This window comes from Erigeron canadensis, chromosome 5 (genome assembly GCF_010389155.1).
Source record: "Erigeron canadensis isolate Cc75 chromosome 5, C_canadensis_v1, whole genome shotgun sequence".
NCBI classification, from domain to species: Eukaryota; Viridiplantae; Streptophyta; class Magnoliopsida; order Asterales; family Asteraceae; genus Erigeron; species Erigeron canadensis.
Genome location: NC_057765.1, coordinates 33868752 through 34007416, shown reverse-complemented (window position 1 = coordinate 34007416; position 138665 = coordinate 33868752). Strand labels below are relative to the sequence as shown.

The 138665-nt window shown below is 33.9% G+C and overlaps 11 protein-coding genes, 1 long non-coding RNA gene and 1 pseudogene across 16 annotated transcripts; 8 read left to right on the top strand and 5 right to left on the bottom strand.

Annotated features, from left to right (window-relative positions):
- Positions 1-10478: 10478 nt before the first annotated feature.
- LOC122598948 lies at positions 10479-12991 on the bottom strand. The gene is made up of 5 exons (XR_006323796.1): positions 12000-12991; positions 11702-11898; positions 11390-11505; positions 10850-11222; positions 10479-10761 (listed from the first exon to the last, which is right to left on the bottom strand). It is a non-coding gene; the product is annotated as an uncharacterized LOC122598948 (long non-coding RNA).
- Positions 12992-14188: 1197 nt separating this feature from the next.
- On the bottom strand, positions 14189-15238 carry LOC122598946 (F-box protein At2g02240-like). Its single transcript, XM_043771412.1, has 2 exons — positions 14965-15238; positions 14189-14761 (listed from the first exon to the last, which is right to left on the bottom strand). Exons 1-2 carry the CDS (start codon positions 15108-15110, stop codon positions 14290-14292), a joined length of 618 nt encoding a protein of 205 aa, XP_043627347.1. The 5' UTR covers positions 15111-15238; the 3' UTR covers positions 14189-14289.
- An 11454-nt stretch (positions 15239-26692) lies between these two features.
- On the top strand, positions 26693-27834 carry LOC122601648 (annotated as a pseudogene).
- Positions 27835-31348: 3514 nt separating this feature from the next.
- LOC122599331 lies at positions 31349-44607 on the top strand. Of its 2 annotated transcripts, none has more exons than XM_043771828.1 (22): positions 31349-32397; positions 34391-34506; positions 34830-35038; positions 35163-35282; positions 36328-36456; positions 36544-36669; positions 36893-36948; positions 37127-37226; positions 37307-37424; positions 37529-37726; positions 37859-38135; positions 38304-38397; positions 38678-38786; positions 39630-39901; positions 40028-40155; positions 40693-40927; positions 41573-41761; positions 42234-42520; positions 42789-42999; positions 43099-43341; positions 44056-44135; positions 44219-44607. In XM_043771828.1, exons 1-22 carry the CDS (start codon positions 31595-31597, stop codon positions 44364-44366), a joined length of 4248 nt encoding a protein of 1415 aa, XP_043627763.1. In that variant the 5' UTR covers positions 31349-31594; the 3' UTR covers positions 44367-44607. The 2 variants fall into 2 exon arrangements, with proteins under 2 accessions (XP_043627763.1, XP_043627762.1); XM_043771827.1 differs by having other exon boundaries at positions 37802-38135.
- Positions 44608-50343: 5736 nt separating this feature from the next.
- Positions 50344-54202, bottom strand: LOC122600220. Of its 2 annotated transcripts, XM_043772900.1 has the most exons (9): positions 54100-54202; positions 53949-54012; positions 52989-53264; positions 52793-52861; positions 52242-52496; positions 51982-52092; positions 51689-51786; positions 51107-51317; positions 50344-50747 (listed from the first exon to the last, which is right to left on the bottom strand). In XM_043772900.1, exons 1-9 carry the CDS (start codon positions 54100-54102, stop codon positions 50662-50664), a joined length of 1173 nt encoding a protein of 390 aa, XP_043628835.1. In that variant the 5' UTR covers positions 54103-54202; the 3' UTR covers positions 50344-50661. The 2 variants fall into 2 exon arrangements, with proteins under 2 accessions (XP_043628835.1, XP_043628836.1); XM_043772901.1 differs by lacking the exon at positions 52793-52861.
- A 10884-nt stretch (positions 54203-65086) lies between these two features.
- LOC122599660 (small GTPase LIP1-like) lies at positions 65087-66902 on the bottom strand. The gene is made up of 7 exons (XM_043772205.1): positions 66806-66902; positions 66616-66707; positions 66394-66535; positions 65919-66223; positions 65776-65829; positions 65563-65690; positions 65087-65264 (listed from the first exon to the last, which is right to left on the bottom strand). The coding sequence occupies exons 1-7, from the start codon at positions 66900-66902 to the stop codon at positions 65087-65089; spliced, it is 996 nt and encodes a 331-aa protein (XP_043628140.1).
- Positions 66903-71620: 4718 nt separating this feature from the next.
- On the top strand, positions 71621-79517 carry LOC122599658 (ATP-dependent 6-phosphofructokinase 6-like). Its single transcript, XM_043772203.1, has 13 exons — positions 71621-71907; positions 72359-72405; positions 72502-72541; positions 72946-73008; positions 73436-73573; positions 74319-74477; positions 74851-74904; positions 75170-75238; positions 76220-76349; positions 77226-77494; positions 78056-78104; positions 78559-78713; positions 79033-79517. The coding sequence occupies exons 1-13, from the start codon at positions 71800-71802 to the stop codon at positions 79198-79200; spliced, it is 1449 nt and encodes a 482-aa protein (XP_043628138.1). The 5' UTR covers positions 71621-71799; the 3' UTR covers positions 79201-79517.
- An 823-nt stretch (positions 79518-80340) lies between these two features.
- Positions 80341-83730, top strand: LOC122601647. Its single transcript, XM_043774392.1, has 6 exons — positions 80341-81390; positions 81796-81908; positions 81995-82334; positions 82517-82711; positions 82939-83039; positions 83215-83730. Exons 1-6 carry the CDS (start codon positions 80341-80343, stop codon positions 83669-83671), a joined length of 2256 nt encoding a protein of 751 aa, XP_043630327.1. The 3' UTR covers positions 83672-83730.
- Positions 83731-84254: 524 nt separating this feature from the next.
- LOC122600266 (lysine-specific demethylase JMJ25-like) lies at positions 84255-91184 on the bottom strand. The gene is made up of 13 exons (XM_043772962.1): positions 91122-91184; positions 90904-91031; positions 89323-89419; positions 89108-89243; positions 88927-88990; positions 88273-88840; positions 87769-88098; positions 87116-87355; positions 86453-86525; positions 86288-86373; positions 86072-86191; positions 85620-85725; positions 84255-85111 (listed from the first exon to the last, which is right to left on the bottom strand). The coding sequence occupies exons 1-13, from the start codon at positions 91179-91181 to the stop codon at positions 84366-84368; spliced, it is 2754 nt and encodes a 917-aa protein (XP_043628897.1). The 5' UTR covers positions 91182-91184; the 3' UTR covers positions 84255-84365.
- Positions 91185-95653: 4469 nt separating this feature from the next.
- Positions 95654-99161, top strand: LOC122600268. Of its 3 annotated transcripts, none has more exons than XM_043772964.1 (6): positions 95654-96138; positions 97053-97102; positions 97329-97416; positions 97632-97748; positions 98242-98325; positions 98896-99161. In XM_043772964.1, exons 1-5 carry the CDS (start codon positions 95671-95673, stop codon positions 98287-98289), a joined length of 771 nt encoding a protein of 256 aa, XP_043628899.1. In that variant the 5' UTR covers positions 95654-95670; the 3' UTR covers positions 98290-98325; positions 98896-99161. The 3 variants fall into 3 exon arrangements, with proteins under 3 accessions (XP_043628899.1, XP_043628900.1, XP_043628898.1); XM_043772965.1 differs by having other exon boundaries at positions 98848-99161; XM_043772963.1 differs by lacking the exon at positions 98896-99161 and having other exon boundaries at positions 98242-98522.
- Positions 99162-104558: 5397 nt separating this feature from the next.
- LOC122600656 (berberine bridge enzyme-like 8) lies at positions 104559-106448 on the top strand. Its single transcript, XM_043773408.1, has one exon. It carries the CDS (start codon positions 104567-104569, stop codon positions 106211-106213), a length of 1647 nt encoding a protein of 548 aa, XP_043629343.1. The 5' UTR covers positions 104559-104566; the 3' UTR covers positions 106214-106448.
- A 6948-nt stretch (positions 106449-113396) lies between these two features.
- LOC122601646 (berberine bridge enzyme-like 8) lies at positions 113397-115122 on the top strand. Its single transcript, XM_043774390.1, has one exon. It carries the CDS (start codon positions 113397-113399, stop codon positions 114999-115001), a length of 1605 nt encoding a protein of 534 aa, XP_043630325.1. The 3' UTR covers positions 115002-115122.
- An 8664-nt stretch (positions 115123-123786) lies between these two features.
- Positions 123787-130166, top strand: LOC122601645 (lysine-specific demethylase JMJ25-like). The gene is made up of 12 exons (XM_043774389.1): positions 123787-123858; positions 123955-124079; positions 124964-125060; positions 125138-125273; positions 125513-126090; positions 126263-126592; positions 127028-127189; positions 127740-127812; positions 127891-127976; positions 128088-128207; positions 128592-128697; positions 129132-130166. The coding sequence occupies exons 1-12, from the start codon at positions 123787-123789 to the stop codon at positions 129926-129928; spliced, it is 2682 nt and encodes an 893-aa protein (XP_043630324.1). The 3' UTR covers positions 129929-130166.
- Positions 130167-138665: the final 8499 nt, after the last annotated feature.

Genomic DNA, 138665 nt, shown 5'->3' with positions numbered 1-138665 from the left:
CCTTTGGTTTGCCCTTGAATCACTCCGCTTTCGTTTTGGGACGACAGCGGAGGGTGAAGATTGTAGATTTTAGTTGGGGACGCTGCCTTAGGAATATTTTGGTCTTTTTAGAGGCTTTGGAGGTCGCTGGGGGGTTTATCAGCGAACCAGCCTCAGAAGGCATTCCAGCGTCCGCAGCGACCGTATCAGCCACTTCATCAGAAAGAAGTGCTACCTCCCAGTCGCTGCTTTGGGGTATAAAGAAGAGTTTAGGGAGAAGAGTACCTCTTTTATGTGTGGAGTGAGGCGAGCAACCAAGTGTTCAGCAGGTTGCTTATAGATGTTGCTGGCGACCCGTGCAACTTGTATCGTGGCAGCATTTGGTAGATCATACTCGTCACCCAGCGCCTCTTGAAGATGAGGGAGAAATTCTCACAAGGGCACTGTGTGAGATCTGTTGTTCAGCGAGACCTTGTTCTTCATATCGTTGAAGATCAACAAGGCAAAATCTACAACCTTCCTTCGCTAAGGCATGAATAATAGGCATCGAAGTAGAAGACGCCTGATTATATGACCCAGAGTTACCACCCATGCACTGAATCACATGGGTGAATAGAACCTCCATATCCCTGGGAGATTTTGTTTAAGAGGATTGCTAGGGATAGCCGGAGGGTTCCTCAAGTTGTGATTGTACCCGATGGAAGGCAACCATGCCTTCCACTCGTCATCTCCAGCAGCTTCCACAAACACATTGTCCTCATCTTTTGTGGGAAGCGTAGAGTACGGCGTAATGACGCTGGAGTGATAGAGATGGACTTTGTTCCTTCTCGAACGTACAGTACCCACTATAGACTGGGTGGACTCGTCATAGTTACACGTCCACCAGAATTCACGAAGAAGATGAACATAAATCTTCTCCGGATCTGCCATTATACAGTGACTGGCAGGGGAAGCATGAATGAAATCAAGTATTGGCTTATATCCTTTTGTACCTTTCGGTACTTCAGACGAGCCGAGATGGTTATTAGGTTTAACAACCATCTCAGAAGCATTGAAAGAGATCTTTGAAGATTTTACAATATTAGCAGATGGAGAAAAGGAAGAAGAATTTAGATAAGACTTTGAGTGGCGGCGGAAGCAGATGGAGTTTGAGAAGATGAAGCCATTTTAAAGTTTAGAGAAAAGATATGAAGATGCAGAGAACGGAGAAAGCAGAGATGATTTTGAGAAGATGAAGAATTTTTGAGAGATTTTGAAGAGAATGAATAGTTGAAAGAAAGCATGAAAAAGGAAGTATGGGTATGAAGTTGTATATATATAGGGTGTGGTGAAGGAATGTGATTGGTCAGAAATGAAAGGACAAAAGAGAGTTTTTCTCTTTCCTCATTTTCAACATCTACAGTCGTTTAACAACTGTAACCCTATATAAATTTATATTTATAAAACCTTTGTGAGTAACGTTTTGAAAAAAGAAAAAAGATATTTTCAAAATACTCGAGTATGCGCCGTATGCGTCTGACAGATACAGACCAACAGAGGCATAGTCATGGTCTCAAGTGGACAGATGACGTACTTGAGTAAAACAAGTGGGTAACTTTTTGAAAGGTGAATAATGTGGCTCACAAGACTGCCACGTTGCCAACATAGTTACATCCGAAATAGTGATTTCAGATCGAGTCCTATGTTTTATTTAATATGTTTTATTTTATTTAATAGAACATGTCTCAGCGAACGTATCGATAAGAACACATTTTAAATAAGATATCAGCAAGCATAGACACACATATGGTCGCTGAGATACATTTTTGGCAAATTGTCAGCCATCAACGGATTTTAGGAGTCTTTACCAATAACGTTTGCTATTGGACTAGATGGAAACTTTTGGCTTTCCATTGCCTTTATTTTGCTTTTTCCAAAGCAACAGGGATCAACGGATTTATAAGTCTTTACCAATAACCGTTTGCTATTGGACTAGATGGAAACTTTTGGCTTTCCATTGCCTTTATTTTGTTTTTACGCAAGTAAGACAAACTTAAACTTGCTGACTCAATTAAGCTTACACATGACATGTAAGTTAGATAGTTGAGTCACCATTCAACATCCCAACCTGCTGACAAGATCTTTAAATCTCTTCTCATCTAAGGGTTTTGTGAAGATGTCAGCGAGTTGATCATCAGTGGGGATGAAATAAATTTCAACATCCCCTTTCATGACGTGGTCACGTATGAAATGGTACCTAATGTCTATGTGTTTGGTTTTGAATGTTGAACAGGATTATGTGTGATAGCAATCGCACTTGTGTTGTCACACATAATGGGAATCTTAGTGTAATCTAAGTCATAGTCAGCGAGTTGGTGTTTCATCCAGAGGACTTGTGCACAGCAACTCGCTGCCGACACATATTCAGCTTCAGCAGTGGAGATGGACACTGTATGTTGTTTCTTACTAGACCAACTAGTTAATCTCCCCCTAACAGTTGACATCCTCCACTGGTACTCTTACGATCTAACATGCAACCAGCATAGTCAGAATCAGAGTAAGCAACTAGATCAAAATTTGACTCCCTGGGATACCAAAGACCTAAGGTCATAGTGCCCTTCAGGTATTTGAAGATGCGTTTGACAGCAAGAAGATGAGACTCTCTAGGAGATGCTTGATATCTTGCACATAAGCAAGTAGCAAACATAATATCAGGACGACTCGCTGTAAGATACATTAGCGAGCCAATCATCCCACGATAGTGAGTGGGATTCACATGCTTACCATCAGGATCAGCATGGAGATTATTGGGAGGAGACATGGGGGTTGGCTTTGGAGAAATGTCAGACATATCAAACTTAGCCAACATGTCTCGGATATACTTTTCCTGGTTGATAAAAATACCATCAGTGAGCTGACGTATTTGCAAACCAAGAAAGAAGGTTAGTTCTCCCATCATACTCATTTCAAAATGAGATGACATTAGAGAGCTAAACTTTTTGCATAGTTTAGTGCTTGAGGATCCAAAGATAATGTCATCAACATAAATTTGGACATATAGTATATGAGCACTTTTCGAAAGATGAAAAGAGTGCTATCAATGGATCCTCGCTGAAAGTTGTTAGAGAGAAGAAATTCTGAGAGAGTGTCGTAAATTAAGACCGTATAAGGCCTTATAGAGACGAAAGACATGATGTGGCTTGGCTGGATCTTCAAAACCAGGTGGCTGCTCGACATAGACTTCTTCATCGAGTTTTCCATTTAGGAAGGCACTCTTAACATCCATTTGATAGACCTTGAAGTCTCGATAAGCAGCATGTGCCAAAAATAAGCGTATAGCTTCTAATCTGGCCACTGGAGCAAAGGTTTCATCAAAGTCGACTCCTTCTTCTTGAAGATAACCTTGTGCAACCAGCCTAGCCTTGTTGCGTACAACAACACCGTCTTCGTCCATTTTATTTCTATAGACCCATTTGGTACCAATAGGTTCCTTACCATGTGGTAAAGGAACTAAAAACCTGACGTGCTGTCGTTGAAATTGAGTGAGTTCTTCCTGCATGGCAGCAACCCAAGAGGGATCAACCATTGCCTCACCAATATTTTTGGGAGTGATCATTGACAAGAAGTTAACATATAGACATGTGTTTCTAGTCGCTGATCTAGTCACAATGCCCTGCTGAGGATCACCAATAATTTGGTGAGCAGGATGACTGGCTGTCCACCTAAGTGAAGGAACACTTGAAGAACCTAGTTGAGTATCAGCAGAAGATGGGGAGATGTGAACAGAAGGAAGAGGATTATATGAAGAAAGGTCAATAGTGACAGTGGGTTCAGTGTCAGGATGATCAGTTGAGTTATTTGACTGAGTTGAGTTATCATTGATGTTGGAGTCATCAGCAGACTCCATACCCTCAGTGTTAGCTGAAGCATCATGAAACTCTTCATCAGCAGAGTCATCAACTTGCACATCATCAGCCAGAGATCTAGGTTTGGCTGATGCTACATGAATTGACCTTAAGATAGGCTCAACTGGCTCAATCGTATAGATATGAGCAGCAACTTGCTCCAGCTCAGGGTCTGCTAAACTATCCTCAGTGAGTTGCTGATCAAGAGGAGGCGAGCAAGAAGCATCGACATATGAGTCAGCATCCTCCATAGGAGGGTTTATGAACTAATTGAAGATCTCTTCAGTAGAAGATGGCTGGATATCTCTAAGAGCAGAAGAGCTTTCATCAAAAGTGACATGAATTGATTCATCCACTTTTTGAAGACGAGTATTGAATACTCTAAAAGCTTTGCTAATAGAAGAGTATCCAACAAAGTAACCATCATCAGCTTTAGGATCAAATTTTCCTAAATGATCCTTATTATTAAGAATAAAGACAGGACATCCAAATACATGAAAGTATTTGATTTGAGGTTTCTTTCCTCTTAAAACTTCATAAGCAGTTTTGTCATGTCTTTTGACAATAAGACATCTATTTTGGGTGTGACAAGCAGTGTTGACTGCTTCAGCCCAAAACCTACTGGGAAGAGAGGACTCACTGAGCATAGTGCGTGCTGCCTCTATAAGAGTTCTATTTCTCCTTTCAGCAACACCATTTTGCTCAAGAGTTCTAGTGGAAGAGAAGTTTTGTGAGATCCCTTGATCAGCACAAAAAGTTTCAAGAGTGTGGTTTCTAAACTCAGTGCATGATCACTTCTGAGTTCTTTGACCCTTATGCTGTTGAGATTTTCAATTTTCTTAATGAATTTGATGATTTCATCAGCAGCATCACTCTTAGAATTTAGGAAAATTGTCCAAGTATATCGTGAATATTCATCCACAATCACTAAAGTGTACCTGCTACCCTTTAGACTTTGGACATTCACTGGACCAAAAAGGTCCAGGTGAAGAAGGTGAAAACAACCCTTAACAGGTTGGCTTGTTTAGTTTTAAAAGTAGCTCTATGGCATTTGCCTTTTTCACAAGCACCACAGAGCCTATCTTTTCGAAAGAGAGAGGAGGAAGGCCACGAACAAGGTTCTTTTGGCCAATGAGTTTATGGTTTTGAAATTCACATGCGACATACGCTTGTGCCATAACCAATTTAGTTCAGCAGCTGACTTGGCAAAGAAACAAGTCTCACTATCAGTTTTGATAGGAGTGAAGTCAACGAGATATACATCTCGTTTTCTTGGAGCGACCAATACGACTTCCTTGTTGATATTTACAACAGTCCCTTGATGTTTATCAAGAATGACTTTGTAGTCAGCGTCACAAAGTTGACTTATGCTTATGAGATTGTGTTTTAATCCATTCACATAGACAACTTTGGAGAATTTGATTAACCCATTTGAGAGAAGACCATAACCTTCAGTTTGTCCGGTAGAATTATCACCAAACACTACAGTAGGGCCAGCTGCCTCTACATAGTTATCCAGCAAGGTCTTTGAGCCAGTCATGTGTTTTGAACATCCACTGTCCAAATACCACACACCTTTTCCCAGTGAACCCTGCAAGGATAAGACAGAAGGTTTTAGTTTGGTCCACTTTCAGACTCACTGACAGGAATGTCAGTAGAAGTAATGATGGGTGCATCAGTGGTGGAGGAAGACTCTAAGGAGAAAGTTTCCTCAAGGGTGAAGTGGTTTCCTAAGTCAGGAAGCATATGAGTTCTGTCATTCTCATCAGTGGGCATCATGTTATTCTCATTTTCTTGAAGCACCACTGAGTTGCTGACAACGTTGGGAGCATTGAACTCAACCAGCATTGCAGGTTGTCCCCACGAATTGGAGATGACATTCTGAGAATGAGGAATCTCAATGCGTTGAGAGGCAATATAGTTGGCAAGATTAGATTGATGAGTCCCCACAGACCCAGTGTCAATGAAGAGAGATTCATTTGGAGGACTCTCACTAATCATGGAAGATGAGGCAGGGTTGGTTAGAGAGGCACAGGCTGAAGTGTGAGCATTTGATTGCACAACAACTTCAGGGGCATCTCTTGAGTTACAGCAATCTGTAGCAATGTGTCCTCTCATGCCACAAATATAGCATTTCCTGTTAGAGGAGTTGCTTTGTTGATTGCTAAGAAGGAATTCTTTAAGTTGAGAAGACAAGTCATTGACCTGTTGAGCAAGTTCAACAATTTTTGGGTCAGAAGAGGTTGAAGCCTTAGTCTTTGCCTTGGACTTAGGCTTTGATTTTGCTTGCGAGAATTCTTGATAGAGGAGGGGACCCAAGAGAGATTTGCCAGTGGGGTCATCTAGACAAGGAGTGGAAGAGGAGGCCACTTGTGAGCCTCTTAACACACTCTAAGCTCGTTTTAGATCAGATTGAGACAAGGAAGTCCTGGATTGAAGAACCCTATTGGGAGTGGTGGATCTAGAAGATCGATTAGGAGTGGAAGACCTCCCTTGCCTATGAGGGAGATATTCCATAAGAGGAATAGACGATTGTGACTGCTGGGAAGACAACTGTCTTTTATTGGGAGTCGAGGATCTCACTTGCTGATGTGGCAAGTGTCCCTTTGTGGAGTCACACTCCTTGCTTGGTGCTGAGAACCATTTCCTCGCTGAGGAGTACCACTCCTTAGTCGCTGCTGAGAAATGTTTCCTCGCTGAGGAGTTGTACTCCTCATTTGTTGCAGAGGAATGTTTCCTCGCTGAGGAGTGGTTGGTCTGTTGACCGACTGAGGCACATTACTTCTTAGAGGAGTTGGGTGTCTCAGAATTGATCGAGGTGGAGAAGAATGAGAGGCCCGCTGATGGACAACCAGTTTGGCTTGAGATGAGCCCTCATTATGAAACCTAACATCTCCAAACCTTACACGTCTCTCATGAGGCGTTCATGCTGAGATACATCAGCACTTAAGATTTTAGAAGGAAAAGAATTTGATGGGATAGACTGAGGTTGCTGCTTAGTATGATCAGCTCGCTGAGGCGTGCTATAGTCATAAGGAGCAGCAACGTTACTTCTTTTAAAAGTCTCAGACTTATTCAAAGTAAGGGGCTGAGGAGCGATGGACTTGTACCCATCACTTGAAATGTCTCCATGAAATGTTTCATTTGGAGAATATTGAATTTTGCCTTCGTGTGGCATCATGCCAACAATAGGCAAATGGGAAAATATGTTATTTGAGGATGAGGATGAGCTAACTACTTTAGCTTCAGAAGAATTTGAAGGGTCGCTGGAGAGAGATGTGGAGGATCCAGCGTCCATTTCAGTGTGGTAATCATTTCCTTTAACGAAATACCACTTTTTCATTTCCTCGGAAGAAGTAATACCAGAAAGAGGAATTGAGATTTTGGTTTCACATCATCTTTAAACATGTCAGCGATACAGGCAGCAGATTCAAAATCTCCACCTATCACTGCCTGAACTTGTGCAGGGACTTGTTCATTAAGACATTGATGATGAAACTTAGAAGCTTTTGACCAAGAGGTCAAAATCTTCTTGAGGTTGTGAACTTCAAGCTTGAGTTTTTCATTTTCAAGCTGAAGTTTTTGAGTCAGCAACTCATGTGACTAAAGTTCAACATGAACATTCTTTAGTCTGTTGAGTTTATCAGATTTTTCACTCAATTCAGAACTTACTGAAAGGAGTTTTGAGTGAGCTTCAGCACGCAGAGTTTCTACGAACTGAAGATCACATGACAAGGATTCAAGAATTTTGGTTTTGTCCTTATCAGCAGTTGAAAGAAGAGTATGTACCTTTTTGACAGTGACGTTGACCCACTGACTTGTTGAGACTTGGTCTTTTGTCAGCGCATCACTATCAGCCAGAGCCATGAGACACATGGCGTCAACATACTCCTCATCATCAGAGTCATCTAAATCAGCCCAGTCATGCTCTTCAGCGACCAGACCTTTGCCTGGTGTTTTGGCCTCTTCAGTTTTAGCCATTTTGGCTTTGAGCTGATAATACTTGTTCCTGTATTCATCAGCAGTTTTAGATGAGTTAGATGTTGGAGCAGCAGGAGTTGGGATAGAAACCCTGCACTCCTTTTGATAGTGGCCTTTTCTACCACATTTCCAGCATTCCTCCTGTGATTTATCCACAGGAGGCTTATATGGAGCAACCGACTTACGGTTGTTCCATTTCCTGGAGTACTTCTTTCCATCGATTAAAGCAAATTCAACAAAATCATTGAACATTTCCAGTTTCTCTTCAGCATCAAGCTCTTCAACAAGAGCTTGAAAGGATGCTGGAAGAGAAGAGGTGCTGGCACCATCATTGGGATAGATGGACTCAGAAGAGATGAGAGCAAGAGGGTCAGTTAAGGGGTTTGCAGAAGTGCTGGTAGCAGAAGAGGAGCCAGCATGTCTCCTAGATTCAGCAGAGGCTCTAATGTTTTGAGCCAAGGCTTTCTCTTCAAATTGAAGAGTGCCAAACAACTCCTCAAGATCCAGTTCTTGAATCTTTTTGGTGGTACGGAGGATTTGTCTAAGATTCTGCCATTTGAGAGGAAGAGAATCGATGAACTTATGGCATACGTCAAAATTGTCATGAGTAATGCCAACATTTGTCATGTCATTGAGCAACCCTTTAAATCGGGTATATGTGCCCTCGAGACTTTCATCAGGAAGAGAAAAGAAATTTTCATAGGCACGTTTGAGGTCAATTTTCTGGTTTTAATCAAGTCAGCTGACCCTTCATAAGTGCTTACTAGTCTTTCCCAAACTTCTTTTGAAGTGGGGAATTTAATGACTAGTTTCATCACCTCAGTGGGAAGGGTGGTGATGATCATGTTTTTCAATCTAGAGTCAAGATTGACGAGCTTTCGCTCTTCTTCAGTCCACTGGACTTCAGGCTTGACTAGATCTGTTACAATTTCAGGAGCATCAGGTGTTGCACCTAGTGTCCTTTGAACATATGTGGGAATGTAAGGACCTTCATTTAGAATGGTCATAAGATATGGTTCTACACCCACTATGTGTAGTAACATTCGTTCCTTCCATGAACCAAAGTCCTTTGGCTCAAATTTTGGAGGAATAGAAACATAACCAAAGTCACGCGTGTTAACAAGAGTGGGTACAGACGACATCTTTTAAAAACAGAAAAGAAAAGAAAAAAAATTTAGATTTAATTGTGAAGAAAAGAAAGAAAATAATGTAAACACAAGAGGCAAACAGATCTTGTTCCAATAATTTAGGAACGGTGGCTCTGATACCACTTGATGGTCCTCGAATGCACTGCTTGTGTTTTAATTAACTAACTTATAATGTAAATACGAAATAACAATAACAGAGATGAGATATAAAGAACTTTGTTTAGTTATATGTATTTCAACTAAACGATGAAAACATGGATGATTGTTTGATAACAACAACAATAAACAGAAAAATATGTTAAGTTTTTGAACACACAAAAACTTAACAAATTACTTAAAGAAAATAACGTAAACTGTGGAACACACCAACAGTTATGTGGCTAGGTCAAGTGATTCCTTTTATAGGCAGATAAAGAATCACATGACTACCCTAGTAGATGTTGACACTTGAAGGTTGTCAACTATCTATTGGTGGATCATTCAGATCTGCAGAAGCCTCTTTCCTTCATCTTGTTTGTTTCCAAAAACGGTATGAAAGAGAAATTTCACTGCACCGAAGTAGTACAAGGTCACATGTCTTCATCTTGATCTTTCAACACGTGTCCTTGGGACCATTCTTCTAATCTTCAAATTCCCGCTCATATTTGACTAACAAATACTGGACGGTGAGTCATTGAACATATCCTTTAGACTTTGAAGATAGATTATGCTTGCAGATGTATGAGCTCGCTGACAACTCGCTGAATGAGCCACTCGCTGAGTCCCTCAGCGAATCCCTGATCCAACAAACAGGTCAACAATCAATTAAGCCGCAAAATCATGGAATTAAATCAAAATTAATCACGCTTAATTCAAGCCAAAAATCGCAAATGTTACAATGTCACAATCTACAAACAACTTTGATGGAAATATTATGACTTTGTAATATATTCAAATATCGCTAAGTATGTCACAATAAACAACTCCGATGAATATATTTTTAGAAATTTTTTCAATATATATTCAAAGTTTTAATATATAAATCAAAATTTAATTACTAAAAATAATGAACTAAATTTTAAAGCAAAATAAATTAACATCTAAATTTGATAATGTTGTAAGCCGTGTATTGAATACGGGCCTAAAATCTAATACTCATATTACATTAAACATTTAAATTAACCCTTTTTAATTTTCAACTAAAATGTTAGATCTATCAAATTCGTCCATATATTTATGGTTATCCTTAACAACTAATTAAATGTTAGATTTTCTATAATGGTATTAATTATTAATGGATTTTAGTATACAACGAGATATGTCACTCGGACGTTGTCCGAGAAATATTACGTTTGTCATCAATTTATTAAAAAAACTATTTATTGTATTAGTGGAAAGAAAAAAAAACATATATGTCTAAAATTAAATATATTGATATGAATAACGACACTTTTAAGAGAGTAATATAATGTGCTACGAACATAATATTTAACGATAATAGGAATAATATGACAATGAAATATTATTAATATTAATATCAAAATTTTGATAACGATGAGATAATATGTTACAAATATAGATGCGCTAAGGGGTTGGGTTATAAAAACCACAATTATTTGAAGGGACGTGTAGTAGAGTTCCTTGTGAGTTTTGCTCTGCATATTATCATCCTTTGACGATTTGATTATTTCAGCATAATCACTTGGCAATTTCCCTTCCCAATCAGTGTCCAGATTTGATTGCTTATCAACCTTGATCTTATCTTCCTCTAAATTTTCATCTTTCTAGGCCTGTAGCAAATACATACAAAAGGTGGAGTTTAATAACCATGAGGTTGAATGATGTAATTGAACGAAGACATGTTTCTAATGAACTCACATGCTCCACGGGCACGAATTCAATGCCTACAAGAAACAGCGCACAACTGTCACAATGAACATCTTTACGATGAACATGATCAGGACGCAACCGGCCTATGACTAGAATTTTAAAATCATGTTCCTTTTGGTAGCTATTAAATTGGTATAGTGTGGTTATTAGCCATTTGCCTCTCCTCTGTGCCACACATGATGTGCGATATTCTTTCTCATCATGCAATTTGTATTTGAGGGGTACATGTACCCCTTTATCACCATCCTCAAGATATCGGTAGAAGAGGTTCATGTTGTACGTGACATTAACTGATAAGAACTGAGGGCATGCTTCCAATTTATTAGAGGAGCTAATTGAGATACACGGTAAACCTTTCCCCCTGCAACATAATATTTCACAATGACATGTGATTTAGGTATAAACAAACAAAGTTATGTACTTCATTTATTAGAAGATGAGTTGAAACTTCACATTAACATTCAATTTCACGTGTCTAATGTGCGTTAGCACAAGGCAGAAGGGTGAAAGATGATTTTGGAAACTGACCCATAGAACACATCAGTGTTAAAATTGAAAAACTGTAGAAATGTAATTCCGGGAAGCTGACATTTGTATCTACTTATCAACTCATAATATTCCCCATTCTTGTTTCGTTCAATCCGCTGTGCAATAAACGACAGACATTTGATTCAGTATATACATCTTGTTAAACAGAATTTTGACATCACATATGTTAAAAAGGGCCAAATTAACTGGCCATTTTTTGACCAATATAGATATACTCGTATATATTGTAGTATATAGAACTGAAACAATAAACAAAATAGGTGTATAACAGGTAAAAGAAATGCAATTTACATGCTCGCTCTCCAAAACATGAATCCCCGGGAGAGAAGCAATGCAGGTTCAGTTCGAGATCTGCCAGTTATGGGGGCGGGCTTTATCATCATTTCCCAATCTCTGGTGTAAATGTTATGTTGTGGCGTTGTGGCCTGATTTGCAATGCTGACTAATTCTATATATGTATTTCTCTCATCAACATCTCCATATGTTTCCTATATATTACATCCATGATGTCACTTTTAAAGTTTTTCGATCAAACTGCTCACTTTAGAGTTACACATACCAATTAAAACAAAACAGAATAAATACTTACTTGAATATCTAGTGCCTTAGGAAGTTCTTTGATTACCTCTGCCATCGTTGGTCTTTCTTTCCGATTTCTTTGCAAACATCGATATGCAATGCTTGCAAAACGTGTCAAGAGATTCCCTATCTATATCTATATCAGTATGTTCCTTTAGATGATTAGAGATGATATCATTTATACCATTCGCTTGATAACATTCTTTCCACTTATGCACTAAAATGTTTTGCTCACCATTACATATTTCAAAGCATGGTCTCCCACACATTACTTCAAATAACACCACTCCAAAAGAGTATACATCGGACTCTTTTGACAAGGAGCCCGTCTCCATATACATGGGATCACAATACCCCTATGTACCCACATCATTGGAAACAAGATATGAATATTGTTGGTTAGCTGGGCCGATTTTTGATAAGCCAAAATCAGAAATTTTTGCTGTAAAATTTTCGTCGAGTAGAATGTTTGAGCTCTTAACATCTCGATGTAAAATTCTCTGTTGTGTCCCAGCAGGATCATGAAGATGGTTAAGTCCACACGCAGCCCCATGACATATCGTGAGAAGTTGTGTCCAAGTTAGACTAGTTTTATTTAGATAGCGATCAAGGCTTCCACCGGATGCATACTCATACACGAGAATTCTCTCACCATCATCATTGCAATAGCCTAAGAGAGAAATAAGATTTTCATGTTTGTATTGTGAAAGTATCATTATTTCCTTCCAAAACTCAATATCCCTTTGCCCGTATCTACGATCTAAGCGCTTGAAAGCTACCATTTTCTTTCCTCCGGGGAGTGAGAGTTCGCCTTTGTATACCTTTCTGAACCCACCGATTCCAATAGGGTTGTCGCCGAAATTGTTGGTGGCCAACTTTATGTCTTTCAATTGAATTCTAAGGTGTTCGAAATCATCAATGAAAGACATTTTACTCGGAGTATTTAAAAGAGAAAGAGATAAATATGAGATTGAAATAGATACAACTAAATTAAGACTCTTAACTAATTATGTTACTGGAATAGCTGATGCGTGTGCATATATAAAATGTCGTACTTTTTCTTCTCTCTTCGTTGACCTTATCGTGTCTTAAAACTTTGACACAAAAACACGGTGTGAATTAATTCGAGGCATAGTTTGCATAGTAAATTAATTGCATAGCAAGAAGGGCAGTCTCTGGATCATGTACAAACAACACAAGCTGTCTAACTATTTAGATATTGATGATTAACAAGTTGCAATTGCAATGGCCCAATGGGTCCCTAGAAATAAATAATGTCGTTTTTTTTTTTTTCCTATATTTATAGAGGTAATTAATTGCAATGGCCCAATGGTCCCTAGCTATAATATCGTTTTTTGTTTTCTTTTTTGCAATTGCAATTGCAATGGCCCAAGTGCCCAACGTGTCTTTAGCTATTGACCTATTGTAGCACAAAATGTCTTAGACTCTTGGTGGGTGAATCCGTGGATCATTTTAATTTTAATTAAGTTATGTCTTGATATGATTTGTTATCGATTGACTAAGTAAAATCAACATTAGTTGCCAGACCAAAAGTGGCAGGCTTCAAATTGTATGCTTTTAATTGAAATTGTTAAGCAAGAATACGACCTGTTATGGTTTTAATCCCTAGTCTAACTATTATACTTAGGATCTATAGTCATATATTCCTTGCTTCTGACACCAGATAAATATGCAGTCAAAAACATGTAAATGGATGAGTGACCAAAGTGAGTGAAACCTAAAACTATTAGCAACAGGTGGTTTAATGGGCAGGTGGTCGTGTGTGTATGTAACAGATCGACAAAATGGGTAATGGGTTGACACCTAAGTACTTTTTGGGCAATGTTTTTCTAAATCTTAATACAGTATTACACTACAACACAGCCAGAAGATAAATACCTCATCACTCACTACAATACCCTGACGACTCTAATTATTATGCAGAATGAATTGGACTTTGCAGATAATGTCGCTTTTAATTTCTCGCGAAGAAAATCATTCTGCTTGTGTTTTCTTTTGATCGAACGCAGAGAGATTGTCGACCTTAATTGGTTTTCATTACAAGGATAAATATGAACTGAAAAGTTTATTCACTTGTAATCAGTCCTCTTTCTATCATATTTTGGAACCATAAGTCTTTGAGAAAATAGGAATCCTGTCCTTTAAAGTCTATATCTTGCTTAAAAGTTATACAGTAAGTTATAATAGCAATAACATGCAGTTTTAATGATTGAGAATTCCACAAACATACCATCAACAAAAATGCATATGTGACATTGTGTAACATTAGTAATGAATCATTAAGGTCGCGCTAATGAAACTTTTGTGGGCCTAAATTCAATGCCTTGTACAAGAAGACCTGTGAGATTACATTGATCGTAACTTTTCACGTGAAAATTCATCGTGATTGGTTTATGGGCAGCATCAGTGTGGAAGTCCCATATTTGAATCTCCAACCAACCATCTTTCCTCAGTTTTGGGTGGCCTTTTATTTTGCGAGTTCTTATTGGGATGGCATGAGGCTCATCAGCTGTGCGTCTGATTAACGGGATATGAGTAGGAGTAAGTAAATCGACAAGTTGTAGCTTGTGATTGCTCTCACCCCGGGTTTTGTCATCTATTTGTATCAGACCGCTAACCAAGGAGCGTTTTGTAGGTAGTTTGTACACAAGATAACATGCATAGGTTGTTTCCAGTGACAATAACTGGGATTCCAATTCACAAACAACAGTAAACTCTTTTATCTTACAGCACTCGGCCACCACTTCAAACCTGCGAGATAACAGGAAAAGTATACTTAATATGAGAAATATGAGGATGACATTCATATGGTCCTTCAAAATAACTAATAACCTTAGGCAATCGATCATAGTCATCATACCATATCATAGATACCAAGTATTGATGTGTTTTTAACAATAACAAAAATGATACAATACATTTTAGTAACTTAAATGATGAGAAAAAAATGTAACCTTGATTCCGGCAAAGATTTCCATGTCAAATTATTGTTTTTTTGGAACGGCAATTTCCATGTCAATTGTTGCATCCCGATTAAAGAACTTGACGTTGATCCTTTTTGCAACACTGCTATTGCTGGAAGCATATGACGTTTCTTCATACTTTTGGAAACAGAGAACCACTGTTCAGTAAAATGTGTTAGTATTTGAAATCTGTCACAGCTCAAAAGCAAAACATGATCATAAGTGAATGTATACGATGATGTGTAGTTTATTATAATCAATGTGAAAGGGTTGGCGATCTAGATAATACTAAATAATACGTAATAACTAATCAAATATTCATAACTTCAACTGTTATATTATATGTAATTAGGAGCTTGATACTCTTCAATATGCCCACTATTATATTTAGCCCATTTTAGCTATCAGTGTTGCACGACATTGTATGTTATTAGATCTGTTTATATGGGACCACATTTCTTTAAGTTACATTTATATAGTATTTGTAGAAAGGTATCAAAACCCATAAAGTTCGTAGAAAGTAATATCAATATTTGTTTGGCGTCTAAAACTTCATAAGAAGGTGAAATTTTGGTATAAAACAAAAAAAATTCTACTCACTAGAGATAAAGGTCATGGGGTTCGATCTCCATTCCATGCAAAGGTTGGAGGTCCTTTTCTACCATTATGGTAGACAGAATGGAATCAGCCTCTCTACTTAGGTAGAGGTAAGGTTGGCCAACATCTTAACTTCCCCATACACCGTCGAGGTATTGGGGCTCAAAACCCGTAGAAAGCGGCACTGAGTTGTTTCTTTGTTTTTAGGGATTTGGTTGTTGTTGTTGTTTGGCGTCTAAAATTTCAAAAGAAGGTGAAGTTTTGGTATTAAACTAAAAAAAAAGTTGTACGTACAGTACTTTAATTGATACAATTGCACTTATCATGTCTATATAACATTTAATGAATGTAATTAACTTTAGGAAGTACGTACTTTTTCAACGTTTGTATGGATTAAAAACCCACTACGAAGTAGAGAGTAGAGTTCCATGTGAGTTTTCATCTGCATATTATCTTTTGACAATTTGATCATTTCAGCATAATCACTGGGCAATTTCCCTTCCCAATCAGTGTCCAGATTTGGTGGCATATCCACCTTGATCTCATCGTCCTGCAAATTTTCATCTTTCTCGGCCTGTAGCAAATACCAAAATTGGAGCTTAATAAAAATTCTTATACGTTTAAATACTTAAACAGTTTCTCTAAATTTGAAAATGAGATAAGTACGTGGACAAACACATGTTTCTAACTTACATGCTCCACGCGCATGAATTCAATGCCTACAAGAAACAGTGCACAACTATCACAGTGAACACCGTTACGATGAACATGATCAGGACGCAACTGGCCTATGACTTGAATCTTAAAATCATGTTCCTTTTGGTAGCTAGTAAATTGGTATAGTGTGGTTATTAGCCATTGATCACCTCTTCTTTGTGCTACACATGATGTCCGATATTCTTTCTCTTCATGCAATTTGTATCTGAAGGGCACATGTTCCCCTTTATCACCATCCTCGAGATATCGGTAGAAGAGGTTCATGTTGTATGTGACATTTACTGATAAGAACCGAGGGCATGCTACCAATTCATTCGAGGAGCTAATCGAGATACAAGGAAATCCTTTCCCCCTGCAACATAATATTTCACAATGACATGTGCATTAGGTATAAAGAAAGGTACTCGTACTTCATTTATTAGAATTTAGAAGATAAGTTGAAACTTCACATTAAGAATCTCAGATGATTTACTACTAGAGTTTATATGCTTTATTTCTTTCTTTTTGCTACATAAAAATTAATAAACAAAATCTAGAAAATTCTATATATATACATTATATAACTAAAAATTGGAAAAAACATATAATCAGCTAGCAGCATGGTGCTGCTAGCTTTCCTCCCTCACACTAATTTCATCACATAAATTTGAAAATTAACTATAGCAACATGGCGACATGCTGCTAGCAACATGAATGTTAAGCACAAATTAATATTGTGGGCTAGTGATTAAAAGTTGAAGCATGCTGCTATCACCTCATTTTAAGATATGATGACCAGTTACTTAAAACTATATGTAAGAAGAGCTACTAGAGATCGATCAAGTTGAGGCTTACAGAAAATACACAGAAAAAAGTTGTGTTGTGTCTATCAAATGTTAGGTTTAAATAGATATAACCATATAGGAATAAGCTATATTAATAAGGAGTAGTTCATAATTAAAACCATAAATGAAATAAGGAGCCAAAACTTATTATTCAACCTCATGTGATCAATACTTTAATGTAAGCAAAAGGCAAAAGATGGAGAGATGATTCTAAAACTGACCTATAGAACACATCAGTATTAAAATTGAAAAACGTACTGAAGATGATTTACTCTAACTTCCTGAGGCACACAGTTGTATCCGCTTATCAATTCATAATATTCCCCATTCTTGTTTCGTTCAACCCTCTGTGCAATAAACAGGCATATATTTGATTCAGTATATACATATATAAATCTTATTAAACAGAATTTTGACAATAGAAGAAAATATATAGGTGTATAACAGGTACAATCAATTTACATGCTCGCCCCTCATAACATGAATCCCTTGGGAGAGAAGCAATGCAAGTTCATTTCGAAATCTGCCAGTTATGGGGGAGGGCTTGTACATGATCTCCCATTTCAAGTTGTGTGGATCACTATGTTGCGGCATTGTGGCCTGTTTTGCAATGCTGACTAATTCTGTATATTCATTTCTCTCATCAACATCTCCAGATATTTCCTAGTGTGTATATATATATATATTACATCGATGATGTCAAATTTAAAGTTTTTCAAAATGCTTCACATACGAAAGAGAAAAAAAAAAAAAACACTCAGTAAATACTTACTTGCATCTCAAGTGCCATCAAAAGTTCTTTGATTACCTCTGCCATCGTTGGTCTTTCTCTCCGATCTCTATGCAAACACCGATATGCAATGCTTGCAAATGTTTAAGAGAATCCCTATCCATGTGTTCCTTTGTATGATTAGAGATAATATCATATATGCCGTTCTCTTGATAACATTTTTTCCACTTATGCACTAAAATGTTTTGTTCACCATTACGTAATTCAAAGCATGATCTCCCACACATTACTTCGAATAACACCACTCCAAAAGAGTATACATCAGACTCTTTTGACAAGGAGCCCGTCTCCATATACATGGGATCACAATATCCATGTGTACCGACAACATTAGAAACAAGATATGTGTATTGTTGGTTAGCTGGGCCAAACTTTGATAAGCCAAAATCAGAAATTTTAGCAGTAAAGTTTTCATCAAGTAGAATGTTTGAGCTCTTAACATCTCGATGAAGAACTCTTTGTTGCGTTCCATCAACAGGATCATGAAGATGGTTTAGTCCATGCGCAGCCCCATGACAAATCTTGAGAAGTTGAGTCCACGTGAGACTAGTTTTATCTAGGTAACGATCCAGGCTTCCACCGGATGCATACTCATATATGAGAATTCTTTCACCGTCATCATTGCAATAGCCTAAGAGAGAAATAAGATTTTCATGTTGGTATTGGGAAAGCATCATTATCTCTTTCCAAAACTCAACGTCCCCCTGCCCATGTTTACGATCTAAGCGCTTAAAAGCAACCATTTTGTTCTCTCCATCCGGGAATGAGAGCTCTCCTTTAAAAACCTTTCCAAACCCGCCAATGCCAATCGGATTGTCACTAAAGTCATTTGTGGCCGATTTTATATCTTTCAGATTCATTTTAAGGTGATTAAAATCATTCATGAAAGACATTTTGTCCAATAAATCACTAGAAAAACCCACAAGTGATTGTAAATGTATAGCAGGCTAATTAAGGCAATGAAAAAGTAATACCCGATCTACATATACATACACCGGGAAACAACCTAGCTTGGGGGTAGGGATGTTGTGAATTTTTTTTTTTGAAATAGGTGTTTTTATTGGTGTACGTACAGGATTAAAGAAATTTGGGATAGCGGTTAACGTGATATCTATGACAATAAAGCTGAGATGTATTTGTCAAGTAAAAGGGAAATGAAAACTAAAAATACCTTAAAAATCAAGGCTAGTGTTAAAAAATTGTGTTACCGGCCGCTTACAATCAATGTTCTGTCACCCTAGCTAGATAGATATATGTAAATGTCATTTAATTGATGAGTCTCTCTCGGTCGACTTTGAGAAGATCTCGTTTCTCTCTAGTTTGCTAGATTAATTCAAGTCAGGTGGCGGATCTTTCAAATGAGATCAACTGCCAATTTTATGTGTGTGATTTTGATTAGGAGATGAATGAATGGGCGTTTGTTGTGATGAGGTCAAAATGAATGGGGTGCAGAAAGAAATTTACGGAGTATAAAAGAACTAGAGTGGGTGACATTATGCACTTGTATAAAGACAACGAATATGGGGGAGATGCCCATAGTCAAAGATGCATCATCGACAAAGCTGCCCAAAGTCAACTATGCATGTGTCTGGATTTCCAGCTGTTAATATACCCTTAAACAATTTAGGATTTTGGAGTGCGTCCCATGCCTGTCTGTTGCTGTTAACGTCCTAACAAACTATCTCTACCTGTACTATTTAATAAATCAAACTATCCAATATTAAAATATCAAAAATACCATTCTTTTTTATTCACTCGTTTAAACATTTCATCTAGTATACTTATAATAGTACCCTTAATGAAATAATTTACAATATAAATCCTCCAACACTTAAAAAACTACAATACCACCTTTAACATCAATTACTTTTACATCTAATAAAACAAACTATCCAATTTTTTAAAAAAAATTCTAACTTTGAAAAATTAAAAATACCATTCTCATTGATTCACTAATTTAAACATTTCATCTAATATACTTATAATAATACTCTTAATTGAATAATTTATAGTATAGATCCTCCAACACTTAAAAAACTACAATACTACCTTTAACATCAATTACTTTTACATTTAGCATCATCGTCGCCCCCATCACCGTCCTCATTGTCGTCCCCACCACGGGTACCACCATTACTTCCGCCATTACTATCTCACCACCACCGTATTGTGCGGACATAAGTTTAGTATAATGTAATGCGATTTTTAATTTTTATTAGTTTGGGTCCTTTTTAATTGAAACTAGCCTTGTACCCGCACGATGCAGCGGGGAATGAAAAATAACGCTAGTTAAGTAGCGGTACCGTGTTATTACATGAATGTATGATTCAACTCAAGTGTTTCGTAGTCCGACTGAAAGAGCAAACCGCCGTTTGGAGAAGGTGTAGAGTAGAGGAAGGCTTATGTTGATTGATTAATAAATTCGGTAACGCGTGTGTGTTATTTTGGTATATTATGTGAGCAACTTCAGGGAAGGGAAGGGACATGCGTAAGGTTTTTTTTAAGGATATTTTTGAAATTTTAGGGAGTGTTTGATGGTAGTATAAGTTAAAAGGGTAAATTAGAGATTTTAAAGGTAGAGTGTTAAATTTTTAGGGGATAGTTTGTTTATATAGATAATATAGATGGAAAAATGTCATAAATACACAAATACACCTTCTATACATATTGGCATACTTTTTTCTTTAAAACCGTAAATTATTGTATTGTTACTCTTAAACTATATAAATGCGTGGAACTTGTTGGGGGCTAACAATATATATCTGTTCACATGAATGACGGAGCCGGCCAGAAACTTAAGTTAAGGTTAACTTTTTCCTCCAACGGTCATGTTAAAATATTTTAGAGCAGTCCATTTGTATACCAAATTAGCCCAAGGTGTGAGGAGCCCATTAATATGTCCAATTCTTCTAATTTGCATTTCCAGAGGCCCCATAGCATGCTTGTGTATCATCAAAAGTTCTACAACAAAATTAAACCAAACCGTCCATAAATAATACAAACACTTGAACAAGAGTTGTATATTGGGATTTAACCAAAAAGATTGAAATACAGTTATTGTAACACCCGCCACTTTGACCGGTCATCACTAGTGAACTCGTGTGTGATGTGGCGAAAATGAAAAATAGACAGAATAAGATTAATTCTCTGGGTAATAGTCTAAAAGTGGCGAAAATGAAAAATAGACAGAATAAGACTAATTCACTGGGTATTAGTCTATAAGTGCTGGAATTTGAAACCAGCCCCACCCCCCTTATCTTTGACTTAATTTCCACCTCCCATTCTTTTTCTATCTCTTATTCTTACACACACACACACACACACACTCTCTCTCCATTCTCTCTCAATCTCAAGAACACACACACAAAACACACACTAATCATTTCTCTTCATAAATTTCGGATCTAAGGCTCTAGCAAACATCAAAGTGTTAGAAAATTATTTAATATCATTTCCCTTATCTTCGAACTTGAAGTAATATGGGTATAAATTAGGGTTCTTCATCTCTAAAGCTCCCAAATCCGAATCTGAAGCTCCAGGTTGTTTTGGTAAGTTACATTTCACTAAAATCCATCATTTTATGTTTATTATCATGTTTCTAGTCAAACCCAAGTGTTCATGAGTCAAATTGCAAGTCAAAAATGAAGTGGGTCAAAATTAGGGTTACAAAATGGGTAATTTAAGTCAAATTCAGATTTAAGCTAAAAATGGTTGTTTTGAATCAATTTTTGAAGTGGGTTATGTTTAAATATGTTCATACAAGCTGCAAAAATGAGTTACAAACCTCCAAGAACCGATTTTACGCCATTTAGGGTTTTTGTCAAAAGTTAAAACGAGTCAAAAAGAATTGTGCACAAATTTGACTTCTTAAATCGAATTGATGATATGGGTTATGTTTTGTTATGTCTAATTATGAGTAACAATGGATAAATTAAGTTTTGCTTCTTCAAAAGTCGGATTAATTGACAAAACTAGAGTTTGTGGAGTTTTTGGTTACAAGGTTATAGCTAGTAGGAAAGTGTATAGGCTTGTTTTGAAAACGCCATAACTAGTTTGTTAGAGATCTTTAAGAGTCAAACCTTATTGTTGGGGTCCATTGTAATGTGTTGTGATGATTTTAGTAGGTTGAGATTGTTGAGAAGCTCGGGATACTAAGTTACTTTCTTGCTTACTTTTGCGATCTTTAAGCGGCTAAGGTGAGTTTCGTAGCTCCCTACTCAATTGAGATTCGGGCTGAAAAGTGTACACATACGTGTTGTTTGATTGTTTGGTTGATTTGATTGACGGCTTGTTGATTGACTAATTGATTGATTGATTTATGGATGATTTGATTGATTGTTGATAGTGGATAACTTTGATTGATTGTTGATTAGTGGATAGTTTTGATTGATTGTTGATAGTGGATAACTTTGATTGATTGTTGATTAGTGGATAGTTTTGATTGATTGTTTATTTATGGATAGTCTTGATTGATTGTTTGATTGATGGATGGTCTTGATTGATTAAATGATGGATTGATTGACACGTTTGGTTGATTACGCATATGATTTTGTTGAGATTTGTTATATTTAGGATAGATGTACATACATGGAAGTCGATTATGCCTTCAAGGGGTTTGAGATGTGGTGGGAAGGCTTCGGGTGACCCTGTCCCTGTATACAAGCATCAAGAACCAATTGAAAGTATAATCCTCCTAAGTGTATGTATGTATTGTTTCAGTTGAATTAGTGATTTGATGATTGATGGATTTGTGGAAGGAAAATGGATGAACGTATGGTTATGTATGAGTTATGCGGAACACACGCAAGCTAACTATTTTATGCGGGACACATGCTAGTTAACTATTTTATGCGGGACACACGCAAGTTAACTATTTTATGCGGGACACACGCTAGTTAATTATTTTATGCGGGACACACGTAAGTTAACTCTTATATGCAGGACACACACAGACATACCCTAATTGTGCGGGACGCACACAGACCAAAGTATGTATTCACACATGTTTGCATTTGATGATTGTTGAAAGACACTCATGATATACATTCATACATTGCTTGATTATGTCTATGGCTTGTTATGTAATGAGGTTTGCTATCGGATTTGATGTGACTAATTTATACCCATTACCCACATCATTATTGTCCATATATTTATATGTTTTAAGTCGTTTTTGTGTGCATTTGGCGCGTTTATGGTGTTTGTTAATGGTTTCAGGCTCTAAACAGGTTACGCGTTCATTTGGTGCATATTTGGAAGACTTATTGGCCTAGAGGCGATCCATGATGTCGAGAGTTAATTCGAGTAGAAAAGAAGTTGTAATTTGGAATTTAAAAGTTGAAAACGAAGAAATCGAGTAATCAAGTTGACTGCGACGCAATGGGCAATGTTACCAAGCCACTGCGCCGCAGTGGTCATCCATGCACGAGGAAGTTTTTGACCAGAGATATTTGGCTGCACAACAGTGGTTATCATCGAGTTTCATTGCGCCGCAGTGATCAAGCAAGTCAACGGAGACCAGTCAAAGGTTGTGACTGCGCCGCAGTGAGGAAAGGAACTAGCCCACTGCGCCGCAGTCATCTAAATTGAAGACGAAGTTTTGGACAGTGATATTTGGCTGCGACGCAGTGGAGGGCATCACACGACCACTGCGTCGCAGTGGGAGGTCGGTCAACAAAAGTCAATGGCCGACTTAAGCCTTTATTTTTCAAGGGGTATAAATACAAACCCTAGGACGAATTTTTACGTATCCAAAGTCTTTCTATGAGCTGCTCTATCAGGATTCTTCCTTCTCCAATCAAGTGAAACACTTAGGCGGGCTCATCGAAGATATTACGGGCACCCATCTAGATCGTATTAATTACTGTCTTGCAATTTCTATTTTCTCAAACGATTGGTACAATATGTTCTTCTCTTTTATTGATTATTTTTGTTCATTGATCATGAGTGGCTAAACTGTTTATCATCCACCTTGATGAAACGAGACGGATAATGTGATTGCAATATTTTTAATCCAAAAGAGTTTATTCAATTATCGTTGTTCTGTGATCTTGATGATTTTAATTCTTTTTATTAATTATTTTGATATTGGTTGCATATAATTCTTCGTTGGTGGTACCAGTTGAATGTGTATGTGATTTTAAAACGGTTACTTGTCTATGAGTAATTATCACTAGTTCATGGTATGATAATGAATGTCATTTTAAGAAAAGATTTATTTTGTCAACGTGATTGATAGCGTTTGGTGGTACCACGTTGTTGTCACATAGGTTCAATTGGTAATTCGGTAGTCAATAAAACTAATTGTTGGAAAAAGTTGTCTTTGCTTTGGTGGTACCGGCTTGGGTAATTCAACTAGCAGTTAGGTGATTTGTTAATTTGTTCATGGTTGGTGGTACCACGTGAGCTCCTTAATCTTATCACGATTATCTTTAAATTCTAGAGAATATCATCTTAATTAAATGCAATCACATTTGAAGTTGAGGGAAGTCAAGGTGGATGACTTTTAATTATATTGTTTGAAGTTCTTCTTTATTTTATGCTATTTGCTTTGCAAACCATTTTAAATTTTCATTGTCAAAAGGATTTTGAGAGTAACACCCGTTTTCTAAACCATTTTACCAAACAACTTGTCTAACCATTCCCTGCGAACGATCTCGGATTTACCTCAATACTATATTACAAATGATCGGGTTCACTGCCCGTGAGTGTGTAGTAGTCAGTTTGTAGGTGGTTCTTGTTTTATAAATTTAAGACTCGATTTAGCACATCAGTTTACCTATCTTGGTTGACTTGTGCCTTATTAAGGCTATATGTAAGACATTCTTACTTTTCCTTATGCATATTGTGAATGTTGTTGATGGTTCTTTGTGATCCATTACTACGAACTCACCAACCTAGTGTTGACTTTGTTTAGTACACTTTTCAGGGTAAATCAAGAAATTCTTGGATGTGAAGTTTGGTTGATTCTTATGTTGGACTCGGGCTTGGACTTGTGTGGATCAAGGATTCATTCGCCATTGGTTTACCTTATGCTTAGGATCGATAGCCATTCTTTGATTATGCATTTGTACTTATTATTGAGGTTGGATTCACAGGACCCCTTTTATTCATTTAGACTTATTCTATGATAATTCCATGCATACACTATATCTTTTCGGTGATATTTCGAGTCTAGCTCGGGGTGTTACAGTTATATTATAATTTTAACAACATTTTATATAACTTGTCTATATATATATATATATATGTTAACTATATAATTTTTTTTTACATGTGACTTTCGAATAGATAGACATAGTACCTCACTCACTCACCAAGTCGGTTGTCTAAATCGGATTCAAGCTAGTTGTCCATGGTAATATAATTTGAACATGTTACTTTCATCTTTCTTTTTTTTAAGTCCCACGATGAAATGGTGAATTGTCGCATATCTAAGCATTGGATTGTGCACAAAACTGCAAACGTACATGTGAAAATAAACGTTGGCTAAGTTGGGTTCTCCATTAAAAGAGTACATAAAATCTCCGTTGAAGTTTTATTAATTTTTCAATGGGGATTTTCCAAAGTTCAATTATTTGTATACATATATGCAGGTTAATAAGCTAATTATATATATATTCGAAATAAGGTATACTATTCCGAGATTATCAATATGGTTGAACTATCTCATAGTTCTTAGACATCGACATAACTTAATATTACAAAACTTTTATTAATAATCTGTGTTGAACCCGAGTTCATTAGCTAGTTTTATATATACGAAATCGATAATATACATGACACTCATCCAAGCTAGTTGTCCGTGGTAATATACTTTACCACAAAAAAATTGTCTAAATTGAATATCTTGATAATACTTGTCCAATTGTGTTATTCGTTCTTCAACATGTCTATTGAAGTGATCTTTTTTATTCAATCCGTATAATTTTTTCAATAGAAATTCATAAAGTTCAGAGTTTATAATTTTATACAAAAGATAAAATTTGTTGTTATACTATGAAAACCAAGTGTTTGGGATTCACTTTCGAAGTAATTATCAGATTCTTAATGTTTGCATAACATAAATAATGAAAAAATTATGGCAGAAAATGCGATTAATTAAGTGTGTTTTCACATTTACAAAACACAGTTTTGGAAGCAAGTTAACACATGTTTTCCCAAAATGCAGTTTTTAAATACAAAATCTATTTTACAAAATTAATCTCAAACACCCCTAAAATGCAATTTTCAATATAATGATGTAGTCAAATTTACTTTATCTATTTGATGCGTGTATTAATCAAGTAGGGATTTGTCGAGGCTTGCTTTGGTCTTTGGTTTGATGGTACTCTTTCGACCAGGGAAAAACAATGGGCTACTCGTAAACAAACATTTTAAAAAATTTAATATCGTTAATTACATCTAGTCATTGCGTGTATACACGAAACTACAATCCAGTACATTGAGTATATATATAATACACATACCACAAGAGGGAAACAAGTAAATCAAGACGCAATGGTATAACAACGAATTAATTGATCGATGGAATAACTAATTTCCTTGTATGTGAAGGGAATTTGTAACCATTTGGTTTACGGGTGGGCGGGTGGCAATGGTAAACTCCAAGTGTAGTAAAGTGTACTAAATTTACCTACATATATATGTACGTAATTGATATCTAAATCTGGTGGTATTACAAGGTTTCACGCGATGGCGAATTCCCAATTCTATAAACTCCATCTTCTTCATTAATCTCTTCATACATTTCTCTATTAATTAGCCCCTTTTTTTCCTTAGTTAAGTTGTCATGGAAAAGTTCTTGATCAGTCTCTATTTTTTCTCACTTCTTTCGGTGAGTCTATATATAACATTTGATACGATTAGTATCTATATATATGTGTGTGTTAATTATATTTATATATATATTTGATTAATATTATTTGAGTTTGTTTTCAGGTGCTAATGCTTGTCACAAGTCATGCGGTGGTAACTCCTGAAGTTTACTGGAACTCTGTGTTACCGAAGAGTCCTATGCCTAAAGCATTGAAAAATGTTCTAAACAATAATAACGCAGGTAATAATTAAATTTGTTTTAATTTATGGCTATAGCTAGTACTCATTTTTATGAGTGAACTAACTCTTCATTATTTATGGTGTTTTTATGCAGTGGACCATATGGGTTACAGAGGCAGTAAATTCGTTGAATTGGACCGGATATCAATAACATTTGAGCACGACAATGCTCCTTCCGTGGAACAACTCAATGACAAGTCGATAGTAAGTCTCTTCTTCTTGGAAGATTCCATACATCAAGGCGGAAGTGTAGATGTATTCTTCAAGAAAAACAAGAATCATAATAATAATAAAGCTAAATTTCTATCTCGAAAAGTTGTTAATTCAATGCCCTTTTCATCTAATATGCTTCCCAAAATCTATGAAACGTTCTCAATGAATCCTGACTCTATGGAAGTAATGCCATGAGGGAGACGATTAGAATTTGTGAGGCCAGCGTAGGATCTGAAGGAGAGGAAAAGTATTGTGCAACTTCATTAGAGTCCATGATAGATTTTAGTACAACAAAGTTGGGTAAAAAAGTGAAGGCTATCTCAACAGATATAGTAAACATTCCAAAACAACCCATTGGGCCAAAAGTATATGATTGAGAAAACAAAGGAACTTGTATCAAATAAGACTAAAACTGTGGTTTGTCATAAGGAAAACTACCCATATGCTGTTTTTTATTGCCACACATCTATCAAGACTAGAGTGTATGCTGCTTCATTGGTGGGTCAGAATGGTGCCAAAGTGTATGCTATTGCAGTTTGTCATACTGATACTTCAAATTGGAACCCGAAACATCTTGCTTTTCAAGTGTTGAAAGTGAAACGAGGCGCGGTTCCAATCTGCCATTTCTTGCCCGAAAATCATGTTGTTTGGGTGCCATATTAACATTTGTTAATTTAGGGAGATCGAAACATGTATCACCTAGAAGTTGGTACATATAACATGCATTTTGCATAGTTATCGATCGGTTTATGTCATTTTTAATTTAAATAAAGTGCTTTCTAATTAGTTAAATAAAGTTGTAGATATGGAAAGGTTGCTCTGGTACAAAATGTGTCATCCCGGTCCAATATTCTAACACTTACCAAAAATCGTGAAATTATTGTTTAATCGACTTGTTCCACGTACAAACATTCTGTTCGGGCAGGCACAAATCGATAACGACGACATTTGACTCGAACTAGATTTCCATAATGACTCATAGCATAAAACTAATGTTTAAGCCTTAAGGCCTCCGAGTCAATAAGGGTCTATTTTTAGGTGTTTCGTAATACAAAAATCATAGTGACATCCAATTTTGTCTATGTCTAGTTAATGTGATAAAAGGTATCATAAAATCTATTATGTACTTTTGATTGAAATTGTGGTCGCGGCCTTTAAAAATATGGTGGTCTATCACGTATTTCAAACTGGAAATTTGCTATAAATAATTCATGTTTTAATTACAACCGGAAATTTAAGGAACTTAATTAATTGCTAATTTCCCAACGAAGTTGTTGTATTTTAAACCGTACACCAAAATGAAGTTTATTACTTTGTATTATTTTAGATTTTATATCAAGGGTTGGGTATTGTAAAACAAATAAGACAAGATCTTAGCCCTTAAATCATGGTTAAATTGATGCACGAAAATTCACATACCAATTGATGCACGATAATTTATAGTGAAGAAAAACTATTGTTTTATTTGTTTTACTTTAACACTTGTTTTATTTTACCTAAAACCTAGAAGTTGAGTATTGTAAAACAAGTATTACGGTAAAACAAATAAGACAAGATCTTGACCCTTAAATCATGGTTAAATTGATGCACGAAGATTCACGAAGAAATTGATGTACGATGATTTTCATGATGCACGGTGATTATCACTGAAAAAACCTATTGTTTTATTTGTTTTACTATAATAGTATTTTTGTTTTACCTAAAACGTATATAAATCTGAAACTTGACTATGCTTTTTGGCAATGTATGAATTTTTGACAATAACTAGTAGAAAAGTTTAAACCCATTTTAATGTCTAGGATTCTCAACTGAAGTTTACATAAATCTTTTTGGGAAAAATTTACAAGATAAAATGATATATATGACTATAATAATGTTGAACATCTAGCTATAAAGATTTCATTTAGCATTTTCATATCATCAATATAACTTTCTTTTGATTTAAGAGACACGATTTCAAAAGTTTGTTTTTGGCCTTTTGTTTCTTGAGACCCCTAAGCTAGACTTTGGGTCTTAGACCACCCACATCCCTAATCTTTTTTGAAGGTGGGTTACTGAAATTATTTTTAAAAAAAATTAAAAAGTCATTTTTTAATATTACTTGATTAATGAATAAATGTTTGGGCCCCATAAACTTTATGGAGTAAAAATACAATATGTGAGTGTTCCACACATAAGTTTAAATACCTAACAGCCTTATATTCCCATTCCCAAAATAATATTCCTAATGATATGTCATTTATTTATAACAAATTATTGCTACTTTTGACATGAAATAATACTCTTTCGGACGATGCTAATGGTGTTGTCGGTTGAGGCCATTGGCTGGATCCCCGTACTGTTTCCAGTGGCATAAGGCCATTAGTCGATATAACAACATATTATCCTTGTTTAAATGATAAGCTTTATGTCACTAGGTTATCCTTGTTAAATGATAAGGTTGTGACGAGGAAGTGAGATCCCACATCACATCCTTAGTTTATACCTCTTGCCTTAGTTTTAAGCCGGCCTTTTTTCTTTATTTATTAAATTATTAAATAGAGAATTATGATAGATACAAGTTTAAAAATAGGTAGATCTGATCATGCGATATATCCAAATCCAAAATGACACACGATTTTAGAGATAGGAATGTAACTTGGTCGGACAAAATCAAATGAGACAAGTTTTAGAAAAGTCGAATGAAACCAATTAAGAAGTAAACTAACACTTAAAATTAGAAGCCCGAACTTCGAGAACTCCTAATGAACGCATATAAAACGAGACTATAGTGACATGGATAGGTTAGAAATCACTAATAAGTCAAATGAGACATCCTTCTGATCGATCTAACTAGCGTGACTATGTCTCATCCACCTTTATACTAGTTTTACCACACTCTGAACTTAACTTCTTTATTATTTGGAAAAATTCATAAAAAGCTTAATTAATAATGGGACTTAACTATAAATTTTAAAAGGTCCATAAATGATGATTTACAAAAAACTGACGTGACAATGTTATGGTTTTTTAAATTTTTTTGTATAAGATACACTCTTACCGAATCATATCCTATTCATTTTTGTCACTTTTATTTATAGTTTTGTCACTTTCTAAGTTGCAAATTTGCAAATTCATAGTTGACTATTAAACAATGTCCTTATTAAATTGTTTATATTTAAAGTTAAATTTTGATTTAATTATGGTCTCACACGTCGGAAGACTTTTTTTTTTTTTTTATCTTTGATGTTGCTTCAACAATTGATACAATAAGCAAGAGTCCAATATATGTATGTCCGGTATGTTTTACACATTCAGTTATGGATCAGTGAAACTGGAGACATTTTTATCAAGTCTGGGTGTTTGTACATCAAACCGAGATTAGGTTTAGAAAGGGGGATGATGGGTGTTTTTGATTGTTTGTTGGCGATTCCCCAATGGTAGAGTGAATCTCTTTACATCAATCAATTATGATTTGATTGTTAGCCGATTAAGATCGTGCTATTATGCTTTAGATGTGCTCTGATCTGTTTGATAGAGTTTATGAATGAGTAAGAATGAATGAATGATGCCTTCGTGAGGTCTTATGAATCTCCTTTTATAAGATAATTTATCTTGGAGAGAAAGTTAAGCCTCTTTAGGGTTTTCCTAAGTCTTAGGCAAGAAATATTATTTCCTTAATTATTGGCTGCAAGTGATAAGATCAAATCCCGAAATTATAGGGGACAATTCTTATCCTTTTATCTTACAACGGAAGCCTTCGTTACGGACAACCTTCGTGTCGTAACATGTTACTGTTCTTTCGTGTGGCAGGTCCTGCGTACCGCTGAAATGGTACATCATCACTGAGGCTAGCTGATATTATATTGGATTCGTTTCCAAAGATTGTATAGTTTGTGAGATATATCTTGTTTGTCAAGACCAGGTAATTATTGCTAAATGACTAAAATTTGCAAACCATACTGAAAACATTTGCAACCTCTCAAGTAAACAATCAAATGATTTTCTGGATAGAGCTATTTTACTCTCAAGTAGAAACGTTTTGCTCATTTATTTAAGCCTCTTTCACACTACTTTCCTAATACACACTTTCTCTCTCACGTGTACACCCCACGTGCCAGTCACGTGCAAGCTTCTTCGTCACCATCTCATCTCCCACTTCTAATTAATTACTAAAAAAACTGCTTTTTTCTTTTCCTTCTTTTTTCCTCACTTTCTCTCACACACACAAAACACCAAAAAAACACACCAACAACATCCCTTTTTCTCCCAACGAAAACCACTCTCTAGGGTTTCCAATTATCCCTTTTTTCACAATCAATCTACACCCACAATCTATATCTATATCTATCTGTATGTATACATATCTCATCTGGGTCTCACTTTTTACTTCATTCCAATGCAATTGCTGTAATGACTCATCATTTTCATCCATTTTTAGGTAATGGGTATACATCAAGTTTCAATCTTTTTACTTATTTTGTCTATTTTTGCTACAAAGTCAAAATCTTTATCAATTTCTGATGATGATTTTGAGTTTGGAAGTTTATTCCGGCAAGATTACTCTCCGCCGGCGCCACCACCGCCACCGCCACACCCGCCTTCTGCGAGTTGTGAAGGTGATTTGGGTGGAGTAGGTTCTTTAGATACTATATGTAAGATTGTAACTAATTTGAATTTAACTCGGAGTATATATGTATCTGGGAAAGGAAATTTTTATATACTTCCTAATGTGACTGTCGACTGTTCGGCTTTTGTTGGGTGCGAAGTCGGGATAAATGTGACGGGTAACTTTACTTTAGGCGAAAATGCCAGGATTGTTGTTGGGTCAGCTGAGATAATTGCTATGAATGCGGTTTTTGGTAATGGGTCGGTTGTGAATGTTACGGGGTTAGCGGGTGATCCTCCGGAGCAAACTAGCGGGACGCCTCATGGTCTTGATGGTGCGGGTGGGGGGCATGGGGGTAGAGGCGCAGCTTGTTTGGTTGATGATACGAAACTTCCAGATGATGTTTGGGGTGGTGATGCGTATGCGTGGTCGAGTTTAGCTAAACCGTTGAGTTATGGGAGTAAAGGTGGGACTACGAGTAGGGACGTGGATTATGGTGGTGGTGGTGGTGGGAAGATTATGATTGTTGTTAAGGGTTATGTGGAGATGAATGGTGGTTTGTTTGCTGAAGGTGGAGATGGGGCCCCGAGAGGTGGCGGTGGTTCAGGTGGTAGCATCTACATCAAGGCTGCTAAAATGTAATCCTTATTTCCTTTATTAAAACTGTTTTTTTAGTGTTTCACCTATTGAATTTGCATTACTGTTTAGAGTTTAGACTTTGTTTTCCGATAGCTTTGTGAAGTTTTATGTTTGTTTGCTTAACCAAATACTAATTGTAGCAGTCTTGATGAGGGTATTTTATTTTTCTTAGCTATCACGAGTCATTGAATTCCTTCACTTTTTGTTTTTGTCACATGATATATTGAGATTAGCTTTTATGTTGAGTTGTTGACATGGATTTTGAATGACGCATTTTATTCAAGCAGCCCTCGTCTTTTGTGACCATGGCTTCATTCAGTGGTAATATTATTGAATATGAGTTGGAAATATGCTAGAAAAGATATATAATAAATTGTAATATCCCAAGAATTTGGGCTCTATATAGTAATCTTTTTGTGGTGTTGATTTGAAATTATGCTTCAATGCTTTCTCCCATGAAGCATTTATAGAGGTAATCTTGATGATATTATAAAATTCCGTAGTACAGGCTATAGTCTTTTAAGGTACAACAGAATTTTGATCCATAAGCGCTGTGCTATTATTGAACAGAGGTAAATACGTTAGAGTAATTAAGAAGCAATGTTTGGCAATTGGCGTTAAGTCAGGTCATCCAAAGTTTTTTGTGTTTAAGGTTTCTTGATGAAGTAGTCACATGTAGATAATATGTTTACAAAGGATCTTAGGTTGATTTGTTAGATATTGTTGGACGATTACATTTTGTATGGTGATTTGTATGTGATGATGTTCTTCTTATTGCTTGTGAAGTTATATTTTTATTGATTACTTGTTTATGCATTGCTTTTGTTACTTACATATATATATATATTTTGTTTTTGTAAAATCCACATATCTTACCATGTGTACAACATTACTTGCAAGTAGCTGTGAATTTCTGTGGTATACCAGTGGTTTTTCGGTTTCGGTCCTCTTCTGAAATATCGGTTCAAATTTCAGTGATATATACTGAAAACGGTCCAATCTTCGAGGTATTCAGTTTTCCAAGTTTTTTTTAAAAAATTTTTGGCCAAACTTAAACACAACATAATAAACACTAACTTTTGCAAGTATTAATACTAAACTATTATATATTGACACTTTTAAGCTTGACTTTTGATATTTTAATTAAGTATTTAGTAGTAATTATATTGCAATATATATAGATATTGCATAATATTGAATTTACCGAATTCCCACCAAAATTCCCAAAATTTCAAATTTCGGTCGTTGACGGAAATTTGATTCTGGACTAACTATCTGGCTTACAACTCTCTACATTCTGAAATAAGTAACCCTGTTTTCTATCAGCATAACTCAAAAGAAGTTTCTCTTTATCTGTTATGGAAGTTTGTTGATATATGTGAAAACCCTTACAAAGGTTGGATAATAGTTTACCAGTGGACTCGACATGTCACCATTTGTCTCTATATGCATAGGCCATAGGTGTCCCCCTGAAGTGAGCCTGCCTTTATATTACCTGAATGTTACAATAAGGTTGAATTATGAGTTAGGCTTCTTTAGTCAGCATGGCAATCAGTTTGAGGCAGATGGAATATATTGATTTGAAAAAAATTCAATAGCATCAATCTTTCCTTTTAAGGTAGGTGTAAGTGTGGAACATGTTAGACCAACAGATTTAGATTAATTTGGTTACATAGTAACTTCAGTACTTCATAACTAAGTTATATTATCGTATGGCAACCATGCTTCACCGCTTTACTGTTAACTTTATTACCTTAAGTATATTGTTTTCTGTATAAGAATGAAATTAGTAAAGAATAGATGGTAGGTTATGTTCAATGCTTCTTTTTTCTTTCCCTAAAGCAATCTGATTATGTACTTTGTTAGTCTATTAGTTAAATTCCAATTTAAAATATTAGTGGCTTCTATATTCTCTGTTGTGTAAAATATCTGAGTCAACTAATATATGATGTACAATATGACTTAGACTAAGTTTATCGTTTTGATATGCAGGACTGGAAGTGGCATAATAAGTGCTTCTGGTGGTAATGGTTTTGGCGGTGGGGGTGGAGGAAGAATTGCTACAGATATATTTAGCAGGCATGAAGACCCAAAAATATTAGTCCATGGTAGGAAATTAACTTTAATTGCCGTCTTAGAGTTAATGTGTTAGATGTCCTATACTCCTATCCCTTGAAGTGTTAAACTGATTTAGTTTCTTTGTTCAAACTAAATGCATTACTATAATCCCAGATAAGGGGTATGAACTCCTTTGGTTAGCTATTTATTACGTGGTTACTTTGAATCTATTTATAAAAGTTAAAATTACAGTTTGCTTTTATATATCGTTTCTTGTTTCTTTGAATCATCTGATCTGTAAGTGCGACATAAATAGTGCTCATTTATGCATCTTTTCAGTGACAGTGAGTCTCATCTTTTATCTCCCTTGTAGGCGGTTACAGTCTCGGCTGTCCATCAAATGCGGGGGCTGCAGGAACTTTTTATGATGCTGTGCCCCGGAGCCTTATAGTTGATAATCTGAACATGTCAACTTACACAGATACACTTCTTATGGAGTTCCCATATCAGCCTCTTTTGACTAGCGTTTTTATTAAAAATTCTGCCAAGGCTGCAGTTCCCTTACTTTGGAGTCGTGTTCAGGTCAGTGAGTTATACATCCATCTCCCTTTCTCTCCATCAGTTGCATGATATCCACAGTATTTGCTGTGTATGATGGAAGAACCATACAATAATATTTTCAGTTTTTTATCACGTGCTTTCTTAGGTTCAAGGCCAAATTAGTCTTCTAGATGGAAGTATCTTGAGCTTTGGCTTGGCCCATTATGCTTTATCAGAATTTGAAGTGCTAGCAGAGGAGTTGCTGATGAGTAACTCCATAATCAAGGCAAGCAACTACTTTATCTAACTTAATCCCTTTATATATCTATTATTACTATGTAAATTGTTAATGGATAATTCTTCACATATTGCATACCCTCCTTTGTAAGAATTCATTCTTAAGATGCAAATATTCAAGCATCAGCTTCTTGTGCAATATATATGTACATGATGCCTCTCATTTCAGAATAGAAATAAATAATTTTTTTAGCACTTCATTGTTTAAATAATTTAGGCTTCAAAATCAAATATATTTTTATTTACACCGTTTCATAACAGAGCATTCATGATTGACCAAATCATTGATTCCAGAAATATCTATTTTTGTACTGAAACGATATGAGATATAAGGCTACAGTTTTTTGGGATTAGTGATAGTAACTGTAGCTATTATCACTTCTTTGCATCTTACATCTTTGGGGCAAATGGCGGGTACAATTGCAATTATTTGTGTTTCTATTATGCCTTTGACTTTCCACAAAATTAAGTCGATGGGTGCGGTTCTCTTTGTGAAGGCTATTTAACCCAAAAATCTTCTTTCTTAGAATAGGAAAATTTTGTTCCAAGTATATTATTATAACATATTAGTAAGATGAAGTTGAATTTGGGAAGTTAGACAGCTAACCTGATTTAAGACGATTCTCTTAACTGCATAGAAGATAGTACGCTATGGAATCTAAAGTTGTATTTTTATAGATAACCGAGGACAAGAGGATTTTGTGAACTGCATAGGAAATAGTTTGTTATGGAATCTAAAGTCGCGTTTTCATAGATAACCTGGATTAAATAGAATAATTTTAATTACATAAAGTACTTTCCTCTTAAATCTAAAGTTGTTTTTTTATAGATGTTTTTGTTTATGCGATATGCTATTTAGTGGGTATACTTGATAGAGGTTGCAATTTCGATCCGATGACTAAGTTTTTACCTGTATCCTTTTAAGCAAACATTTCATTATATCAGATGAGCTCGGATTCTTTCTGATTCATTACCTCACCACCCACCCAATCAACCCATTTGCCACCTTTGTTAATAACGGGGTTTATTTTCAGGTTTATGGTGCTCTGCGTATGTCTGTAAAAATGTTTTTGATGTGGAATTCACAATTGGTTGTTGATGGCGAAGGTGATAGGAACATGGGCAGTTCTGTTCTTGAGGCTAGTAATCTTGTTGTTCTCAAGGTACACGGAAGATTGATTTGCTAGTTTCTGTAGCATGATATTCCTTTTCTTTGCATTTTTGCAAATGATCACATATTTCTTACTCAGGAATCTTCTACGATACATTCAAATGCGAATCTCGAGGTTCGTGGGCAAGGTCAATTGAACTTGTCAGGGCCAGGTGACTGTATTGAAGCACAACGGCTAGCTCTTTCACTATTTTATAGTGTCAATGTAAACATCTTTATCTTTTTCCTTGTTAATAATATTTTGTGATCTAATAATGTTACATTTGCCTGAAAATTTGTAAGTATAGATCTGTGGACTCCTTTATCAACCGGACGTATATTGTCAATTGTGACTTGTTCACATTTTAATGCAATGCAATTTGTCTCTATCAACATTATCAATGAGTTCCATCAATAAACTGATCCCCTTGCCCTCTTGTCATTTGCAGATTGGTCCAGGTTCTGTTCTGCGTGGTCCCTTAGAAAATGCTACTACTGACGCTGTGTAAGTTGACTTCTCTTTCACAAGGCGATAGTTTTAAATCAAAACCTTTTTCACTTGTTACCTAACCTGCCTGGTCAACTATCTATCTGACCACCTCTGCTTCTCCCATTATCTTAGCTTTACCGCAATACACTTTATAGTTGTTTAACTAAGTACTATTTTGTGTTGAATTTACCAGGACGCCCAAATTAAATTGTGATTCTCCTCAATGTCCAGAAGAATTGCTTCATCCACCTGAAGACTGTAATGTAAATGCTTCCCTGTCTTTCACTCTTCAGGTATTGAATTTACAAATATTCCTATGCAAGATATAGCAATATCTTGTATTATATCAGCTCTGATATATGTGTCTCCTCAGATATGTCGTGTTGAGGATATACTAGTTGAAGGCCTTATAAAAGGGTCTGTTGTCCATTTCCATCGGGCAAGGACTCTTACTATTCCTTCTACGGGTACAGTCAGCACATCGAAGATGGGTATGATCAGTCTTAAGATGCAAATAGATATAGTTGAAATTATCCCTTTTTTAAAAAAAATATGATGTTTGAGGTTTTAATATGAGAATTGAGTTTCTTGACAGGTTGCACTGGAGGTATTGGTAGAGGACAATTGCTAAGCAATGGCATTGGTAGTGGGGGAGGTTATGGTGGTAGAGGTGGATATGGTTTTTATAATGGGACCCGCATTGAAGGTGGTCTTCCATACGGTGATGCTGATTTGCCATGCCAATTAGGTAGTGGAGGTGGAAAAGACTCCTCTGCTGGTGGTGGTGTTTTAGGTTTGTGCAAATCTTTCAATCATATTGTTTTTACTTATGTTTTTTTTTGTTCATCATTTCCAATGTTCTCTGCAGTAATCGGTTCGTTGATTCATCCAATAACTAGTCTCAGTGTTGATGGCTCACTTACAGCTGATGGAGGAAGTTATGGTGAAGAGACCATTGGAAACCCGAATGATTTATACAATTTGGATGGTGGTTCTGGTGGTGGATCTGGTGGAACAATTCTTTTGTTTGTAAATACTATATCTCTTGGTAGATCTGGAGTTCTTTCAAGTGATGGAGGTTATGGGAATCCAAATGGGAGTGGTGGTGGCGGTGGTGGAAGAGTTCATTTTCATTGGGCACATATTTCAACTGGAGATGTATATCAACCAGTCGCTAGTATCAATGGGAACATCTCAATTTGGTTTGTGTCTCATTTATTTATTCTTGTTTTTACGCCTAATCAACTTTAATTTGCCATGGTTTGTGAAGATTCAACCACTCACCTAAATTTTTTATTAAGTGTTAAGCTTACATCACTATTGACGAATTGTTTTTATTTAAGATAACATCAATATTTGTATTGTTATAGGGGAGGGCATGGTGGAAATGATGGCGGCGTTGGAGAAAATGGAACTGTTACTGGCAAGCCTTGTCCTAAAGGGCTTTATGGGACATTTTGTGAGGTATATTGGCGCTTTTCCACTTCTTCCTTCCCTGCCTTACTTTCATAAGATTATAAAGACTGCTAACAGATTCAATCTATGTATTCATGCAACCCCTATACACAGTAGTTGTGATATTAATACACATAGTTATCAGTTTTTGATTTTGTTATATATATATTTTTCATTCTAGTTCAGAAACACGCCTTATGGTCATAGTCGTTTTTTTTTGAAACATGTCTAGCACACTCTGTTTAACCACGTAGTCATTATGAATTTGGGTGTTTTCATGTATATGCAGGAATGCCCTCTTGGTACATACAAAAATGTAAGTGGTTCTGACATATCTCTATGCTTCCAGTGCCCACCCGATGAGCTTCCTCATCGTGCTCTCTACGTTGCTGTCCGAGGTATTGAGTTAAGGCTGATTTTGTTTTTCTAATTGCAATTTAAGATGATATGTATTTCTGTTGGATGATTATTTCATTGCGCATATTGATTAAAGGTAATGGGTCGGTCACGTAACATGACAGAATGGGTTGGGTCGAAATTGGTTGATCTTTGTATGGGTTGTGTCCAGCGGGGTTGACTCGCAAGGAACAATTTAATATGATTATAGTAACTATGTTATTCCCATGAAAACTTATGTTTTTAAATAATTATTTAGAAGGATATAAGCTTGAGAAGTTATATTCTGGCTGACTTTCAACTTTGTTGGTCTATTAGCAAAATTTCAATTTTACCTTCAGGGGATGAACCATAACCCAATTCGGCCTATTCATAGTAAACTAGCTTTGTACCTGCACAATGCGGCAACTTCCGGGGTTTATCAACTTTTTTGTTGTTTTCTTCTATATTTTGGTGTTTTCTGACGGTTTGAGAAAACTTGCGGTATCCTTAGAGATGAATTACGTTCACTACTAGAGTCTTAATCTTATGATAGAGTGTAAAAAGTTGTGTATAAAAAGATGAAGTTAGATAGTTTGTTGAAAAAGAGTCTATATTAATATGCTTAGTACTGACTTTTGAAGTGATACTAATTCTGTAAAGATATGTTGTGGACTTGACTTTTACATTAGACTTTGCAAAGGAGTATATTTGTAATATCAAATGTTAAGTTTAAGGGATCAAGAAATGGGTCAAAAGCTTTATATTTTAGTATAGATATAGATGCACCGAATTTGCCAATTACTCTATGTTATGCCACCAATTTAATGAAAGTTAACTGACCCGTGCATGACAATTTGTCACAGGGGGTACTGCAGAAACACCGTGTCCTTATAAATGTATTTCAGACATATATCACATGCCAAGTTGCCATACGGCTCTTGAAGAGCTGATTTACACATTTGGCGGTCCTTGGTTATTTGGTCTACTTCTATTGGGTCTTCTTATTCTGTTGGCACTAGTTCTTAGTGTTGCCAGAATGAAATTTGTAGGGTTTGATGAGTCCCCTGGTCCTGCTGTTACTCACCAAGGATCTCAAATGGATCACTCTTTCCCTTTCTTGGAATCACTGAATGAGGTTTTTTTCCTCGTTAAATTATAAAGATACCGATTCTTCTTATTCTGCGTGACAGTGATGTTGAAAATTGTTGGCTTGTATGATACTGATTGTTCTTATTCTTCTATGATACTATTTGGCTTTTAGGTTCTGGAAACTAATAGAGTTGAGGAGTCGCAAGGTCATGTTTATAGAATGTACTTTATGGGGCAAAATACTTTTAGTGATCCTTGGCATCTTCCTCATACTCCTCCAGAGCAAGTGAAAGATATTGTGCAAGTTCCTTTCCTAGTATCTCTGCTGCTTTTATCTGTTTCTGTTTCTTATGTGTATCCAAAAATGTCATTTTTGAGCCAATTTTATTACTTGTTAACGTATTAACTCAATTTATGTGTGTCAATTTAATCGTACTAGTAAAGTCCTTTTTATAAAAAAATTAAAAAAATAATAATAAAGAATAGATAAAAGGAAACAGGTTTAATGGCGCCCAAAGTGAACTTTTAATGCATAAATTATCTTAACCATATTTTGTAAAGCAGGTAGATTTTTTTTGAAATAAATATAGTTTGTATAATTGTATTTTAGTTTTCTTTTTTTTTCTAATAATAATTTTCAACAAAAAAAGGTTTTTTAAATAGAAACTTAAAGTTTCAATCTAACCAGTTTGGACCTGGACGAAAGATGATCTATTTTGACCTGTTACCCAACCTATCCGTGCTGCCTATTTTCATCAGTAGTTTAAGTGTTCTCACTGTTTTTCAATTCTACATTATATCTTGCAGTAGTAATTTAAGAGTATTTAATTGCTACAGATATGAGGGGGCGTTCAATAGATTTGTGGACGACATTAATGCTTTAGCCACTTATCAATGGTGGGAGGGATCAATATACAACATTCTTCTTTTTCTTGCTTATCCTCTTGCATGGTCATGGCAACAATGGAGGCGGAAGATGAACTTACAAAGAATACGTGAATATGTTAGATCTGAATATGACCATGCCTGCTTACGTTCTTGCCGTTCACGTGCTCTGTATGAAGGACTTAAGGTTAGTCCTTTTGTTTAAGTTTTTTTTGGTTGCTTATCTTAAATTTTGTATGACTTTGCTTGATGTAGTGTTGGTGTTTTTTTTTTTTTTGGAAGCTGATTACTATTTAGTTGTTGTGGGCTTGGGGCTTATAGTTGTAGTTATTAGTTCTTAATCTAAATTTTCAGTTCCATACCAGCTGCAACAAAACTATTTATGAAAGGGTAAACGAAAGTTACCTGGTTACCCTTTCCTTGAGCTATTTTGAGACACTTTTACTTCCATCACACAAAGAATATTTCCTTTCATTTTTACAAGAATATCTGTGGTCGTTATACTTGCACATTTCTTAGTTTATTAAAATTTGACAAACACTCGGAACTAATTGTCTGATTATTAAAACTGCAAATAACAATAGCACATCCAGTCATTCAATCACTATCTTCTACTGCTTCTTCAGTTACAGTTGATTGTAAAACTTTGATTATCTAAAACCACACAATCATATTCAAAACGTACATAAAAAATAACCCTAAGTTTCAAGTAATTCACGTTCCAACTTTATTACTCTTATGCTTGTTGTAGTTCATTTGTAAAATTATTTGGTCAAATTGTTGTTGCATGAATCTTACTTTTCAGCTATTCTTCTTGTATGCAATGTTGTAGGTGGCTGCGTCATCTGATTTAATGTTAGCCTATGTGGATTTCTTCCTCGGTGGTGATGAAAAGAGAAGTGATCTTCCTCCTCGGCTTAATCAAAGGTTCCCATTGTCGCTTTTGTTTGGTGGTGATGGAAGTTACATGTCACCCTTCTCACTTCAAAGTGATAATACTATTACTACTCTCATGAATCAGGTTTGTTATTTAATTCTCAGTAACCACCTTTTAAATTACTAATTGAAGCTTTGTGTAATCAAACTCTTGAGTTGACAATATTAGTGGGTAAAGGGTCAGAACGCTATCTTAAAGGAAGAATTTTTTTAAACATGTGTCAAATATGTTACAAAAGAAATATCCTTTCAGTAGCCGTACAACTTCCGAATAAATTAGTTTAGGTGGTTTTAAGTATCAGAAGTACACTTTGGGTAAATTCCATTTGTTCCTTTCTTACGTGATCTGGCTGTTTCACCCTTCTGACCTGTTAGGCGTCAGAGACAGAAAAAATCTCAGATTGCTTGATATACTAATAGTTGGCTTGAAAAATGAAATCAAAATCGCCCTTTTGACCCCATTTCCATATCGTGTTCTTTCCCTTAAGTACTTGCCGCATCTACATCTACATGTTTCCTTTTTTTGGCTAATCTTCTCCCACAAATTGGCTTTACAGGCTGTGCCTCCTACAACTTGGTATCGCTTTGTGGCTGGGTTGAATGCACAATTGCGATTAGTTAGTCGGGGTCGACTGAGGTCAATGTTTCGTAGCGTTGTCATATGGCTCGAAAATTATGCCAATCCTACTTTGACAGTTTATGGTATACGTGTCGATCTTGCCTTTTTTGAAGCTACAAGTGGTGACTATTATCAATATGGACTTGTTGTATCGGCTGTTGATGAACCCGAGCTGATTGCTTTTGAGGACACTGACACACCTACTCAAGAAGGCCAACTGACAAGGTAACAAAGCATATTTGTTTTCAACTTTTCATGGTTTATGCTTATTCCTCATTTATATGTAAAGTTATGTGCTCTGAAAGTTTCAATAGTCACCTTTATGTGTTTATATAACCTATTCCTGATTATAATTACTTTCATATTGCACATTTAGACTACTACATATTTATTATATGGGTCTGTGGGTCTATTGTTGATTTTTTGTTAGAGACACCTTATATTTATCGAGTTATTTGCTTATGTATATGAACACACTGATGCCTTCTGACAGTGATGATGAGGTCTTGCGAGATGGTCCTGCCAATAATTCAAGAGCATATACAAGTTTAGATATCCATCGAAATTCTGAAAAGAACATGACATGGAAGCGGTGTCATGGCAGAATTTTAGATCTCAACAGTTTGCAAGCCTTCAGCGAAACGAGAGATATTTTCTTTCCACTCTCTTTTATAATTCACAACACAAAACCTGTTGGCCATCAGGTACCCCTCTTTCTCTGCATGTGTCTTTTGTGTGTTTTACTGAATGTGTTGGGGTTTTTCAAAGATGTTTATATCACTATATGTTAACGTTTGGTGCAGGATCTTGTTGGGCTGGTGATCTCGATGCTGTTATTAGGAGATTTTAGTTTAGTTTTACTTGCACTACTCCAATTATATTCAATTTCTTTTGTGGACGTGTTTATTGTTCTCTTTATTCTGCCGCTTGGGATAGTTCTTCCATTTCCAGCTGGGATAAATGCTCTGTTTAGTCAAGGACCTAGGCGTTCTGCAGGCCTTTCTCGTATGTATGCTCTATGGAACATAACATCATTCATTAATGTGGTATGTCGCGTTCTATACCATTTTTTGAAGCAGGAACTTGTATTTCTATTAGTCATACAATTGCATAAGGCTATTCAATACTGACACGGGATCAAATAACCTAAGTACACCTAAATGACTACTTCCTAAGTTCCTGGAGTTGGCTAAATAGTTGTATCTACGAACATCTGATGCACTTAATATGATTGCTGGAACTATGCGGTTATAATAATGTGATTTAGGAGTTTGGAAGCATTTGAAATATTGAATACACTTTCAACCCATTTAACCTTTCTCCATTTTAGCTGATGATCATTTTTCTTCCTCGATTGACCTGTTGTAGCTAAAATATGTGGCCCAAAACAACCAATAATAAAATGAGTGTAAAATTAGAATCTAAAAAGAGTTTTTTTCTTAATCTCATGAAGAAGATTTAAGAATCCATTTAGTTGATGGAAGAAAGGGGGGCAGGTCTGAAGATCAACCGGTAGTGGGCGAGGGGTATTTAGAAATTATATAATTTCTTGATGTGGAAATGTATGCAAAAAGAATGATTAAAAAAAGACCGAGTTAATCTGGTTGACCGCCCATTTTTTTTATTATGTTTTCCCTGTTGGATATAAAGAAATGTAACCCTAGTCTAACCATTACAAGCAGAAGGGTTAAAATTTCCACATGTTATAAAAAATGTTCAAAATTTCTGTCTTTGTTTCTTATCTGCTTATATTTTTTCAGGTGGTTGCCTTTATCTGTGGCTATGTTCACTACTGCAGCCAACCCAGTACTAAAGTCCCAGATTTTCAGCCATGGAACATGTTAGAAAACTACCAAGTCTCCTTGTATTTGATTAATAGTATCATATTTTTTTCCTCCTAACATGTTGTGTTTGTTGTTGTAGGGAGGAAAGCGAGTGGTGGATCTTCCCGGTTGCACTTGTTTTATGTAAATGCATCCAATCATGCCTCTTGAATTGGCATGTTGCTAATTTAGAGATTCAAGATCGATCGTTGTATAGTAATGATGTCGTGGCGTTCTGGCGATCGTAAGATCTTTTTTTTCATTTTGACAGTATGGGTATTTTCGGGATTCTTATTACAGCTGACACAGAAGTAGAGAAAAGAGGTATTAGAAGGTAGGAAGTGTGCAAAAAACTTGAATCGAAAGTTCGAAACTGTTAATGTAGGTTGATGATGTTTATCCTTCCACTTGTATATATGAATTGGGGGCGACCCCCACATACCTTACATATGAAAAAAAGAAAGAAAGAATATGATCCTTAACTGTTTTCATCTTTGTTTACATTGGCAACTTTAATTTGCTATTCGCTGCCTCTTTATATGAAAGTGAGTATTTGTTATAATTTTACTGTCATGTGTCAACCACTCGAACAAAGTATCCGTAACAGGGTTCGGTGTGATGGCGATGTGCCTAGGTCAGTAAATGAATCAAAGAAAGAGTGCTTCATATTTGGCCATTTACATTTAACTGAACAGATGAACATACGCATACAATTTTGTGTTTTTTATTTCGTTTGTTTAGGCTTATCTGAATAAACAAATGATCCGTTTCGTCAACAAAATGCTCTTTTTCTATTTACTAGACTAGAATCACTAGATATCTTTGAGTTATACGACTGTTACTCGGATAATATATGCGTGTAGATCCATAATATAATTCTTTATCATCTCTATCTTTGTTAATATTGTTACCTATCGTGCTTGTTTTACAATTTTACAACATCATACGAAGCTAAATCTACGTACACGGTTGGTTTAGAAGAACAAGTGTCTACCAAAAACACACATGTAATTATCAAAAACAACTATTTTTAATAAAACTTGTATAAAAGATACATATTATTAGGTATCTCTGTGATATACGTTAAATTTTTAGACTGTATACACATTATGCGATCATTTTTTATTGATTAGGCAGTCGAGTAATAACATGAGGGAACATCGCCATATGATGGTGAGACCTTGCCAATTCCACTTCTTTCAAGGTTACATTTTAAAGAAAAAACCCCACGTGTCATTTCAATGAGTTGAACTAAAGACATATGGATAAAATCAAAATTGTATCAACCATTTGCTATTATGAGATCATGCATTAACCTAACTCTCACATAAAATCGATCAATGATATTAATTGCAGAACTACTTTTTAGTACATGATGATAAATGTGTATAAGTACTTTTGATATTGAATGTGTAAAACTACTTTCAATAAATGATATTACTAGTACTCGTTAGAAAGCCACTGTAGACATTAAAAATTTATATATCTTTAACATTAAAAATTTATATATCTTTAACAACTTCTGACAAATATAACATACCTATTGATGTTCACATTAAAGTTAAATAGTTACTAGAAAGCGGTAAATTAAATCTTGATAACATCGGATGCTCCTAAAACAAGAACCCTCTATGACGCAAAGCCATGGAAGATGAATATTCGGCTCTCATGAGAAACGGCACATGGTCATTAGTGCTACGTGTTCTAGGGAAAAATGTAGTTGATTGCAAGTGGATATACAAAGTTAAACGTGATCAACGGGGAATTATCACTCGCTATAAAGCGAGACTTGTTGCTAAGGGATTTCACCAGCAGCCAGACATTGACTATACTGACACTTTTAGCCCTGTTGTCAAAGCTACCACTATTCGGGTTCTTTTATCTATTGCTACAGCTAACCATTGGCCCTTCAGACAATTAGATGTCCATAATGCTTTCTTACATGGTGATCTTAAGGAAACAGTGTATCTACAACAATCGCCAGGTTTTGTTGACAAGTCAAAACCTGATCATGTGTGTTTATTGCACAAATCATTGTACGGCCTAAAGCAAGCACCGAGAGCGTGGTTTCATCGGCTCTCTCAGACTCTTTATCGCATCGGTTTTAGGGGATCCAAAACCGATCCCTCGCTTTTTATCTATTGTGCTCGTGGTACAGTGCTATATATGCTAGTGTACGTCGATGATATTATTTTGACAGGTAACAATCCTTTGGTGCCTGATAAGTTTGTTCATCAGCTTAGCCGTGCCTTCGCCATTCAAGACATGGGGCATTTGTCCTATTCTAGGTGTGAAAATCACACGTACAGGTTCAGACTTGTTTCTATCTCAATCCAAATATATTACAAACCTCTTGGAACGTGCAAATTTGTCCAATACCAGACCAGTTCCATCTCCACTTTCTACATCTGTCGTTTTGTCTAATGGTGATAGCAGTGCTTTCTCAGATCCAGTAAAATACTGAAGTATTGTTGGGGGTCTCCAGTATGCTAATCTTTCTAGGCTTGATATTGCATTTGCTGTGAATAAAGTTTGTCAATACATGCATTCCCCGACTGAGAATCATTGGTTCGCTGTTAAGCGTATTCTTCGTTACTTACAAGGGACGTCTGGTTACGGATTACGCATCTCTAGCAACTCATCAACTCAGTTACATGCTTATGCCAATGCTTCCTTTAATGCTTTTAATGCCTACTCTGATGCTGATTGGGCTGGTTGCCCAGATGACCTTCGATCTACGAGAAGATTTGCTATATATCTAGGATCTAATCTTGTCTCTTGGTCTGCTAGAAAACAACGCACTGTATCTCGGTCATCCACAGAGGCTGAGTACAAGGCTATGGCTGACACTGTCGCCGAACTTACATGGCTTCAATCTCTACTTCAGGAATTGCGCATTCCTATACATACTACTCCAACATTGTGGTGTGACAATCTAGGCGCTACTTATTTGTCAGCTAATCCAGTCTTTCATGCTCGCACAAAGCATGTGGAAATTGATTTTCATTTTGTACGAGAGAAGGTTGCTCAAGGAAATTTGTTAGTAAAGTTCATATCTTCACATGATCAGATTGTTGATGTTTTTACGAAGGCCTTATCTTCAGATCGGTTCATGCTGTTGCGATCCAAGTTAAGAGTCGCACAACGGCCTTAGCTTGAGGGGGCGTATTAAGATAGTGTTACTTTCCATATTAGTTAGTTTACAAATTATTAGTTTCCATTATTAGATTAGTAGACTCTATAAATACAACCTCTTGTAACCCTCATTAATCATAAATCAAATACAATAACCTACAAGGTTTTTCACAGGTTATATGTCTAAAAATTTTCATCTATATTGATACTAGTATGTTTCATATATTGTATAAAAGTAGAAACACTCTGAATCCGATGAGTAGTGTTCAAACTCAAAGGACCAAATGAAATTTTAAAAAATAAAATAAGTTAACTGAGAAATATGAGCAAACCAAAAAATGAGTTTTAGTATGAAACCAAATTGGACTCAGACTCAAACTCAGATATTAATAACCAAAAAAAATTAAATGTTAGGTTTCCGATTAGTTAATACTGTTTGACCAGATTAATTTACTTTCTTTACCATGATCTTGCAGGTTTAATGAGGTGGCCGAGTGTTGTGATATAAATCATATTGCTATTAGATGTCAGATAGATGGCAAATTATTGTCACCCGGTACGTTATATGCATGTTACCTCGTGTACAAACTACCTGAAAACGCTTCTTGTTTGAGGGTGATATTGTAATAGGAGGGTTTAGGAATTCAAAGAATGAAATGATGAAAGAACAATATATCTATCTGCTTACCCCTACCCATACGCCAATTATCGAACAATTTAGCACTGAAGAAAGTCAACCATCAAGAGCCCGTCGTAAAATAAAAGGCCATCCCAAACTGAGGAAGGATGGTTGGACGGAAATGCAAGTGTGGGACTTTCTAACTGATAACGGTCGTAGGTCTTTCTGGCTGGTGGAAGGCTATTTGAAGAGTCTGAATGAATAGAACTTTACTGGCCTTCTTGTACAAGGCATTGAGTTCAGGCCTGCGAAAGTTCCAACGTGTATTTCCCCTAGATTACGTACTATGCTTCGGCAAGGATCAGGATCAGTGACATATCTAGAAAAACTAAGGGGCCTAAAACTTTTTGCTAAACGTAACCATGGTATAATGTATCTTCTGTAAGGATAGATTGTAACTTGGGATTAGTTTCCTGGAATGTAACTATCTTTGACCGAATGTCTATAGTATGAAAAAACTAAAGTTATGTGTATTGTATGTAAGCAACTTGAAAAAATGTTTATATTATGTAAGAAAACATACGTGACAACCATATACAGGTGCCACTTGTCAGATTTTAATTGGTTGAAACAAAATTCTTACATACAATAAAAATTATTTCAAAGTTGTTTACATACAATACACACAACTTTAGTTATTTCCTACTATAGACATTCGTTCAAAGTTTCTTACATTCTTGGAAACTAATCCCATTTTATTTATTGAAAGTTATAGCTTAAATGATAGATAATACTCGTATTATAATAGAGGGGTTAGAATAGAAGTTTTAAAAATAAAGGGTAAAAACACTAATAAAAGTATAAAAGTTATCTTCCTTGGGCCATCTTCTTCATCACTCCTTACATCACCTGTAGAACTTCCATTAAAGCATATAAAAACTCTGCTTTAAACCTATTGTAGCTGTTGAATCGGAAACATTTAGTAAGATTACTTTGTGTAAGCGTTGATTGTTGAACAAAGGATCAAACAAGTAGTGTTTGATATGTTACTTTGGAAGGGAAAATTACAACTCTCAATACTCAATAGCAGGTATTATATATACTCGCAATGAATAAAGAAGTAAAAGAAGACTCACGATGACTCGGAATGTGCTTTTCTGAATATGATTAATACACACAATGAAACATGGTCCATACCCAAACCGAAAGCACAAATTTTGTAAGTCCGATCCATACCCAAAACTCGGAGTCACCTGCTCAGCTGTGCACGACATATATGGCCCGGGTTTCCCAAACCCGAGCATTGACTTTCCAGCATATAAACCAGGCTTCCCAAGTTTTGACATCATGTGAAGTGATTGCTGCTCACTTTTTTGGGGCATCTATTGATTAACTTGATGATTGATGTTATCTCACAATTTTATTTTTAGAATTTTGGTGTTTTTAAAATTTAGAAAGGGTGGTAAAGAGCTACAACGAATGTATCATGCTTTCTCGAATTTGTTTTTCAAGATAAAAATGGTTCCCCTATATATCGGTCTCGCTTCATGAGTCAAAAATTGTTGTAACTGGGTGTGTAACAACGGCTCCAATCATTTGTTAGACTCTTCAAGAGTACATACACAATTAGCAGCCATAAGCTAGAATACAACCACATGACCAAGGTCTTTGGCAGCAACAAATGCCAAAAACAAAGTATCTCGTATAAAACATTCAATTTGGCAAAATGATCATAGATTTAGCTAGCAAATATCATGGATATACCAGCTTGCAAATCAAAAGGGGATTGGTATCTTAAAATGTAACAAACTTTGGACGAATGTCTATAGTGTGAAATAACTAAAATTGTGTTCATTGTATGTAATCATCTTTACATAATGTGTATTGTACGTAAGAAAATGTACCCGACCAATCAAAAACTAACAAGTGGTAGCTATATATGGTTGTCACGTATGCATGCTTACATACAATACACATAATTTAAAGATGATTACATACAATGAACAAAACTTTAGTTATTTCATACTATAGGCATTCGTCCAAAGTTTGTTACGTTTCAGGATACTTATCCCAATAAAAAGATAGCAAAGTTTCATTGACCCCATACGAGAGCAATATCAAGAAGCAGACTCCAACTCTGGATCAGTTAACATATGTAACCCAGAAACAAGCACACTCATGGCCGAAGGGTTAAAACCTCAAATCATAAGTAACGGACTTTAGATTCAACAAAGAGACTAATCCTAATCACAGTTCACACTTTTAGACACACACTTTCCAACTGGCCATTCAGATACATATAAGAATAACCTTCATATTAGGTTATCTTATTCAGGCGAAAACTTACGTGGTTACAGAAAAAAATACAAAGAGCAGGCATAGACATGGAATTGCATCTCATAACTTTCAATCACAACATTAACCAAGTTTCGTTCAATTGCATGCATACAAACACATTCCAATCTAGATTCTAACATCAAATAAAAAATCTAGAATCAGATTATAATTTATAAAACAGATTAGTAAAAAATATATAGGTCCAATAAGTTCTTAAAAAAAAAACCATTTGTCTATCATTAGTCAATTTAATAACACATTACAAAATCGAGCGATATACCAACCTCTGTGAGCCAACTGGACCCTCATGTTAGCATGTGATTGAATTTTCATTTCTGGGTCCCTAAAACCTCTTTCCTTGCTCAGAAAAAACTTCGTAAGGCAAGGCTCGAGTAGATACAGCAGTCGCCCAAGACAAACGAATGTTCGTACTAGAATTCACAACCACCATATTAGTACGGTCGAAACTTCCTTGCAGCCCTCAATTGCTGTATCCTTTTCTTGTCTTGCTCAAATTGACTTTGCAGCGTCATGATTTCTGAAAGTGATTTTTTACATCAAATGATCAAATCATTAATGCTGAAAGTGAAAATGGTAAGTTCAACCCTGTTAATAACAAGGTGATTTAGGTTGTTTTCTCCTAACAGATTAAAATGCTTAAATAAAACCACGCCAAATGGGTCAAATGTCAACAAAAGTGTACTTAATGCATATGGCCTCCTTTTATTGAAAAGAGTATAAAATTATCATCCTTGACCCATAAAAAAAGAAACAAAAACCCTTAAAGAGGAAAAAAAAAACCCTCCATTTAGACCCCACCCGCACCAATAATCACCCATTTTGCCCTTCAGTGAACAAGCTTATATCACCGCATATAATGAAAAGGAATGAGCATACCATTTCTTTGTGCCTCTCTTTTCTGGAAACGGTAAAAATTGATGCCAACTTGTTTGTCTTTCTTCTTCGACATCTTATCCATCACAGCGGCCTGAGCAACAGAGCCAACAGTTGTACCGCTTTCAGCATCTGTTGTTTTCTTCCTACCTTTCATGTGTGTAACAACAGTCCATCCACCTTCTGCTGCTTCCTCATCTTTTTCTTTTCTTTCCTGCATTTTAGATTGGAATTCAATGAATATAAAGTAAGCTGGTCATATCAAAACATACTGACACGAAAAAGGACTTGAATTTGGTTATGATTTATCAATATTTGGCTAATAGGTAGAGCTAAAAAACAAACACCATGATAATCTTTGTAATTGATGGTACTATTGTATAGCTTAAAAGAGATTACATAGGAGGTATATATAATGACTACTTTTACAATTAACACCCTTTAATTATAAAACCTAGTCTAATAGATCAAACACATTTGGCGATCCATCATCCAACCCACCAATTTTGAAACACATTACGAAGCAAAAGGTACAATCCTGAAATTTGATAGCCTTAATGCACATATGTAGAGTAGCATGATTACCTTATCCTTTTGTGCATTGTAGTCGACTAAAAAGTCATTAATATTTTCCAACAGAACCTCTGCCCCAGGTCTAGCGCGATGATATTTATCAATCCATCCTATCAACATCAATAAAATCAACTTTAAGGAAGGAGTAAGCGCAAATTGTGTATGATAGTGTAAGAGTATTATCTAGAACCACTAACACACGCCTACTTATTATCAGATATACTATACTATATCATAAATCTAACTCCATGAACATTCAAATAAATAACAGATTTCTTAAACCTCATCTGGTTATAAATACATACGTTTCATTCCCGTCGTTTCATCTTCATCCCCTGAAGAGATTTGATAAACTTCATCTTCATCATCAAGTAAAGTAGCTTCATTTTCTATTGTGGCCACCCTTTTTGACTTACCTACAAGAAACTAAATTGCTTGAAAACAAATTCAAGTCCAATCCATAAGTTGCAATTGACACAGACTTTTATGTAGAAGGATTACCATTAAAAAAATAAATAAAAATCAACATAACACCTTGTTCTTTAAGCAAAGTGTGAGTGCATACCAAATTGTTGGTTAGAATCATCCCCAACTTCATGAACAACATCCTTTTTATTTCCGTTCTCTCTTTTCTTTTTCTTCAATTTGTTTTTTTTCTTGTCCTTCTTTCCAGCACTATTTATACACTCAATAACATCATCTGAAGTAGTGGGTACAACAACTTCAATTGTTTCAGCTTCGGATAGCTCTGTGCCTTTTCTATTCTTCTTTCTGGCACTTTTTTTCAGTTTCTTGTCAGAATTTGCACTATCCACCTTACCTGCTCAAGATTAGAGATATTAAAGATGAGGATAATTAACTTCAGAATAGCAATTTGTAAGATTTGAAGATAAAATGCAAAAGTTGAGTCCACGATACTGCTATATTCACAAGTTCCATATCTATCTATATTCTATATAAATATCACACCAAAAGAATTCACGAAAATATCTATATGCATCAAAATCAAACACATGTCGTCCTAACTAATAGAACTGAGAGGGTATGCAACATCTATAATTATGTTCAAGGGTCCAACTTGATTAAAGCTAGACAGTAATTTTGGAGTATCATTACCTGCAGTTATCTTTCCTTTTTTCTCCTCAAATTTTATCCTTTTATTGTCCGCGTTGATCATCAAGACTTCTATAGACCACCATTTACTCAATTTCAGAATAAAAACCAGAAGGCATTATCAAAACTCCTAAAGCAATGCCTCTATTCTACAGTTCATTCTTAATTGACCAAAGAAGGTATAATATATAGTGCGTACCAATTTGTTGGTGAGAGGCATTTGCAACCTCATTAGATTGCGGAACATGTTCACGAACACCATTCTTCCTATTTTCATTATCTACTTTGTTTTTTTTCAACTTGGTCCTTTTTTTGTCTCTGGTTAAAGCACCATTTTCACCGTCATAAAAACCAACGGGACTACTGGAGCCAACGACACCGACTTTTTTGGCTTCGGCTACCTCTGTGCCTTTTCTTTTCTTGTCTCTTGTAGATTTTTTCAATTTCTTGTCAGAACTTACACCATCCACATTATCTAAAAAAAAAAAATCGAGTCATAATGCAAATCAGCTACATATCAGAATAAGTCTGCCATAACATATGCAACACTTTCAAGCACAACCAAAGGCAAATCTTCAGCGATACATACGAAACAAGTTGGCCTGACATGTTTACTAATAATATACAAGGACAAAATTGAAGATTAAGTCCAAAGTATATCCTAATGGATAAACACTAAGGCTAAAATCTAACTCAAAATCATGGAACAAAGCCAAATGCTTTTCATGAAAACGATAATAACCTACTAACAAGCAGACGACTTTTTTGATAATTTCTACATGTCGCATATTGAAAGCTGGAAAACTAAGATGTCAAATGAGCAGAACTAATGTAATCTTGTAAATACCCTCATACGGCGTCATTTGATTGTAAAAAAACAATATATTTAGCTACTCCGTTATTCAATTCTCGATATCGTAATTTGATCTAGTCCATCTTAGCCCTTATATTTCTAAAAAAGGTCAATTTTTAGGGGAAAAAAATGGAACACTAATTTAGCTTAAAAATGACTATCATATTCATGGACCTAAAGCCGAACAAAGCCGAAAATGGCTTTTAGTTCAAATTACCAGAAACTAACTTCCAAATTTCAGACAGATGTTATTATAATACACATTATTTATAATAAAATGAATTAACTAATTAATAAAAATTATACCTTGAGCAGGAGAAAGAGGTTTGTTGTTGGATGTTTTCTTGTTCTTCTTCACTGTTCTTTCACCCTGCAAATCATTAAAATAAAATCAATAACTTAAAAAAAAATGAATTACGTGTAACGATATATGATAATGTATGAAAAAAGTAATTACCATATCTGTATCTATTATTATTAAGAGGAAGGAGAAGAACGACCTATTTAGGGTTTAATTCGAGCAAGGAGAAAGAAAAACCCTATTTCAATTAAGGGTTTAATAAAAATGTTAAAATGCCCGTTTAACAAACACGCGATATTGGGCTCAGTAGCCCATTCACACTTCGGGTTTCTGTTGTCAACTCTTACCCACTTCCTTTTTAAATGATTTGTATGCATGAAATTTTTTTTACGAGTTTGTTTTTATTCTTTCTATATACTTTAAGTAGCGAGTAATAAATAAAATAACTAAATGATAAAATGAATAAATAGTATTTGTATTGACTAGAAAAAAAGAGAATAATGGAGGGAACCTAGCTAGTCCCGGTACCATAATTGGATATCTATCAACTCACCACGTATGAGTCATATAATGCCGGTACAATACCTTCATCCTAATTCCCACGTGATCTGGGCACCCCGTAAAATCAAACTCGCGTATTTAAACTTCACATGTGGGTCTAGGCTTCATTTTTTTGTACCAAATGGGGATCGAACCTTAGACCTTAAAGTCATTAAGTGTACCACTAGGCTAACTCCTTATTAGCAAAATGCATAAATGTAAAGTAGTAGTAGGGTGGTAAACATTCCTCCTCAACCAAATATTTTTTATAAAATACGACTATATTATTTAACAATAAGTCATAACTCAATTTTTTTTTTATCTCAACCTAATCAAAGATTAAAAAAAAAAAAAATCAAACCCCAGTTTTCTAAAAGTCTTAAATTCGCCATTGAATATTGGCATAAAAACAAAGCAAACAAATAGTCTCCATGATCATATCATCTAAACAAATATTAACCTATTAGCCAGACATGATTAAAAGAATAACATAGTGTGAAAAGTAAAAAGACATTGTTTACCAACTTGAATATGAAAGATATGAGTTTGAAGATTGAAGATTTGTAGATCAAGGGGTGTTTGAAGTCTAAAATTCACTTAGAAGCTTTTGATTTTTGATCTACAAGTTAGAGTTTTTGTTTGATTGGGTTATTGTGCTCAATCTTTCTTTAAAGTGATGAGTTAATTATCTATTTATGTAATACTTTTAATTTGATTGTAATGGAATTTTAGTTCAAAAATAAAAAATGTATGGAGAAAAAAAATATAATAAGAGGCTAAATATAGGTGACATAACATGATTCAATTATAAATTGAGTCTACGTGAGTTTAGGGTTGAACTTTGAAAGGTTGCAATGCCCTAACATCTACACGACTCTCATTATTATACATACTTTTGGATTTTGGTAGAGAATACCTAAAAGCAGTATTTTTAAAATAAAAATGATTGTTTATTTCTTAGTTATACTTCTCCGTCTCATGTAAAGTGTTATAGTTTGATATTGAGTTTATTTTTTTATTTTTATTTTTTTGTCAACTTTGACCATATTATTATTGTTTGTATTATATATCACTTGTTTTACTGCGTAACATATATGAATTGATCAAGTTTTAAATGTATTTTTCATCAATATAACTTTTCATCAACTAATATATAATACAAACAAAAATAATTACAGTCAAAGTCAGAACTAAAAACTTGATAAATGATAATTAATATGAAACAAAAGGAGTATATATTTTTTCAAGGGAGTTTAGTTTTATTATTGCTCCCAAAATCAACTCAAAGTGAGAACCGAATACCGTACCGATTACTTAGGTATGGTACCGGTTCGGTACCGGTATTTCGGTTTTGTATCGAACAGTTGCGAAATTTCATGAGCGCTATCGGGTTTTATGGTCTATGATGTTAGTTGGGATAGCCGAAATCGCTATGCTAATTCATTTCTTTGCTTATAGTAATTTATAAAACTTGAATGCATTATTATTATGTGAAACTATGAGAAAATGTTGTCAGTTATGATATTTTGATAGTGTAAGAAAAGCTATAGTCAAGTTGAAAGTTATTCCACATGACACATCACACCTAAGACCTTGATCTAGGAATTATATTCTATTATATTATATTATATTATACTATATATTAAAGGTTATGGTTATGAATTATAACTCGCCTGCGTGGCGAGTTACTATTCGTCCACATCACGCCTCGTACCATAATTCTGGTTTTGCCACATCTTATCCTTTTCGGGGGTTTTTTTACCGGTTATTTTTTGGTTTTTTCCACACGTTTTTTCCTTTCAGTCATTCAACCTTTATGTGGCACACCGTGTACCATTACTTGCATTTTGTTACATTACATCCACTTGAATTCTAAACTAATATCTTATCCTTTTCGGGGTTTTTTTTAACGGTTATTTTTTGGTTTTTTCCACACGTTTTTTCCTTTGAGCCATTCAACCTTTATGTGGCACACCCTGTACCATTACTTGCATTTTGTTACATTGCATCCACTTGAATTCTAAACTAATACGAGTACTATATTGATATATTAGTCATATCACATCCAGATCGGGTTTCTACTACGGGCTGTTTTTTGGTTTCTTGCAAACTTTTAAACAAACATATTCATGACAAAATCAATTTTAATTAAGTTGTTGAAGATTCGATACGTATATACTAAATAACGTAATCATTTCAACAAGACAACTGAGACCCTGCAACGCGGGTCCAAAACCTTCTAGTTTTCTATTATGGAGCAATCGTTATTCACATATTAGCAATCGTATCGAGGTGGAAAAATGATTTTGTTGGAATATTGGGTGATATATTACTACGTATATGTCAACAATAAAAATTGTTTGTCTGCTAGTAAAATGCAAGTTTGAAGGTAGGTTTTTAATGATTTTCAATTCGGTACAAAATTTCGGTTTCCTAGCTTTTACCGAACCGTTTGGTACTGAAACAGAAAATGTCCGAAACTAAAAACCAATACCGAAACCGAATTTCTATCGGTACCGATACAGTACCGGTTCCGTTCCGGTAGTTCTTGTTATTAGCTGCTGGTTGTCGCGGTTGAGTGTATATCTGCCGCTATTTTCCATTTCCACCGACTCCTTGTCGGTAGTTTTCATTTTCCTTAATTTAACCATTTGTCCGGATCTCATATTTATAAAAAGTCAAAACCTGATCATTACACATAGTCCGATACTCCGATGCACCTTTTACGGTATGAAATTTCCAGCTATAACGTGGGTAGAATTGTACCTTTTCCTTATTTTAACGTAAGTATATTTGAGGAAACGAGTCACAAACTTCCAAATAATTAATTAAAAAGAATCTTGAAAGGGTCTGATTAATATTTAAATATATATTTTTGTTTAAAGGAAAACGAATATAGAGTCGAGTAACTTAATGACCAAAAAACGATCACATATGCCTCATTATTCAATCCGTGGGTCACGGCTGATCTGATTCATATATAACTAATCGTATATACTCCGTAATTAAGTACATTAAATATAGCTCTTGTATTTCTCATTCAAGCTTAACCATATATTGTCTTTGTCATTCTCTCTCATTAGAATTACTACTAGATCCTAGCACATAATGTCTTCTTTCATATTGGAAGAGTTTGATCACCTCAAAATTCAACTGAAAGATATTCTATCAGCCACCAACAACTTTGGACCCAAAAACCGCATTGGAGGTGGTGGGTTCGGACCGGTATATAAAGGAGAACTCTATGATCACGCGGCCGGAAGAAAAATAATGGTCGCTTGTAAACGATCGGATCCTAAATTTGGCCAAGGAAATGTTGAGTTTTTGAAAGAAATTGTAATGCTTTCGAAATACAAACATGAGAATTTGGTCTCTCTCTTGCACTTTTGCAAGGAGGGTCATGAGATGATCCTCGTGTATGAGTACGCAAGTCGTGGCAGCCTAGATACATATCTAGGTGACACCAGCAGACTTACTTGGATTCAACGTCTAAAGATTTGTATCGGGGCTGCTCGTGGCTTGAAATATCTTCATGATCCTACGGAGACGCAACAAAGAGTTATCCATAGAGACATCAAAAGTTCAAATATTCTTTTGGATGAGAAATGGACAGCTAAAGTTTCGGATTTTGGTCTATCAAAAGTTGGTCAAACAAACCAACCTCAAACTTATGTTGTCTCCAATGCTGTGGGTACCCCTGGGTATTGTGATCCACTCTATTTTCAGACGGGTATGCTATCAAAAGAGAGTGATGTCTACTCTTTTGGAGTGGTGTTATTCGAATTAATTTGTGGGAGATTATGTTGTGAATACAATGATAAGGGAGAATACAAAGTTTTAGTCCAAATGTGGCTAAAATGCTTAGATGAAAATAGACTAGATGACATAATTTGTGATGGTCTAAAGGGAAAAATCGAATTGGGTTCTTTGAAGACATTTGCAAGCATCGCTTATCAATGCTTAAATAGTAATCACAAGGAACGACCAACAATGGCCGTGATTGCGCAACAACTTGAGTTTGCACTTGAACAACAAGTAAGTAGTCTAACCTTAACATTAACTAATTTTTGGATGTAATTAAAAATGGATAAAGCAAAAAAGTATTCTTGTAGGAACTCTTTGAAGACATCGAAAAGAGAATGGTATACGAAGAAATGAAGAAAATTGCAGATCTCGCGACACCTCCTTTATCCTACATTTCCCAAAGTCAACTTCTCTTTCTTTTCTTCCAAGGCTTCAATGTTGATGATGGTAAAACGGTAATTTTCTTCTAGTTTATGGATTCATGATCACTACATATATGGAAAACCATTTTACATAAATATCCGCCGTTAAAAAAAAAAGGTTTATTAATTGGATGTTTGTTTGACAGTGGTTTTCGGTAAATAGAAAAGGACATCATTACGAGCTCATATCTACAGCAAAATGTACTTCTATATATGAACCAGTACCCACCGGACCAGGCTTGTATAGTAATGCAAGGTCCGTTTATGTACTGTCTGGTTTTTATATATATTTCCAGTTCTTAAAGGTTTCATTTGAAGGGTGGGAGAGGATTTCCTAAAGTTATTCCAACTTGACTGACTTTAAGGAATTTTTTCCTTTAAAATTTTCATTATTTCTTGTTTTTTGTCATTGTTGAAAGGGAAATATATAGCTTAACACAAACCTTATCTATATATACTTCTATACTACTATATAAAAATTAAACCCCTATGTTGAAAATTTACATAAATGGGACATGCAAATGGACTAAAATATCCTTAATTAATGAAGTAAATCACCATCAATCTTTGATATTAAATTACACCATTAGTCCATTATATTATAAAATATCTTTATTAACCCTTTTAAATTAAATACCAATAGATGTCGCCACCACCGTAATCGTTGGCTCGCCGCCGCATTGCGCGGATACCATGTTCGTTTAATATAATTTATAATGATTTGAAGACTTACTTTTGATCCTTTATATCCCTTTTTGTGGAGGTCCTACGAAATGGGGGCAAGGGGCTAGTGCCCCTTAAAATTTTAATATTGACATGAATTTCTTAAAATTTTATTTGAATCTATAAATGTTGATCTATTTTTTAAAAAATTTATAATTTTACCGCCTCTTAAATTTTTTATAGCACACGTAAATCATGTAATCGTGATATGTGCAGATTACCATACAGATCCAAATATGTACCAGCACAAGATTTTAGACTAAAGGTCAAGACTCGATTCTTGTCACCAAATGTCACATACATCATAAGTCTTGGCTACACATATGTAGATCAAGTAAATGTAGGGCTACGTATACCGCTCAAATACAAATTGAAAGAGATGACACACTATTTGACTTCATGTGCCGCACATGATGAGACGGGAGCTGGCTTGGTACTAAAGACTGAACTATTCCAGTTTACAAGCAACAAAAAGGAACATTGTTTTGAGATTGAATTCTTGGGTAACACTGAGTTTGGAGCAGATTTATCCTTTTTCATTTACTGCATTGAATTTTATCCACTAGACTCTGTAAGTTGACAACTTTTAATTGTTTGCTGTACGTTTACATTAGGAAATTTTTACATTTGAATAAGCTTTATTCTGATATGCCTATCATTAACTTATAGGAGGAAGCAGCTCAAACCAGCTCAGTAGAGGATGAAAATACGGTAATATAAGTGTGAAAAACCTATGAACATAACAATCATTTTATACAATAGTGACTTGTGTAATTAGGAAGCTAAGTTCAACATTTTTAGAGCTAGGTTATAAGCACTTGATGATTACTAATTTTCTTATGCTTTTATTGTGGTTTACTATTGGCCGGCTAGGAATCAGCCAAGCATTATATGTTACCAGCACGAGCGATTTTGCAAGAAGAAAAACCGAGACAAAATTTTCAATCACCAAGTAAAAATTGGCTATGGAAGCCACTATTAGGATCCAGCTGGTACGTAATTATATGATTTATATCCCTATTTCTTATCCATCTATATGTAATGTACTCGTAATTATAAATAGATTAATACTCCGTAATATATATCTAACTAACTAGTTAGTTAATTAGTTACTCGATACTGTTTGATCGACCACATATATGCTTTTGATCATAAAAAGAAAAGAAATACTCTTTGACCATATAAATTAATATACTTATGTTACTATCTTGCAGTTTTAATGAGGAGGTGGCCGAGTGTTGCGATATAAATCATTTTGCTATTAGATTTCAAATAGACATTGAATATCCGTTAGGCAGCTTCTATGAATTATATGCGTGTTACCTAGTGTACAAACTACCAGAAAACGCTTGCGCGTTTGAGGGAATTGTAGTAGTAGTCGGGCATCATGATGATGATGATTGTTTTAATGAAACAAAGGAACACTATATCTATCTACTTGCCCCTTCCCATACCCCAATTATTGACCAAGGAAGCACTGAAGAAATTAATCGACCATCGAGAGCTCGTGAAATAAAAGGTCATCCAAAACTGAGGAAAGATGGTTGGATGGAAATGCGAGTGTGGGATTTTTCAGCTTATGATGGTATTCGTTCTTTTTCGGAGGAAGGTTATCTGAAGAGTCTGGATAAATCGAACTTTACTGGCCTTCTAGTGCGAGGCATTGAAGTCAGGCATGTGAAAGATCCAACGTATAAATTCCATTATCAGGTAGGAAAATAGTTAGGCAAGTGGTATGATATATGACAGCCAGCTTCACCGATTGCTGACCTTTTGTGATGATATGATGTTAGAAAGGGATGATAATCTACACTACCTATAAAACTAATTTGAATTAATTAGTTTTTTTATTAGTATATTTGCTTTTGAACAAAAAGAGATGATATTCGTATTACAATTTTTGATTAACTTTTACAGCTCACCCTACAAACTAGCTATAATATTACAAAGTTGTGATAAATTTATCAAAATAAGTGATACAAATATCACTTCCTTAGGACAAATAGTCAATTTGATCGACATTATATTTTACGGCAAAAGTATGTTTATGGACAAAGAGTCAATTTGATGTATTTTAATTTTCAAATTTCAAGAAAAAAAACAATATTTATACTGTAATATAGTATAAATATATATGCATATTAATATGATTTGGAGTTTTTTTTTTATTGTTATTTTAGAAATGATACTATTTTCAAACAACGTTGGAAATATTGTTATTTATACTGTAATATAGTATAAATATTTTTTTTTTATTGTTTACTTTGACTAAAGAAAACAGATAACAACTCTCATCTAAATAAATGCCCTGTTTTAAGAGCAGATACATACATATAGACTTGTGTATGTGCCTTCAACTTTGAGTTGTGCAGTATATATGATGTTAAGTGTGACAAGATATATATTGATCGATCGTGTATTGAGTTTAATTAACTCAACTTGATGTATGCAAATTCATGTCAAATGCGGGAAAAAAAAGCACTAGGAAGAGTTTAAGTGGTTGCCATGCTACTTGAAATTAAGGTACATCGATCGGTGTTATTATCTTTCAGGAAGAAAGATGTTGTCTGGGAGGGTTATGAAGTTGGAAACGTGAAATCTCAATGTTTTATATATTAAATTGATTTGTGTGTATTGCAGTTAAGCAGGAGAAAGAATGGGAATTTTTTGTATGGATAGGACTATATTTTCCGTCATTGGTGTAACTAGGAACTTCTCCTAATATATTTGTAAAACTAGGAAGTCCGGTGTTATAGACACCGAACTTGTCCACGTACATTGAAGTCTGGTGTTGTAGACACCGAACTTGGTCTAGGTGGCACTCAGAAAGCATGTGCGGTTTGATGCCAATTGAGATAGTTTTTGTCCACGTGGGCAAGTTCGGTGTCTACAACACCGGACTTCAATGTACGTGGACAAGTTCGGCGTCTACAACATCGGACTTCCTAGTTTTACAAATATACTGAGTCTTGTTCCTAGTTACACCAATTGAGATAGTTTTTGTCCCATCCATATAAATTTTTCGAAAGAAAGGGCCAGAAAGTTGTAGAAGGTAAGGAAGGGCAAAAATATAATTTCCCTTAGGCATTGTTCGTAAAGGTTCCTAAATTTTTTGTAATATAAGAGACTGTAGCTAGTTAGCTACAAAACTACTGTATCTCAAATGACTCAAAGATCGCATCGTTACAGTATTGTCAGATACTCCACCAAGCGGTGTTGATTATAGTCTATACCAAGTTACCAACTGCTTCACTTTTGTTGGTTTACTCAAAGGATCAAGAAACATGCTCGCCATCTCGCACAAATATTCAAACGTGTTGGTGTCCAATAAGTGTGCCAAACCAATATATTGACTTTCGCGGGGACAATCTAGCTAGTTGCCAAACCAATAAGAGAATATCTCTTCTCTTCGAGTGTCTGAGACAATGACTTTTTTAAGTGTTTGACAAACACAAAATTGGCGATATTGGGCTCATGAGCCCATTAACACTTCGGGTCTCCTGTTCGCAAAATCGCAGCTTTCAACTTAATTATTTGTTTATCTAATTAATAGTTGAAGCTAGAGGTGCAAGAAGCGGTTAACCGATTTCGGTTATTAATTTTAATAATCGGTTTCGGTTATTTTTTGAAACAGTAATAATCGATTACGGTTAACTTGTACCGGTTAATAACCGGTTTCTAGGTTTTAAAACTGGAACCTATCTAACCGATTTCGATTAATAATAACCGGTTAACCTATTCAGTTTTTTTTAACCGCCCATTATAATATTGAGAAAGTGATGAACAATGTGAAAAAACAATCATTTCCGACAAGCCTAAGTGACAAACCCATATTCCAAAAAAACCTATATTCCAAATAAACATCATTTTCTAAACACAACAAATTTCATCATCCCAAATCTCAAAAACAACAAAAAATTGATGTTGGATCGGATGAAATAAGCATTAATCTATATATAGTATAGATATATTGAAAGCTTATGAAATAATCTGATGGTGCGATCTTTCTGATTATATATAAATGTATGTATATAATATGATTGATATATATATATATATATAGATTTAAGTAATAATATGTATATAATATGTGATTAACCGGTTATTATTTGGAATAATTAACCGGTTATAGGTTAACCGGTTAATAATCGGTTTTGGTTTTGAAAAGAGTAATCGGTTAGTAACCTACGGTTTCTGGTAACCTATAATCGGTTTTTACTATTCCGGTTATTCGGTTACCAGTTAATCGGTTTTTTCTTGCACCTCTAGTTGGAGCCAATGAAGTGCCGACTGATGCATTTGGAAATTTTATCACATATCATGGGTTCGATCCTGTAGGTGATATGCCAGTGGGTTTTTTTTCTTTTTCTGAGATGTTATTTTGCGATAGTGTGTATAAGACTAAGGCTCCGTTTCTTTTTTCTGTCATTAAGTGCTGAGTGTATTAAGTGACTGAATGCATTAAAAATGTATGTATGTATTAAGTAAAATATAAGTGATTGACGGTTATTTTTGTATATTAAGTAAAAAAACAAACATGAAATTTGACGATTAAGTTCTTAATTATCTATACTATATTAATAAACAAAATACCCTCCCCTCTTTTCAACTCTCTACCTTTAAAATACCCAAAATATCCTTAATTTTCAACACATTCCTAACTCGCACACTAAATATACCCAATATATCCCTAAAATATTTTACACTCATATTTATCCAAGTTATCTATCTCCTTTATTAATTAATTAAAATACTTTCACCTAATATCTTTATAATATTCTTAATAAATTTATTTACAAAAGATACATCCCTTAACCATAAAATAATTACATTACCATTTACGTCAATTACTTTAAGATTAATAACCACATCGTTACCACCACCGCCACTAACACCACCCGTTGCCGTCACCACCACCGCATTGCGCGAGTACCTATCTTGTTAAGTAAAAAACAAACAAGGCCTAAACAATGTAATCTATTATGAGAAAAGACTCATCATATGATAAGTTGGAGTGTAAGTCGAAACGCACTTTTCAAATGAAAAAAAGAAAATCGGAGTTAACAATTGGAAATGAACTATAATAACGACTTTTTTTTCTTTTCTCTTTTTAATCATTACATTTTTCGATTCCCCAAATAATTAACAAAAAAATTTTTAACCTAAGTGGTCATCTACTTGCAACATGTGGGGTAAGGAGGAGATTTTTTTCAAGAGGTCTCTGCCTCTCTGGTTCGAGTCTCTCCTAGACCTAGACGGTTTGGGATTGTGAATCATGATTCGATCTTCGCATATGTCTATTTTCGCATACTGTAGAGGTGACGGTAACTTTTTAAACTAGTGTTATAATTGATCAGAAAGTTTCGGTTTCATTTTAAGTTTCAAGTCGGTGTAGCTTCGACTTCGAGATCACGTTGTATTATTTAGGTCAGATATGCACTTGTAGTTTCAGTAACCATATACCAAGACTTGTAAACAAAATCAAACAAAACTATAAGGTTTGCTGTTAAAAAAAACAAATAAAGATTATTTCAAGAAACCCACCAAATAAAAAATGATGAGCTTATTTACAACCAACACATCAAAACTATAATCCCTCTTCTATCAAAGAGGCTTACATCTTTTTTCTTGTAGAAGTGGAGAAATTAGATGCATCATACATTAATATTGGTGCGTTTTGACTTAATGCTGCTAGTATCCGGAGCTTGGAATCTAGGCATGTTATAGATATCGAGGGTTGAGACTGGCTGCTGAGGATAAAGCGTAGGAGGTGGAGTGAGATTACGTTGAGCCGGAAGTGGTGGTAGAACATTTCCAATTTGACTGCAAGTACTACATCAGGTTATAATATGAATTAGTTGTAAAGAAAAAATTTCCAAACAAAATAGAAATGATCTACAAGTTGCATGAGTAGAAATTAGATGGGATTTGACCCAAAACACTTTTTGTTCAAAAAGAATTTAAAATATGTAAGAGATGATTAGCGGGTTACACGTAGCAATCTCGTAGAAACTATGCCATAATTAACTGGTTAAGAATTAAGAGCTGACATAATTAACTAGTTAAGATTTAAGTAGCTATTTCTCATAGAAACAACATTGTACAAATCGTTGATGGGCCGGGGAATTACCTTGTTCTCGTGTATATATGATCTTCATCAATCAAACTGTCATCAGACCTCTGCAATGGTTGTTGCATTGTAGTGGACCATGGATTTGCTGTTGGCAACTCATCTGAAAAATATCTTCTCCTTACCAACTGAAAAAATAATTCCCGCAATGTTTACGTTACTAAGCCAGTTACATAATACTCTGAAGATAGATACAGAGTAATAAATACCTACCATGCGGAAAAACTTCATCACAGACTCCTTATCATATCTTGCTTCTTTTGCAGCCTGCACATGTTTTAGAGAGTTGGGTGCTGAATAAACATTGTGCAAAATTGGTACAAATGATGCATAGGATGAAAATTTGCTTAGATTACCGCCAGAAGCCCGCCACTTCCAGGAAAACTGTCACTCAGAGGAAGTTCCTCACTCGGCGGAAGTAAACCCTGCTTCTCAACCCATTGGCGAGCCATATCCACAAGATTGCCACTGCTATTTCTTCTACCCTCTTTCGAAGCTATATCTGCTTTGTTCCCAATGACAATGTATGGTACCGGAAGGCCACCAGGACCACCATTTGCTAGAGGGGCTGAAAATGTCCCAGTGGCAGCAATCTCTGCAGCCCATTTTGGCAAACTAGTTTTTGTCCTTCTCTGAGATAGATCATGTACAAAAATAACACCTGCAAATACATTTGATGGTGAACAGCAAGTTGAAGTATATGATAACTAGTTAATCACATCTAGAACAGTGCAAATGCTGTAACTTAAAAATGTTGAGCATAGATACTAGAAAATTACAATACACAGCAGCATTTGGACAAAAAAAAAAGGTTACTTATTCAGTACTTACCGTGCACTTGAGAATAGAACATAGAGCGACAATCTTTATATCGTTCATGTCCAGATACATCCCAAAGTTCAACAAAGAACTCCCTGTCCATTTCACCTTTGATGCCACTTGAAGAGTTACTAGATGATCCATACGTAATATGCTGCATAAAAATATTTGATGGAAAAGTTATTATCTTCCCTGTACCTAAAGCAACTTGTGGAAAAGAAAACTTTGCCAAACCTTCACATCCACTGCACAACCTACGGTTTGAGCAGGACATGCAATTGAACAACCTTTCACAATTACATGAACAAGAGAAGTTTTTCCAACACCTACACATGTAAAAAAAAAAAAAATCTCCAGATTCCCCAGATAAGCTGAATAGGAAAAATCTCGTCAAATATAAATAGATGTAGATGTGTATATATACCTGAATCACCAACAACGAGGACTCGAACCTGACCACTATGAGGAATTTTATGTTTATTATTAATATTAATTTCCTTGTCACGTTCCCGCCAAAACATGTTTTCCGTACAGATTCCCGCTATCTGTTTGTCACTGATTTCTTCATTCCTCTGTCAAATTTGATTTGATTATGGTAATAATTTTGTATTTTTATTAAGTGGTTAATTGACGATCTCAGTGAATTTAATTTTATTATTATTCTGAAAAAACAAAAGACAGAAAATGGGAATTTGGGGAATCAGAGTAGTTGATTTTTTTTACCACTGTAAATTGGGGGAACAACATTTTGGTGATTAATATTACGAGTAATTTTGACTCATTTAAAAAATGTGTTTCATTTTTTATTTTTATTTTTTGTGTTCAATTTTTTTTGCACATAAAAAAAATGTGGTTCAATTAGTTTTTTTTTTAAAGTTTTTTTCTTTTACAAATTATCTAATTATGAGAGCAGGTACCCGTGCGTTGTGGCGGTGAGATGGTGATGGTGATAGGTCATAGGAGATGATATGTCATAGAGTGTCATAGCTAAATATCTTAGCCGTACGGGCTCCAACCTCAGATTTAAAAATTCGTCGAAAGTATATCGAATGACATCTCTGATGAAAGAGCATGAAATTTTAAGAACACCCATATAATTTTTATAATTTATCGATATACGGTTTTTGAGATAAAAGATTTTGAAAAAATTAAAGTAATAAAAATGATTTATGGAAACGAGGGAAAGTTGTAGGCATTGATATATGGTATATTATGTATTATCATGTGCACATTGTTGAAATTGAAAGTTGAAAGTTGAAACCCTATTTGCTTTATAATATAGTACAGATATAGATATATGTCGAGGTTTCAAACTCTATAAACTTATTGAAGTACTTAGCTCGAATTCGAATACTTTGATCATGAAAAATCTAATCTTATTATGGTTCAAAGCTCATAAAACTCATTTTAACTTAGCTCGTTAGGATCGTATAACTCATGAAGCAGTTCACTTGACTTGAATCACTAAACGAACTTCCAAACAAGTCGAGCCAAATATTAGTTTATTAAACTTGACTTGTGAAACTAATCGAGTGGTTATTTTGAATCGATTTCACTCAACCTCAAAAACTACTATGTTCAAACTCGACTCAAGTCAGCTTGAATTCCAATAGTTCATTAAATGATTGGCTTGAACTTACCCTAAGCTGAGGGGATCTTTTCTAGGTAAGTTTATATCTATAATTCATATTTATTAGTTTAAATCATATTGACAAAGAATAAATGCATAAAATAAAAATAAAAACTTTGGAGCACATTATCTTTATTTCTTTTAAAAATAAATTATATCTCCCCATTTCAGATTTTTTATTTTCAAAACCCTAAATACCCTTAACTTTTATCATGTTTTCATCTCACATACTAAGTCTACCTAAAATATCCTTAAAATATCTTCCAAACTTATCTATCTAAACTATCTTCCCTTAATTTACTAATTTAAATATTTTTACTTAATATATCCATAAGGGTGCATTTCTTTTTTTAGTCATTAAGTGCTGAGTATATTATGAATTAAGAATGTTTGTATGTATTTAATAAAATATAAGTAATTGGCGGTTATTTTTATTTATTGAGTCAAAAATAAACATGAAATTTGATTGAATAATTAAGTTCTGAACTATTAAATTTATTAAGTAAAAAATAAACAAAGCCTCATAGGCCACATCATATGAGTACCTATCTTTTATCTTAGGGCATGGGTTTGGATTCGGGTTGGCAGGTTAAAACTATGACCCTAACCCAACCTACTAAAAGTTTCAAATTGAAAAGTTCAACTCTAACCCACAACTCGCCAACTTATGACTCAACCGAAGTGACCTCATAAGCAAAATTATAATTAAATAAATTAATCAATATAAAGCTTGATGATGTAAGCTGGAAATAAAAAGTATAAACTCGCAGTCTCACACTACATTAGTTACCATGTATACTTGACACAAAGTTAATATACTCCTCGTTTACCCTACATTAGTTAGAGCCTGACAAAATTTTGATTTTTTCTCTTATTTTAGATGTGAAGTTATTTTTAGGTTAGATACATAGAAAATGAGACTGGCCGTATAGATTTATGAACTATAAAGTATGAGCTAATATATATAATTTAGTTATTTTAAAGTTATTGGGTTGAGTGGTCGACTTGATAACCCAATTTGGATCCGATATGGAAAAAATTTAGGTTGGTTGGTTAGAAAATATTTGAGCCTAGCTTAATTTTTTCCGTATTGAGTTGAGATTGATAGTGCTATTCTATCTAGTACGATGTTTATTTAACACTAGGAGAATACCCGCACAATGCGGCGGTGTAGGCGGCGACGTGTCAGTGGTGGCGACTTGTAGTGGCAAACTGACAATGGTGACGAGTAAAATAGATAATTGATGTAAAATAACTCATGTGATTAAAAAAGTTAATGAAATTAATTTAGTAAATATATAAAATGTATGTTATAAATGTTTTAAGAGATTAAAATATTTTAAAAAAAGAATATTTAATTTGTTTTATAAGTAGTTATATCTCTCTATATAACTAAGAGAGAATAGTTTTTTTCAAAGTGACACACCTCTTTTCGTGCCAAGTAAGCTTTTTGCTTATGTGACATTTTCTGGTAATTTTCATGTTTTTTTGTAGATATATTAACATTTAAATCTATATTTTTTAGTGCTTATGTGTCACTTAATTCGCCACATCATTATTTGTCTACATGGACATTTGTTTTTTTAATCAATTTTAAATAACATATAAAAAAGCCATATACAAGATTAGAACTCATGACCTCCAACTTTTAATATTATACACATACCACTTGATCTAACTTAATATTTGTTTATTTTTTACAAACTACGATAGATATTTAGTGAATATTAAAATTGATTAAAAGACATTGATCATATAATTATCAATCTTTGTAACTTATCACTTTCTATCTTGCTTTTATATTTAATTATCTTTGTACGTGGAATATAATTTAATTTAATACTCGTATAAAATAAAACTAGATTATATTAATAATTTTATATAATATTTTACTATCCGATTATATTATCAATGTTAAATTAGATATTTACTTTATCAATTTCAAACATATATTTTTTATATTTTTTATTATATATGATTTAATTTAATATCTTCACCTTTATATCTAATTTTTTTCTCTTATTTTTTTCTTTATTCTAATTTATATGTTCCTTTTAGATTTTACATGCATAATAAAAGTATAATATTATCAAAAATCCATTTAATTATTATTATTATATAACATTTATTAATACTATTGACGTGTGTATATATATATACTAGGTATTTTACCCGCACGATGTGTGGTTTTTTAAAATGACGGTTCAACAAAGTTTTGACCAATATTATTTATTTGAATTTGAATATTAATAAAAAGAATGTTTGAAAGTAAATTGAAAACCATGTAAGTTAAGGAATGTTATCAAAGTTAATAATGCACCGATATGCTAAAACAGAAACAGTATTTAAGAGTTCTTGTAGCTTGGTAACAATATCAGCACAATAATTAGTTAATGACTTAGCTCTAGATATATCGTTGCATAATCTGGACAAAACGACTCTAGCAAATATATAAAGTACTCGGCAACAAACCAAAAAAAAAAAAAAATCCTTCCTGTAAATGTTGAATAAAAAAGATAATTAAATTCTGCTAGGTAAATGATAATCAAATGTGAAATATATGTATATGTAAGAATATTTAATTTATATGACTGAATTGAAAAGATATCAAAAAAAAAATGTTGTTGATGAAGTAATCTCAATTTGTGCAACTATCTAACCTTAACTTCATAAAATCGTTATCATCTTCATATAAATATTCATACATAATCAATTCTTATATATAGATTAGTTAGCCGAATTCAAGAGAGTGGGTCGTCTAATATCACAAAAGAAAAATACATAAATAGATAGATTTGTGTTATAAAATCCACATAACAATAAGTGAATTGATTCATCACTTTGATAATAGTAAAGAAAAAAATTTAAAAAATAAACACCAATAACTTTGTGGAGCAAAATCACAATGGCAACATCTACATAAGCATATATTACGTCCCTCGTAAATATACTTTTTAAAATATATCGGATGAAACAATAAATAAATTGTAATTGTACATTTGATATAATATTTACCTATTTAATCAAATCTATTTATCTATTTAAATTAAATAAATATATACAAAAAAGTATGGAGATGCCACATAGGATAAATCCTACGTGGCAATGTTTTAAGATGGGTTTAAAATAGAGAAGGGCTTTAAAAGGTTAGGTTTTTTACTCTTTTAATAAATATATAGATAGATAGATGTTAATCATTGTCTTCAAGTAATATTACATAAAATCTTATATTTGTAATCAATTTAATGTAATGTGTGTATTACCATGCATTGCATGAGCTTAATCTAATATATTATAAATGATTAATATATGGTTTGTCTAACTTTAACCATTGGCTTTGACATGTCGACAAAAGCCAAAACTAGAAACTATTAATTGTTGGTTTTAGAACTTTAAAATCATTTTTTTTTTCTAGAAAACCAGCCCACAATATTAAACAAAAAGGCGTGGGTTTTATGCAAATCTCACGCCACCCGTTTGTCACTCTCTTCTTGTACAAAAAGAAATGCACTTCATATTAACCTCACTAATTAATTATGAGTTAATTAACTAATAATTAATTTCTTAAAAAATCTTCAAATAGTCCAAACCCCATTTTGTGATAGATCTTAACAATTTTTGAAAAAAAATCCTTACTTTCTTTACACCCCGTCAAACCATTTTCATATTCATAATATATACACACACACAGTATATATATACACAAAAACAAACAGACAGCATCAGATTCGGTTGGAATACTATAAGATCAAATCTAAGGTTGTAAAAACCCATACTTGTAAGTAAGTATGGAAAGTAGTAATAATATAAATTTTCAGATGAAAGTTGAAACAGGGGATGCTGGTTATGTTCTTGAAGATGTTCCTCACTTGACTGATTACATCCCTAATCTTCCTGTAAGTTTTCATCTTTATAATTATTGAATATATAAATAGATAGATAGATACATATATATGTATGTATATGTATTCTGGGATCTGTGTTGTGTTGTGTTTAATTTGATTTATGTTTATTGTTTTTATGAGAATAATGTCTTGTTGTTGTTACTTTGACTTTTGGGTTCTTCTGGAATTTTAAAAGTAAATTTTTATTTAGTTTGTCCAAAAATGTTCTAGAAGTTTGTTTTGTGTGATTTTGGATCTTGTTGTATATAATCATAATCATACTAATGTGAATATTTATAATGAGATTTTAGATGTTAAAAAGTTGTTAATCAAAAAATGATGAGATTTTTGACTCTTTTTAGTGTCAAATTTGGTGAATATTTCGGTCTATATGCAGCGTTATTAATGCGTTATTTGATGGGCATATTTTAATTTATAGTTATTGTTATTACTTGTTATACAGACGTATCCGAATCCATTGCGATCCAATCCTGCATATTCGGTTGTGAAGTGAGTTACTTTTTGCTTCAAGGAAACAATGTAAAGTTTTGTTATATATTTATAAGCGTTTATGTTGTTAATATATAATCTGGTGGATGATATCAGGCAGTACTTTGTTGACGCGGATGATACTGTGCCTCAAAAGGTATTTTGCTGATTTTTCAACTTTGTACAATATTGATAGTTTTCATATGTTTATGGTTATAAATAGAAATATTGCATGTAAAAGGAACAAATTGTTAGTGAAATTCTATTTTAAGGAATGTAGTTTTAAAATCAACATCAACGTCCGATGTTAGATATTGATAATCAAGTAAGTGACTTGGTTACTAGTATAACTCGTAACCAGATGGGGGGCCTCTTATTTCTGGTAACTTGTAACATAGGCCTTTAAATGTTGACTTTCAAAGTACTTTTTTTTAAAAAAAAAAGAAAAAGAAATTGACTGAAGGTATGCTCTTTTTACTTGCATTTTCTCCTTAAACTTGCAATTGTTGGTGTGACCATTGACATTGACCGACATGACTATTTTGTAATGAATTCTTGTAGGTTGTTGTCCACAAGGATGGTCCAAGAGGAACACATTTTCGACGAGCTGGACCTCGCCAAAGGGTATGTCATTTACATACAGAATGAGAAGTGACAATCTCACCCCATTTATTTATGAATGGATGAATGGTTCTTTTGGGTTGCTTCCTAAGGCTGCTATTTATAAATAGATAAAGTTTTTATTTTACTATACGTGACAGGTCGAATGTGTAAAAAAAGTCTTAGTTTATAGGAAAGAACTCAAATGGGTCAAAATTCACCTAAAGTGTATATTTAATGCATAAAGCTTTCCAAATTACTGTATTCAAAAAGTTAGATTATTATTGTAAATTGTAATGACGAAATTTATGTAATCACATCACAATATAGTAATAAAAACTGCAACAAAAAGTGTTTCCAGTCATCCAACCCATCCATTTTGTCACATCTGTATAAAAGCTGTATGGAACTTAACATTATTTCTGCTAAAGGAGAGTCTTTATATGTGCAGGTCTACTTTGCACCTGATGAGGTGCATGCTGCTATCGTAACATGTGGTGGTTTATGTCCTGGACTAAATACAGTGATCAGGGAAATTGTATGTGCACTTTATCACATGTATGGTGTCACCAGAGTTCTTGGTATAGATGTAAGTATTTTTGAGATCAGCATCTTGACAAATTGTCTATATTAAGGTTTTCAGTATCGATTATCAACCTAGTCTTATTGAAATTTCACTATAGGCATACCATACTTACGTTCTGAACACTTGCCAACCAATCGTATTGCAACTTGATAGTATATCGTACAGAGGGTCGATATGGTAATCTCATGTCATTACTTGTCAAATGTTATACATATCCTGTAGTTAAGTTCTACAAGATATGGTAATCGCCTTTAACAACAATACTAGAACCAAGTGTAGACATGGCGTATGAACTACTTTAAGTATTTGATTCACTGAGCATTTAAATACCAGTCATACATTTTTTATGAAACAGTCCTTGTATAGCTTCACCTTTGAACCCTTTAGTTTGTCTGAATGCATGTAGAAATCGATTAGTGTGTTTCCACATGATTTGGCGATGAAATTATGAGTTTTGTTCATCATTTGCTCCGGTTTGCTCGACACATTGTAACATATTTTGTTATTAGTCATTAGATTGTTTTGACTTTCTTCTATAAAATGTAATAATTGCGTACCAAAAAGAGTCTAGCTTGCAATATTTATTCCTTGAGACCAATCCCTGTTCCAAGATTTGACACTAGTCCTCATCAATGATCAATTGGCATTCATTTTCTAAATATATCATAAAGGGTCTAGTTATTATGTAACTTTCCACATCATGATATCGATGTCTTGCCTTTATGATGGTGCATTTGCTTTTGTGTAGGGAGGGTACAGAGGTTTCTATTCAAAAAATACCATTGAGTTGACACCAAAGGTTGTGAATGATATCCATAAACGTGGTGGCACAATTATTGGTACCTCTCGAGGGGGACATGATAAACCAAAGATAGTTGACAGTATTCAGGATCGTGGTATTAATCAGGTGTGCTTTTAGCCGTTCCTCAGTGTTTTTCAACATATTTTTGGCTTTTGGTTACTTCGATAAAAGTTATTATAGATTTAGTGTGAGAAAGAGGGAGGGGGGAACGGGTCAAACAACTGTTTTTTTGGTGCAGACAAAGGTTGGGTTGTCCAGACACTAGAATCACCATTAATTCCAACATTTTTTAATTTTCCTAAATAGTTCGTGTGTCAAAACATGGTCACAAAAATGATTCCTTGAACAGTTTTTTTAATTTATGTAATAAACTGACTTGGGAGGTTTAACCCATAAGACATAAGACATAAGGTGAATGGATTCCAATGGGTCGTTGTTGCCACCTTCAGTTATGGTAATGTACCATTCAATGTTTCAGGTTTATATAATTGGAGGTGATGGAACCCAAAAGGGTGCAGCTGTTATCTACCAGGTAATTAAATGCCAACATTATGAAATTTTATTTCAACTGTGGGCTTTTATCACAAACAATGTTTATATTGTTATGCGACAGAGTTTTTCAAGCACACATAAAACATGCACTTGGTGTTAGACGGTTTTTGTGCTTTTAGGCATGTATTTGGAAGGAAACTTATAGAATATAAGAGATGTACAGTTAGAACCTTTTATAGAGATAATTGTATATTTCATGAACAACCTATAAGATACTCTCTTTCAGACTCATTCTACTTGCGCAGGAAGTAAGAAGGCGTGGGCTTAAGGCTGTAGTGGCTGGCATTCCAAAGACAATTGACAATGACATTCCGGTACTTGCAACATTCTCTTGAAGTTCGCATACATATTTGTGTCATGCAGAAACCATGTGTGAACCTAAGGCTACAACATCTTAATTACATGGATTATATGGGTATATAGGTCATGCATTAAGTTAGTCACATTTTATGTATCGATCACTACTAACTACCATAACTTTCATTTTGAGGTACTTAACTTTAATTTGAGGTACTCTTAACTTCATTTAGAGGTTGAGCGTGTAGGTGGAAATTTTGACCTTTACATAATTGGTTGATTTAGGTTAAGTTATATCCCGAATGGGGTCAAATGGGTTAAAGAGTTGAAGTAAAAATTTAGGTAACATGTCAAATGGGTTAAAAGATATTTTAGTGCACTTGAAGGCTTACAACCTCCTTAAATGTGTTATTAAAGATAATAGATTATTTTTGTGATAGGAGGGTGGATAGTATATCTAATTATATCAATAAATTTATTTATAAAATTTAGAAAATCAACATAAAGTGTTGATGTGATAAACCAAATCAGATTGTACTTATTTCAATCTCTAAGTTGACCTTAGAGGTGGCAATATGGGTGGGTTGGGTTGACATAACAACACTTTAACCAATATTAAATTTTAATATAACGGAAACTGTTATTAATATACTTAATTTTGTTATTAAATCAATATAGGAGATTGTAAGTACTTGAGCATACTTATTCGGCTTTTCTACTAATCAAAGTAAGTTCTAGTCAAGCTGTCCAATTTTACATAATTTGGTTGAAGTTGTCAATAGAGGCATGGTATTGATGATAGAAAAACAATACTTATGAGTTTGAGATAAGTGGGCTATAACTTAACTTTGTATTACCTGTTCATTTTCATAAAATTCACTATTTCTTTTCGTTGTATTAAGTTAGACAATGGCCACAAGCCACTTGTTTTCATGTACCATCTATGGATAGTTTGGATTTCTTCATATTTACTCTTACCTGATATATGTTTATTCCAGGTGATTGATAGGTCCTTTGGTTTTGATACTGCTGTTGAAGAGGCTCAACGTGCGATTAATGCTGCACATGTGGAGGCAGAAAGTGCTGAAAATGGCATAGGGGTGGTCAAACTCATGGGGCGCTACTGTGGTATGTCTCACCCCGTATTGACTATGGAAGTTGTATAAGTAACTGATTATTGAGATTAGGTATGAGATTGTGGCCCCCGAATACCGTACCAATCTCGGTAATATAGTGGTCCTATAGACGACTGAAGGTATATATTAAGGGATTCAGTCATTGGTGTTGGCTCTTTTTGGTATCACTGTTGGTATTTTCAGTACTGGGACTGCTATACTATCAAAAAAAAGATGGTATAGTACTGAGTTTGTAGGAAGATGTAGGGGCTTTTTTAAAATTGGGATTACACACTAGAACTGATTCTATAATCCATGACTCCATGAGTGTGAACAGGGTGTGTCTGAGACATATGTATTGCATGGTGCAATTTGCACCATATAACTGAGCAAATTAAGCAACCACACAATAAACAAATATTGCACTCTTGAGGTTATTTTTTAAAACACATGAGTTCGAATAAGTTGATGCTTAGATACATATTCAACCAAACTTTGCACCACTGAAATCGTCTTTGATTTAATGAGAGAAGCTGCCAAACCCCGTTGTTCAGCATGAGCAGAAATAAAAACTGACTTTGACACTATTTAAAAAAATGGTACTCAATTTGTACGGTCATGAAAAATGGTAATGATCGGCATGCTATATGGTTTGGTGTTTGCTCGACTTCGGTCCGGTATGGTGCCAGTGCCAATCTCATATTCTCATTCCTAATTGAGATAGATGTAACTGTAAATGTAAATTACCAAACTATCTTTAGCTTTTGAAGCCACTGATCATCTGATCTTGGTTGGTATTGATCAAATAGTGAAATTAGTCATACAACAATTAGTTCCAGAGTGAGTTATTTCCAGTTATTTTTTAGTGACAGCGTACTCGTTGTTTCAGGGTTCATTGCAATGTATGCAACTTTGGCGAGTCGAGATGTTGATTTGTGTTTGATTCCTGAATCACCTTTCTATCTTGAGGGAGAAGGGGGACTTTTAGAATATGTAGAGAAACGTTTAAAGGAAAATGGACATATGGTTATTGTTGTAGCAGAAGGTGCAGGTCAGGAACTTCTTGCAGCAGAAAGCTCGAGTTCTTCAACTGCACAAGATGCTTCGGGAAATAAACTACTTCAAGATGTTGGTTTGTGGATTTCTGATAAAATCAAGGTATTTCCATTAACCACGATTACTTTTACTTATAGTTTTGGTTTCTAAATTATGTCTATTGTTTTGCTATTAATTACTCTCTCTCATGAAAATTGCAATGTAAAGAGTATATAGTTCTACGCGTTGAATAAAAGGATATCAACTGTATATCATGACAGTATGTGGATACATGTTAATCAAAAGTAATCGAGCTTAATGTTTCTGTGTTTGCTGTTTTTTTCAAATCCATTGGAGTGTCATCATTTCAGTTTTAATGTTGAATACATAAATTTTTAATTGGGCATCCCCAAAAGGAAGTGCTACAGTTATCATGGGACAAAAGGACATCTTTTTTCCAATCATTGGCATTCTTGAGATGAATGTGTATATATATTTTTTTAAATTCATTTTTGAACAGCAGGATGAAGTGATGAACGTATATTATGTTGCTTAGACTCTTTTGAAGCCCTGTCAACAATTAAGTTTGTTTACTATTGTATCGACATCTGTGCCACTGGTGTGGGCTTCTAAGATTCTGATTTTGCCACAAATATGATATCTCAAGTTTTCCTCTTTTTGTAGGCTTACTTTGCTCGACAGACGTCTATGCCCATTACCCTAAAGTACATAGGTAATTCTAACCATCTTATCTATGTTTCATGGTTTCCTCTGCAATTCTTTTACTCCCTCCATCTCATAGTATTAGTCCACTATATATGATTGGGAACAGCCGAACAGGGACCCGAAAACCTAAGAAAAAGCTTTTGTTCTTTTGAAACTTATGATTTAGAAGGCATGCAAAGCTATATTTTGGACAAACGTCCTAATTTGGATACATTGATAAAGTGATCTTATCAAATCTCTTTGCCATGTAGGTATCTTAGGAACATCAAATTGCTAGTAATTCAAGTTTAACTGTTTAAGCTATAACATTTCTTATGGAATTGGAAAATGGTGAAGTGGACACTCTTTCAAGATATCTATCGCAGTGACTGACTGACTGGTTATGATATATCCACATGCACACACACAAATCCAACACTAGTGGTTACAATAACTGTTTATGATCATGTTTTGTATTGCAGATCCCACTTACATGATCCGTGCGGTTCCAAGTAATGCATCTGACAATGTGTATTGCACTCTCCTTGCTCAGAGTTGCGTTCATGGAGTAATGGCGGGTTATACCGGCTTTACCAGTGGGCTTGTCAATGGTAGACAGACTTATATTCCATTCAATGTAAGATCTTGACACCAAAAGTCATTCTATGTTATACTCGTGTCTTTAAAAGTCATCTCTTTTTTTCCCTACAAGTTCTATTTTTTTCCGGTTATCTATGTATTAATTCGTTGAGTATTTAAAAATGTTCAAACACATTAAACAAATTATCACCCAGGTATCATAGCCTTTAAACAACAATGATTCAACCAAAACTCTCTCCCATATTATTACAACTGATTATCTGATTCCGAATTGTCAATATCATGTAGTTACTTAAGAAAGATGAATCATTATACCCCCTAAAGTCTCATTTATGATCTCTTTTGTTGTCATGCAGCGTATTACCGAGAAGCAGAATAATGTTGTGATAACTGATAGGATGTGGGCAAGGCTTCTGTCATCCACCAATCAACCTAGTTTCTTGGGACCAAAAGACTTGATTGAAGCTCAGAAACAAGAAGAACCGCCGGTTCAACTATTGGATGGAGATAATAGCAAGGCTTAGTAACAACTAATTCAAGGAAGAGGATTCATCATTATGCACAAAAATAACAGCACTATTTTGGATGTAAATGGTCAAGTTTATGCACAATTTTCATTACGCTAAGGTGTTCTAAAGCATATATAAAACCAAGGAGTCTTGGTGTACTTGGATCGTATTAGTGTTAGTCAATTGAGATAATTTAAGTTGCAGTCTGTAACTGATATAGCTTTTGATGCCTTGAGTGGCTTGGTTAAGCAGACTCAATGATCTTGGCCCCCCCTTTTTTTGTTCTTGTGATTGAATAATGTCATTTTTCCCTGGGTGGCATTTGTTGCAAATCAAACTTCATGCAGCTGTTTATACTAGCATAAAAGTGATGTTAGATTTTTTCTCAACAATATTTTCTGAAATTTTTACTGTTTTAAAATCGAAATGATGACATGTCTGATCGACATTTATGAGAAATATGTAAATGAAGTTACAATCCTGAACTGGTGTCATGGATGGTAAGACGTCTATCTGTACACGCTTAACGTGAATGAATTTCATAGTTTTAAATCCGCGGGGAAATACTTGACCCAGTGTGCCAGGGTTCCCTCTATCTCAAGGAGCTATTGATTCACAGAACAATGATAAAATTCTTGCAACTGTTTCGATGTTTTGAAGTAGATAAAACTTTTATTTTATCTTTTTTTTTAAATAATTTAATGTAGAGACTATTTTTCCATAAAATTTACCTCATTACCTGTCTTGCTGTGGGACCAACTGAAGCATATAACAGAAAAAACATCGATGTTTCCTAATCTAACTGCAGACTGTATTCTATAGGCCTCATTTACACTAACGTTGTCATTCTTGTCGCTATTCCTCAGACGACCACCAAAGAACATCATCGTGTGTGCTACTATAATCGACGACCTATCCATATATTCCGAAGAACGAATCTTAGGCTTCTAATCAAGGTGGTGGTTCCTTTTGCCTTTGTTGTCCATATTATTATCACCTTATGTCTTTTCACTGAACCATACTAATTAACTATATACTAGACTCTAATTTGACTTTCTGTTTTTCTAATTTAATAATACATATCATTTCTCTAGACCTACTTGATATGCTTAGGGGGGTCATATTTTTCTGGCATATATACATCATCAATACATTATGACCGCGTTCTTGGAGGAATTTCAACATCTTAAAGTCTCACTGGAAGATATTCTGTTTGCTACTGCTAACTTTAGTGACAACAAGATTATCGGAACTGGTGGATTTGGCAAGGTTTATAAAGGAGAAATCTCTCATTTTAAGGGGCGAAGCATGGTTGCTTTCAAGCGTCTAGATCCTAGATATGGTCAAGGAAACCCTGAGTTTTGGAAGGAGATCATGATGCTTTCTCGTTACAATCATGAAAATCTCATCTCTCTCCTTGGGTTTTGTAACGAGGGTGGTGAAAAGATCCTATTATACGAGCATGCATCTGGTGGAAGCCTTGATCTTCACTTAGGTTCTGTTGATCTCAAGTGGATTCAACGTCTCAAAATATGCCTTGAAGTGGCTAAAGGACTAGAATACCTTCAAGATCCTAAGGGGTCGCAACAAAGAGTCCTCCATCGTGATATTAAGAGCTCCAATATCTTACTTGATAAGAACATGAGGGCAAAGATTTCTGACTTGGGCCTCTCGAAAATAGGCCCTGCTAATCAGCAGCACTCTGTTCTTGTCTCCCATGCTGTTGGTACCCCTGGGTACTGTGATCCGTTATATATGGAAGAGGGCTTTTTGACAAAAGAGTCAGACATATACTCTTTTGGTGTCATCTTATTGGAAGTTCTGTGTGGGAGATTGTGCTATGTTTATATGAACCGTCAATGTCAGATATTAGTACCTATGTGGAAACAAAGCTACAAAAAGAAGAAACTCGATGTGATTATCTTTCAAGATCTACTCCACCAAATGGATCCAGCTTGTTTGGAAATATTTTCAGAACTTGCGTTCCGCTGTTTGAAGAAAGCTCGTGAAGAAAGGCCACTCATTTCTTATGTAGTTGAGAAACTTGAACTTGCACTTGAACTTCAGGAAATTTATGAAGTGGTGAAACAGCCAAAGGGGTATGAAGAGATAATTATCATGGCAATACCTCCTCTGACTTACAGATCCATAGATGAACTCAAAACGATTCTTTCCAATGGGATCTTCCTTAATGAGGGCAAGACGGTAATGGGCTCCTTTCATAAGCTGTGGTTTTAGTTTTATTATTTACTCGTATATTATTTTAAATGCCATAGTTTGACATTTTGAGTCTTTTTCTTTCAACTTTGACCGTGAATATATTTGTTTGTGTTATATAACACTTGATATAATATATATGTATGGATTGGGCTTTAAATGTATTTTTCATTGATATTATTTTCGTTTAAGTAGTATATAATACAAAGAAAGATATTTACGGTCAAAGTTGAATTAAAAAGACTCAATAAGTCAAAATTGGACATTTAAAATGGGACGAAGGGAATATTTTTTTAGAGTGCTAATTATACTATATGTGAGCTAGTTATTGTTTGAACAATGTACACATCCTACATGATCATATCAGTTAATTTTAACTTATGCAATGGACAGTGGTTTTCAATTAACAAGACTGGAGAACATTGTGAAATGATATCCACAACAGACTGTTTGATTCCAATTGCAAGTGATTCTAAAAATCGCTATATATCTGAAAACGGTTCAAGGTGATTTCATATGTCTACTTCCTCTTTCTCCTCTCAACACAAGTTTAGTAGTAATAAGGTAACATCTTTTCGATGTCTTTGTGCAGATTTCTCGGGGGTTGCTTTATGGCATATGATGGCAAATTCAAAACACATGTCAAAACTCAATTCTTGTCACCTCAAATCACATACACAGTAAACCTTGTTTTCAAATTTATCTACACAAAGAAAGCTGTGTGCAAGCCAACATATTCAGTCCTCAGATACAAATTGGAAGCTGAGGAGAAACTATCAGTATGCTACTTGGCAGATAAAAGAGAAGATGGATGGTTGATGGCTGAATTGTATCAATTTACAAGTGACAGTAGATATGTTGATCTCCAGATTTTGATTGAGGGCTCATATTCCTTGGCTGTAGAAGGCATTGAATTTCGGCCCCTCGATATGGTAAGCTAACAAATGTTAGTAATTTTAGTGTAATGGGCATTACATTGTATGAGTTAGGAGTTACGAAGTACACCCATATAAAGCAGTGATCACACTTTATGTGGAATTATGTGTATTAAAGCAGGATACATATATTGCACCCTTAATTGATAAAAGTCCAACATGTGCATGATGTTTTATAGGTTAGATGTGAGGTGTTGGAGGATGAGAAGGTGGATATGCCATCAATATCGGATTCAGATACAATATGGGAAGAAAAACTGCCAAAAAATCATGAAGAGATGATCAAGTGGTCAAAAGATAGTTTGCAATGGACTACCAAGAAGGAACTCTACTTCATTCTCTGCAAAGGGTTTCCAATCAATAACGGTAAAGAAGTAAGTTCTTTCGTTTTTTTTACTTTCTCTACTTCATTCTGCTTTTCGTGGGCTTTTGATATATAAAGACCGGCCGTAATTCCTCCAGTAAACAAAGTTATTGTCATTTAAAGTTGGGCATACTTCCAACCTGTTTCCCCCTTTCCTATTGATCCATGAAGGAGTCTACTAACTCTGGGATCTGCTCTGCATCAGTTTCTCATTTGTGCATATTTATTGATATGTAGTGGTTATCTCTTGACAAAAAGGGAAGGAAATGCCATATGCTAGAGGCAAGAATGGCATTGCTAGAAGAAGAATGCAATTGGGAGTCTTTTAATCAATCAAGGTTGTTTCTCCATCTCCAGTATAGTGTTTTGTTGCAGACCTTTCTTTGTTTTGAATTTACGCTTGCCAAACGATAGAATCTCTTATTTTCCAAGAATCATGCGTGTTAAAAAATGAAAGTGCAAGTATCTTTCCCTCTTTAACATTTCTATTGCATATGTTCTTTTTCTGTCCAGATTCAAAGAAGTGGCTGTGCATCCTAACAAAAGCTTTCACATAGTTTGTACGATCAACCCTCATATATTGTCACCTAGAACAAGATATGCAAGTTACCTTGTCTATAAATTGCCAAATGATCCCTACGAATTCGAGGCTCCTATGGTACTGATGGATAAAGATCATTCCCATTCAACTGATGCACCATGTTTGCGGTTTGTTCATTTACTTAGTCCTCAAACCCCTGTTATTAGACGAAGAGATGATCAAAATGCCCACAACCCGTTGAATAGACCCAAAATAAAAGGTCTTCCACGACAAAGGCAAGATGGTTGGATGGAGGTTCAAATATGGGAATTTATAACTTGTTTTACCACCAAAACGATATCAATGGATCTCGAGTTAGCTAGTTCCTTTTACAAGGTAATCGAAGGGCTTATTGTGCAGGGCATTGAGTTTAAACCCATTTATAAGTAGTCTTTTTGTATTCCTTGGCATCTTGCCGGCATTATCGTGGTGATTAATAGAATAAAGTGTTGGCCGTAAAATTAGTCTTTCTATTCTTTTCCTACGTATAGTATAATGAAAAGATGGAGCTTCCATATAAAACCTTTTTGTGAAAGCTAAATACTATCCGTAAAAGAAAAATTAGATTTGTACCCATTCATATATTATTCGTACTAAATAAATGCATTTCAAGATCACATACGTTTTTGATTTCTCAAATTGGACAATCTAATAATCAAATTGATATAAGCACGGGTAAAATTGACCTACAAATGGTTATTTTACACAAAACATTAGAAAATATTTGGGTAAAAATAATTCGTCATTCCTGACCTTTGAAAACCTGAAAAAGGGACAACCTCATTGGCTCATTTGTATAATTTATATTGGCTAAATTCTAAACCCAAAATGAAGATTCATGTTTGCCTCAGATTCCGTTTTCCCATTAATTTATCTAAGATTGTTCAAATTTTATACTTTAAGCTAAAATGTTTAACAAATGTGACTAATAGTTTATAGTAAATAAAATGCTTAAAATATATAAAAAAAAAAATTAGGAGTGTAAATGAAAGTTCAATTCATCACAACTAAACGTGGTTCAAAAGACAAGTTATCAGCTACAAATCAATAATAATCCTTGATGAGTGTAGATAGTAATAATAGTCTAGTACCCGGGCAACACGCCAGAACCAAGTGGACCTGTTAATATAAGCTCATCTCCATACTTCTGTGTTATCTCACGTAACTTGTTTCTAGACCTTTTAGCAGCATTATACTTGATCTGAGCCTTTTCAAACAATTGTTGCGCTTCAATGCTTTGTATTTGTTTCTCGTTCATCGCTTCCTTGAGTGATTCTAGTGATTCTTGTAGTGCCATTAGGTCTTGGCTTAATGGGTAATCTCCAAACTTTAGCTCCTTAACCATATCTAGTCTCTTCTCTATCCATGACAGATTGAATCCAACCACTTTGAGTCCACCGAGCTGCTTTTCAAGTTTTGTTATCTGTTCTTCCACGAGTTCTTCTATGGATGTTTCCAAAATGCCTTTGATGAAAGAGTACAGTTCTTTCAATATTTCGGGCCAGAATGCTCCTGAGCCAATTTGATCCCATTTAAAAGCGTTGGGGTAATGCAGCTCAAAATCCTGTAATAGCTTTTTTTCTGCCACTCCAACAGCATTCCCTCTATACATGCCTTCAGTTTCGTTGGAGTCTCTAACGGAGGCAGGCTCTTGATCAACTACATGGTCTGTAGTGTGGCATGGCGATGACTCATTTTGAGAAACCGAACTGCTTAAGGCAATCACTTCATTTGGAAACTTCTCTTTTTCCTGATCATTGATGCTATTAGCCTCGGTTTCATTATCATCCAACCTACCATTTCCATGATCAGAAATATTTTCCCCATCATCTGCAATTGAGTTTAATATGTTTTCAGAATAGAGCTAAACGAAATGGCCAGGATGGATGGATGGATGGCTGGCTAATGGGTCATTAAGGGCTGGGCCAAGTGGTCCCACAAATTTTCTTCCAAATGTTAAAGAAGGTTCTGTAACAAACTTGTATGTCAATTATGGTTCCAAAGTTATATAATGGCCAAATATATCTTTGCATGATAAGTCCAGAGATTATTCTTTCGAGGCCATTTGTTTGACAGCTTAAACTAGACCCTACTTTCAGTTAACTTTGACATCAAAGGGTTCAGGAGGCTGTACACGTTAAAATTACACTTTTGGCAACTTTCAACCCCTTCGACCTTAAGCTATATATAATGTTTTTGTTTGAGCCATTAGAGATAATACATATTAACATAACTTGAATCAATCAAGTCATAAGCAAAGAGTCAAAATTTCCATCTCAAAATAAGAATCAACCACATGATGCCATTACAAGTTAAGGTAGTTTTTCAGATTACATACCATTTATGATCTCAGGAACGTTGACGAATTGAAGATCATCCATGGGATCTTTTGTAGATAAATTCATCAAGGCGCGCTTTAATGCATGGATCATCATTTTTCCAATCTGTAGAACATATGAGGACGTTATATACCAGACATATGACAACCTGTTTAACCAGTCCATTAGAGGATTATAAGAGCCAAAGGTTGCCTGCCAAGCTCGAAGCTACCAAAAGATAGATCCTTGGCTCGACACCTATTGTTATTCTAGTCTTCCTACAGACTCAATAGACATGGTTCATATTAATCTATAATCGAATAAATTATATAAAAGAATTCAGACCGGACTTGTTAACATTTGCCATGTTTCTTGACAAGCCAAGCAGTCTACTCAAATGTCAAAACATGCTGGCTTGTTTTCTTTGCAACCTAAACAATCTATAAATCATGTGAAGTTTTGAATATTCTACATTTTGCATTTGTTGCTTGGCCTTATGATTGTTGGGAAGCATACGGAGTTCTTTTTGTAACAGGATGCATGATTCAAGACTTTCGGGTGAGAGAAAATTGAGTTCAACCTTCGTACACGACTGCAAGGAAGAAACGTTATCAGCTAACATATTAGTAATACTTATTTTGAATTTTTTATCTTGGAAAAAAGAATGGATTTATGATCTCTATTTGACCTTCAAGTTTCTAACTTGGTACGGACACCCAGCTGGTATCAGAACTGCATCACCCAGCTTTTGTTTGAAAGACCATGGTCCGATTCCTAGTCAGCATAAAAAATCATGATCAATAAGCATGTATCTACATGACCATCAATCAGCAAGATACCAATTAACGCATACCAAATTCCTCTTTGAGTTTTCTTTTATGCTCCATGTTCAGGTAAAAGCTGTTGTCATGTATTGGGAAAAAATCCTGCAGTATCACAATAATATCAAGTGGAAGGAAACTACAAGAACTCTATCATGTAACATGCTGTCAGCTGTTACCAAAAAGAACATCATGTATCACAATAAAAAAAATGGTCCTGGCAGTTGGTAATTGGGTCAAAAAGGGTAGTTCTAGCTCTGTTCGGATTGACACGAAACATCGTTTGTCCAAGTTTTAAGTTTTTTTTCTTTTAGAAGTGGTTAAGCATGTCCAATATGAATATATGATTATTAAATGGTCGACAGGAGACCAATGGTTATTAATAGGATTTAAAATAAATAAATATATGATGATAAAAGTTGAATCATGAATGACAGGACTTTGAGTACGAAGGCTTTGGCTTTGGACCTTTTTAACGTGTTTTCTTTTAATCTAATCCTTTTATTAATCCGTTTGATTCATTAGTGATGAAACATAATGTGCGTCAAGGCATAAACAAGTAAATGGGTCTAAATTGCCACCTATAACTAGAAAACTGAAAATGAATGTGGTATGCGCTCTTGGTACCAAGAGCGTACATGGGACCAGAGGGTTCCCACCCATTTACCCTTAACTTTTGGAAAGTTATAAATTACCTTTTCATCTGAGGGACAATCAGCAAGCTTAAATTCTGCTGAGTGATTCCAAAGATATTTCTTTAGTTTAGTTATATCTTGCCTCCGAAAGACGTCCCACACAGCACCTCCCACCATCGAGTTACCTTCCTCGGATGTTGAATCTCCATCTTGGTCATCATGCTTTCTTTTCCCTGTCTTTTTCTTGTTGAGCTTTGCGCATATATGGAGAGCAGATTTAGTATGTGTCAGTACATTCACCTGCAATATTTGTAAAAGCATGTTATGGGAATGAAATATTTTTATTTAACTAATAGCAACCTAATCTGTATTTGGAGTCACGCCCAAATCTTAAGGAATAAACTGTTCAAATGGGTGAGTCAAAGGTTGCTTTTAGGAGACTGGTCAATTGAGTGTAAAGTTGCAGCAGGTGTATATTTGATGCATATAGCCTACAATATCATCTTATTTTGAAACTGGATTATTAATGGAAAGTATGATTGTGTCAATGCATTTAACACGGTTATTATTCACATTTGTAAAGAATTTAAATTTGAAAGCTTGGACAAAAATGGTTTCAAGTCAACTCAATTCACCTGCATTAAAAAAAATACGGGTTTTGACTTGTTACCCAACCTGCTCATTTAGCCACCCCATTTTGGAAGAAAACTTACAGTATCAGACTTATCATAGTGAAGCTTAGTAACAGAGTCTCCAGATTTCAACTCTTCTTCCACTCCGTATGCCACTTCCATCCTTGGACCCATGTCTAGTTCCGGGGACACATCAGGCAACTTAGAAGCCACATTCAAGTAACCATTGTACGGGTGCGTGTATTCTTTGAAGGGCAAACAGCTTATAAATTCAGCAAAATGCCGTGGCCATTTTCCTTGAGATAAGCAAGGCGGTTGCCAATTTTCCAACTTCAGAAGCCTAGGACCTTCTTCCCTATCAAATCCACCTTCTGAGTATCTTCTAAGGAATTCGTGAAGATAAATGTACACCTACATTTTAAGAGAATGATAGTTTCATATCATCTGTTTCTTGAAAGTGAAAATATGTTTACAAATGAACTAAGACAAAAGGATTTATTACAAGATGGAAAATATAATCAAATCTGGTAACAAGGGTACCACGCCTATATGGCTATATAATAAACACAAGACTACTGTACTGACCTTTTTTCCATTCAAGCAGTCAACTGTATTCACTTTATATGCACGTGGATGATTACTGCCTTTTGGAATATCACTAAAAGCCCGCTGCAAAACCATGGGCTCCCAACTTAGCCCCGAGGATGTCGAAAGCACATCACTGATTATAATGGGCTCACCTTTTGACCAATGCCACTGGAAATGCTTCAGATCTTGATCTTGAATGTCTTCTGCACTTGAAGAATCCAAATAATTTGTATTTGATTTTTCTTGCATATCATCTTTAGAAGAATTACAGTACAAACAGCCCTTCGTAGAAGTTCCGGGAATATCATCACTTTCAATCCTTTCATACATTCCTTGTGCTTTCTTTAACATTTCTTCAACATCGTCAACAAGCATAATATGTTTCAGCTCAAGCGTCCCACTATCACAACCACCGAGATCTTTGGGTGGGCAGGGAATGCTACCATCTGTCCTGCGTTTCCACTGAAGGTGACCATCACACAATTCGTGAAAACATACAATGCATATGTCGTAGCCACACGTACAACTTCCACAGAAGCCAAAGAAATATGCTCCACAGTTGTCACTGCAGAAAAGATAGCTTTTAAAATTTGTAAATAATTACTACATACAAAGACTAATCATATGATGATATCATTTCATGATGTCTACCAAGTTATGTCATCATCTACTTCTAACTGTTCATTCTGCAACTTCACATCCGATAGAGATGATCCTGCGAAATGAGATAAATACAGGCAAACAAATACTCGTAGTATGGTTGTCATTTGAAGTACTAATGAACAAAAGATTGACCCATACTGAACTTATGCAACAAACAATTCGCTCTAACCTTTAATCTTGGCCTCCATTTCATTATCGATCTGGAATTCTTCGTTTAGACTTTTCAAAAGGGGAAAAACTTTTTGGAGTAGTTGTTTTGAGTATTGAACTTTATCAGAATCGGAGCAAGAATACCCCTGCATAACCTGCAATAACTTACATATTATCAGTTTACCGTTGATTATACTAAATAAGAATGTTAAAGAGTATGCTGCAAAAACCAACTTCAGGTGAAAATCCATGCAAGCATGTGTTGCAATTGCAGTTATTGCAACAAACAGGACAGGCCTGAACAAACTCCTCCTCGGAAACATTAGGGTACCTAGTTCAAATATTTTATATTGTATCAAACTTGTACAAGCAATTAATATGAACTGATAAAACATACATGTAAAATCATACAACTCTGCAAGACTATTATACCTGGAATAATTATTTACCAACATGTCAACCTACTCGATAACATGGAATCCAACTCAAAGAATCACTGGTATACTTGTTGCACTTCATTAATGTTTAAAGTTTAATGATATCGTTTTAACTATTACGAAACATCTGTTGAAAACTTATCAAAGAAAGGTGATTTGTATATGAAAATAGTTTACTTATAGTTCTATCGCGTGTGTCAAAAGTATTTTCTCAAAGTGTAGAACCTAAACTTTATACATTGTAAGTATGTAAATTGCAGATTTGTCCAAATCGTGTAACGTTTACTCAAAAGATAGTTTCTCAAAAGATAGTTAGCCGGTTACCAATTATTTTTGGTTAATTTAAACCCGTAAATTAGCGTCCCAAAAGGTAGGAAACTATGCACAAATGTTCATTGTATATAGCAACAACCAGATTCAGCCGGTTTATTACACGAATTCGGACAATAAACAAGTTACATACTTACAACGGAAAAATTTTAAGTTGGTTACACACACATCGCGTATAGTTTCTTAAACTTTGGTGCCACAACCCTAAGAAACGTAAAAATAACAATGTACAAGCTAAAATGCCAAATGTACAAACTATAAAGCATGATAATAAGCTTAAACATTACTTAGGCTACAAATACGAAATAGGTCATGTGGGTGAGTTTTCATCCAAGCTGGATGTGAATAATACCATATTCACTTTTCCCCATATACGAGGAACATAAATATATGGGGAAAGTGAATATGGCGTCGTTGCACATCTAGCTTACATGAACAACCACTCAAATGCTATTGTTTAAATATATTTTACAAAAGGGGAAGCGAAGGTGAGTTTGTCTCACATCTAACTTGGGTGAAAAACCTCTCACATCTTGATTTTATATTTCATAAATCTCATGGGGTCTAATCATTTATTCATCATTCAAAAAATAGAATGGGAGTAGTTTTTCACCTAAATTGGGTGTGAAACAACATCACATTCACTTTTCCCTTTACCAAATACACATGTCAGTTTTGTGTTTGGTTTTTAAAACATTAAAGAAACATGTGAACGGTTTTTCATCCAGCTTGATGTAACACAACACAATATTCACTTTGCCAAATATATATTTGACTTTAAAGTTGCTCTTTTTATGTATACATCAACTTTTTTCGTTTGATGTATCTTTCAAAAAAAAAACATCCCTTACCTAATGAAGAGGCGACCAAATACATAAAATAAGAAACTTTTATCATATGGTACATATGTCATATAATAGCAAAACGTAAATTTATGATACTTTTGCAAACAGTTTTCCATAAATAGTACTAGACCTTCAACATCTTGTTCAAAGCTCACAACTTTATGAAAAAAAAAAAATCACAAAAAGTTAAATTTTACTACTACCATTTAGTCATGCAGTCGACACAATATCGATTCGACCCACATTTCTCGCAGTCGATCACACCATCTTTACCCTTGTTATCACCACACTGATGGCAACATTTCTGATCTTCTTCAACTCCATTTTCATCCTACCAAACAAAAAAAAAAAAAGAAGCAAGCAACTTTAAACAAACCAACAACAAAAAAAAACTTCTAAAAACAGCTTATTGTTAACTTACTTTCACAGTCTTTTGTCTTGTTTTTCTTGTTTTTTTAAATACTTGTTTTTTCCTTGGCATTGTTTAGATTGTTTCTTGATCTGGATTTTTAGATTTTGGTTTCTTGTTAATTTTTAAACAAACTTTATTATTTTTTTGGTCTTAGAGTGAGAATCTATGTTTTATGTTTTACAGGGAGGTAGGTATATACAGTATATTTCATATACATGTTGATGTTGGGTAATGTGTAGAAGGGGAGGGGGGATAAAATCAATTTTGTGATCGGCAAAACTTTATTTTTTTAAAAATAAAAAGAAATTGACAACATTATTGTAAAGGTATTTTATTTAATACGATTTTATAAAGCATTTTGTTTTTTTTTTTTTTTTATGAAAAAAAAGTTATTTGAGCTATCAAAAATATTCTTATTTTTTATTCACTAATTTAAACATCTGTACCTAATATACCTATAAGCCACTCATTTTTTTTTCTATTCTCAAATCTCAACCAATCATTTTTTTCCTCCCATCTATAAATCATTTTATTCCTCTAATTCATTCAAAATATTTTATTTCAAAAACCGTATATCGATAAATTATAAAAATTGTATGAATATTCTCAAAATTTCATGCTCTTTCATTAAAGATGTCATTCGATATATTTTCGACGAATTTTTAAATCCGATAGTGGAGCCCGTACGACTAAGGCATTTAGCTATCATACTCTATGACTTGACCTATCACCCACACCATTTTACCGTCGCAACGCACGGACATTATCTCTCGTAACAGAAAATGTGTCCTCCTAAAACATCAATTTAAGAATCTTTCTAAATAAAATCATATAATTAAATTAATGGATTATAAATGTCATATAAGCAAATAATTAAAAAGATTATTAGGTTGATTAATTAAAAAAATATATTATTTTTTCCTTTTAGAAATATTAATGATTTTATTTATTGTTGACATATTAATGAGTCTAAATCTACTGTTAAAAAAATTGAGAGAGCACAACCTATTAAATAAAGTTATAATTTTAGTTTACACAAAAGTAAAAGAGTATCATTATAAACTACGACCATATTTGAATTATGAAGTATTGTTATAAGCCATAAGACTTAGAATAATATTTTTACTTGTTATATGTTTCAAATTGACTAATGATTATCTGATTTTAATTAAATTAATTAGAAAAACTATTTTTTTTAAGTTCTGTTGACTAGTTTAACCATTAGATTAAAATTAAAGACCAATATTCAGAAGTTCAAATATAATCTTTATATTTCTTGTCAAAACTAAAAGACTACTTTTATTGTACTCGTAACAAAATTAACATTATACTTTTATTGGGAAAAAGCATTAGTTGTTTTTATTTATCTATAACAATTTGGCCTTACTAAAATTATACTATTATTTTCATCAACGGTGAATCAACCCTACTAAAGTTATAATCGATATTATTTGTGGGTCACTTTGTTACTCGTTTTGTTTGTTTTAAACCTTTTTTTAAAATACTTTATCTTGTTCAATAGAGTTGATAATATGTAAAATAAATAGATATAACAATATCTTGTCACCTCAAGACCAACAAGTTAACCAAAAAAGTAATGCTCAACTACCAATGATTATAATAAAAGAGAATTGATTTTAGTAACATGTTACAGAGTATTTGATTATTTTACCATATGTGCATTTAATAATTATAATATTTGTATATTGTGATAAGAATAGTAAAAGAAATTGTACAAATATCACTCGAAAGTGTGTTTTTATAATCACCCTTATTTCTATCTCCCAAAAAGGATTATCTCATAACGACATTAATAACATAAAATGTAACATCTTTTTTTCATTGGTTTTGGGCATTTTTTTTCTTCTACACTTCTATCCCTTACTTTTAATATTTATCAAATGTATATTTACATAAAATTGTATAAACTTGTTTAAACCCATATCAAAATTTGCAAATATTTATCACTACAAACACAATGTTAAGTAGAATAAAGAAAAAAAAAATTCTTTTAATTTTAAGTAAAATAGAGACCGTAAAAAGATTTCAAAAGGAAAATTGTAAGAGTTATAATTATTAACAAAAAAAATAAAAAATAAAAAGGTTGGTGAATCTGAATCTTGAGAATGGTACAAATAAAGTTAAAAAAGGTAATGTGTGACTTGCTAAGAAGCAAAAAGAAAGGTACCAGTAAAGTTAAAAAAGTAATGTGTGTACCAGTAAATAGTAATAGTCTGTGATTTGAACAGAAGGGTAAAAATGATAATTTAGAAAATTGATTATTTTTTCGAATAAAAAATGACTAATCTTCTTTTCAAATCATCTTAAATTACTTTACAACAAAAAGAAAATAATGTGTGAATGCTATTCTTTTTATTTTATTTTTTCCTAAATTCATCTTATGATTTTATCAAATGCATCACCTTATTGAGAAGATGGACGAAGAAGATATATACTTATTATTTTCTTTCTCCTATAAATATTATTAATACCACATAATTTAATAAATTTAAAATATTATCTGCTTATAGTATAAACTAGTAAATTTCGGTCCCGCATTACGGGCTTCGATTCTCGTATTGAAATTATTGCGTGAATTTGGCGTATTTGTCTTGAACATTAAATCGCTAAATTAAAAATTATTATGTCATTAATAGGCTTATTAACTATATATTTATTATATAAGTGTAAAACCATATGAGCTTCTTTATGTGAGTTGTTAGGTTTCAATTATTTGGATTACGATTAGTATTGATAATAGGGATAATGGCATACGAATTTAACTACCTATGACAAAATGGTTATGTAATGTAGTGATCTATTCGAGTGGCTATGTGATATATGCACATATATTTTTTGGGCTATGTGATGTATGTTACCGGGTATTGCAAGTTGTAACAGGTAATTTGGTAATACTTTAAGGGATAATAACGTATGTAACCACATATGGCAAAATGGTTATGTAATGTATCCGGCAAACATACACTCCGGTCATCTTCTCCGCTGAGTTTTCCGGCAGCACCATTCTTGAATACGTGTTAAACCAATACATTTGCATATAAACTCAAAATCGGGAGTTAGCAGCAACCCAAAAATATATAAACTCAATTTCAGATCCGAAATCAAAATTCAATTGCAATTCAACCATACAAATCAACCCAAAATCCAACTAATGCATTCCATATAAACTCAATTCAATATATAAAATTATATATATCAATAGAAATTATAGAAGATAAACATGAAAGGAAGAAACTCAACAACCAACACTCGCAACCACCATAATACCGTTATCCCGGTGACACAATCTCCGGCAACACCATTTCCGACGAGTTGCCATATTTTCCGGCGAAGCGTTTGACGGTTAATTTTTTGCTAGGAGTTGTGCGGAAGTCATTTCTGAGTAGATTGACACCGGTTTCAAGTATTAATTCGAAGTAATATGTGAGAAATCGTGAGTTTTAGTTTTCCAACTAGTGTCTACAAGTCAATGCAGGTCAACGAGTGTGGTGACCGATAACCTTTACATTATACATATATAGATTTTTATGATTATATATATATGGGCTAATGACGTACGAATGTAACCACATTTGACAAAATGGCTATGTAATGTAGTGTGGTGACTGATAACCTTTACAATAGGTAATACGATACATCACATAACCCAAAAAATGAAGGATCTTACATCACATAGTCACCCGAGTAGGTCACTACATTACATAATCATGTTGTCATAGGTAGTTACATTCATATGCCATTATCTCTTGGTAATATGTCACTATATATGTTAGCTAAATACCCTGACATATGAAATAGATATTTATCTAAAGTCAATACCAAACAATTCTAAAAGATTATAATAACAAGTACATATATTTTATTTACCGGTAGATTTGTAAAAAGAAAAACCAAAAATAAAAAATGAAAGAAAAAAAAAGTTGAATGAAAGTTTCAATATATAAGTTGAAAAGATCAAAGGAGAAAAGTGTGAAAAAGCCGAATAGTGATATATAATGATATGGGATGTAATATATTGGTTGGAAACCAAAAAAAAATAAAATTGTACAACAAATGAAATACCCCGTAATTTAAAATCCGAACGGGATGCAATATGGCAAAATCCTAATCGTATGAGTGTAACGTGGACGAATGGTAACTCGCCACACTATTAATCATATTTTTGATGCTCAATACAAAATATTGTTTTTATGATAATATAAAACACATATTACTTTTATCTTTAATGACAAAAATATAAGTTAGCATTTTTTTAAAAAGATGTGAGTTACTTATGAATATTATTTAGAGGCCTAACTTACATTGTTTCAACTAGGCTCGCATTAATAAGTTCTTTACTGAATAAATCCTCGATTTAAACTTTTTATTAGAATTCCTATCACCCAGAATCACTTAGGCCCAAAAAGTTATTGAGTTAGCTAGTAGCTAATGGATTCAAGTTTTCATGTTTCCGGCCCACTTATTAATAATCAAGTTAAAAACATGATTAATTAATACATATATCTGGTCCATAATATATGTACCGGGAAGAAAGAACATGAACGGTGGTTTGGGGGTTATCCAAACCTTGAAATTAACTCCCCGCCAATTCCAACCACCAATCAAATCATCATTAAACAACAACAACACTAGTACTAATAATAATACTAATAATAATAATACTGATAAAGAAATCAGAGTATGCACAAGCAAAACATGTCGGAGACAAGGCTCACAGGATGTTTTACAAGTCCTCACCGGCATTTCTCCACCTAATATTTCCGTCAATTCTTGTGGTTGTTTAGGCCGGTGTGGGTCCGGACCAAACCTCGTTGTTCTGCCATCAGCAACGTTTGTTAATCATTGCGCCACCGCGTCTCGTGCTGCTGACGTCATGGCTGTCGTTAGCGGGTATGATGACGTGGGGATGTTTAAAAAGAGTTTGGAAGCGCTATCTGTTAGAAAGAAAGCAGAAATTGAGATGGAGAGTGGTGATTTTGTTACTGCTGATCTTTTGTTAACTCAGGTTAGTTAATTAATTATTTAGTTAGAAGTTTTTAATTTTATTGATGGATGATTTGTTATACAGATGTTGATAATCAATTTTGTATCTAAAGCCCAGTTAGCCTTGCAGATTATCATTCTTATACAGTAGTTAGTTATTAAGGGTGCGTTTGGTTGTAAAAACTGTTTTTTAGTTTTTCTATTTTTCTAGAAAATTAAAGGGGTTTTTGTTTTCTAGAAAACAAATAAAAATTTTGAAAACGCGTTCTAATTAGAAAACTAGAAAACATGTTAGAGATGTGAGGGGAGGGGGTGGAATCAAATGGAAAATAGAAAACAAGAAAAATGTATTTTCAAGTTTTCTATGGAAAAATGAAAAACCTTGTTTTCTGTTTTCTTAGAAAACATTTTTAGAAAACTATAATTAGAACGCGTTTTCTGTTTTTCATGTTTTCTTGGAAAACAAAAATGGAAAACAAGGGGTGTTTTCTACAACCAAACGCCCCCTAAGTTTTTCTAATAACTTTGATGGATTACTTTCACTTCAAAATGAGTCCATTTTACATCAAAAGAAAATTCGTAAGTTGTGAGATATGGAATCATCTTATTTTGAGAATGAAAATCATTGATTCCTCGATATTAATCAAAGATTGATGAGCCTGTAATTGACATAAACCATATGAGCAGGTGATTGTGAAATCTAAGCTAAATGTGATGTAGCGTTGTCCTGTTTTCTACTAACGATCTATCCTGTTTATATTTTGGTTCAAGGATATTGATTTCTCTATATCGAAATTGAATTATAGAGCTTACATAACATCATTATGTTGAATTTTTTTTTCTTCAACGGATAATTGACGTTTAACTGTGTGAAATCAGAAATCTTTTCGCAAATCTTTTGGTAGTCTGATAAAGACAGCTCTGTTATGACTGCAGGCGATAGATCTTAATCCGGTTGGTGGAATTCACTACATCTATAAAGACAGGTTCGTAATGCTTATTATCATTATAGTTATCCAAACTTGGTCAAACTAATATAGAGGAATCAGTACTTAACAACAACATTATTGGATCTTTATCTTATAGTCCAGTCTATCAAAATATAGTTCTTACCTCTACACATGATGCCCTGTATTATCTTTGATGTTACTGAGTTTGACTAAGTAATTATATTAGCTTTCTGTTTCTTATCTAACAGGAGGTCTGATCCAGGTCTGTTACACGGTTGGCTATGAAGCAGACAGTTGCTGCTCTTGCAGATGCCGTAGAAGCTTCTACTCTTGCTCCCAAGTATCCTGAGGTGACATGCATAAACTCATTCTAAATTTAAGTTTGTATACCTTAAATATTGCAATTTTAAGTTGACGTTATACTGCTTATCTGCTACATGTATATCAAATTTCTTTATTTTGAGCTTAAAATGGAATTGTATATCTGTGGTTACCTATATGATGCGTAATTATTGGTGTATTATCACTTTCAAATTTCAGTGGAATTGACACTTTAATTTTGCAGGCTTACATATGCAAGGGAGATGCTTTAATGGCTATGGAACAGTATGACGCAGCTGGAGATTCTTATTCAATGGCTTTAGAGTTGGATCCTTCAATCCGCCGTTCCAAATCATTCAAGGTAAATCAAAGTTTCACCGGATTTCTTTTACAGGTGGCAAATTGGGTGGATCTGGTGAGCGATTAACGGGTAAAAACAAGTACATTTCGTACGTCCAAAGCTAATTCGGGTTGGCTTGACCCGAAATACTTTGATTTCACCAGATGGCCTCTTAACACTCTCTTACACTTTATCGTGGTGTTAGCTAGTAGCTACCTTAAATACATCCTATTAATAGGTATGAATGATGCAAAGTGTTGATGGTATGATTTACTACGTATAAGAAAATATAGTTATTCAATTTGTTTCATAAGGTAATAAGTGGGTCAGCGAAACACATATTTGTAACCCATTTACTTGATGGGCAAAATTACTGATACGCTGACAAGGGCCTGGATTGGCCATTTTACATGAGAACGGGTTTGGATTTTGATCCATCAGTCGCCTGTCAGTTATTACTGAATGGTAGTTTTTATTAGTACAATTTGAACATGACATGAATATTTCGTTCTAGGCTCGGATTGCAATGCTTCAGGAGAAACTAGCTACTACAAATTATTGATTAATGATGCATTGGTGGACCAATGAAGATTAATATGTAAGTTTATTTCATTCTTTTTCATCAATGGTAGATATTGAATTAGTTTAGCAAAAAAAATTTGCACTACATATATCACTTGTGATCTTTTACCATTAATCACTGTCAATTTGTCATTTCTTGCTGGTTGCAAGAAAATTGTGAAGATTAATGTGTTAACCACAGAAAGTGATAATTATGGCTCCATATTTCATCTATAGATATGTCTATTATGATAAAGGGTTTGATTGATTGATTGAGAGAGAATATATTCATGTTGGTTTTGACAAAGACGAGTATTGGCAATAATATGATGGTTCAAACGGATTGGGTAACATGGCAAAATGGATGAACATTTTGTAACTATCAAAATGGATCGTGCTAGGTTAGATACTTAGATTGAACCAATGTTTTTTATTCAATATATATCCTGCAAGAGATGAATATAATACAAGATTCCTTTACAAGTCATTTAATGAGTTTTGTCACATCTAGTCTAGTCTATACTATCTTCTTTTAGTAGTTATTATCTCTGTCGTATAGGTTTAAATTTTAAAGATATATCTACATGCACATACGATGTAACATTAGGATATGGAGTTAATAGCTGAGTTCGGGGAAATAATACCAACATGGAGCCTGGCTCTTCTGGTTGATATCCACTCTTGTTCCAAAAACTTGTAAGTCGACTTTCCAGTAAATAGATAAAATATAATGAGCTATTTCATATATAGCAAGAGAATTCACAGAATTCTGGTTCCAGTTTAGATTTATCGGTCAAATCTTGTTCCTCTTGCTTTCTTTCGGAAGAAGCTATGCATGTAAATTAATTGAGAGTATCTATCTATGTTCGATCATTACTTCTTATAATTGTAAAGGTGGATTAGGGACCTTGTCAATAGGGGTCGTCAATCCCTTCGTCCACACCGTCGATGGTCGACCCTATTGACAACAACCTCTTCCACCTTGTCGACGTCGTGTGTTGTCGTTGGGTGGAAGAGTGTGGACGAGAGAGGTGGCGTGAGGGTGCGACCATTCAACCGTAAATTTGTTGGGTTTTTTTTTTCAAATCAAACTGCTTTTTTTTTCCCTCAATACTACATTATATAAACCACCACTTATTCAATACAATTCAAACACATCTTTCACATATTTCTCTACAGTTTATACATTAACAATTACCAAAATACACTTTCAAACACCCAAATGGATCCCTTTTCTGGTATTCAAACAAACAGCCAGGTATGACGTCGTTGGAGGTAAAAATCACGTTGGAGTTACATATGCTTAACGACAATAAACACATAACGGATGTGAGGGCCCACATAAACACTGGGAAGTCGGCGTTTATGGCCAAAATTGAAGCTCGTTGACAGAGGCGGATGTAGGATTTTGATATACAGGGGGCGCGATTACAAAGGTTGTACACGAATGCGATAAAGTTAGGCATGCCCGGTTGTGAGATTTTGATGCCTAGAACGAAATGTTTTGAAAATGCTCCGATTAAATTATGTTAGAACAACACATTTACATTTTTAGAGGTTTACAACCATATTAAGCTAGCTAGGTCATCCTTAGATTGATTTCTCATTATATAAATTAATTTTAGCTTTAGCTGATAACTTCGAATGATAAATTCGATATAAAAAAGGTACATATAATGATGTTTTTGTTTGTTTTTCAAGTAATTTGTCATCGAATGTTTTTCTATACTTTTAATTACGGTTGTCGTTAATATTTTATTTAGAGCGACAACTTTTGTTTAGATATTTTTTTTGAATTAACACTATTTAAACTTCAAAATATAATAAAAAGTTACTTATGAAATGAATACTTATATTATTATATATTTGAAATATAGTTAAGGTTTTAACTAGAATGCTTATTTTTATTAAATAGGATAAATTTAAAAAGTTTCTTTAGCAAAATGATATAGATTGACTATATAAGTCAGTTTTATTACCTTTTGTCATTTGAGAAAGAGACATAAACTAGTAAATAGTAAATGATATATTTAGGGGGTGTTTGATTCATGGTATTCTTAAGAATTTCATGGAATTGGAATCTAAATTCCTTCCTTTACATTGTTGGTTGGACAAAATGTTGGAATTGGAATTTAAAACTTTCCTTCCAATTCCTTGAAATGCAGAATTCAGAAATCCTTCAACATATCCATGAAAAGTTTCAACAATGGAATTCAAAAATTTTGACAAAAAAGCCCCAAAGAAAAATACAAACCTAAACCTCCTTTGTACGTTACTTCTGCTGCAGCCATCTTGTTCATTGTTGTACCCCACACCGCTGTCGACCACCGCCACAACCTCCCTGCAGGGCGCCTAGATAGCTACCACTTATGATTGGAACGGCATTGCAGCCACCACTTTCGAGTAGCCACCCAACCACCGATCTTGTTGTGCCGCCGTCAGCCACCAACCTTCGTACTGCCATGACAGCCACTGTCTACCGCCATGGCAGCTACCGCCGATGCTTAAAAATTTAGAACCACCGCAGTCCACCAACCTTGTTTTTGTGCTATATTTTCCATATATCTTGATTAATAGATTTCAATTGATTTTGAAAGTTAAAATAGAAGAATAAGAGTAAAAATTTTGGGTAGAAACTAGAAAGACATTGATGATGGTGATGTTATTGTGTGAAAAAGAAAGAATATAAGAAATTGAATGAATATTGATTATTAAAAGTGACGATGGAGATGTTAAAAGAACATTAATTACTTTGATTTGGGGATAAGGAAATGACGACCATATATCTCTTTACGGTTTTTATATATTTATTATTATTATAATTTTTTAATTATATATAAGGTTTATAAATATAAATATGTGTTGTATATATAAATGTAATAAAGGTTAGTTTCGTCAATTGCCGTATTTTACGTTCACATTCTTTAAATTGAATTCCATTGAATTCTGTCAACCAAACACATTACATATTTTAAAACTTTCAAATTTCAATTCTCTTAAATTTCAAATCCTTTGACAAATTCCAACTCCTTTAAAAACATTATGTGAATCAAACTGACCCTTATAATTCAATTGAGGTCATTGAATAAACATATTAAAAAAGTTAAAGGGTAAACTTATAACTCTAAACAAATAATGAAGGGTTTTAATGAAATAATAACAAAAGAGGTGGGGTCAAATATATTGTCATCATCATCTCCAACTCTCTGTTGTTCTCTCAAACATAAAACAGAGCCTCCATCAACATACATATTTGGTAATTGTAACAACCAACAACTTATAAATTACTTACCAAAACACAATTCCAAGTCTTGACCATTGAAAACCTTTAAAACCGAGGGCACTAAAAAATTAAATGGGGGCAAACTTAACAACTAATGGGTTTTGAAGATAAACAATACACTAACAAACAAAAATTTCAACCAATAGGGGGCATTAACCCCCCGCTAATTATATACTACATCCGCCCCTGCTCGTCGAGCAAATCCGAACAACCGCAACCCCCAGTACGTCTGAAGGTCAAGTGGTTGTCACTAAGTCGTTCTAACAACTTGCTTTTGCCGAGACCACATTAAAGACCACGCTCTAGCATGCGATGTTTTGGCAAGGCATTGACGAGCCGTGTAACGATGGTGGACGACCAACAGGCCACGTGACTGTCCCGGGGGAGGAACACGCAACTCCTGGCGACGAGAAGACGGATTCTCTAGAATACCAGGATTACATCCACTGCAATCCGCAATAATGGAGACAGTGACTTCGACTCTACCGATTTGCAATTTGGGCGACATTAATAGTATTAATCTATATGTATTGTCTTTATATATATATATATATATATATATATATATAATAGGGGATGGTAATATAAGACCGTTGGGGAACACTCACATACTAATTTTTTAAACTATAAATATTATGGGGCCCAAGTATTTATTCATTAAACAAGAAATAATATAATATTAGTATATGAGGGGTTCTACACCTAAGCTTAGGTGTCGGACAACCTTATATTTCCCTTTCCCATATATATATATATAATATTGTATTATGTGTTTTTATGAATAAAAGTGTGGATTTCTAATAATAATTTTATTTACTTTTTGGTAAATATAAAATAGGATTAAAGAAAAGTTAGTAAAAATAGTGAGGATGAGGTGTTATTGGTAACGTGTGTGAAAGAGATATTTTAGGAAAGAGAAAAACTGATGTGCGAGTGAGGGAAAAAAAAAAAAAAAAGTGAGAAATAACCCCTGTTGGAAGAGTAACTAAAGAGGGTTTTGAAAGTTTTAATTTTCATTTTTAAGTATTCGAGGAATATTCGTGTAATAGTGAAATGATATTGATGTGAATGAAGATATTCACATTTGAACCCAAGATAGTTTGACCGTACGATATCTATCCAGAAACTAACATTTTCAAATAGATAAAATTCAGCAAATCATTAACCACCACAAACTATAAGGGGAAAGTTCTTGACAATCGACTAATTGACCATTTGTACGTTCGTCCTGCCTAGGTTATACAAACATTGAAAACCGATTACGTGTTGGATTATGCTTAATTTCATAACTTTAAAATTTTGAATTTAAAAATATACTTTAAATATCTGTTTTTTTTAATTATTAATTTAAACATCTTCAAATATGCTTATAAATTTATAATATTCTTAACAAAATGATTTACCTTATAGATACATTAATCATGAAATAACTACATCTCCTTATGCATCAATTAATTTTACACTCATGACCATACTAGCATCCACACCGTCACCGTCACCACCACCGCCATCGCTGTCACCCGCTGCCACCATACCGCCACCACTACCACTATACCAACGCATCGTACGGACATATGTCTATTAAATTATAAAAGTTGTTATTTGTAGCTAGTAAGGATATAAATACGACTCGATAAGTATATATAATATATGGTGGGTGTGTATATACATCTCTATTACTATATGGTATGTTATGAGCGGAACTAAAGGGGGCAAAGATGACCAATGTCCCTTCAAAATTTAAATTTTGTCATGATTTTTTTAATTTTGCATTAATTTTTAAACTTTTTCTATAGGTTTTAACATTTTGTCCTTTTCTGAATTTATTTTACATAGATTTTTTAATTTGTTCTTTTTTGGATTTTTTTTTCCATACCACCTCTGTAGTATATATTTTGTAACCATTTGTTTGTAATATACATGTAAATGTAGCATTCTTTTAAAGGGTTAACAAGTATGTTCTACCATGACATAATTTTCACAGAAAGAAAAATTTTATATTCAAACATGTGATTTTTAAAGAGGAGGGGGAGGTTGTGATAGGAAAACATAGTAGCATTTTGGTTTTTTTCCTTCTTTTAAATCTAGTTCTCTTTTTACAATTAAATGATAACACGTTAACTCAATCTTCCATGAAACTTCTAATTAGAATGTTGAAAATTTCCAAAACCTTGGGTTCTTGTTTACGTACTTTTAATTTCAATTTCAAATTTCAGGTTCAAAAGAATACGATTTTAATTTGAAGAACGTGCCTTTTGAAAATTAGGCCTTACCAACTAATTGCAATTTCTTGATAGTCTAATCTTTAAGTTCTTTTAATTCGTACATATGAATTTTACTATTATAGTGATTACTAAAATAAAATTGAAAAAAATTGTTGAAAACTTTTATAAACTATAACTCAGTATGTTGTAATATGTATGAAAAATGAAGCTTAAGCTTTATATTATGAACTTCAATCTTCAAAACCTTTCAACAATAATACACAAATTGTTAATGCATATGATGTTTACCTTAATTTCATGATGTACTTTCCATTATAGCTCAGTGGTTGAACACCAGCTTTACAAGCTAGAGGTCTCGAGTTCGAGACATGGGAAAGACATTTGAAGGATTTTCACAATAAAATTCTCTAGTGAAGCAGGGTTTTATCTTAATTAAATGTCCCGCCTTCGGGCGGTTTAGTTAGGAGTTTCTCCTCCTACTAGGTATTGAGGGTGATGGGACCTTCTTACGCGGATCTAGTTAAGACAACGTAAGCTAGATCTCCTATTGCGAGCAAATGATCCACACATCTAAAATTTTTTTTTGAAAAAACTACATATATAACTTATGATGTTGGGTTTTGTATAGAAAGTAGTATGTTGAAAAAATATATACATTCTACACACAATTTGATATTTTCCAACTTTGTATTGAGTTTTGATTAGTATAACATGTATCTAAAGGTCAACTATATCGTTACGTACAATTTTCCATTATCTATATATACTGAATGCATTTCAAACCATGCATGATACAAAACATGGCAACAAAATTGTTCACTTTCAACATGCAAATATCCATTTTTACTATCCTATTTCTTTTGCTCTCTACCAAATCTTTTGCAACTTCAAATTCCATCACAGACAACTTCATTCAATGTCTAAACCGCCGATCAAACCCTTCTTTTCCGATCAACGGAACACTCTACACTCCGGGCAACTCATCTTTCCCAACCGTCTTACAAACTTACATCCGAAACCTTAGATTTAACGAATCCACAATTCGAAAACCAATCCTTATCATAACGGCTACACATGTTTCACACATCCAAGCCGCCGTTGTTTGTGGCAAAGCAAATCGGTTGCTAATGAAAACTAGAAGTGGTGGCCATGATTATGAAGGGCTTTCCTATGCAACAAACACTAATGAACCCTTTTTCGTTGTTGATATGTTTAATATAAGGTCCATAAATGTGAATATTGACCAAGAAACCGCTTGGGTCCAAGCTGGTGCCACACTTGGTGAAGTTTACTATCGAATAGCTGAAAAAAGTAACACCCATGGATTTCCTGCCGGGGTTTGTCCTACGGTTGGAGTTGGGGGACACTTTAGTGGTGGCGGATATGGAAACTTAATGAGAAAATATGGTTTGTCTGTTGATAACATTGTTGATGCACAATTAGTTGATGTTAATGGCAAGCTTTTGAATCGAAAAACCATGGGTGAAGATTTGTTTTGGGCTATTACTGGTGGTGGTGGTATTAGTTTTGGTGTTGTTCTTGCCTACAAGATCAAACTTGTCCGGGTGCCACAAGTTGTTACAGTTTTTAACATAGAAAGAACATCGGAACAAAACCTTACTAATATCGCTCACAAGTGGACTCAAGTTGCAGATAAGCTTGATGACGACATTTTTCTCCGAATGAGATTTAGTGCTATGAACAACACGAATGGTGAGAAGACCATTCGTGCTGTGTTTCCAACGTTGTACTTAGGAAACTCAACGAATCTTGTTACAATCTTGGATAGAGATTTCCCGGAATTAGGGTTACAAAAGTCGGATTGTATTGAAATGAGTTGGATCGAGTCTGTGCTTTTCTACACAGACTTCCCCATTGGTACCCCAACCACCACTCTTTTAAGCCGTACACCTCAAAGGCTTAACCCATTCAAAATTAAATCCGACTACGTGAAAAAACCTATTTCTAAACAAGGGTTTGAGTTCATATTTGAAAAGATGAAAGAACTTGAAAACCAAATGTTAGCTTTCAACCCATATGGTGGAAGAATGGGCGAAATTTCTGAATTCGCAAAGCCTTTCCCACATCGAGCAGGGAACATAGCAAAGATTCAATATGAAACGAACTGGGATGAACTTGGCGTTGAAGCCGAAACTCGATTCTTAAACTTCACAAGGATTATGTATGATTACATGACTCCGTTTGTGTCTATGAACCCTAGAGAAGCATTTTTAAATTATAGGGATTTGGATATCGGTTTCAATACTCATGGAAAGAATGCTTATGTTGAAGGGATGGTTTATGGGCACAAATATTTCAAAGAGACTAATTACAAAAGGTTAACAAGAGTCAAGACCAGAGTTGACCCTGATAATTTCTTTAGGAATGAACAAAGTATCCCAACTTTGTCATCTTAAAGGAATTACACTTTCTTGAGTGTAATTAATAGGGAATGGATTGGATTACATATAGTTCGCTGTTATTTAATTTTATTCTTATTCTTAAGTTTTGACTTGTAGCTTATGCAGTCAAAATTATGTAAAAGTTTGATGAATTTTGATTTTATGGTGTCTGTAAAATACATATGTAATAAAGATTTGATGATCTTGATTCATTTAATTTAAGCTAGTATTATGTCTTTTTTTTGGTAAAGAGATACCTCGATGTATATATCATCCGAACCACATTAATTAGTTCATACATATGACATACCATGATTCCATGCATGAATATGTAAACTAGCCAAAGAGCACAATATGGTCTCAAATTTGTTCAGCCGATCTTGTTGTATAAGTAAACAAAATCTAGCTAGCATTCTTTTCCTCCCAAATAAAATAAGAGGAGGCAGCCAAGACAAGGTTTCCAATCACACTTTCAGCTGAATGTTGCTTAGCATTCGCCAGAGCCAATCGGTGTAATCCAAGCAATGATGTCCTCACATTTTGTGGAAACTTGTTGCATATCAGCAAGAGCTTTTACCATAGACCAAAGAACTACATAGAAAATACACATTCAAAAAACAAATGATGATGCGAATGTGGCCCTTGTTTATGTCAAAACAAACCAATCCCATAAGATGCATGCATACACACTAAAGATGAATTTTGATAATTTTTGGTTACTGATTTGTTATGGATGTTTAAGTTGTGAACGATTTAGCAAATAAACCAATTCATCGGGTAAAGTATTTGTGTTCTAACTTTCGGTTAGTTGTAATAAACCTTTTCATATGATAGCTAGGTTAAACACAAAAATTAAAGTGCTAACAAGAGGATGTTATACAGTAATTATTATGCCTCCATATATTATCTACAGATTTGTGTAATTATGATATGGTTTGATTGATACTCGTATATTGTGACAGAAAAAAATGATAATTAAACAGATTAGATTAGAAAACGTATGCTAAATCTTCTGATGTTGAATCACGACACGAAATTTCAAGCGAAATTCACCTATAGAAAAACCGATCGGATAAAAAGACAAATGGATAACATTTTGTGACAATCAAAATGGGCTGTGATAGGTTAGGTTGATCTACTTTTGAACTACTTGTTTTTATTTGATTTAACTGCTAGAGATATAATAATGCAAGTTGATTTCTTCATAACTTAGTTAATGAGTATTGTCACATCTAGTCTAGTATATATAGTGGATAATGATTCCTTAAAAGGTAAAGTTTGACAACGTTGGATTGAAATCAAAGGTCAAGACTCAAAAAGTCAACGTTAGATTGAAATCAGAGATCAAGACTTAAAAAATCAAATTTAAATCTTGACCTTTAATTTTATTCTAAAAGTTAGAGATCCCTCCAACTTTACTCATGAATTTATACAATTTTAAAAGATCCTTATCCATATATAGTGTCAGTCACTTTTTTTAGTCATTATCTCTGATGTCTAGGTTTAAATTTTAAAGAGAGATCTACATGTGCATAGGTTGAAATTAAAGCATTAGGATATGTCCCGTATAGCCGAGTCCATGAAAATGATACCAACATAAAGCCTTGCCGTTCTTGTTGATATCCACTCTTGTTCCAAGAACTTATATATCGCTTTACTGTAAAAAAATTAAAATATTACAAGCTAATTAGTTTTAGATATCGAAAAAAAATCACAAAAATCTGGTTTCAGTTTAGAGTTATTGTCCAAGAGTCCAAGACTCCAAGCCATGATGAAAGTATGGTTTGGATTCGTTTGACTTTCTTTCAAAAGAAGTTTTATGCATGTGAATGAATAAAGGGATAATGGCACCAAAGTATAACCAACTATGACCAAAAGGTTAAGTAATGTAATATTAATTACTCGACTAACTATGTAGTGTAACCACTTTTGTTTTTCGGGTTATGTAATGTAAGCAACCGGCTACTTCAAGTTTCCACCCGGTTAAGCCAAAAATAAAGTTTTGGATAATGGCACCAGAGTGTAACAAACTAGGGGTGTTCATCAAACCGTCAAACCGTAAAAACCGGACCAATCCAGGATGTATGGATTGGTTTGGTCAGATTGAGTTACTAAAGTCTGGTCTGACAATTCAAATTTTGAAAAACCGGGTTCATCGGTTCGGTTACAGTTTCAACAAAGAAAAAACTGCCATAAACCGGACCGGACCAAAGGTATATATGTATATGACTTTTGATGATATCTAGCCATTAATAAAAGGAATCATATACATATACATGTATTTTTACGATAATGTGTTGATACTACAATGGATATAATATACATTATGTAAATATTTTGTTTCGACCTTGTATGTTTTTAAATAAATTAAACTTTCTCATGTATATTAAATGATGTGGAATCTATATGAAAATATTATATGATCGAATGTCTTTTGATTGTTGACTCAAACATATAGTATGTTTTATTAGTTTCATAAATGTTCTAATTTTAAGTGTTTGTTATGACTCTTTGTCACAAATATACACAAAGATTATATGGAAATAGAAGAAAGGGAAATAAGAATTTAAAACCGTCAAACCGACCAAACCAGATCGGCTCACATGGTCTGGTTTGGTCTGGTTCGGTTTGACAACATAGTTGGTCTGACTTGGTTTAATGTATATTAAAACCGGGAATACCGGTTTGGTTTGAGATTTTGTCAAAACCGGACCAAACCGGTCCGTGAACACCCCTATAACAAACTATGACCAAAAGGTTATGTAATGTAGTGGATTACTAGACTAGCTATGTAGTGTAACCACATTTGTAATTCTACTAACAAAAATAAAGTTATAAAATTATTCATTTCTTTTGCTTCTTTTATCTTCTTCATTTCACTATACGGACTATGCAACACAACCCAAAATGAGAATTTAAACTCAAATATATTAACCCACCCGATTCAACATATCATCATCAATCAATATATCTTTTTTTATCTATCGCTATATATTCATCATATGCAACACGAACTAGCTATGTTGCCGGAATATGATGTTGTTCTTCACTATTGACGGAATCTGGTGTTGTTCTTCACTGTTGCCATTCACCATTTACTCGATAAATATCCATCTATTAATCTAGCATTTTACACATAAATTTGATCTCTCAAAAAAACCCACAAATATATATATTCAAACTCAAACTGATAGAAAAGAGAGATCGCTTATTGCCGGAATCTTCAAAATCAAAACCGCTGCCACCATCCAGATCTTTCAACCCTCAAAACCCATTCACGAATCCCAATAATATTCGAAACTATTGCAACAATTGAGAGAGAGAAAGAATGAGAGGAAGGGAGCTAGGGAGAGAGAGAGAGAGAGTAAGAGAAAGAAATGGAATTTTTGTATGCTACTCTGTGTGAGTATATCTATATAGGTGATTAGGTTATAGGTAACGGTGGTAATGGTGGCTGAAGGGTGATGGTTGTGGCCGGGGGTGAAAGAGAAAGAAGAAAGATATAAAAAGAAGAGGTAACTAACATAATACAGCGGATATATATATGAGACCCTTATTGTGAGAACTCATATTGGAACACATGTTTTTTTTTTATTATTTTATTTTTATTTTTTTTGTCATTGGCATGTCAAATGTTGTAAAAACATATGTTGTAGAAATTTTTTTTTTCAAAACCTTATATATAGCCGTTGTCACATGTGAACAAAAAACGTGAACAAATTCATTAATAAGTTCATAAAAGGCTAATTTAAAGGTTTCTTGAAAAAGTTTCTTCTACAACATATATTTTTATAGAGAAAAGTGAGTATGGAGCTGTTATGCACCCAACTTGGGTGAAAAACCCCTCACATACCAATATTTTAATATTTTGAATAAATGTTTGGCCCCCATGAATTTTATGGTTTGACAAAAAGGTATGTGAGGGGTTTTTCACCCAACTTAGGTGCCTAACAGCCTCATATTCCCTTCTCCCATTTTTATATCATTTCACATGTGAATGAACAAAAAAAACATGTGAAAAAATATATAATTTAAGAGTTCTCATAGTTCTTACAAAAAAAATGGTTCTCAAAATAAAAGAAACTATATATATATGTGGGTGTGTGTGTGTGAGACACGTGGCCTTTTTTTTAATAAAAAAAGAATAAAAATAAAATTGGTAACCGACAACTTGTTTTTCATCCGGTTGCTTATATTACATAGCTCAAAACACAAAGGTGGTTACACTACATAGCTAGTCGGGTAGTTGGTTACATTACATAACCTTTTGGTCATATTTGGTTACACTCGTGTGCAGTTATCCCCCTTTTTTAATAAAAAAAGAATAAAATTGAAAGTGGTTGCCGACAACTTGTTTCTCATTCGGTTGTTTACATTACATAACCCAAAAAACAAAGGTGGTTATTAGAGCTGGCATATCGTGTCCGACACGACACGATAAGACACGAACACGATAGGGTTAAACACGAACACGACACGATAGCTAATCGTGTCAGTTTTTCCAAACACGAACACGACACGATTTTTAACAGGTTACACGATAAGGGACCTGTTAAGAGACCTGTTAAGGGACTTGTTAAAAGTTACACGATAAGGGACCTGTTAAGGGACCTGATAACGTATCTTATTGTGTTTTAACGTGTCTTATCGTGTCTTAACGTGTCTTATCGTGTCTTAACGTGTCCTTAACGTGTCTTTAACGGGTCTTTAACGTGTCTTAACATGTCCGTATATATACTACTTATCTTATCGTGTCTTATCGTGTTTTAACAGGTCCGGACCTGTTAAGACACGATAACTATTCGTGTCTTAACAGGTCCGGACCTGTTAAGACACGAAACACGTTAAGGCCAAACACGAAACACGAAAAAACCAGGTCGTTTCGTGTCGTGCTAACAGGTCCGTGAGAAATTGCCGGCTCTAGTGGTTATACTACATAGCTAGTCGAGTAGTTGATTACATTACATAACCTTTTGATCTTAGTTGGTTACAATCTGGTGTCATTATCCCATAAATAAAAGTACCAAATGCCTGTTACATGTGGACTTAACAACAGACCCTTGATATTCGATCTTAAACTTTAGACCATCTATGAAGACATTTGCAAACAACAGAATCAATAAGGTAGTTTTTAAAAGTCAGAGATAATTAATGAAGTTTTGTGAAACCACAAGGAAGAATTGTATATGTCGTTATACAAATGGTTCAAATTTGTTAAATTTGTTAAATTAGCTAGAAATATGATATTGGAAATATTTTTACAACAAATAAAAATACAAAATACGACATTTTTTTAATTTTTATATGTTAAAATATCCAAAATCCCCTAAATAATACAAGTAACGTTATTTATTAGCCAATTGAATATTCAATATATCTCTGATGAAATTATTTTATAATATTTATATTTGAAAATCTAAAATAACTACATTATCATTTACATTTATAATTTACACTACTGATCGCCGACATCAGTCACCACCATCATCATGTTGCCATTACACTATCACCGTCAGCTGACGCTGGTATTCGTCTTGTATTTTTTTTTTCTAATCTACAACTAAGTTAATTGCAAGTTATTTTTAGAAATAGCTTGTGTATATTTACATTAACTTAAACCAAAACAATTTTTATTTTGCATAGTTATTTTTTTAAAATACTTTTTAACAAGTTAAAAGTTACCAAAAATTATGAGGGGGGGAGTCAAGTGGCATGCCATCGGTTTGGGCTAGCCCGCCGAGAAACACCGTTGAGCCCCCAGCGGGTAGCATTGTGACGGCAGTGAAGCCGAAGAGAAATACCGATGTCGTCCCCATCGTTACATGTATATACGATCTTACGCTAACGCGAGTTAAGACGGTCCAAAACCTATATTCAATCCAAGATAGTTTGACCGTGCAATGTTATCTAGAAGACCAGAAACAGAGAAACTAACATTTTCAAATAAACAAAAGTCAGCAAATCATTAACCACCGCAAACTATAAGCTAGGATCAACCACAATGGACCGGTGAAAGTCCTTGACACTTGATTAATTGACCATTGTACGTGCGTGCCGTCTAATTTATCCAAAAATTCGAAACCGTTTAATTACATGTTGGATTACGCTTAATTTCAATTCATCGATTTCGAAATTTTCAGTATATAAATTGTGAAATTTGTTATTTATGGGTTTTAGTGCTATAAACAAAACGCAGAATTTATGTATATCAATCTTTATTGCTATATGGTACGTGTTATATATGTATTTATGTTAAGACAAAGCTTAAATATATCTCTTTTTATTTTTATTTTTTATATTTTTTTCTTTTTTACCATGAAGTGATAATTAACACGTACGTTAACAGTATGTTACGTATGTTGAAATTTCCAAAACCTTGAGTTACGTTACGTACTTTCAATTTCAAATTTAAATTTCAATTGGATAAGATTTATATTTGAAGAATGTACGGGCCTTTTGAAAATTAGGCCTCACCAACTTACAATTTCTAGACAATCTAATCTTTAATTAATTTCCTTTTTCTCTTGATTTCTTTATTTATGAATTTTACTATTATATACTTAATAATACGAGGGTTGGTGCTCGCGTGTTGCGACGGTTAAACGGTGATAATAATACAAAACAGTGAAGGAGGAATCGATATGCGTGTGTAAATAGAAAGGAGAGAAAGAAGTGACTGTGTGTTAGATATTGTGTAAATTAAGACAATATGGGGATATTGAAAAGATTGATAAATTTCTTAAAATAGAGAGTGCAATATATTTTATAAGGGATTATAGATATATGATATATGAATAAAATAAAAGTAAGAAATAGTTGCCCCAACTTTTAGAACTATACTAATATGTTATTATGTGTATGAAACATTGAAACTTTATATTTAAAACATCAATCTTCTAAACATTAAACAATCATACACAAATTGTTTATGCATATATGACGTTAGCTTTAATTTCATGATGTATGCTTAATTAAGAGGAAGATGTAAGATATAAATTATGTTGTTTGAAAAGTAGTACTATTAGTTGAAAAAAATATACATTAATTCTACAAGCAATTTGATATTTTTCGACTTTGAATTGAGTTTTGACTAGTATTATACATGTATCGATCTAAAGGTCAACTATAATATTGTCATATTTCAAACATACCATTATCTATAAATTGCATGCATTTCAAACCATGCATGACACAAAACATGACAACAAAAATAATTTATTTCAACATTGTTACTATCCTATTTCTCTTGTTCTTTACCAAATCTTTTGCAACTTCAAATACCATCACAGACAACTTCATTCAATGTCTAAACAGCCGATCAAACCCTTCTTTTCCGATCAACGGAACACTCTACACTCCGGGCAACTCATCTTTCCCAACCGTCTTACAAACTTACATCCGAAACCTTAGATTCAATGAATCCATAACTCGAAAACCAATCTTAATCATAACCGCTAGACATGTTTCACACATTCAAGCCGCCGTTGTTTGTGGCAAAGAAAACCGGTTGCTTATGAAAACTAGAAGTGGGGGACATGATTTTGAAGGGCTTTCCTATGTTACAAACACTAATGAACCTTTTTTCATCGTTGATATGTTTAATTTAAGGTCGATAAATGTGAATATCGACCAAGAAACCGCTTGGGTCCAATCTGGTGCCACTCTTGGTGAAATTTACTACCGAATAGCTGAAAAAAGTGACACTCATGGTTTTCCTGCCGGAGTTTGCCCTACGGTTGGAGTTGGTGGACATATTAGTGGTGGTGGATATGGTAACTTAATGAGGAAATATGGTTTGACTGTCGATAACATTGTTGATGCACAATTAATTGATGTTAATGGCAAGCTTTTGAATCGAAAAACGATGGGTGAAGATTTGTTTTGGGCTATTAGCGGTGGTGGTGGTATTAGTTTTGGTGTTGTTGTAGCTTATAAGATCAAACTTGTTCGTGTTCCACAAGTTGTTACGGTTTTTAACATAGAAAGAACATCGGAACAAAACCTTACTAGTATCGCCCATAAGTGGACTCAAGTTGTGGACAAGCTTGATGTTAACATTTTTCTTCGAATGAGGTTTAATGTTATAAACAACACGAATGGTGAGAAGACCATTCGTGCTGTGTTTCCAACGTTGTACTTAGGAAACTCAACGAATCTTGTTACAATCTTGGATAGAGATTTCCCGGAATTAGGGTTACAAAAGTCGGATTGTATTGAAATGAGTTGGATCGAGTCTGTGCTTTTCTACACAGACTTCCCCATTGGTACGCCCACCACGACTCTTTTAAGTCGTACACCTCAAAGTCTTAACCCATACAAGGTCAAATCCGACTACGTGCAAAAACCTATTTCTAAACATGGGTTTGAGTTCATATTCGAAAAGATGAAAGAGCTTGAGAACCAAATGTTAACTTTCAGCCCATATGGTGGAAGAATGAGTAAAATCTCTGAATTCGCAAAGCCTTTCCCACATCGAGCAGGGAACATAGCAAAGATTGCATACGAAACGAACTGGGAAGAACTAGGCGATGAAGCGGCAACTCGAAACTTAAACTTCACAAGGGTCATGTATGATTACATGACTCCATTTGTGTCTATGAACCCTAGAGAAGCATTTTTGAATTATAGAGATTTGGAAATTGGTGTCAATAGTCATGGAAAGAATGCTTATGTTGAAGGGATGGTTTATGGGCACAAGTATTTCAAAGAGACTAATTACAAAAGGTTAACAAGAGTCAAGACTAGAGTTGACCCTAATAATTTCTTTAGGAATGAACAAAGTATCCCAACTTTGTCATCTTAATTATAGACGGGTATCATTAATGTGAAATTAATGGGTTGGATTATACAGTATATATTATTTGCTGTTATATTTTTCTACTTATTCTTACATGTTTTAAATTTTAAATTTTGACTTGTAACTAATGCTCAATAAAGTTATATGTAAAGTTTGATGAATTAATTTCAGCTTTCTAGTGCGTAAAATGCATATGTAGTTAAATATTTAATGATCTTGATTATTCTTAATTTTTTTTATAACAACTAATACTTTTCTTTTATTAATATCGTGCACCGACAAGACGCCGAAGTATGGAAAAAACAATTACAGTTATAATAATAGAGACGGACTCATTGTCCAAGTTGACCAAGACAAACTAGTTTTCCTATCACAACTACAAATCCAAAAATAAGATGACGATGCTATAGCTTAATTGGATCACATCGTCACATGTTTCTTCACTATCTCGATGAGTTACATTATTCCTATGTTGATTATTCTTAAGTACTATTATGTCGAGCTTTTGAATTCTGTTATTTCTTTAAATTTAGTACATGTAATAACACTTCGATCATTTGTGTAACAAGTAACAAAACAAAATAATATGTTATCACAAATAGGCAAACTTTAATCCCCTAGACACGAATGGATCGGAGGATAGGAGTTCACATCATTACCAAAGCTAGAATAGACTTCACCTTTGGCTACAAGATATTTACCAAAGCTAGAATAGACTTCACAAATAGTGCAATTTATAATATGACTTGATCTTTGTCAATACCTTTAACTAAATGGGTCACATTTATTTATGTTCGGTTAAGATTAATTGGGTCTGGATTGGAAAACCCGACACGACTTATACTTAACAATTGGGTTGTGTCGAGTTGAATGATATTTTTAGCTCATCTAACACAATTACAAAACAAAAGGACTAAGGAGTGTCTCTAATGGAAATTTGAGAGCAATCTTAGGCCCTAGATATTTTTGATATAGACATTCTCAATTTCATGATCTTCCGCCGCACGAATTTCCCGAGAAACAAAGTTAAGGCACGTATATAGGTTCAAGGGCAAACATATGTCCGCGTTTCCGAAAGCACCCCTCTCTTTCAAGAGGATTCGCGACATGAATTCCATTGCATCTTCTGATTATTTTATTATTTGGGACTTTTGATCTAAAATTTCGAATTTTGGCTATCGAGGGCATTTAATTAGCTTTATCAACCCATCAAATAATACTATTTTTTCCCCTTTATAATACTTGTAACGACTTATGGTCATCATCTCGTTCTCTAGGGTACATGCAAGACTTCATCATTATACGGTGAAGTTTTTCTGATGTCGTATACCGACTGAATGTTTAAAAATATATATATTTATTTTATTTCCAAAGTCTAGATAGTCTTATGCATATAAACCTTAATATATTGGCAAGGAACCCACTTAATCAAATATGTAGCTTCGCCGCTAAATGTATAATGTTTCAGTAGTGTAGAGTTTGATTACATAACTTATATATATATATATATATATATGGGTGAGTTATTTTGGGAACTCCTAAAAAAAAAACTCAAGAACCATTCTGAACCACACATTCTTTTCATTTTTTTCTCTCTTCAATTAAATAATAAAATTCACCCAAATCATTCAAAATGTTCTAACTCACAAACCGTAAATCGTTAGACAAAACAAAAAGCATGGGTAGTCTTAAAATTTCGTCCTCTTTCATTAGAGATCCAATTCGATATACTTTTGACGACTTTTTAATTTTTGTTTTCTTTTTGGTAGTTACACATAACTTACGCATGTGTAGGTTGAACTTACACATGTGTAGGTTGAACAAAAATTATGATTCGGAACGGGATTGAACTTACACATGTGTAGGTTGAACTTACACATGTGTAGGTTGAACAAAAATTATGATTCGGAACGGGCTTCGCCCTTAAGGATATTCATAAACCAAAGCTAGTGGGGGTGATAGGTCATAGAGGGTGATAGGTTATAGGGTGATAGGTCATAGAGGGTGATAGGTCATAGGGGGTGACCAGTGAGGGGTGATCTACCTAACGGGCTCCGCCCTTAGCCGCTATTCCTCCGCCATGGACTGACGGGCTCCGTCCTTGGCTACCATGGCTCTGCCATGGATTGATGGGCTCCGCCCTTAACCTTCATTGTTGTGTACATATGTTCATTTACTAATTTACATGTAAAAACAATGATCTTACACATGTGTAGGATGAACCTACAAATGTGTAGGATGAACAGGATGGGAAAAAAAAACAAAAATTAAAAAAGTCGTCAAAATTATATCGAATTGGATCTCTAATGAAAGAGGACAAAATTTTAAGATTACCCATGCTTTTTGTTTCGTCTAACGATTTACGGTTTGTGAGATAAAGCATTTTAAATGATTTGGGTGAATTTTCTTATTTAATGGAAGAGAGAGAAAATATAAAAAAAATGAGTGGTCCAGAATTGTTCTCGCGTTCTTTTTTATTTATGAGTTCTCAAATAAACCTTTCTCTATATATATAGGATGACAATCAAATGAGAACCAACTTAAAATGAGAATAAATGAGAACACTTAAAAACTACATTTTGATGCATTAAAAGTCCATAAAACTCACATAGTGCATAACTAATTATCATTATTTAAGTGTTTAACAACACATGGATCCGTCAAAATCGGAAAAAATCACGTTTTTTGTTGGATGCATCATTTTGATAATATGCATCCAAGATGGATGCACAAAACAAAAAACGTGATTTTTTCGAATTTGAAGGATCAATGTGTGTTTAAACACTTAAATAATGATAATTAGTTATGCACTATGTTAGTTTTATGGACTTTTAATGCATCAAAATAATGTTTTTAAGTGTTCTCGCCGTTCTTATTTTATATAAATTGTATATATAGAAGATACATGGTATATGTCTTAACTAGATTATATCCCGCGTAATACGCGGATCGACATATATAACTAACAAAATGATAATGTTTCATGATATCATATATTAATAAATTATAAATAAAAGGTGTTTGAATAACAATATTGTTATATTTGCATACATATAATAAAATGAGTTTAGGTACATATATAGAGAAGGAATTGGCAGGATGTAAATAAAAAAAAAGATTTGAGTGATCAATTTTTCACATATATAATCTTCATATGTAACAAATTAAGAGTTTCAAGTTTGATGCATCATGCATTATGAAAATGATAAAAGATATAAGGTATCATAAGTATTTAAAACTTATAATTATATCTAAATTTATTTGTTTATTATTAACTTTCTTTGCATCTAAGAGTTTGCGTGAAACAGAGAAATCAATAATAACTTTTACTCGTAATATATTTAAATTTATATATGGAAGCTAATTAATAGGAGTGACAAAAAAAAGACCATGACTACCGGATAATTCGAACTGAAAACCGAAAAAATAATAGTTTTTTTTTTGTTTTGGTGGGGGACGATTGTTGGTGGTAGAGGCGGCGTCGAGTGATGTAGATAATTGATGTAAAAATAATTGATATAAATTGTTAATAAAGATATTTTAATAATTAAAGACTGATAGTATAATATAGTATTTTAGATATTTTTTTCCACCTAATTTTGAACATTAGAGTTAGTTTTTTTTTATATATATAATAGTATAAATAAACAACTGACAATTTTGACACTATATATATATATATATATATATATATTAGGTATTTAACCCGCATGATGTGCGGTAATTTTAAAAATGATTTATTAATTTGAATGGTGTGACTCTGCGATAAATATATTTTTTATTTTTTAAAAAAAGTTTTGAATTACTCGCGAATGCTGGTAAGTCTATCATAAGTTATCTTAACTCATTTAACGTTAAAGAGTCTTCACAAAATAGATTCCCCATTAAACTCTTTGATGAAAAACCCTCTATAATGTGCAATTATATTGACTAAATATAATGACAATAAGTTTAAATACTTATAAGATGATATATATATATATATATTGGTTTTCAAAAAAGAAAGAAAATGCAAAAATAAAATACATTATAAATAAATATTTAAGAAGCTTTGATATTTTAAATTCAAAACATAGATTCGAGGTGATCTCAAATCAGGTACTTAATATTATTTCTATATTTGATACATATAATTTTAGTAATGTATACGACATTTCAATTCAATTTTGATATTATTATTATTATTTTTTTTTATTTAGATACATATATAAATATTAGATATAAATATTATATAAAAAGTTTAGAGATGACACATAAGATTGAGTCCTATGTGGCAATTTTATAAAATAACTTTAAATTTTTAGATGCCTTAGAATCGTTCGGATTCATACTGTTTTAATAATTATATATATAATTATATATATATATATATATATATATATTATATATAGTAAGTCAAAACGATACATCACCACCACTAGTTCTAGTTATGTTAGACCATAATGTTTGCGTACTCACTGCATTTGAAATTAATGCGATCATATGACTTTTGATGTGGTTAATTGGAAATTTAATGTTGAAATAGTTAAGGCAATTAATAATAACTAGTTATGTACTCCGGAACCTCAGAGTCGGAAGGTGTGGCAAATGAAAAATGCCCGAAGAAAATGATCGAGACCACTGGTCGATATGCTTAGGATAGCGGGCAAGTAAATATTGGAGTAAAAGAGAAAGCTACAAATATGGTCAAATGCCTAAACCAAGGGGTCAGACTTGGTGAGGAATGTTGGGAGCCTATCTGACATACCCCTCACAAAAGGGTAAGATTGACGGGCGAAGCGGATAGAAGGCCTTCAAGTATAAGATCCTAAGCTTAAGCTCTGACCAAAACAAGAGTATGATGCCTAATATCCCAGGCAAATCTTATCATCTACATGATAAATAAAATGTTGTGTACAAATCTTATCATCTACATGATAAATCCTATGAATATTAGAAGGAATAGAAAAAGGAATGTTAATCATGTAGCAACTATAATCGAGAAAAGTGTGACATAACGGGAAAAAAAAATAATGAAAACGCACTAAAGTTATACTATCATATGTGAATACAAAAAGAAATGAGAAGTACCATGTAAATCATTGTAGAAGTTAAGAGACAAATAAACGCGGATATCATATTAAATTTTTACAATAACTTGTAAAAAGACAAAGATTAATTTCTTATTATTTATTGTTTAATGAATAAATTGTAAAAGGGAATATAAGGCTCTTATTTTTTAAACCATAAAAATCACATATTAATTTTTTAAATCATAAAAATCATGGGGGTCCAGACATTTATTCATTAAACAATAAATAATAAAATATTAGTATGTGAGGGGTTCCACACCTAAGCTTGGGTGTCAGACAACCTTATATTCTCTATTCCCATCTACCAATAAACTAAAACAGGATTGATATATTCTTAAAACGACACGTGGCATAATCTTTGATCGACATGTGTCCTTTTAATTTATTTATTTTGTTAATAGTTTTTTAGTTGTATATAAATTCAATTTCCTTATTAGACTTACAATTAAATTCTAACTTTTAGCTTATTAATACAAAAGACATTATAACTTTATTTGGATTGATCGTTTTCTCATTAATAAATTGTCTTTTTCTCTTTATTACATAAACACTTCAAAAATTTTACGATCTGAAATCACAAGGCTATTTGTCATCATCTACTATGCTTACAAGTTTCGATTTTGATGTGGTTCTAATTATTTAAGGTAAATCCAAAACTTTAACTAAACATATATTGTATTTATGATTACTGTTTATTACAATTTAGTTTCGATCATCGATTTACTCTAACCACAATTTATTTCATACGCACGATGCATGTACGAGGCATATTCGAATTTTTTTATGATACAATCTATATAACTACTGTATATCGTATGGGCAATAAGACTAGTATATATATAATATATATATACATATGGGTTGGGTATTGTAAAACAAATATTAACGTAAAACAAATAAGACATGATCTTGACCCTTAGATCATGATTAAATTGATGTACGAAGATCCACGAAGCAATTGATGCGCGATGATTTTCAGTGAAGAGAAACCTATTGTTTTATTTGTTTTACTTTAATATTTGTTTTATTTTACCTAACACACACACATATATATATATATATATATATATAGAGAGAGAGAGAGAGAGAGTTTTCTTATTTTGAGAATCATTTTTTTTGTAAGAACCATAAGAACTCTTAAATTATATGTTTGTTCACATGTTTTTTTTTTTGTTTATTCACATGTGAAATGATATAAAAATGTATGTTGTAGAATAAACTTTTTAAAGAAATCTTCAAAGTAGTCTTTTGTGAACTTGTGAATGAAGTTGTTCATGTTTTCCGTTCACATATGACAAACGGCTATATATAAGGTTTTAAAAAAAAGTTTCTTCTACATCATATATTATTATAACATTTCACATGTGAATGAACAAAAAAAACACGTGATCCAATGTAAAATTTAGGAGTTCTCACAATTCTTACAAAAAAACGGGGTCTCAAAATAAGGGTCCCTTTATATATATAAGGGTTGGGTATTGTAAAACAAGTATTAAAGTAAAACAAATACGACAAAATCTTGACCCTTAGATCATGGTTAAATTGATGCACGAAGATTCACGAAGCAATTGATCTACGATGATTTTCATGATGCACGGTGATTATCACTGAAAAAAACCTATTGTTTTATATATTTTATTTTAATAGTTGTTTTATTTTACCTAATATATATATATATATAATGTATTTACACCAAAATGGAAAATTATCTTAAAAACAACATTCACTTTATGACCTTATACATCATTGAAGGCAACTGGATAATTAATGTATTTTTCATTTTATATATGCTTGTCCAATTAATGGAATATATCATTCACAAACTTGTAAATTTTATATATTGTTGACCAAAAATACATGTTATAGCCATACACTCTATTTAGCTGAAGTGCCAACATAGCTGATAATGTTGTGATAACTTACCTGTTAAATATAATTTTTTCTTTTTACCCTTTTATTAATGTGTATCACCCACAAATTTGTAACTTTCTACATGGCTGACCTAAAGTACCTGTTATAACCAGTAGAACCGGTTATATTCATCTTCTTATTTTTTAAATAAATAATATGAATACTAAGTGTAAATTATACTGATGACATGGATCTTTAGAAATCCAACATTATTCACCAAATATAGAATTGGTATCATACTATCATCTTTGTTAAATTAACAACCACTAGACGAAGAATGTTAGATTTAACAGGATCTATCTCATCAGTATAATACACACCTAATATCCATATTATTAATTTAAATACTAAGAAAAAAAGTTTAACCAGTTCTACCGACTGTCACAGATATTTTTGGTCAACCATGAATTTACAAGTTTGTGGGTAATATATATAAATACAAAAGTAAATTGAGCAGTCGCGTAGAAAAGAAAAAGAACATTTAACAGTACGTTGTCACGTCATTACCAACTAAGATATCATATCAGCAAAATAAAGTATAACCAGCTATAACAAGTATTTTAAATCAACCGTATAGAAATTTACAAGTTTATCATGATAGAAATCAATATTCCGACTTATGAACAACATTAGTAATCCATTCCATTGATTAATCCCCTTCATCCAGATATGAAATATATGTAACACTCTCCATATTAGATTATGATGAGCAAGACTTCCCCTTGAGACCCTTCATGGGGGCATCCTATGCCATGTAGCATCTTAATCATCATGGGGTTTTCACTCTTATTTGCTTGAAGCAAGGATTTAAATAAGAAGCCCCAAATATGGACCCACAATTTAACTAATTGTATACTATTAATTGAATAAAGTATTTTAAAAAATAGGGAAAAGTAAAAGAAAGTTGAAAAGTGGCAGGTGGAGCTCATGAAAAGTAATGTATGAAGAGGGGTCCAAAATATCAAACCCTCCCTCCTTTCTCTCTCCAGAACGCCCCCTTGGGGCAATGTGCAGGGCATCCCGGGGTGTTCCAGGGCGATCTCGCGCGTGAAAAGGGCAAATTAACGCCTTACTCTGGATAGTCTTAGACCATATACATAACACAACATATATATTCTCACCTAAACAAAAAAAAAAAGAGTTTTGTTCAAATACAAAAGAAAAATTAGAAATAAAGTCAAAATCTCAAGGACGTGTTTGGTTCACAAAATGTTTTTAGAAAGAATGAAATCTTTCGAAAGAATTGGAATCTGAATGTAAGTTTACGGAATGTTTTTGATTTTGTGAGAATTCAAGTGACAGAAGGAATGAAGTTCTTTCCTCAATCCCCAAGGAATGGAGATTCCATCAAATGATAGAATGCTTACATTCCTACGGAATGAGATTCCTCCTTCTTTAAATAACGAAACGCATTATAGAACGGAATTCAATTCAAATTCAATCAGATTCCATCAAATTCTGTGAAACAAACGCGACATTAAATTCTAAGAAAATCAACAATGATGTTAAATAAAATTCATCATGTTATAATGCAATTAATAATGGACTGAAAAAAAAAAAGGAAAAAATCAATATTCGTAATGGACTGGACAGTGGACGTTACACAAAAATGGAAACCTATGCCAAAAATATCATTGAACTTCATCCAAAATATTCAGTATACGTTAAACCCTCCATAACATAACATATTATCACTGTAACCAAAAAAGCAAAGTTTGTTCAAACATAAAAAGAGATCAAGAATTCAAGAAATCAACATCAATAAATGTTTCAAACATGAAAAAAAAAAACTAGTGAACAAAACAACAATGTTGCATCATGCTAAAACAGAGGCAAGAAAACTTAACATGAAAAAATGTTCAAGAAAAAGGGTTGTGAATGTAAGTGTATTATAAGTTATTTTAAGAAGTTTGTTTTGCTACTATTTTGTTTGGTTTACTTAAAGTTGGCTGCTTTTTTGTGTGTGTGTGAGTTAGGTTGGAAAAGGAGTTAGAGAAGAACACAAATATTGCCATCAGTGTGGTGGGAAGGGTAAAGATCGTGTGATCTACTGCAAGAAATGTGGATCGAAACGATACTGTGTCAACTGCATGACTAAATGGTACGGAGTAGTTTTTTTTTTTTTTAGTTTGTATGAATTTTTTCCCCATAAATGATAACTTATTATAAGTGAAAAAATCGTTATGTGTGACTTGTTGGGCGTGTTAAATTAGCAGTTGTTGTATACTAGGGCTAATTGAGGGTCTTTTTTTTTTTTTTTGGATGGGAGGTGATTTCTACACTTTGAAAATAAATTTGGACACATGTACCATATGCTATAAGAAAACTTTTCGGTCTGCAAATCACCTTTGTTTTATAAATTCTGAACAGATGCTTTGTAACGTTTAAGACGATTTCGTAGAGTTTAGCATTAATGAAGTGGGACAAGTATATTAGGAACCAAAAGTTGTTAGGAATCGAGAATCCTTTGTCCACATGATCGAAATGAACAGAAGATTAACAAGAATTGGAATTCTATTATTACATACAATCTTGTTTACATTGCATTTGGGACACTTGACACACTTACAATCTGAGATGAAACTTAAAACTTATACTACACAATTTGGTAGTTAATATTGAACCATTGTGACGCTTTTAACCGGTATGATGCTTCCAATGCTTATGTTGGTAGACTTTGTCTCTTACTCCAATGGTTGCACCTTTTCTAAATGTACCTCTTCGAAGAGTCATGTCTTTCCATCTTTAACTAATGACAAACAACCCCTTTAACTTTGGGTTAACAACATGTAAAACAATCAAGTCCAACGAAAGTGACTATAACTGATCAGTGGTTGTTTGAGTTGAATCCCATGTTATCAACTAGATTTGGATTGTTGGTAGCTTGTTTGGTCCAATATTCTTGCAGAGTTTGTATAGTATTACATATATGTTTTATCAGTTCATATTACTTTTCTTGTACAAGTTTGATACAATATCTCATAGGTACCCTGACGTTTCCGAGGAGGAGTTTGCTAAGGCTTGCCCTGTTTGTCAGAATAATTGCAATTGCAACACATGCTTACAAGGATTTTTACCTGAAGTTAGTTTCTGTATCTTACTCTTAAACATTCTTATGTAGTATAATTAACAATAAACTGATAACATATTTGTTTGCAGGTTATGCAGGGAAATTCTTGCTCCAAACCAGATAAACTTCAATACTCAAAACTACTACTGCAAAAAGTTTTCCCCCTTTTAAAAAATCTGAATGAAGAGTCCCAGAACGAGAAGGAACTTGAGGCTATGATAAAAGGTTAGAACAACTTTGTTGGTTGCATAATTTCAGTAGTACTGCGAATGTGTCTGTGTATATGTGTCTATATATATATGACAACCATTTTAATTATTTGCCTGTACCCATCTCATTCAGCAGGATCATCTCCATCAAATGCAAAATTGCAGAGTGATGAGTTTGAAGTTGATGATTATATAACTTGGTAAACATCATATAATCATATTATGATAACTCTTATGATGTGGTATTATATACAGATATTAGAAGTTATCTTTTTTGCAGTGACTACTGTGGAGCGAATTTCTTTGGCTTCTGTAGAAGTTGTACGTGTGGCTATGATCTATGCCTCGTATGCTGTCACAAATTACGTGATGGTCACCTTCAATGGAGATGCAGGTTAGATGGTACCATTCCATGTCTACCCAAAGATCTCGGTGGTTGTGGTAAAGGGACTTTTGAGTTGAAACCCATAAAACATGTCGAAAATGTTAAACAAATGTTGAAAAGAGCGCAAGAAATGTATGAAGATAATGGAAGTGGTGATATTCTTGAGACTTCCACACGATTTTGTATGTGTTATGATGGTATGCAAGAAAAATCAAATGCAAGATTTTTATATCCTCCGAGTGCAAAAGACATTCAAGGTCGAGATGTGAAGCATTTCCAGTTTCATTGGTCAAAAGGCGAGCCCATTATAGTCAGCGATGTGCTTTTAAATTCGTCAGGGCTAAGTTGGGAGCCAATGGTTTTTTTCCGGGATTTTAGTGATATCACAAAGAGTGGTGAACGCTGTGCTTATAAAGTGAATGCAGTTGACTGTTCCAATGGAAAAGAGGTCAGTAAACCGTGTTCCTATATAGGCGTGATATTCTTGTTACCTGATTTATTTTGTTTATAAATTCTATGATATAATAATTCCAATGATCCCCCTTTTAGTTAACTCGCAAACAAATTTTTTCTCTATCAAGAAACAGATAAGATGACTCTATCACTCTCATAATATGCAGGTAAGTGTTTATCTTCACAAATTCCTTAGAAGATACTCAGAAGGTGGATTCAATAGGAAAGAGGGTCTTACGCTTCTGAAGTTAGAAAATTGGCAGCCACCTTGCTTGTCTCATGGAAAATGGCCACGTCATTTCACTGAGTTTATAAGATACTTGCCCTTTATAGAATACACGCACCCGCACAGTGGTTACCTCAACGTTGCTTCAATGTTGCCTGCTGTGTTCTCGGAACTAGACATGGGTCCAAGAATGGATATAGCTTATGGAGTGGAAGAAGAGTTAGAATATGGAAACTCTGTTACTAAGCTTCACTATGATAAGTCTGATACCGTAAGTTTTCTTTTGCAATGGATTGGCTAAATGAGAGGGTTGGGTAACGGGTCAAAGTGGGTAACTTTTTTTAACAGGTCGATTTACGTTGACTTGAAACACTTTTTGTCCAAACTTTTAGTTTTAATGATTAGTTCGTTAAATGTATGAACAAAGTTATACAATTTCAATAATAATCTAATATAAAAATAGTATGTTATAGTAGGCCATATGCATAAAAAATACACCTGCTGGCTACTGCAACTTTCGACTTATTTGATATGTCGCCTAAAAGCTACCTCTGACTAGCCCATTTGAATAGTATATGCCTTTTTAAGATTTTGGTATGACTCCATGAACAGGTTAGGTTGCTATTAGTTACAAAAATATCATTTCATTCCCTTAACATGCTTTTACAAAACTTGCAGGTAAATTTACTGACACATACAATATGAGGAAGGCCTGTCAGCAAACATCAATCAACAACGTGTAACTGGCTCGATGGTGGAAGGTGCTCTCTGGGACATCTTCCGGAGACAAGATATTTCTAAACTAAAGAAGTATCTTAGGAATCACTTGGCAGACTTTAAGCTTGCTGATTGCCCCTCAGCTGAGAAGGTACTACAGTATATAGCTCTGCGATGGTTGACGTCTGCAATTTCAAATTTCTATAGTTGGAAAATTAGACCCACATACTTATGAATGACTCGATGCACGTTATGTTTCATTACTAGTGAGTCAAATGGATAATTAAAAGGATTATAGAAATTAGATTATTATTAACATAATATAACTTCTAAGTCATTTAGTGAATAAACCTTCTAAGTCATTTAATACAGAAATTAGATTATTATTAACATAATATAACTTCTATCAATCATACTGAATACTGACCCATTATCGGTCCCTATTGACTGTTTTATAACAAAATTGGACACACTTAACTATTTCTAAAAAGAAAAAAACTCGGAACATGTTTCGTGCGAATACGACAGAACAGTACCATAAAATTACTCTTTTTGATCCGATTCCCAGTCTGCCCGACCCATATGTTTTGCCAAACATGGGGCTGTTTTGGTTATTACTGACAGCATGTATCATAATACAGTTCTTACAATTTTATACTATGGCTAGTTTCTTTTCATTGATATTTTTTGTGATATGGCAGGGTTTTTACCCAATTCATGACCGAAAAATTTACTTGAACATGGAGCATAAAAGAAAGCTCAAAAAGGAATTTGGTATGTGGTTATTGGTATATCGCCAATTGATTGTCATGTATCTACATACTTCTTGATCATGTTTATCATGCTGTTTAGGAATCGAACCATGGACCTTCAAACAAAAGCTGGGTGATGCTGTTTTTATACCAGCTGGGTGTCCATACCAAGTTAGAAACTTAAAGGTCAAACAGCGTTCATATATCCATTTTCTATTCCATGATTAGAATAAGTATCCATTTATTTATTAATCTGTTAAATAATGTGTGTTTGCTAATATCAATTCTTCCTTACAGTCATGTACGAAAGTTGAACTGAACTTTATTTCACCTGAAAGTCTTGGCGCGTGCATCCGCTTACAAAAAGAACTCTGCGTGCTTCCCAAAAATCACAAGGCCAGAAAACAAATGCAAAATGTAAAGTATTCAAAACTTCACATAATTTATAATTACTTACATAAAGAGACTGGTGGAATGTACATGTATTAATTAGGTTGCAAAAAAGATTACAAGCTGGCAGCTTTTGACTTTTGAGTAGGCTGCCCGACTTCTCAAGAAACATGGCAGTTAATAAATCCATGCTGAATCGCTTTACATTATCTTAAAAGTAATATGAGTTAATATGATCTGAGTCTGTACAAAGACTAGAGTCTGAGAACAAAGTATTGAGCCAAGGCTCTAGCTTTTGGTTTTGCTTCGACTCTTCGAGGTTGGCAGGCAACCCCGGCTCAGATACAACCCCTAATGGGCTGATTACACGGTTTTTCTTTCTGTTATCTAACCTCCTCATATGTTCCACAGATTGGCAAAATGATGATCCATGCATTAAAGCGTGCCTTGGTGGATTTATCTTCAAATGGGCCCATCAATGATCTTCGATTCCCCAACGTTCCTGAATTCTTAAATGGTATGTAAACTGAAAAATTACCTTAACTTGCAATGGCCTCATGTGGTTGATTCTTATTTAGATGTTGCAGCTTTGACCCATTTGCTAATGAATAGGTTTATCCAGGTTATGTTTTATAACTAAAGACACAAACAAAAACATTTCATATAGCTTAATAGGAAGCGGGTCAAAGGGGCTGAGATTTGCTAAAAGTGTAACTTCATTGCATACAACCTCCTAAACCCTTTGATGTCAAAAATTAGAGTAATACTGTATAACTTAATTTGCAAACATGATTGTGATACTAGTTAGTTATGTAACCTTTATACTTTTCAAAGAAAGTGTTTCGGGACAACTTGACCCAGGCACCCAGCCATTTATGACCTGTTTCCAAACTCACCAGATACATGCATTTTGACACCTCTATCCTGATAAAATATCAACTGCTGTAGCAGGTGCTGGTGCGAAAACAGACAATTACAACCACCATTGGTTGGAGGATAATGAGACTGAGGCTATTACTGGCGATGAGCTCAACCAAGAGAAGTTTCCGAATGAAGTGATCACCATAAGTAGTTCGAGTATGAGTAAATCAAGCATGCAAAGCTCCACATCTCAAAATGAGTCACCACCATTCCAAACCACAGACTATGTTGTTGATCAAAAGGCTGCTTCCTTTAAAGACTTTAAAAAAACCGAAGGAATGTATAGGGGGAATGATGTAGGAGTGGAAGCAAAAAAGCTATTACAAGCTATGGAACTGCATTACCCGAAAATGTATAAATGGGATCAAATTAGCAAAACACCATTCTGGCCCGATATTCTAAAATATCTGTGTACAGTCATCAAAGGCATTTTTGAAACATCTGTGGAAGAACTTGTGGACGAAGAACAAATAATTACACTTGAAGAGCTACTGAGTGGACTTAAACCGATTGGATTCGATGTGTTGTGGATCGAGAAGAGGCTACACATGGTTAAGGAGCTAAAGTTCGGAAATGATCCATTAAGCCCGGAGCTTATGGTACTACAAGAATCTGTAGAGTCACTCAAGGAAAAGATGGATGAGAGACAAAAACAATCCATGAAAGCTCATGAACTGTTAATAAAGGCTCAGATAGAGTATGAAAAGGCTCGGATAGAGTATGAAAAGGGTAAAAAGGCTAGGAACAAGGTAAGTGAGATGAAACAGAAGTATAGAGATCTTGTGTTAACTGGTCCACTTTATTCAGGCATGTTACGTGGGTACTAGACTATTATTACCACACTTGGTTTCGTTATACCGATGATTATTTGATACTCATTTAAACTTTTCCTTAAACTTAACTTTCCCATGGTTAGCAGCTTATCATAGCTTTGTAGCTGATAACTTGTCTTTTTAACCATGTTTAGTTGGTGCACTTGGTTCCGGAAAAATGTTGCCTGGGTACTAATCGCGGTTTGTTTGTGTGTAATCTTTGCAGTGGATAATATGCAAAGTCTTATTTTGTTTGGGCTATGGGTGTCCTTGGGTGCCTTGGGTGCCTTTAGGTGCCTTTGGATATCTTGAAACTTGTTCAAAATTAAGGATTTTTTGAAGTATGCCTTAACTTAAATGCATGCCCTTATTTGTCCTTACATAATATATTTTTGTTTTTAGTGGAGGTAAAAGAATATGTAAGGATGTTTGTATGATTGGAGATAAAATTATAAGATTTGAAGGATTTGTAAGGATATGATGTGACGTGAAGATAACCTTACATTGGAGATAACCTTAGTAACAAAACGTACTAATCGTGAATATTGTGTTATCATATAGTGACAAACCCCCACCTATAACTGATAACTTTTTTTTTATTAATCTTCCTGTCATAATTCATAACATTTAAAAGTGTTAATCTTTATTGATTAGATTAGTTTTTCGTAATTCATAAAAAAAAATTTTTTTTTAAAGGTTTCCGTAAATTGATCGTTGTCTCAAATTGGTTATATAGGTATTTTAATGGGTCTTGATAAATATAGGGTTATTAGATGCTTTGCTTTAGTTACATAAATATAATTACGATGGAAAGTACTTGCACGTTGTGACGGTGAGATGGTAGGAGTGAAGTATGATAGGTCATAGGATGTGATAGGTCATAGAGTGTGATAGCCAAATGCTTTAGCCGTATGAGCTCCGCCCTAGGATTTAAAAGTTCGTCGAAGTTATATCGAATGACATCTCTAATGAAAGAGCATGAAATTTTAAGAACACTCATATAATTTTTATAATTTATCGATGTACCATTTTTGAGATAAAAGATTTTGAATGAATTAGAGGAATAAAATGATTTATGAAACAGAGAGATTAATGAGTGTTTGAGATTTAAAGAGAGAAAAAAATGAATGGTTGAGATTTTCTTCTAAGCGTATTATGAATAAATGATAAGGGTATTTTGGGGTTTTCAATTACTTAAAGTTAAAAAAATTGACGAAACAAATGCTTTATAATGTAGTAGAGATAAAGATAAAATTATCATAAAATTAATGGATGTATATATGATATAATTTTATATCCACGATAGATACAATTTATGTTGTATTTAGCATTTATTTTTATTTTAATTAATAAAAGTTAAGCTAGACATTTAGCTACTTTTCAAACAAAAATTTTTTTTTTTGATTTTAAGGAATGTTGATAAATGAATTTACTAACCATTGGCTTAAACATAAGTGATCAGAGGTATTTCTAAATACACTATGTGGGTTTCGGGGTAAGTTTAACCAAGTCTCATTTTTCATGAGAAAGAGGGGTTAGAGGTACAAAAAAATCTGGTTAAAATTGCCAAGATGAATTTACTAGATGATCGAAATCTTTGTATGCAATTTCTCTATACTCTTTTAATTGTACGTATTTAAAGGCTATTACGAAGAAACGACCAATTAGAAATTTTTTAACTAAAGACATCTTTGAGACTAGTGGGTTTTAAATGAATAGAGCAATACTAGATTTAAAAAATTTTACAAATTAATTTTACAAGTAGTGAACTAGTGAAGTGATCAATCTAGCAAGAGAGATAATTTTATTGGTTAATTTTATGTTTAACAAAATTGTTTTTAAAATACATTTAAACCTAGAAGTACTTTTATGAATAATTCATCGTCGCCGAGCGAGCGGGTTATTGGGTTTTCTCTAAATATAGAACATATAGGGGCGTCTAAGGGTCCATACAACCAAATTTACTAGCTAAGCAGTGACTTTCGCTAATTAAAAAATTCTATTAGTTGGTCATTATAAAAATAATATTTTATAAAAAAAAATACACTTTTATCACAAAAGCTAAAATTAGATAAAACATTAACGCATTTTTTTCAATGAAATTGAAAAAACTACTCTAACATTTGTTAGATTATTGCCAGAGGGATCTTTCTTTCAACCTTCTTTAAGAAAAAATTGAGAAAAAAAATCCAGCAACTTGAAGAGGAACTCTCCGGCTTCTGGAAGGAACAGCGGAAACTACAGCTCGCCCTAAATGAAATCCCTTTGTTATGCTGCGCCCCGACCCGAGTCCCCACGTCCGCTTTTCTCCACACAAATGATAGAAACTTAAAAAGCTAAAGTTAAAATAAATATTAAATACTACACAAAAGAGCAATAAATTTAAATTTTTTCACAAAAATAAAAACTATGCCATCTTTCATAGAAGCAAAGCATCTTCTATATGTGTGTACTTATATGTACCACCCTTACAGCATCTGTAATGGGGTACCGTGTGGACGACGTGGAAGGTAAGACCTTGAAGACACGATGTGATACTATTACAATTTCAGCGTCTTTTTGGTGTGGACAATCCAAAGTGGACGGGCCAACGGCGAAACAAGAGTGGTGTGGTTGGTGTCTTATTCTTTTATTATTATTCTTTTATTGTTTTTCCCTTTTTCTTTATGTATTTGTTGGAAGAAGTATATATATCAACTGCTCTCTGCAAATTATATATATATATATATATATATTGTAGAAGTTTGAGGATGAAGATGACTTTAATATATCACTATTATATTGTGTTTGTACTAGGGGTGTTCATATTGCGGTCCAAATTGAGAAAACCGAAGAACCGGACAGATATTGCACCGAAACCGAATCAAACCGAAGGTAACGGTCCGGTCCACGGTTTCGTATATTTTACCTTTTCCGGTCTCGGTTCGGTTCCGTATATAAACCGAGAAAACCAAAAATTAGACCGAACTGAGTAAATACTATAAATCATATATAAATGTTAGTGGGATCTTCCACTTATTTAGGAAACAAGAGGTAGATATTACTATTTTTTATTAGCATATCACATATTATATACATAAACTTTTTTGATAGCCTTTTTCTCCAAGTTAATTTCAAACTTTCGATAACCGTAAACAATCTTTATTGTCGTCGAAAGGAAAGATTAAGTAAGTGACTAGCAGTATGCCTTTGTTTTATCATCATCAACGTAGTATGTAAATACGTGATTAGCTATTCTTCTTTCATGTGTGTCAATATGTCATCATGTACAGATGTATGTATATATATATATATACATACGTACTTGTGTAATTTGATTTGAAAAACTAATATGTACTATTGTAAATTGTGAACTGATTTACATTTTTTAAGTGTCCATCTATGTGCTCACCAATTTCTTCTTCACCTTGATGATTTTCATGTTAAATGACTCGGTTCGGTCCAACCTATCAACCCGACAAACCCAACTATAAACCGAACATGAACCGGACCGAGGACTATTTTTTTGCATTCCCGGTTTTCTGTTCGGTCCTATAAATACGCGGTTCGGTCCGGTTCTTGGACCGTGAACACCCCTAGTTTGTACTTTGCAAAACAAAGAGTGTACTTTTTTAAATAGCTACTTTATTTCATTTTTTTTGAAATTATCATTTGTTCAAGGAAAACTTTTATGTGTCCGTCGTATAAGTTGTCACGTCATCAAAACTGGTAGGGCATTAACAAGATACAAATTATAGGAGGCAACCACATCAAACAATACACATTGACAAAGTTGAATATATCTGAAGAACACTTCCTATCTCCTGCTATAGTCTATGTAATTTATAAATCTGTTAATAAGCTTTGTAACTTGTACATTTGGCATTTGCAGATTGTACATTATTAATTTCACCTTTTTATAATTTTTATTAAAAAAAAAAAAAGAAAAGGTAAATTGGAAGGAGCCCTTTAATCCTTTGTACCGCATCGGTAGTTTGTTAACATATTCAGATCATCAGATGTATGAAAGGATCGTATAATGTGACTTCTTTAGTTCTGGCCTATTCTCAGTGTTGGTGATAGTTAGCTAGTTCTATTTAAAGAGTTTTATGCATTTAGGATGGAGGTGATTTGTGTACTGCAAAAACACATTATATATGCTATGGACTATGTGGTGTTGTACTTGAATTAAACAAGGGAAACTTTTTTCATGCATAAATTCGTTTAGAATATTTCTGCAGATGTTCGATAACAGTTAGAGCGACGTCAATAGTTGTAACATTAATGAAGTGGGACAAGTATATTAGCAACCAAAAGGAGTTACAGTTGATCAATGGTTCTTTGAGATCTGTTTTATCTTTGAGTTGAATTTCTTGTTATTGATTAGGCTGAGATGTCCGTAACTTGTTTGGCTCCCAATTGTTATGTAGATACATACTCTTGTTTGGCATAACACATAATGTCTTATGCTTGACATAGGTACCCCAATGTTTCCGAGGAGGAGTTTGTTAAGGCCTGCCCTGTTTGTCGCAGTAAGTGCAGTGGCAATACATGCTTGCTTGGATTTCTAAATGGGCCCGTTGACAATCTTCAGTTCGCCAAAGTTCATGATATCTTATATGGTATATAAACAGAAAAAAATTTCTTAACTTGTAATGGGCTCATGTGCTTGATTTTAGAGGTAGCAATATTGCCAATTTACATATGAATGGGTATGTTCCTGTTTTGTTTTTTCTCTAACGGGTCGAAAAGTTGATTATAAATATATCCATCCTATGGGAAGAAGGATGCAGGGGTTGAAAGTTGCCAAAAGCCTAATATCAATGTGTACAACCTCCTAAACGATTTAATGCCAAATTTAGATCAATGTTGGAATTATATCGTCATGTATGCATACTAGACATACATACAAGTTTTTAACTTATATTTCTGATGTCTGGAAAGAAAAACATTGGAGGACATCTTTACCCAAAATTTTCAGAAAAACATTGGAGGACATCTTTACCCAAAATTTTCTGGCATGTTACCCAACCAACCCGACCCGCCCATTTTGACACTTTTATGTTGATAACATGTTAAATTATTTTGCAGGTGATGATGCAAATATCTGCAATCACAACAACGGCTGGTTGGATGAGAGTGACGCTACGGAGATTAGCACTGACGAGCTGCACCATGAGCAGTTTCCAAATGACATAATCGATATAAGTAGCAGAAGCATATCTGAAACTGACTCGGTACCACTCCAGACCACAGACAATGTGGTCGATCAGGGAGCTGACTCTAATGAAAACGAGGGAAAGTTTTGGGGGCATGATGTTGGAGTGGAGGCAAAACAGCTGTTACAGGCTATCGAGCACCACTATCCTAAAACATTTCATTGGGAAGATATTAACTCAGCAGAAATCTGGCTAGATGTCATAAAAGAACTGTATTCAGTTATCAAAGGTTTTCTGGAAACATTAGCAGATGAAGTCACCGAGAACCAGATTTCCAAACTTCAATAGCGACTCGCTGGACTGAAATTTATGGGATTTGATCTGTCATGGGTAGACAAGAGGCTAGATATGGTCAAGAAGCTGAAACTGGAACATGGCACACTGAAACAAGAGCTTATGGTGAAGGAAGAATTTGTGCAACTTCTGCAAGAAAAGATGGTTGAGAAAGAAAAACAGTATATGGAAGCTCTTGACATGTTGGAAAAGGCCTGGTCTGAATACAATAGTGCTAAAGAGGCTCGAGACGACAAGGAAAGTGAGCTGAGACAGAAGCTTAGCGATAACTATGAGCTTACGTTAAATGATCATCTTGGTTTGGGTCTGTTGCCCGGGTACTAGCACCTTTGTTTCATCAAACTAACAGATTCATGAAATTTTGAACTTACAGCTTTTCATGACTAATCACTAGAAACGTATACATTTGACATGTTAGTTATTTGATGGTTAGTCTTATTGAAATGTAACAACTAGTGCACAGTAACCAATTCTGATGTCAAAGAACTATTGACTGATCATGACATTTTTACATTTTTCTTAACTATTACAAATTTAATCCACTCCAACGTCAATTTAGCCTACATTTTCTTTGTCTCATCTTCAGTTAAGTTAAAATACACTAACTTTAATATAAAAAAAAATGTCATGATCCCACTTTGTATAAATTTTCCACCCATACCAAATCTCCATTAATACAAAACTAATATATATTCTTTTTCCAACAAAAGTGTAACGTCAATTCTATGAAGTAAAAGTAGTCATTAATCAATTTGATACAAAACTAATGTTCTTTTTCCAATTTACTTTTGATGATTTTTTTTTCATATATTTAGATTTTGAGATAGAAGATTTAGGGTTTTTGTGTGGAACATCTTGGAATTGGGATGGGTTTTTAGTTTTTGTGGTTGATAACTATTGACATGTCTTAATATTATTGATATAATGAAGGGCTTTATATAGCCAATGTATAATACATGAATATGAAAACAATAATAAATCTAATATATAACTTGATGGACAAGAATATAATTAACTAATATACATAGTTTCCTAATACGTCCCCGCAAGATAGCTGACCCGTTAGGGAAGCCCATCTTGGACTTGAACTCGAAATCTTGGACTTGAAATTGTAGACCTTAATACGTCTCCGTAAGATGATTGACCATATCTTGGATTTCAACTTGAAACTTTGATTTTTGGCTACCGGTTTTGTTTTTTAGGTAGCGTAGAACTCGACCGAGGGGCTAAAAACTTGATGAGAAAAAAAAATAGGTCACTCGTTGAAGCAAAAAAGAAAAGAATTTTTTTTTTTTTTGTACGAATTGAAACCGGCCACTACGGTATGGGCTTATAAATGAAATTGCTCGTTGGAGCTTTGATTGCTGAAGCTTTGGAAGAAGCTGTAAAGTGAAGTTGTTGCACATTATTGGAAGGCAACAAACTGAAGAAACCGGCCACTAAGGTATGGGCTTATGAATGAAATTGCTCGTTGGAGCTTTTGATTAATGAAATCGGCCACTACAGTATGGGCTAAGATGAAATTGCTCGTTGGAGCTTTTGATTAATGAAACTGGCCAAATAAGGTATGGGCATATGGATGAAATTGCTTGTTCGAACTGTTGATTTAATGAAATCGGTCACTACGGTATGGACATGAGGAAAAAATAAAAAAAAATAACCATTTAATTTAGTTATTTATATTTCTTGTTCATTATATTATGATGTGGGATTAATGAAGCTCCAGTGCATGAAACGAAATCATAGTTGTGATAAGAAAATAAGATTGGGTTTTGATTCGATCGGAAGTGTTTTTTTTTTTGAAGAACAATTTGCTATTTGGAATGGATTTGGCTCTGATACCATATTGAGATGTGAATTGTGTTTTGATACAATTAAGGGCTTTATATAACCAATGTACAATACATTAATATGGAAACAATACTAAATCTAAGACATAACTTGATAGACAAGATTATAATTAACTAATATACATAGTTTCCTAATAATAACTTGGTATGGGAAGATGTGAAAGAAAGTCTTTTCTTAAATGTTCAGCTAAATTCATAAGGTTATTGGAAGTTTGGAACTGGATTAGTGGAGGAAACATTGGGCCAGATTATTGGGTTTTGAATATAGGTTAAGTGAAGTCGCGACTAAGTAAGATTCACGGGATATTCCCGGTACCGATCCCGACTAGTACCGACCTCAAAAACTTGGAAAATTGGGTACTGGTACCGATCCCGCTAAGGATTCGGTACCACATCCAGGTAACAAGACAGGATCGAGATTTGGGATGTTTGTCTCATCCTTAAAGGTCAATGATCAATTTGAAATATTTAATGCGGTAAACTACTTAAGTTTGACGGTCTACGATGATGAATTTTTGGTAGTTTACATCGGTACCTTTAATTGTTTCAAATTGATTAATGATCCTTTATTGCAAAATTAATGGTTTTTTTTTATTGCGAAAAATAACATTATTGTTCTATTTTAAGGGAAAAAAGATTAATTAATGGATATCGCATATCATCTTCTTGTAGTTTTAGAAAGATTTTTAAGCTAGTGTTTAGAAGGATTTATCATTTTGCCAATTTTAAATGACTTATCCACTTTTTATAAAAAAAATAAAATAAAATGACTTATCCTATTAGGAAATGATTTTTATAGCTAATGCCCTATAAACATTGGTTAACAAGTATAAATTCATCTTAATGCTTTCTTTAATACCTTAAATTTTGTAATTTATTAACTCTAAATAACTTAAAACTTTCCATATTTAACATAATTTTATAATCTTTATGGAGATATATTATTTTATTAAAACACTTTTAACAAATGCCGATAAGGCACTAGTTAGAAAAATCATATCTTAAATAACATTGTAACCTTAGGCGTAATTGTCTTAATGTAATCATGGAAATTTTTAAATTGGAATTTTCTTGGGCGTTAGGGCGATGACAATGGAACTCATACCACACCATTCAACTCATAATTTGGACCAATCCTTTTATAACATTTCAATTTCACTTTTTCAATCCACGGTCTCCTAATTTTGTTGACATCACCAACCCACATTACATCTCAACCACAAAATATTTATTTAATGTTTAGAAAAAATTTCCACATTTTTAATGGTCAAGATTTGTTTTCAAACCATTATGGACTCAACCAATCCCCAACCCAGTATGGCTTCCAAACCCATGAATCATCAACCCATGCCCAACTCATTTTGGGTACAACCCATGCTTCAACCCACATTTCATGTCAACGTCCGCCCT

Excerpts from the sequence above, each read along its gene's own strand:
- LOC122598946 (XM_043771412.1), bottom strand. The coding sequence starts at position 15,110 with ATGAAGAAACGTCATATGCTTCCAGCAATAGCAGTGTTGCAAAAAGGA. Across the intron at positions 14,762-14,964 it reads AAATCTTTGCCGGAATCAAG|GTTTGAAGTGGTGGCCGAGT; the intron begins GTTACATTTTTT and ends GTTATCTCGCAG.
- LOC122599331 (XM_043771827.1), top strand. The coding sequence starts at position 31,595 with ATGGGTATACATCAAGTTTCAATCTTTTTACTTATTTTGTCTATTTTT. Across the intron at positions 35,039-35,162 it reads TACTTTGGAGTCGTGTTCAG|GTTCAAGGCCAAATTAGTCT; the intron begins GTCAGTGAGTTA and ends GTGCTTTCTTAG. Across the intron at positions 43,000-43,098 it reads CAAAACCTGTTGGCCATCAG|GATCTTGTTGGGCTGGTGAT; the intron begins GTACCCCTCTTT and ends CGTTTGGTGCAG.
- LOC122600220 (XM_043772900.1), bottom strand. Across the intron at positions 53,265-53,948 it reads ACCTCTTTCTCCTGCTCAAG|ATAATGTGGATGGTGTAAGT; the intron begins GTATAATTTTTA and ends TTTTTTTTTTAG. Across the intron at positions 52,093-52,241 it reads TGATTCTAACCAACAATTTG|GTAAGTCAAAAAGGGTGGCC; the intron begins GTATGCACTCAC and ends AGTTTCTTGTAG.
- LOC122599660 (XM_043772205.1), bottom strand. The coding sequence starts at position 66,902 with ATGTTTTGGCGGGAACGTGACAAGGAAATTAATATTAATAATAAACAT. Across the intron at positions 65,830-65,918 it reads GAAGTGGCGGGCTTCTGGCG|GCTGCAAAAGAAGCAAGATA; the intron begins GTAATCTAAGCA and ends AAACATGTGCAG. Across the intron at positions 65,265-65,562 it reads CATATATACACGAGAACAAG|TACTTGCAGTCAAATTGGAA; the intron begins GTAATTCCCCGG and ends AACCTGATGTAG.
- LOC122599658 (XM_043772203.1), top strand. The coding sequence starts at position 71,800 with ATGGAAAGTAGTAATAATATAAATTTTCAGATGAAAGTTGAAACAGGG. Across the intron at positions 72,406-72,501 it reads CCTGCATATTCGGTTGTGAA|GCAGTACTTTGTTGACGCGG; the intron begins GTGAGTTACTTT and ends GGATGATATCAG. Across the intron at positions 76,350-77,225 it reads ACTCATGGGGCGCTACTGTG|GGTTCATTGCAATGTATGCA; the intron begins GTATGTCTCACC and ends TCGTTGTTTCAG.
- LOC122601647 (XM_043774392.1), top strand. The coding sequence starts at position 80,341 with ATGACCGCGTTCTTGGAGGAATTTCAACATCTTAAAGTCTCACTGGAA. Across the intron at positions 81,391-81,795 it reads TCCTTAATGAGGGCAAGACG|TGGTTTTCAATTAACAAGAC; the intron begins GTAATGGGCTCC and ends TGCAATGGACAG. Across the intron at positions 82,335-82,516 it reads AATTTCGGCCCCTCGATATG|GTTAGATGTGAGGTGTTGGA; the intron begins GTAAGCTAACAA and ends GATGTTTTATAG.
- LOC122600266 (XM_043772962.1), bottom strand. The coding sequence starts at position 91,181 with ATGCCAAGGAAAAAACAAGTATTTAAAAAAACAAGAAAAACAAGACAA. Across the intron at positions 89,420-90,903 it reads GTCGACTGCATGACTAAATG|GTACCCTAATGTTTCCGAGG; the intron begins GTAGTAGTAAAA and ends TATTTGAACTAG. Across the intron at positions 87,356-87,768 it reads ACTATGATAAGTCTGATACT|GTGAATGTACTGACACATAC; the intron begins GTAAGTTTTCTT and ends CAAATATTGCAG.
- LOC122600268 (XM_043772964.1), top strand. The coding sequence starts at position 95,671 with ATGAACGGTGGTTTGGGGGTTATCCAAACCTTGAAATTAACTCCCCGC. Across the intron at positions 97,417-97,631 it reads TTGCTCCCAAGTATCCTGAG|GCTTACATATGCAAGGGAGA; the intron begins GTGACATGCATA and ends TTAATTTTGCAG. Across the intron at positions 97,749-98,241 it reads GCCGTTCCAAATCATTCAAG|GCTCGGATTGCAATGCTTCA; the intron begins GTAAATCAAAGT and ends ATTTCGTTCTAG.
- LOC122600656 (XM_043773408.1), top strand. The coding sequence starts at position 104,567 with ATGCATTTCAAACCATGCATGATACAAAACATGGCAACAAAATTGTTC.
- LOC122601646 (XM_043774390.1), top strand. The coding sequence starts at position 113,397 with ATGACAACAAAAATAATTTATTTCAACATTGTTACTATCCTATTTCTC.
- LOC122601645 (XM_043774389.1), top strand. The coding sequence starts at position 123,787 with ATGTTGCATCATGCTAAAACAGAGGCAAGAAAACTTAACATGAAAAAA. Across the intron at positions 125,274-125,512 it reads ACTTGAGGCTATGATAAAAG|ATATTAGAAGTTATCTTTTT; the intron begins GTTAGAACAACT and ends TATTATATACAG. Across the intron at positions 128,698-129,131 it reads CGTTCCTGAATTCTTAAATG|GTGCTGGTGCGAAAACAGAC; the intron begins GTATGTAAACTG and ends CTGCTGTAGCAG.